Genomic DNA, 144,179 nt, shown 5'->3' with positions numbered 1-144,179 from the left:
ATCTCACTTCTGCTGCTAGACCTATCAAATCACTTCTCCTCCGTCCATCTGCTACCTATATAATCTAATGTATGTTTTGGTTAAGTTAGTGCTCTCCGGGCTAACCTCCTGGTCTGCACTCCACCAGCGCTGTGTGTTCAATAAATCCTCTGCTTGTTTTCACCTGCACCCAGTGTGTCCAAGAATTATTCCCAACAAAAAGATATTTCACCCACCTTATATCTCTGATGTATTGACAGACCCACAAAAGACTTTCCTGCGGTTCTTCTCACCTGACTTCTGTTTTTAATGATACTTTATATTAACGATATGTAATGTTGATAGACCCCAGTCGTCTGCAGGCACAATTGAACATGGGTCCTCTGGAGCTTAGTGTATGAGCCTCCACTGCAGTTGCTAAAAGCCATCTGGCTCTGGTCTATGCTAGGGGGTTATTTTGGAATAACCTGCCAGCTCCACTGCTCCCTTTCTCCTGCAGAGTTTAAAGCATCAGGCTGCAGGAAAAAGGCTTGTGGCATGTGCTTACCTCTGCTAGTTCTGTGCCACATAGCACCATACCAAGAGCCATGGCAGACACCAGCACTCTTGCTGAACCTCCCATGGCTGCCAGCATGCCTGCAGCACCATTGAATGGCCCTGGCCAGGGACGCAGGAGAGCTCTGGCCTGGACTGGGATGGAGATCCTGCATCTCACCGAGATCTGGGGGAGGGGACCAACCTCCAAGATCTCTGTATCAGAAAGAAAAATGCCGATGTGCACGGCCGGATGGCCGTATGCCTGGCCAAGAGAGGCCACGGCTGGACCCTCGACCTGATCTGGATGAAAATTAAAGAACTCTGGCAAGCCTACAACAAGGCCAGGGGGCAGAGCAGATGCTCCGGGGCAGCATCTCACATGTGCCACTACTACAAGCGGCTCAGTGCCATCCTGAGAGGGGAGCTGGTTACCTTCCCCTTGTCATCGTTGAGTCCGGCCAGAACACGCCCAGCGCCAGCCACCATGAGGGCAGGGGTGCTGAGGAGGAGCAGCAGGCCAGCCAGGCAACCATGCCCACAAGCCAGGACCTGCTCCTCACACTGGAGCCAGTTCCCCCCTTCCCAGGATGTCTCCAAGGAGTTGGACAATGCCAGGGAAGGCACTTCAGGTGGGTTCTAGTACTTTCCCTATACACACATGGGGGCAGGTGGCGGGTTGTGAGGGGTGCCTGCTCCTCGCTCAGCCTGCTCGGCTTGGAGGTTGCACAACAGCCTGGGCACATGGGTGCACACAGAGCACCAGTCGAGAGCACTCGGGTAGCACCCGCTCCTGGTCAACCATGATAAGGAGTTCCGGGAGTGGGCTGCTGACTGGGAGGAGCGCCAGGCTGACTGGGAGCAGCAGAAGGCCACCTGGGACCAGCTGGCACACCCGCATGAGGCCATGTGCTCCTCCCTCACCTCCCTCAACAAGGAGCGCATGGCCTTGTTCATGGAGGGAGCCACCAGCCACCTCACCAAAACTCCCTCCCTTACCCCCGTGATCCCAGAACATGGAGTGGTGGGACCTTAAGGGCAGCCGAAGCCTCCTGTGTTGACTGAGGCAGGCATCAGTCCCAGTCCTATCCCTGAGCTCTCCTTTCTCCCCTTTTCCCCCATTCCAGGTTCTTTCTCCAGTCCCTCCCCTGTTTTATATCCCCCAAATAAACACACTTTAAAAAAAAAGGTTTTTTTATTTGCTCTGCAGGGGAGGGAGGAACATGGAAAGGGAGGGCTGGGGAAGAAAAGACACAGAGAGGGAATGCAGGGGCTCCTTGTAGAGCAGCATGGAGGGGAGTCTCATAGCTGGCCTTGCCTGAAACTCTTCCTCAGGGCCTCCTGGATGAGCACAGATTCTTAATGTGGTTGTCAAATGGCACCGGTGTCTGGCTGCCGTAAGCCCTGGTCAACCATTCAGCCTCTGCCCCCCCAGCCTGGCAGAAAAGTCTTCCCCCTTGCTCTCAGAGAGGCAGTGGAGCACACAGCATGCCTGCACCACAAAGGGGATGTTGTGCTCGCTGAGGTGCAGGCAGGCTAGAAGATTCCAGAACTTCCCCTTTAAATGGCAAAACACCCACCTTGCCACCATGTGGCACCTGCTCAGGCTGGTATTGCAGTGCTCCTACATGGGGTCCAGGCTGCCTGTGCAGGGCTTCATCAGCCATGGGAGCAAGGGATAGGCAGCATCGCTCAGGATGCAGATGGGCATGTCCATGATGGCGTGGTTGCGGGAAAAAAGTGCCGGCGTGCATCCTCTGGAACAGGCAGGAGTTCCAGAAGATGTGGGCGTCGTGTGCCTTCCCCGACCAGCTGATCTTGATGTCGATGAAGTGTCCCTTGTGGCCCACAAAGCCCTGCAGCACCATCAAGAAGTACCCCTTCCTGTTGATGGAATCTGAGGCACGGTGATTGGGGGCTAGGATGAAGATATGAGTGCCATCTATGACTCCCTCATGGCGTCAAACCCATCAATGATGCTGTCGATGTTGCCCAGAGTGGCAACCCTCTGCAGCAAGATGTTATTGATGGCCTTGGCTACTTTCAGGAGCACGGCCCCAACTGTGGATTTCCCCATGCTGACTAGTTCCTGACGGAATGGTAGCTGTCCAGTGTGGCAAGCTTCTGCGGGAGGATGGCAGGTCACAGTCAGGTGTCCTGTCACATGAGGGAAGGAGCAAGCCACTCAGAGTATGTCTACACTACTACCCTAGTTTGAACTAGGGTGGTAATGTAGGCAACCGGAGTTGCAAATGAAGCCCGGGATTTGAATTTCCCGGGCTTCATTTGCATCTTGCCGGGCGGCACCATTTTTAAATGTCCTCTAGTGCGGACTCCGTGCTGCGCGGCTACACGCGGCATGGACTAGGTAGTTCAGACTAGGTTTCCTAGTCTGAACTACCGTTACTCCTCGTTTCAGGAGTTGAACTAGGGTGGTAGTGTAGACATACCCTCACAGAGTTCTAGGAAAGTGGCCTTCCTCATGCAGAACTTCCTGAGCCACTGCTGGTCACCCCATCACTGCATGACGATGAGGTCCCACCAGTCGGAACTAGTCTCCCTTCACCAGAAGCGATGTTTGATGGTGTCCAAGGGATTGAGAGGCATTGGCAGCAGGAGGGCCAGGACCTGGGTGATGGGGTCCTCCAGTTCGAGCGGGTCATCGTCCTGCTGGAGCAGCATGTGGGCAGTCTAGACGAACTGTGCAATGAGGCGCAACACGAGGCTCGTGAGTCTGGCACTGCTTTGCAGCTGCTTGGGCTCCATGTTGTAAGTGCTGTGGCATCTGCAAGGGCAACCAGAGCACACTGAATCCGTTTGATGTCCCATGAGGGGGGAAACGGGAGGCGTGGCATGTGAGACGTGGCCATAGAGGAGCCCCTGAAAGCACATGTTGCAGCTTGCCTAACCGAGCAACCACAGAAAGTATCCACCCTTCTGGTGCCCTCCCTGGAGCGCTTCCGGGAGCTCTAAACCCGAGGCAGGCTCCACTCAGTGTGGATGTACTATTTCAAAATATTTCTGAGCAATTCCAATGCTCCCCTGTAGTGGGGACACACTCTTTCAATTGTTATTTCAGGAGTTACTATTTTGATTTTGTTTGTTTTAAAATGATTTCCTAGTGTAGACATGCCCCTGGCTATTAGCTAAAGCGGTAGAACAGTCTCATTATTCTCTATGAAAGTGGTGTCAGTGCCACTATACCAGACAGTATACACCACACCCAGAAGGTGTGCGGGTTAGTTACATTTTATAAGGGTTATTTGTTGACTAATAGACAGTACAAGCCGATTACCTACATGAGTAATGCATTATTGATGGCTCTAAGATCATCAGTAGAAGGTGTTAGAAAAGCAACTTGTAAACCTGTTGGATTGTATACAAGCATCATATAAATATTTATAAAACATTATATCCCTATTTGTAAAGAGTGAACCTATTGCAGGATTTGTGCCTTGAATTATAAACCCTTTGGAGTTTGGTATTTTGACACTATGACACTTTCTTTGTAAAGCCCAGTATGATTTTACACTGATCAAATGTGACCACGTTCTTCAATAATAGTGGACATTTTGCTAGTGATTGCTCTGCATAAAGTCTACACAGATTTCTGCAAGGAAATGCTATAGTAAAATCAGACATCCACATCTAGTCACTGTCGGTAAAGGCTGATATTGTAAGATACACTGTCGCTATCATTAAAATAATAAAAGGAATTCAGAGTTTGGAGCAGTAGCTTTTAATAAAACCCTGGGGGAAAAGAACTCTCATTAATACATTTACTGTGGAATTGAGAGAGAAAAAGATAAGATCTAAAACCAGTTTCCTAATCCTAATAGATGAGGAAATGCAATCAATAATTGACCCCCTCCTCTCTCACAGCCCAGACTGTTCTATATTACACAGTTCTCTAGTTACACATCTTGAAACAGTTGGACATTATAACTAAAGATAGTTGTGGACAAGAGAGAAAAATGCACTACAGCTTAGGTGCTAAGAAGAGCAATGCCCCTCTAACTGAAGGCAGTTGCAAGTCGGTACCAGGAGTATTTGCAGAATGATGAAGGTCTCTAATCTCTGGAAAAAGAGCCGGTGTGCTTTTACTTTTGGCAAGGAATAGCTGAGAGCTGACTCCAGCAGAACAGAGAAGACAAAGAATGGCTGCCATAAAGTAATTATGAAGAGAGGTCACACTGGGAAGGCATGCTGTCATTTCCAGAGTGAGCAATGAAGATGCTGAACATCTTTAGAAATAGACAAACTCTCACATGCTATTACCCCATTCATAATACATGTCATATCAATCCAGAGACTTTGAAAAAGTCTAGTCAATCTCTGCATTTTCTCCACACTCTTCTGTGCTTCGTGTGAGTTTCAGGTCAGCCAGGGTGGTGCTTTGCTAGACATTTTTTCTGTGTCTATAGTGCTTTCCGCTCTTGGGGCTACATTGTTAACTTCTAGGTGGGCTATGCACTCCTCCTTCAATACAGTACCTTCCTGAGCAGCTGGGCAGAGAGGTATTGGAAAAGGGGTGCAACCTTTGATCTTTGGCCAGAGGAGCTGAGTCAGCAGCAATTACTATTCCAACTGTTATATAACAGGTGGTCTTACTGCTGAGAGGCTCAAATCAGGACAAACTGCTTATAACCAGGGCTACTTGCAGCCCAAGACTGGGGTCCTCCCCTAAAAGGCACCAAACTAGTCACACAAAGCACCTCAGCTTCCAATTTATCCAGCAAAAATAATGGCAAATGAAGTTTAATGTGGATAAGTGTAAAGTAATGGACGTTGGAAAAAATAACTCCAACTATACATATAATATGATGGGGGCTAATTTGGCTACGAGAAATCAGGAAAGAGATCTTGGAGTTATCGTGGATAGGTCTCTGAAAATGTCCACACAGTGTGCAGCGGTGGTCAAAAAGGCAAATAGAATGTTAGGAATTATTAAGAAAGGGATAGAAAATAAGACACAGAATATCTTACTGCCCCTGTATAAAACTATGGTACACCCACATCTTGAATACTGTGTACAGATGTAGTCTCCTCACCTCAAAAAAGCTATTTTGGCCTTGGAAAGGGTTCAGAAAAGTACAACTAAAATAATAAGGGGTTTGGAACAGGTCCCATATGAGGAGAGGCTAAAGCAACTGGGACTTTTCAGTTGGAAAAGAGGAGACTTAGGCAGGATATGATAGATGTATATGAAAGCACGAGTGGTGTGGAGAGGGTGAATAAAGAAAAGTTATTCATTAGTTCCCATAAGGACTAGAGGACGCCAAATAAAATTAATGGGTAGCAGGTTTAAAACTAATAAGCAAAAGTTCTGCTTCGCACAGCGCATAGTCAACCTGTGGAACTCCTTGCCAGAGGAGGCTGTGAAGGCTAGAACTATAACAGAGTTTAAAGAGAAGCTAGATAAATTCATGGAGGTTAGGTCCATAAACGGCTATTAGCCAGGGGGTAGGAATAGTGTCCCTGGCCTCTGTTTGTCAGAGGCTGGAGATGGATGACATGAGACAGATCGCTTGATCACTGTCTTTGGTCCACCCCCTCCGGGGCACTTGGTGCTGGTCACTGTCAGCATACAGGCTACTGGACTAGATGGACCTTTGGTCTGACCCAGTACGGCCATTCTTATGCTCTTATGTTCTTATGTTCAAGAAGCTGTGCAAGCAAATCCCCTTAGACACTCCAGTTTTATCTGTGCCACAACCAGCATCACCCCTTGCACAGACAAGAGGTTATGAAAACCACTCTCACCAATTCCGAATAGGTTCTCCCAATCCCAAAGGATCAGCCACAGTCCCTGGTCAATTTATACCTCAGATCTTACTCAAAAGAGCACTCTGTGCTAATCCTTTACAATCTAAAGGTTTATTAATGAAAGAAAAGGTTAAGAGTAAGATTGCTAAAGAAAGCACAAAACATACATCAATCACCAAGTTCTTGATGCAGGCTCTTAGCAGAGATGTAACAATCTGCCAGCTTACAAGTCTCCGGTGTACATCTTGCATTAGGATTGCTCCACAAATTCTTCTGGGCCCTCTGTCCTTAGTAAAGGTGCTTCTAGAGTGAAAGGCCGGGGTGAAGATAAGATGGAGGCATCCAGCATGTACAGGGGGTGTGCTGGGTGTGCCCAGGCACACCCTAATGTCTAAAAAAGTAATTGGCTTTGCGTTTTAATTTAATCGCATGATACACTCTTATAAGTAAAGTTTAGTTGTTAATTTTAAAAAAAAGTTTAGTTAAGTTTTAGTTTCTTTAGTTTGTTTGATGAATAAAAATAATGTCCTTTACGATTGAATATTCAATAGATGTTCACCTTTAAAAAAAATTCCCTGGGTGCACACCGTAATGAAATGTGCTACACACGCCTATGGTGCTTTTATAACCTTGTCCATTAAGAGGGAAATCCATTGTTCTCATGGGTGCTGCTGCCTCCCAAAATGGAGCTGATCACATGATCACTAAACCAGTCTATGTCCTTTTTAGGCAAGGAGCCATGAACTATCCAGGTGTGTCCTCAGGAACTATCCAGGTGTGTCCCCTTGTGTGCTCCTGAGGTGTCAATAGGCAACCCTTAAGAGCCATTGTCCATGCAGTACTCACTGGGCTACCACCCCTCACAATAGGTGGTTGATGCCTACTGCTATCTCCCAGAGAGAAATCAGTTAAAATACAAGTATAGAGCCCATATTCATAACTTTACTTATAAAAATCATACTAGAATATGAGTAGCATAGACAGAATCAGCATAGCACAAGCTTTCATTAGACGCTTCACATAGCCCACCTTACATAGATTTGGGGGCAAACACTCAGGCTATGTCTACACTCGCGGCTTCTTGCGGGAGTAATATGCAAATGAGGTGAAGCGTGGAATATCGCCGAGCCTCATTTGCATACCTAATGAGCCACCATTTTTTTCAGAAGAGGCTCTTGCGCAAAAAGGAGCGTCTACACTGCCCCTTCTTGCGCGACGCCGTTCTTCCTGTCAAGTAATAGTTAGATGTAGTTAGGGAGCTTATCTTATCATTATACTCTGTTGACCATTCCCTAATGACTAGCTGTGGCATTGCAAAAACCCCACAATTTCCCAAATTGGATTTCACAGAAGATGCATGATCTTGAGTTCCTCAGGCAAAATTCTCACAGGCCTGAGCGCGAGTTTTGCTGGGGGATAACTACTGGATTACTTTCTAGTCAAGCCAGTCAAATTTTAGACACCAGACAGAACAAATATTGGGAGCAGCAAACCATTCAGGGCCTCTTTGTATAAATGGCTGTTGGCTTTTAGGAATGGATGTGTGCCAACTATCTAGTGAACAGAATGCCTGCATCCATAATTATTTTAGTATTGTACAGAAATGGAGCTTCTATTCAATCCATTAACTCTGGAAACAATGGGAAACACTGCAAATAAAGACATGCCATCTAGAAACACTTTTTTTTTTTTTTGCAGATGCCACATCATGTAATATTGATACAATATTTAGAGATTTACATAAGCAAAAAATAAAGCATGTGTGTATTACAGTAACCTTAGTAAATTTATCCTGAATCCCCCATATGTTTTCATTATTGTATTAGTTATGTCTTATATTTTGGTTTTATTCCTGTACCAAGATGAATGGCCTTTATAATTTTACATCAGATTGGGACACACCATAAATATAGAGAATAGTAAATGGGAAGATTTAATATTTGACATTGGATAGTAAATTTTAAAAATCTCCTTTTTTATTCACATTGCAAAGTCTAGCACTGTAAAACATATGTCTTGTTCATTACCCTATTAATAACACTGATCTACTCTTATCAAACTTCATTCCAATTAAAATTCAACTCCTCAGTTTGACATAAGCAGAATAATTTAAGTCAGGGAAAAAAGTAAGGTTCAGAGCTGTATTTTATCACTTTCTCACAGCAAAATGCATCTCAGGAAGGCAGGAATGGTCTTTGTATATTCCCTGTGGATAAGCTTCTGTAGAAAAGAATGCCTCAAGTAGTCAGTTAAGAACATAGACAATATTAACGACAAGAAAACTGCCTGAAATCTCAACCATGGCATTAAACTATACATAAATCAGGAAATTCAAAGGTATGGTTTCCAAAGCAACTGTAACTTAGCAGCCCTGAAATATGTATTCCTATATTACTAAAAATATACATATATTTTCTTTATACCATACACCTGCCATGCATTGTACCTCTATGCAGACAAACAGAAAAAGATTATACATGTAGCAACACCTGTAATCTACACACTATCAAAATAAGAACTAAAGGTATTTCTATACAGCAATGAAACACCACTGCTGGTCTGATTAACTGACGCAGGGTGTGTCTAGACTACATGGATTTTTTTAAAAAAGTGTCCTTTTTTGAAAAAATCTTTACCTGCATCTAGATTGCTGCCGTGTTCTTTTGAAAGTAAATCAGAAGAACCCAGCAGTTTTTTCGACCGCGGAAAACCTCATTTTACAAGGAAGAACGCCTTTTTTCGAAAGTGCTCTTTCGAAAAAAGGCGCTATGTAATGTAATGCAAACTGTGCTTTTCCAAAAGAAAGCATCCAGACTACCGGGGTGCTCTCTTTTGAATAAGTGGCTTGCTTTTTTTGAAAGTACTGATTGTAGTCTAGACGCTCTTTTTCAAAAGAGGCTTTTTCAAAACTATCTTTAGAAAAAGCCTCTTTTGAAAGAGGCTTGCAGTCTAGACATAGCCTCAGGCTTGCAGGGCTTGAGCTGTGGGGATATAAAAATACAGTGTAGATGTCTGGTTTCAGGCAAGGACTCTCTCCATCACAGTGTCTCAGGCTATGTCTACACTACACTGATCTATCAGAAAAAGGTACACAAATTGCGCTCTGCAATTTGCATACCTTTTTCCGACAGTTTTTTCAGAAGTCGTCTACACTGGGCCAAATTTTGGAAAAGCCTCCTCATTCAGAAGATCCCTTCTTCCTCGTGGGAGGAGGAAGACAAGGCTTCCAAAAGAGCATGTCTGCTCTTCTGTAAAGAAAATCGGAAGAACAGACATGTTCCCTGGAAAAAACCCACAGGCTGCATCTAGACTGGCAAGCAGTCGCTTTTGCGGAAAAACTTGCCAGCTGTCTACACTGGCCGCTTTGAATTTGCGCAAAAACACTGACGATCTAATGTAAGATTGTCAGTGTTCTTCCGCAAATACAATGACTCTCCCATTCAGGAAAAAGCCCTCTTGCACAATGCTTTTGCGCAAGAGGGCCAGTGTAGACAGCTGAGAATCGTTTTGTTCAAAAAAACCCCGATGGCGAAAATGGCGATCGGGGCTTTCTTGTGCAAAAGTGCGTCTAGATTGACACGGACGCTTTTCTGCAAAAAGTGCTTTTGCGCAAAAGCATCCGTGCCAATCTAGATGCTCTTTTCCACAAATGCTTTTAATGGAAAAGCTTTTCCATTAAAAGCATTTGCGGAAAATCATGCCAGTCTAGATGCAGCCATAGTGTAGACATAGCCCCTCAGTCCTGACTTCAGACAAAATATGTGTAGGCCTAACACACAGTAGTAGCTACATAGGCTTTATTTTATAGCTTTGTTTAATGTAGATATATATACATTTTGTTTAAGCTTTGTTTTCTAATAGCTGTTAGACATTAAAATGTAGTAGGTATTATAAGCAGAGGTGAAAGTAAGCGGGTACGCCCTGGTGCACAGCTCCAGCAAGAGCTGGCTGAGCCGTGGCAAAATCCAGGAAGGAGTTATTTAAAGAGCTGGCAGGAAACCAGGTAGCAATAGGACAGAACCTGTAAGAAATTGTTAAGCTACTTTCACCACTGATTATAAATTACTAAGATATTGGTTAAAGAATAAATTGTTTTTCAACTTTGTAAGTCTGTTAAAATTCCTGCCTGTTTCTTTGTAAGAAAAGTGGCTTTCTCTGAAATAAACTGTCCTTTGTATAAGTGAGGAATGTGTGAAGATAAGAGACAAAAGATGCCAGCCATATGGTCAGAATGGTTAACAAGGAGGTGTAAATTCAATCTTTGGTCAAATTCAGGATGGCCAAAGAGGGGCAGAATTTAACATCCCTAATACAAAGGCATACACCTGTGAACCAGATTGTGAACAAGAGAAGCCAGCTGCAGTCATTCCCAGGGTATTCATCAAAGTACTGATGGAACATGACAATGGAAGCAGCATTGAGGAAAACACCAATTAACAATTAGATGACTCCAGCAGGACACTTCAAAAACCCATAGACTAAAGTTGGAATTTCCCACTTTTCTGGGTGTGCGTAGCCATGAAGCTTTGGCTTAATTCTGTGAAGACAACTTCGGAGTATTGGATCACAACTGACAGAGCCTGTCTCCTTCCTCGTGCCCAGCCTAATTCACCACTTGGCTGGTGCAAATGCCAATAAAACTGATAACTATGACACCAACTGCAGGACTTGAGTGTGCGAATGAATGCATATGCTGATTTCTATGATGTATTTGAAAAAAAGATCCCAGATCTTATATTCTTATAAGCATAACAGATGGATGCACGGGTTCTATTCAATTTTAATTCTCACAGTTCATTCGCTACCTGGGCTCCAGCTATCATATCTGAATGCAGAATATAGTTAGAGTACATCAGCTGAGTACCTTTCTGCATCAGAGCAGTCTGGAACCCAACCAGTACCATTCACACGTGAAAGCTGGCTTCTTCGGTTTGTCCTCTGCACTGATAGTAGCACACGGGAGCCCTGCTCACAAACCGGTACTAATTTATTCGTGCAATCTAAGTGACAAAGTTATGTGGTTACTCCCATTTGTAACATTAAAAATCTGCCCCATTGCCCAGATTTTCCCCTTCATGATTAACCTACTGGAAGAGTTCTCTCAGGGCGGTACCCAATCCCTGTCCCGTCAGGGGAGAGGACCAGGACTAACCGTCCCCTTCAGAAAAGGCCTTTGCAATAATACATGAACCTCATGGATCTCGGGGTGGCCAGGTCCCGATCCAGCTCTGGATGGAGTCCTCATCTTTCCACAAGTGACTTTTCCAAAGCTCCGCAATGAATCAGTGGCATTAGAAGGTGGGGGTTGCTGGATTTCAGAACTGTATGTACTTCACTAGGCCACACTGCTTTTCTCCTTATTTTATATATGAAAAGTGCTCAGATATCACAGTTGTGAATCTATAAATGCACCGGGACACTTCTATAAGTACAATATGAATAAGAAGAACTTTAACATGCTTTAATCCAAAAGGCCCTAATGTGCTTTACAAACTGAAATGGATATACCATGCCATTGCTTTTATGTGTTAGCTGCAATTTCACTTCCTGTTAGCTATCCTTTTGCTGGACCTATTTCAAACCAAGATTTCAGTGGATGGGGGAGAAATCTATTATTAGTAAAGGAGCTGGTTCTCATGGTCTCGCCAATGTAAAGAAAACCGTCTACCAATTGCAGAGGTTACCCCTCTCTAGATACAGGTATAGGATTCCTGCCAATGGTAATTTATCAACGGAGCTCACAGAAATAGATCTGAACAAAAGACCTTTCTCCTAAAAGTTATGAGTTAATGTCTATGTAATACATACATTAAACAAAATGAATGTGAATACCCTGAAAACATTAAAAAAAAAGGATTTTATTTTTTTCCCATCCCATAAGATGCTTAGTTTTGACATTGCATTTTGCCATAACGTTCATTAAAATCAAAGCCATTTAGAACAGATTTCAGGGTCACAGATCTCTAGGAAACATGAGCATAAACACGGCTCTATTGGTCATAGAAGAAGATTAAGCTATTTCTTTATGTGGAGTCCAGGAATTCTCACTTCATAAGAAGAATCTCATTAAAACTGGAACATAAGAAACTCATCAGAAATTATAATATTGCTGTTATCTGAAACTTACAATGAACACAAAACCCAATTCACATCATAATCCTGCCAAAGCAGGAATCTTCTAAGACCAACAAATATATAACATATATGTTAAAATTCTGGCAAAATTACAGACATCAGTGAAAACCTATTTGAGATATATTATACAGAAAGGCATGGTAAATAGAACAGTTACATTTGTCAGATTTGCTTGTCATATCCTTGATTCCTGGATCATTTTATTCCCATTTCCCTATTACATAGCGAAAATCTATATGCAGTTTTATATGGAAACCATAAAATGTTGTATCTAAAGAGAATTATACTTGTTTGCTTAGCATATGTCTACTCTGTGGTGCTATTTCGGGATACTTCCGGTATCCTGAAATAGCTGTATCTTTGAAACAAGCCCGTTATTTTGAAATATAACGGGCTCGCTATTACAATGTTCCTGTAAACCATGTTCCATGAGGATTAACGGATGTTTCAGAATAGCAGTTTATTTCAAAATTTGGCACTGTGTTGACAGCTCCAAATTATGAAATAAACTATTTCAAAATTAACTTGAAATAAGCTACTCAATTTGTGTTGCTGAAATTACATAGCTTATTTTGAGCTAAGGGCACAGTGTAGATGCACCCATAGAGTGTGTCTAAACTACGCCCCTCTGCTGACAGAGGAATGTAGATTAGGGACATTGCTATTTCAAATGAAGCAGGGATTTAAATACCTCATGCTTCATTTGAATAGACATGGAAAAGGGCAAATATTGTGCCCATCTATAAAAAGGGGAATAAAAACAACCCAGGAAACTATAGACCGGTCAGTTTAACGTCTGTCCCAGGGAAGATAATGGAGCAGGTAATTAAGGAAATCATATGCAAACACTTGGAAGGTAATAAAGTGATAGCGAATAGCCAGCATGGGTTTGTGAAGAACAAGTCATGCCAAACTAATCTGATAGCTTTCTTTGATAAGATAACGAGCCTTGTGGATAAGGGAGAAGCGGTGGATGTCATATGCCTAGACTTTAGTAAGGCATTTGATACGGTCTCGCATGATAGTCTTATTGATAAACTAGGCAAATATAACTTAGATAGGGCCACGATAAGGTGGGTGCATAATTGGCTGGATAACCGTAGTCAGAGAGTTGTTGTTAACGGTTCTAAATCCTGCTGGAAAGGGATAACAAGTGGAGTTCCTCAAGGGTCTGTTTTGGGACCCGTACTGTTCAATATCTTCATCAATGATGTAGATATTGGGATAGAGAGTACGCTTATTACGTTTGCAGATGATACCAAACTGGGTGGGGTTGCAACTTCTTTGGAGGATAGGGACATAATTCAAAATGACCTTAGCAAGTTAGAGAAATGGTCAGAGGTAAACAGGATGAGGTTTAATAAAAAGAAATGCAAAGTGCTCCACTTAGGAAGGAACAATCAGTTCCATACATACAAGATGGGAAGTGACTGTCTAGGAAGGAGCATGGCAGAAAGGGATCTAGGGGTCATAGTGGACCACAAGTTGAATATGAGTCAGTGTGATGCTGTTGCAAAAAAAGCAAATATGATTCTAGGTTGTATCAACAGGTGTGTTGTAAGCAAAACTCGTGAAGTCATTCTGCCGCTCTACTCTGCACTAGTTAGGCCTCAGCTGGAGTACTGTGTCCAGTTCTGGGCGCCACATTTCAAGAAAGATGTGGAGAAATTGGAAAGGGTACAGAGAAGAGCGACAAGAATGATTAAAGGTCTAGAGAACATGACCTATGAAGCCAGGCTTCATGAACTGGGCTTGTTTAGTTTGGAAAAACGAAGATTTAGGGGGGACATGATAGCGGTTTTCAAATATCTAAAAGGGTGTCACAAGGAGGAAGGAGAAAATTTGTTCCTCTTGGTTTCTGAGGACAGGACAAGGAGTAATGGGCTTAAAGTGCAGCAGGGGAGGTTTAGATTGGACATTAGGAAAAAATTCCTAACTGTCAGGGTGGTCAAATATTGGAATAAATTGCCAAGGGAGGTGGTGGAATCTCCCTCTCTGGAGATATTTAAGAACAGGTTAGATAGACATCTGTCAGGGATGGTGTAGGTGGAGCTTGGTCCTGCCTTGAGGGCGGGGGGCTGGACTCGATGACCTCTTGAGGTCCCTTCCAGTCCTATTATTCTATGATTCTATGATTCTATGGCTGCTGCTTTTTGCCGACAACGCATTTTGCCATTTTACCAGAGATCTATCTGGATAAATGTACTGCCTCTGACAACAGTTCTAAAAGAAGCAGCTCCAGGCTGGCAGTGACCCTTCATATAGTGATCCACCCCACCTATATCATTTCCACTCATGGTCTTCTCTGACCTTTGGGGTATCCAGATCAAGCTTCTAATCTGCTCTCTTTCTCTCTTGCAGTCAGAGTCTATAATGCTCCACTCTCTCAGAACAGTGTGACCTAGCAGCCAGAGTCTTTAACAATGCCCCTCTCTCTCTCAGGGCAGTGTGGCTTCACACCCAGAGTCACAAGTAATGGATGTAGGTCTCCTTATGGGATTGGTGAGGAGAGGGTTTGGAACGTAGGCCCATCCTACACAGTGGGTCCTAGTTCAGGGCCCTGTCAGAGTGGTCCCCACAAGCTTGGTGAGGAATCCAACAGAAACATGCCAAGCTCCCAGGGAACCATTCCCCACATCTCTTCCCTCTGTACTGGAGGCCTCCCCTGCAATCTCCCACTGACTGGCCTCTGTGGCTTGGTCCGTCAGTGGTTCCTCTTCAAGAGCTCTAGCAACACCTCCTTCCCTGGTGGCAGTCAGCCCTGACTTAGCAGCTCCACAGGCTTTTATATCTGGCCGCCAAGTGGAGCGTGCCCAGTAGGGCTATGTAGGCGGGTTCTCCTCAGCCAAGTAAGCCTGGTTAACTCTCTCAGCCCCAGTACCGTTTGGTACACCCTGTCACCGCGCCCATTAATTTCTGCTGCAAAGTTGTTCATTGCAATGCAATTATTTAGTCATGCGCAGCTGGATAGAATGTAATGTAATGCTACCCCTAAGAAGCATTGGCACTTTATGCTATGTTGTATCAATATATTAACAGTTGCTATTTTATGTTGCTATCCTTGATGTTTGGTATTATTATTATTTATCATATGTAAATTAGCCAAAAATTCTAGACAATTTTGAAGTGTTGTGCTAACTTTGATCTTTGTGCAATGATGAGGTGTGCTACAGAGCTTTTGCTAAAGTCTTTGAAGAGCAATAACTGAGTGCAGTAGACCACTTGTTTGTTTACTTATCTTTGATCAGATTATAAAGGTATAATGAAATTAAATATAAATAAACAAACTGTATTACAACAACAATAGTACAACTTTGGGAAATGGTAAACTGAAGATAGAGAAACTAGAAGGTTTTAAAATTAAGCTACTCCAACTCTATTTTGTTTAGTGGTAAGGACAACCTCCCTCTATCCTCTTTGGAACCCCCCGCCCTCCCCGGAGGTAGTTGAAGGTTGCTATCAAATCCCCCCTTACTCTTCTCTTCTGTAGACTAAATGAGCCCAAATCCCTCCTCATGAACATCGGCAAAGCAACCTCCATTATCATCCCTCAGATTCTTCTTCAAAACAGTCCTCTGCCATGATGCCACTAGGAAGTTGGCAGTAGTAGGCTGGTGTACTGTGACCACCAGTTATTTCCAGTAGTCTCATGGCTCCCTTGTACTCCCCTACCTGTCTGCATCTATCTGTTGTCTCCTGTCTTCTATTTAGATTCATATCTCCTTGGGTAGAGACCATCTTTGTTCTGTGTTTGTACAGCATCTAGCCCAGTGGGGTTTTGGTCCATGAGTAAGTACTATGGAAATAACAATAATGATAATAATATTACAGGTTCTACCTCTCTAAACTGGGGCTTTCTGGTCCAGCAACATCCATGGTCTGGGGATGTGGAGCCCGGCACATAGCTCAGCTGGACTGCCTGGGGGAGGCAGGAAGCCCAGTGGGGTGGCAGGGGGGATTGTAGGGGGATCAGAAATGGCCTCCCCTTCTCCAGCAAAATCCCACATCTGGGACTAGTCAGGTCCCGAGGCTGCCGGACCAGGGAGGTCCAAACTATATTAATTATCAAGTAGCAACAGCAAACACTGACAATCTTGCCAAATATTTTGGGAGAGATTACAGAGAATCAGCTAAGGCAATCTTCATACGTTTTGATTATGGTCACTCTGGGATTTGACCAAGATACAGGACTAAAATGGCACTAGTGGCCTTGGTAAATAATCTCCCTCTGTCTATGGTTAAAGATAATGTGCTAGATCCTCAGCTGCATAGGCACAGGAACAAGAGGTTTGAGGAGTGCTGCAGCACCCTCAGGCTCCTGGCCGCTCTCCCATGTGCCAGGAACTCTGCTGCTGGCCCTGTGTGCTGACGTCCTAGCTGCCAGCCCCACACACTAGCTGACTGTGCTGCCCTCCCCCTTCAGCTACCGGCCCCACATGCTGGGTCTTTGTTCCTGGCCTCATCTGGGGTGGGGGTAGACAGGGCTAAGAGGGCTGGATTTCAGCACACTCCCCCTTCTTCCCCCGTGCCACTACTCAGTGGCACTCTGCAGAGTTATACAAGCAGCGGCTCTGCAAGCCGCCTCTTATGCAATGACTGAGATGCTGTTGACAAGGCTGCGATCCCTACGAGTGGGTGGAACAGCTTTGACGTGGTTTTTACTTTTTCTGAGGAGGATCCAGAAGGCAATTTTGGGTGAGTGATGCTTCCTTGTATCAAAAATGATTTGACAATAAGAAATCTTGCTTCCCAGATAACGTGGATGCTATATTCAATTTTAGCTGATCATAACTCTTCTGGGAAAAATCAAGTGTCAGAAAACGTTCTTCTATTTAACAGACACATCAGTAGACATCATTTTGAATTATAGTAACATTCCAATCTGAAAACAAATAAAAAAAGCAATACACCATAGGCAAAGATAGAGTGATCGCATATATTCATGTAACATATTTAGTATCATCTTCCATAAATGAATGCTATTTTGAAATCTACTGTCAGCCACAGAAGAAGATATAAACGTCTAAAAGAGCATCTTTCATACTCACTCAATTACACTTTGATAATAAAACAATCTTTCCATTTTGAAGATATTTAAATTCTGTCACAATCTCATCTACATAATTAAGGAGAGCAGGTTATGGAGACTATAAGAAGCGTATCTGTTTTCTCAAAGCAGCAAACAGATTTTTCTTTCTGACACCAATTTCTGTTTTACTAACACTAAAATCTACCCTTTGCTCACTTGAACCTAACCCAAAATCCCATTGAAGACAATGGGACATTTTCTTTGACTTCAGTGGGCATTGTAGCACACCCTATTTGCTCTGCTAAAAACCTTTGCTCCTGTCCGCCTCTGTCATCTCTTTCCCTAATTGCCATAGTCTCCTTTCTGGACTTTCCTCTCCTCATCTTTTCCTTAATCATCTTCCTCTCCTGTCATTCTGACCCAGATATTTAATTCTTCAAATCCCTACCTGTGATTCTTCTCTCATACTGTGTCTAGTTCATGTTCCGCGTCTTAAAGGCCCTACACTATCCTGTTCCATCTACTTTGTATCTCCTTGTCTCATGTTCTCCTACTTTCTCTATGTACCCTGCAGCAAGAGTGGGTTTTGCCAGGCTTTCACATTCACTTTTCACCCTATAACATGAACCTAAAGCAAGTGGAGAGAGATCATTCAATCTCCCTGTGTAGAATTCTACTATTCTGCCAGCCATAGCACCTACTGGCAAGTTCACACCAGTCTAACAGCAGGGAGAGGGCATGTGGCAGGCATTCCAAGAGGGCTGAGAGGCTATGGGACTTTGGTGCTACTCCTAATTATTTACTTAAGTATGTCCCAGAGGGGCTCTATGTCAAAGACATAAGTTAAAGCTGCCTCCTGCGTCAGGCAATCTACTATATCTATAATAAAGGGTTAAAAGGATTTTAAGGCTGTGTTTGCCATGGTACTAAACAGAGATCTCTGCCTACCAGCCCAGGACCTAACACTGCTTAATGTTGGACAGTTTAAGTGTCATGTTTACATGTGTCTCTTTAGCCTCCTTTATTCCATCTGAATTAATACAACAGTGGTCTGTTTTTTTCAGTGATGGGCCCTCTGGTCAGGTCACATGCAGGCTATCAGAGGCCCAACATCCAGGTGGGAGAAACAAAATGACCACAACTTGTCTTTGGCCTCTCTTCCAAGGGCTGGGGCCCACCAGGCCTTCCCCTGAGATCCCTCAACACATAACAAAATCAAACAAATGAACTTTAGCAACTTCTGCTCAGCACCAGATTTAACAGTCAACACAGGCTGATCAGGTCACACCAAGTCCAGACCTTCCCCGCTGTTTCTCCCATCTACCAGTGGCAGAGGAACAAAGAGAGGCCCCAACGCAAGTTTTTATTGTGTGCACCCACATGCCATCTCATGCCCTACACCCATATAAATGCTCACTTCCCTCACCCTCCCAACTCATCCCTGCCTCTGCACCTCTGCTCCGCTCCCCCTTTGCCACTGCCCAGCCCCATACCATGCAATCTGCTCCCTCTGGACTAGGCCCTGCTACAGCGCCGCTGCAGCTAGAACCATCACCACTGATCCTGCCAAAGTCAGCACAACTGTCAAGGGAGCCAGAGGCAGAAACAACCATTCCGACCACCACCAGAGCTAGAGACAGAGCCTGCAGGAGGTGCAGTGAGCCAGGCCCTGCTGCCCACCTTTTAATAGGCCTGAGCCATGGAAGAGAGGACGAACCTCTGACCAAAATGTGGACTCTGCCATTGATAGTCCTAGTAATCAGCATCCAAGACAGAACCACCATTTTGAAGGTTCCCTCCACAGGGAAATTCAAAGTTGGGTCCAGCACATTAATCTTTTTACAAGCTCCAGCAGGTCACATACGATGGCAGCAGCCTGCACTGGGTATATGTTTTTTGGCCAAGCAGCCCTGAGCTCCCATTGGCCCTACAAGTGCATGATTCATCTATTCCTCTCTCTGCTATCAGCCAACTGTCACTCGCTTTGGGGACCCCATCCTCACAAGTAACCAAGTGAGCGACCCTGGGAAGGGCCCCCCTTGCTGTGTCAGGGGTGATACAAGTGCCCAGGTTGTCTGTGTGTACATCCCTCTGTTCTGCAGCGCACTTGTAAAATCTCACAGTGTTTTAGCATCTTCACTGTAGAAGCATCCTACCCCAGCCTGTAGGGATCACAGCCATTAAGTATGTTTCAGTGCTGAAGAGGCTGCTTATGGAAATGTAATTTTTTCCCCAAAGTCTCCATGCCCTCCTGTTGCTATAGGACACAAAAGTAGGTTTCGGCCTACTCTCATTTCTCCCTCACTCCACAGCACTCTTGCCAGCAAGCCCCACCTAGTTCTGCCTCTCTGCAAGAATCTTCACAGAAAAATTGTACTATTTTTTAGGGTTATCCCAAAAATGAAGGATAAATCGAGCAGCACTTTTAGGCTTATACTTCCAACATAGTTATTCTCATACTAGAAGATACCTGAAAATGGAAACCATAAATACAAATACAAGTCTGGTTTTTGGCAACAAAAAGGAAAAGACTTATTACAAACTGCCTCCAAAGATCTGAAGCAGCAGAAGCTAGCATTTTGTAAGCTTCCCGATCAACTCCTCCTGAAGCTGACAGGAACCATCTCTCAACTCAGCAAGCATGAATCTGCTATTGCATCAAAGTTTACATCAGGACAACAAGTTGTGTAGTACCACTGAAGTTGTGCCTGTAGTAATAGCTGATGGTGTTTCCAGAGAAGTTTGGCTTGAAACCAGGAAAACACCTGAAGACTCTGTAGCTGACCTGTAAACTAAATAAACCCAAACAATCTTAAAAATCAAAAAATCCAAAGACCCTGTAGATAAACTTCAACAAAACCAAAGACCCTGTAAATGAGTAGGTGAAATTTAGGTCAATAAAGCAAGTGAAAATAGCCTTCCTGCTGAAATAGGTTTGATGGTTCCATCTAATAAGAGGCACTTTCAAGATTTAATTTTATCAGCTGAGCAATTGCATACTGTTGTTCACACTGGTCCTTGTCAGGTCAGTAAAAGTGATGTGGCAAATGAACTGTTTCCTTTTCCCCACAAAGCACCATTTTCACCTTCATTTTGAAGAATGAAAAATGCACTACATGAAGATTTGCATGTCTAGTGGTAAGCCTATCTTTCAGATTATGTATACTGACACATTTGTTGGTCATTCAAGGTTACAGAAATGTAAAAAGCAGCATGTTTAACAGCAATTGGAAGAATATGCTGAAGTCAATACCTGTTCACAGGTGGTGGAAACAACATGTGCAGTTATATGTGGGGCACCTACAGCTCACAAAGGGTCCTTGTGTCAAGGCATGTTTCGGCTAAACAAGCATCGGAAAATATTAAGAAATGGCAAGAAATGTTGCTCGACTGTCAAAATTCCAGCTTGTTTAGTTTTTCCTAATTACACAAGCATGAAGTGCTGCAGAGCACCAACTGTGGTGTTTACTAAAGCATTAGTAAGCTCCTAGCCAGATATTATACAACTTTTGTGCAGCATATCACTGACACCAGTAAAATCTAATATTTGAGCAAGACAGTAACTAATGAATTTAAGCCTTTCAGAATCAAAAACTAGGAGGCACATATTTAATAGCTGCCATGAAGCTAAGGTTTTTACTGTCATTCCAAATGCAGCCATCTTGATCAAATGGGCAATTTGCTCCATTGTGTGGATATTGATCGTATTGAAGGAAAAAAAAGATATAAAAGAGCATTTTGTAAGTTTTGTGGCAGTAAGTGAGGCAAATGCTGCATCCTTGTATGATCAGTTTAAATGATATTTTATTCTGCAGCTATGTCCTAGAATGCTCTAGCTTCTTACTTCACTCCCTTCCTGTAGTTGGGTTGTGATTGATGTTAGGACACAGAGGTTCAGGCATGCCCGTAAAGGCTATATGTTAAGAATGTAAGTATTGTTATCACTTTGTGATTTCAATTATTAGCTAGTGACAGAGGTATAAAAACAGACTCTCTCAATCTGATAGTCTGAGTCCTTGTTCTTAAACTAAGACCTTTGGCTAAGCAGCAAGAGCAGCCATATGCTGGGAAATGTAGGGTCACGTCCTCACACATCCCAGACCAGTCAGATCAAAATAAGGCAATTTTGGCTGTTAAAGATAATCTATCACCTGCAGATGAAGGGAAGAGCCTAGATGATTTAAAGAAAATTTAGGTCAATAGCTTTCTGTCTGGAAGGACCCACTTATCGTTAGGGTTGTGAAATCCTCCTTTCTTTGTTTTGTCATTATGCTCCCCACTTCTCTATTGTTTATCTGTAGAATTACTTTTTCTGGATGTAAACAAATTAAGGTTGTGGTATATAATTGGTTAGATAATCACGCTGCAATATGTTAGGATTGGTTAGTAGAATTACAGTAAAATGATTGGTTGAGGTATAACTGGGAAATTGGTCTCTTACTATTGTGAAAGTGCTCTGGCCTTGCCTGGGGGGGGGGGGGGGGTCCTGTGCTTCTAGGTGGAAAGTGTTTGCCTCAGAGCTCACTGTGGCCCTCCACATAGCCTCTTGTCTTTTTCTAGAGGCAAGAGTCATTGTCTACAGGGACATCCTCGTCATAGGCCAGTCAAAGGATTTGGGGCTGAGCCCATCTTTAGTCCCAACCTTCCCCTCAGGGATAATCTCTGTAGTGGTGCAGGGAGGGTTAGGGAAAACCCAGGCCCACCCTCTGCTCTGGGTTTCAGTCCAGGGACCCTAAGGCAGCAGCAGGTAATAATCCCACCACCAGTGCTACAGCTTTTCCCTGAGCCACTTCCCCCAACCAACTCCTTCCAGTATCTTTATGCTGGTACCAGACCAAGTCCTTCTGCTCATCCCCCGCACCTCTTCACCCTGCCAGGAGTACATGGCACTTAGAAGCCCTCCTTGGCCCACCAGCCTTCCCTGAAGGGAAGCCTTTTAAACTAGCCCCAGCAGGTCCTTCATGAGCTGCAGGTGTTCTGCTTAGCCTGCTACTTCAGGCAAGTTCTTAATTGGCCACAGGTGCCTGCCTGATTGTGCTGCAGCAGCCCCTGCCCTGGTTAGTCAGGGAAGAGAAAAGTGTTCAGCTAGAGACCAGCATATTTTCCTTCCATCAGACTATGGTAGCCCACTGGTTTGGGTCTGTCACATTATATCATTTGGGGACAAACTGGAAGTAAATTGAAGAAAGAGGGAACTGGATTCATGCTTGCTGGAAGCTAACCCCCATAAACATTGAATTGTTTGCTGTCAGGATCTCAGGTGGTTTTAGGGTCTTGACTGGCCTGATGAGGTAATTAATTCTGGCCTGAGGTAATAGTTCCTGGGGTCTTCAAACAGGGACTAGGCAGACAAAATAGGCTATAGCCTAAGGTCCCTTTGGTGGGAGCCTGAACAGTCTCAGCTGTCACTTTGTTTGGGGTCCTCAGTGCAGGGAGACAGTAAACCCAATCATCCATGGGCTCTGATTGCAGAGACAGAGCAAACCCAGTAGTTGGGTGTCCTCGTTCTAGCAGGCAACTGACAAACACAAGCCTTTGGATCTGGTGAGGGGAGGCTGCCACCTTAAGGATGGGGTAGCAAGTGGTGTCCAGGTGCTCCCTACTCCACCAGACCATAACCCAGAGCACTATCAGTGGTGGAATCAGCAGGGATTCCAGCTGCAATACACTGGCCATGCCTCAGGGTAGAGCTGCAGCCCCACTAAGGTTGGCTGTCCCTGCGCCTCTTCCTTCCCTCCGCTCAAGGTGTACCAGGCCAGCAGGACATCCTCCATCTCTTCTGGGTTGTGGCCAGTTCCCCAGTAAGCAAGCTGCCACTGGGTTCAGCCGCAGAGGCAGCATCTGGGAACAAGCAGGATCCATTTGCCTCCCTGGGTATCTCTGCTCCAACTAAAATGGAGGCCCTGCCGTTTGTATTTCCAGTTACCTACTTCTATTGGGAGGTATGAGGCAGACCTAGCTCTGCCCACTTGGGCATAGAGGTGATTCCTAGCGTCCCATTCTCTATGACCCACTACGGGGATGTGTTGCTTCCTGCAGACTTCCTCCACCTCCTACAAGGCCTCTGCATAGACAGCAAAGCCCTGGGGTTCTCCCCTCCCCAGCATTCCTTCCATGTAATTTCACCCTGCCTGACACATGTCACCACTCCCATTAACCCTTTCCTAAACCCCATTCCCTTACCAGGCCTCATTGACATGGGTGAGTCTCCTGTCATAAGGGGGAAGGATTAGCCAGGGGGAAGGCAGAGCCGGGGCTGAGGGCACAAGGAGCCGAGGGGAGCCCAAGAGCTGGGACTAGTCGGGGGGCCAAAGATCCAGGACCAGCTGGGGGAGGGGGGCAGGCAAGAGCCAGGGTGGCCTCGGGGCTGGGGTGATGTGAGGGCCAGGCCTTACCTGGCAGCCGGCGGTAGAGGAGGAAGAGCCGGGTCTCAGACAGCCTCAGCCATGGACCCTCCCCATCCGAGAGGAGGGTTGGCAAGTGTAGAGAGCAGGGGGTGCAGCCCCCTTGTAATACTAATAATTCAAGAGCTGAGTGTTCAATTAGGGCATAAAGTAGCAATCTTAGCAGTTAACCCATTCTCTATAGTGGAAAACCAAGAAATCTGAACTGTGAACTATGTTAATGTTTCTATTTTATCAGAAAACATGGAGAGTACGAAGATGGCCTTGTTACTAGGCATGGCAGGAACATCATGGCCTTGCCCTTTTACAAAGTGCATATGAGCCAAACTGTAAGGCACCAAAACGTATACTTAGATCCATGAGGCTGGCTGAATTTTCATAACCCTGCAGGGTTGTTTTTGGTTTGTTTGTTTTTTGTGGTTGATGCATGAGGCACCTCTTTCATACTAGTAGACTGTGAGAGAATAATCTAAAGATTTAATAAAGCAAAATAATTGTTTCATGTTTCAGTGCTTCCAATTATATCTTTAGTAATGCCATGTGGATACTGTTCATTGCTCGAAAGGCAACAGAGAGCAGCCGGGATATTATTTAAAAAACCCAACAACAAAAACAAAAAACCAACCTTGCCAAAACTCTGCACTGTATGCATTGTCTCATTGGGGAAGAAGATGAGAGCAAGAACAAACCACAGATGAAAGCCACATAAATTAAGGCACTGTTAGAAGACACTCTTACATTGACCTCATTAGCATAGGAGTGTGGTATAAGAATTCATCTAGATAAAAGGGTCTAATTCACAAGGCCCATCTTCTGATTCACAGAATATACTCCTGCCCTCAGATTGTCACTGGGCCTCTGGAATTTATTTATGTAAGCCAGGGGCTGAATAAGCTCTCTGCCATCTAGTGACAAACTAGGGGGAAAGATTTCAGGAGCTATCTATTTGCACAGAAATTCTCTGCCTAGCTGTTCAGAGCTGTTTTGCCAATGTGATGCATTTGGCTGTTTTCAGTTAAAATTCACTTCGGTCTTGAATGCAGGGATAATGACAAGTTCCTCATTGCATAGGTATAGGACAGAAGATCGTCACTGAAGCAGCCTGGATTGAGAGGCTTGCTGAGTAAAGGGGTCGAGATGCAAAGTCCAGGGGAAAGTGAGACAGAGTGTGGACAAGGGGCACCAGAACTGCAGGGGGGAAAGCCCTCTCACTTTCTGAAAGTGTATGGGGGCTAGCCAACCTTGCCAATAGTTGGTGGAACCTGCCTGGGGAGGAGACCCTGGGCTGTTATGGGAGCTGTGTGGACCCTCCATCTGCAACAGCTCATCACAGTTGTCCATGTGACTCTGGCCGGGTGTGTGAGAGAACAGAACTTTGGAGCCACATCCCAGCCATAGTGAAGGCCAAGCAGGGAGCTGTGGAGAGCCACAGACCCTCCATCTGCCCTGGGTGGGGAGGCCCAGGTAATGTGGGCATGGGTTGGGGGCTGCTTTCAGTAGGCCCCCTGCACTGTAAGCCAGTGAAGGGTCCATTGCAGCTCCCCACAGCTGCCTGTCCAACAATATCATGGCCAGGTTGTGGCTCCAAACCCCCACCCCAGCCAGATCCAAACTGGGGACAGTTATGTGGTCCCTCCACCTCGATCCCTCCACCTCGATCCCTCCACCTTCCTTGTGTGGGGACACAGGCAGGGGGCTGCTTTCAGGCTATCTCCATCCTGGATGAGGAGGCAGGATCCCTATCTGCACTGTGGCTTCGCCAGAATAGGGCTTCAGGGACAAGAGGAGGGGTGGAGGGGAGGCATTGGGAGGCATGGCCTTGTTCCCCCACTTTTGAGAAGGTTCAGATGCCTTTGGTTGGGGCAGACATTCCCTAGGACCTTTTTTATAGACAGAGTTAATGGCATTTGAGCTTCCCCTCTATAGGGTTTGAAGACAGAGCTGAACAAACTCAGTTGAGAATTATTGTTTCTGCTCAGCGACCAGCGTGGTAATCATTGATGAGCCGGTCTAGGGACCAAGCCTTAAATGTGGCTTGGAGACAGCTGCAGTGCAATCCACTGCAGAGGTTGCAGAAGCAGGGAGGTTTCCCTGCTGTCCAGTGAAATCACAAAGACCTAGGTTATGTGGCAGAACTTCAGAACATCGCGGTGCAGGAAGCAGCAAGCCCAGCAGCAATACCAGAGGCAGTGCTGAGCAGCAGCAGAGATCATGGAAGCGGCATCAATATCCCACTTTCAGGGTGGGAGGTGAAACCAGGTGAATCCATCCCTGAATTCTGGGGCTTAGTGGACCCTTGTTCAACCAAAGTCAATTCTGTGGTCCCAGAAGGGGTGTGGCCTTGGGAAGAAGGGGTGGAGCCAGGGTCATCTAGCCCTCAGCACTGCCAAGACTATGGTGTGCCCCTTCTCCAGCCCTCAGCACTGCCTGGAGTGCATGGCACGGTGCTCCAACAGCGATTTAAAGGGCCCAAGGCTCTGGGGGCTGCCACTGCCACATTAGTAGCAGAGGTGGCTGAGAGCGCCAGGCCCTTTTGGAGCTCCTAGCCCCAGGGAAATTACTCCCTTTGCCCCCCACCTGTTGGCAGGCCTGCCTGAGGCAAAAGATGCTGCTCACTACACAGTACAGCAGGTGTTTACTTTTGAGTCACATGTTTTGAATTGTTGAAGTGTTTTCCTAAATTAATTCTGTGTTCCTACTGTCTTTAATACATTTCTCTTCGTGTCACACAGATTCAGTGCTTGCATGTGGGGAAATACGGCCTTAGAGGCACCCAGGGATGGGGCTTTATTTGCCCAGATTACCGGGTAGGGGGCTGAGACACTTCTGTGTTGCAATATTTAAGAGGAACAGCTCTGAACTTAGCCACAGTTGCTGCTGATACCACCTAGCAGAAGGGTTACATTGGCAAGAAGGAAGCCCCTTACATTTTGTCCCATCAGTATGGGAATCAATGCTGCAAATGACATGATCTAGCTGCCAGTTGTCATTCAGACAAAAGACCACTGGCTTTAATGGAGGCTTTGTCTGAGATTTTTAGGATTAAGGAAGGATATTCCTGCAGTCTGAAACTAGAGCCAGACAGACTTTCAGTTATACCGTACTCACAAGTTTTGACAAGGAAATAATCCCCAGCTCAATGCAAATCATTTGTTTTGCTTATCCTCTAGTATATTTAGATCACTCAATTTTCAAGAAAGGGAACTTACAAAGTTCATGTGGGTACATGTAGCACTGAGTTAGTACCAGGGTTAGTGTTTCATATGAGAATCATTACATTTGAGAAAAGAATGGTTCCCGACAGCATCTCTTTGAATAACTCTATTGTAACAAAAGTGCATCATCTTTTTTTTCTGTCAAAAGCTTAGAAAATGTAGATATTTTCATAAGGTGGGTTGGTTTATGTTCTCCCTGCTGTCAAAAGGGAACAGAAGTACATTATTTGATCGGCTCTTTATAGTCAAAATCATGCACCACATTTCAGGCATGATTGTGTTAATATCAGTTTGGCACAAATACGGGAAAGAACAATTCTTAACGGTAACACTGTATTGTTCCACCACTGTTTTAGATGTGGGTCTGACTGGGTTTTAGACCCAGGATCAGCAGCAGCTCCTAGCAATTGCTACAATGATTTATAGCATCTATTTTTATAAGATTTAATTCTTATTTAAACAGCAATAAAGCTCTCAGATGGGAGGTTATTGAACATGATTCATGTAGTAGTAGACTGGAAATGCAAACTAAATTGGACACTTGGGTATTGTAATTATGGCTAGGCGAACTTAAGTGTTTTTAATCTGAAAAATTTTAAAACTTTTACAGAGTTATGGTTTGCAAAAGAGCCACTTTAAAATGCCCTAAAAATATTTCTCATGAAAAACTCAGACTGAAGTAAAACCCTGGGGAGGGGAGCCAGCAGACTTGCTGGACCCAAAGTGGGGGGAGCAGCTTCATGCTTCCAGAAAGGGCAAGGCCTTGGGCAGAAGAGATGGAGCTGGGGGGCAGCGAGTCCTCAGCGCTATCTGGAGTGTGCTGCACTGCAATCCTCCCCTTCTCAAAGCCAGTGTGACCCACATATCTGCTGGGTGTGGTCCACAGTCCTATGTAGTGGCACTTAGATCACTAGTGTCTACATTGCCCTGTAACTCGAAATAAGAGACTCAATTTGAGCTATACAATTATGTATCTTATTTTGATGCTATTTTGAAATAGCTTATTTCATCATTTGGTGTTGTCATGTAGCTCCAAATTTTGAAATAAAGCACTATTCTGAAACATCCCTTACTCGTCAAAGAATGAGGTTTACAGGGACATCAGAATAGCAAGCCTGAAATAACAGGCTTGCTGTGAAGACACGGGATAGTTATTTCAGGATACGCTGGTGGAGCCTTGTTTCTCTCCTCTCTCAGGATATTCATTCTTCTACAGTTCTTTAGCCACCTATCTTGGTGCTATAGTTGCCAATGTGTTTGTGACGCTTTAGTGCTGTACCTCCAGATGATCACTCATTTCTCTATGTCACCAATCAACCAACCAGATTATCTGAGGTTCCAATAGCTCTTTCCAGTCACAGAATCAGTGTTTAAGGCCAGAAGATCAAGCTCTAAATGTGTTTATATCCCAGACTTCCAACACATGAAACCCAGCAGCCAATGAGACTCAAAGTATTACACAGGAGACTAGACTACCATGTATTACAGGTGAAAATAAAAGATTGAGGAGCTCTGGTCCTTAAGACCTCTTCAAAGGTAGGGAAATAGTTAAGTGACGTGCATCCATACACCACAGAGGAGGGCAAAAATGACATTGGCAACCTGATATGAGGGTAAATTCCTTCTTGGTCCCCATATGTTGATCAGTTAGACACGTGAGCATGTGAACAATGACCAGCAGACTGAGCACCTCAGAGAAAGAATGCCATCCCACCTTGCTGAATATCCAATCTCTAGCTGTGGCCATCCCTGATTCTTTGGAGGAAAGAAATAAGATCCCTCCCAGAATACACTGGGGCTACATCTAGATTGCATGCCTTTTTCGGAAAAGGGATGCAAATTAGACGTATCGCAATTGCTAATGAAGCGGGGATTTAAATCTCCCCCGCTTCATTAGCATAAAAATAGCTGCTGCTTTTTTTGGCACGGAGCTTTGCCGGAAAAAAGCGCCAATCTAGACGCGGATCTTTCGTAAAATAAAGCCTTTTCCGAAAGATCCCTTATTTTAAGAGGGATAAGGGATCTTTCGGAAAAGGCTATATTTTCCGAAAGATCCACGTCGAGACTGGCGCTTTTTTCCGGCAAGGCGCCAAGCCGAAAAAAAGCGGTAGCCATTTTCATGCTAATGAAGCGGGGGAGATTTAAATCCCCGCTTCATTAGCAATTGCGATACGTCTAATTTGCATCCTTTTTCCGAAAAAAGGATGCAATCTAGATGTAGCCTGGGGGGGTGGGGGGAATCCCTTCTGGACTCCTGCCAGTGTCTGGCTGAATGCATTAAACATTAGCTTTAGGAACAGAAGACAAATAGAAAGTGAGCCCTGCTGCTGTCCCCTGCCCCCTACCATCATAAGAAACCCCTCATAGAATCACACTCATAATTTGTCCAGCCCCCTCAAAAATAATTAAGTTGCTTGCTCCCTCCTCTCCTACTGGGAGGCTGTTCCAGAGCTTCACCAATCTGACTGTTAGATGCCTGCCATCTAATTTCCAGTCTCAGTTTGTTTATAGCCAGTTTATATCCACTTGTTCTTGTGCCAACATTGTCCTTCCAGCTTAATTAGCTCTTCACCCTCTCATGCATTTACTCTTCTAATTTATAGTGAGCAATCATATCCTGACAGCTTTCGTTTTTCTAGATAAACATGCCAAGCTCTACCAGTCTCCTCACATGAGAGGCCCTTCATTTCTTTGATCCTGATAGTTTTTCTCGGATCCTGTTCATTTAAATTCATTTTTCAGGAACATGGGTGATCAGATGGGAGCACAATGTTGCAGACGAGGTCTTACCAGTGCCTGGTACAATGTCATCTAACTTCTGGATGACATTTGCCTTTTTCACAGCCATATCACAGTGGTGGCTCTATCACCCAATAATTAACACACAAACACACAGGTATCTCTCCTTCCTTTTTGCTTCCAAGTAGGAAGGACCAGAAATTCTTCTTATTAGACCCAAAGTGCATAATCTGGCAACTTTGTACCACTGAACTTCATCCAATTTCTCTCACCTGTTTATGTGCCTACCAGCACGGTCAACTGGTTATATTCCTCTTGATGCCTGGATCTCACTCAATTCCCCCAAATCTCAAAATAGCTACATGCACTGGGAATGCTTCAGCTCAAAAATGTCCCAAACCTTTTTTTTACTCATCTCTAAGTACAAACAGCTGCAGCTCTCGGGGTGCGGGAGGAGGGAGGTTTTTGGTTTTGTTCAATGGCAGTGCAAATGTAACTAAGCCTTTAGATGGGACCTCTGCAAAGAATGAACCCAGACCTTCTCTACCTACAGGCAGGTTGAATAGCTCAGAATTATTAGGGGTATGTCTACAGTTGCACCCTCTTTCGAGAGAGGGATGCAAATGCAGCTGAACAAAATTGCAAATGAAGTGCAGATTTGAATTTCCCATGCTTCATTTCCATAATCGCGGACCACTGCTATGTCGAAATACCCTATTTCAAAAGAACATACACTGTGTATATGTGGTTATTTTGAAAGAAACCCACTTTCAAAATAACCGGTAAACCTATTTTTTATGTAAGGAGTAAGGGTTATTTCAAAAGAAAGGGTTTCTTTCAAAATAACTGCATCTGCACAGCATTTGTTATTTTGAAATAGGGTATTTCAAAATAACGGCGGTCTGTGATTATGCAACTGAAGCATGGGAAATTCAAATCCGCTCTTCATTTGAAATTTCACTCAGCTGCATTTGCATCCTTCTCTCGAAAGACGGTGCAAGTGTAGACATACCCTAGCAGACTTTTAAACCCAGCCAATAGTGGAGAGATGAGGTAAACTGTGCTGTCAGTGGTTGCATCATTTTTGCAAGAGATTTATGGAGTTATGACTTTTGGAAAAGCTGTTTTAAACAAATACAGAAAAAATATCAAACTATCACAAGTACTTTGGAATCCCAGTCCAGAATCAGGCTCAAACCTCATTCTACTAGACACTGTACTGATAAGCAATAAAGTTGACAGCATCTATCTCTAAAAGCACATGGGCTATGCTAAAAAACTACTCTTTGATGGCAAGTTAACGGGCCACTGAACAGTGTATTTTCTTAGCTCCATTATGTCAGTGGAATCATAAGATTTTTACATGAGTGGAACACTTCTGAGCTGAACTCTTACAAAATAGACCTGGGGAAATGGCTGACCCTAGCATTTACATCAAACCCTCCTAGTCACCATGTCTGTAGATATCTGGACTGAACTGAGATTTAGTGTATGCAAAAAAGTTGAACTAATGCAATAGTCTCCAACCCTTTTAACCACAAGATCAATTTTTCAATTTAAGTGCAATGTAACATCTACCTCAGACCCAAATACCCTTGCCCCACTTCCTTCCTGTCCCTTCTTTGATGCCCTGTCCCTGCTCTACCCCTTCCCTAAGGCCTCATCCTGCTCATTTCTCACTTTAACTAGGCTGGGGTAGGGGTTCGGGTGCAGGCTCTCTCTGGTCTTGGGCCAAGGGGTTTAGAGTGTGGGAGGGGCTCTGGGATTAGCCCAGGGTGGAAGATTAGGATTCAGGAGGGTTTTCAGGGTGCAAATTCTGGCAAGGGGTATGGGTGCAGAAGAGTCTGGGGCAGAAGGCTGGGTTCAGGGGTTCAGGAAGTAGGCTCTAGCTAGGCACCGTTTAACTGGGATGGCTTCTGGGTGGTGGAGCAGTGGGGTTAAGGCAGACTTACTCCTGCCCTGGGCCTGCACCGCTCCTGAAAGCAATTGGCATGTACAACAATGGCCCCATGTGCTGCCCCTCATCTACAGCCACTGAACCCACAGCTTCTACTGGCCACAGTTCCCCATTACTGATCAATAGGAGTTACAGGAGCCGTGTCTGCAGGCAAGGATAGCATGTGGAGACCCCCTGCTGTGCCTTTCTCAGGGGCTGCAGGGACATGCCAGCCACTTCCAGGAGCAGCAATTACCATAGGGATGATGACTCCAGCTTGGACAGGTTAGACATTTTAGAACTCACTACTCAAAGGATTAAATGTAAGCTTAAGAGAGAAATGAAAATTACAAAACTCACAGACCAGTCAAAACCCAATAACCCACTTCGCAAGCAGTACAAGTAGTAACAACAAGCCCCCACGTATGTGTAGGATCAGGAGATGAGAGCGAAGGACAGTGTGTGTTTGTGACAATGACAGAGACACACACAATGTGTGTGACAGATTTGCACATTGCCATTCTTTCCTCCATCCCTTCTCTCTGTGGGTATGTCTAGATTACATGCCTCTGCCGACACAGGCATGCAGGGGCAGCCCTAGACTAGCTGCCAGCAACTGGCGCCCTAGGCAAACCATCCAGTCAGCCCCCCCACCCAACCCCAAGGGCAGTTATAGGCTGAGGTTTTCGGTTCAGTGGCTGGGGATGGAGTTTGGGGGCTGGGAACAGGGGGGGAGAGGGAACAGGGTGCCAGTGGGGGGAGAGGGGTAGCCGTGTTAGTCCATAAGGTGCCACAGGACTCCTCGCCGCTTTTGCAGTGGGGGGGAAAGAGTCTCCTGTACCTGCCTCCTCCCAGGATTCCCCCCCCAGAGGGAAGCCGGCATGCACCTCTCCTGGGGCGACCCCGCCCCCATGGCGCAGGGGAAGCCGGCACATGCCTCCCCCGGGGCCAACCCCTCTCCTTCTGTGTCACGGGGAACCCCCGCGCGCTGCCTCCCCGGGGCCAACCCCCTCCCGTGGCGCGGGGAAACCCCTGTGCGCCGCCTCCCCCAGGGCCGACCCCCCCTCCCATGGCCAGAGAAACCCCTCACGTGCCTCCCCTGTGGCTGACCCCTCCTCCCGTGGTGCGGGGAAACCCCGTGCGCCGCCTCCTCTGGGGCCAACTCACCCCTCCTGCGGCACAGGGAAGCCACAACGTTCCTCCTCCGGGGCCGAAGCCGGGCATTACAGGAAGGGGAAGGGGAAGTGGCAGGGAATTTGGCACCCCATTTAACTTGGCGCCCTAGGTGGCTGCCGAGTTTGCCTATAGGCACAGGCCGCCTCTGGAGGCATGTAAAATAGGCAACCCGACATAGTCAATGAAGTGGGGCTCCAAATATTAAAATAAAAATGGTCGCCACGCTGTACCGGCTCAGCTGATCGTCTGCACAGCGCGCAAGTCAAGACACGGATTGGTCAACGGGGAACACCTTTGTTGACTGCTCCCTTAAGCCTCGTGAAACACAGCGGCCATTTTTATTTTAATGAAGCAGGGGATATTTAAATCCCTGCTTCATTGACCATGTCAGGTAGCCTATTTTACATGCCTCTGTAGGAAGAGTCATGTAATACAGACATACCCAGTGTGGAGATAGGATACAGAAGTGGGAGGAAGAGGGACACCCTGACATTAGCCCCCCACTGCCTCCTCCCACAACCTGCACAGCAAGCAGGAGGCTCCCAAGGGGGCAGCTCCAAGGCAGAGGGCAGGAGCAGCATGGCAGTGGGTGGAGGGGCAACTGAAGTGCCAGCGCTCCATAGCTTCCTGGCCAAACCAGCAGAATCACTTGTCAGAGGCTACTGGTAGATCCCAATAAACTGGTTGGAGACCACTTCCCTAATGTCTATACTACAGACAGTCACTGAAGCATATGCATTTGTCTGACGAATCAAGCATTAAAGAAAATAATTAAAAAGGCTTAATCAACCTTAGATGGAGCTCTCTGAAGACAGTGAAATATTGCATCTACTATCCTGCCCTCCTTAAATATCTTAAGGATTATCCCCTAATTCCCACAAATAGGAATATTGGAAATAAGGAAAAGAAGTTATGATTTTACACAGTATGCAAAGCTAGATTGAGCACTCACAGGTGTGAATAAGGTTTGAATATTCTCATTTAAGTAAATCCTCTTGATGACAATGGGACTTACTCATGTAAGGGGAGGGTTATATCTATACTTCTTCCTTCTTTCACAAAAGCATATACAAATGAAGCATGGATTAGCATATTACCACAGTTCATTTGCATAATTAATTAGGGACTGTTTTGGCACAAGAGGCTTTTGTGCAAAAAGGAGTTGTGTAAACAGTTCCTTTTTGCACAAAAACCCCCTCTTGCACAAGAGCCGTTCTTCCTGAAAAAATGCAGAAGAACGGTTCTTGCACAAGAGGCAGTTTTTGCGCAAAAAGGAGCTGTCTACACAGCTCCTTTTTGCGCAAAAACAGCCCCTAATTAACTATGCAAATGTAGTGTGGCAATATGCTAATCCGTGCTTCATTTGCATAGGCTTTTGTGCAAGAAGGAAGCAGTATAGACGTAGCCTAAGTGTTCACAGACAGGATTAAAGACAGCAAATTTTAACCTTGTATGTTTGATATACTTTTGTGCCACAAACAGAAAGTTCCACAGTCAGCCTTTACATGAAGGTACAGCCACTTTCATGCAGCAGTGAAATCAGTCTTATCTCCCAAAAGCACAGTGTTTCTCCCAGACTGCAAGTGGATGTGATTGCATGCACTTTTCCCTGGGTTTTCCTCAAATGTGGTATTTATAAAGCAACAGCTGTTGACTAACAGTTAATGCATTACATGCCAAGTCTTCAGCAGATGTAAAATGGCATAACTTCATTGACTGGCTGAGGTTCAGGTCAATCATGCTTCTCCCCCCCCCCTCCCCTCCCCCCCCCCCCCAACATTTCTTGGCAAGATATAACAGCATACTAAAACCCATTGATTTTTCTCCATTCCCACAGGGTTTGGCGATGTACACAGGATAGGAACCTGTTGGAGTAAATGAGTGTGTAGCTCCATTTAATTTTATGGAACTACATTTATTCACAGTGGCAAATTAGCTCCGTCTTCCAAAAAAAGTGAAACAAATTATTTCCATAATACTGTCATGTATGAATCACAGTATCTAAATATCTTCACGTGATTTCCTTTGAAATTTGATATAACACTGAAAATATAAGAAAAAATATAGCTGAATAGAAACTGATTTTATGCCTTACAAAAGCTTCCTTAAAATATATCCCCTGAAAGACAGTATACGTTGATGGAATACTAGATTTTAGCAGTTTTATAACAGAATACAAACATCTAAATCTTTACAGTCATGTTTGCTATCCTTAATCAAAAATTATCACTTGCCACATTTGTCACCTAATCTATGGTTAATACTGATAGAGGATGGAGTTTCCCCCCTTCTCATAATGAGAATCCATTTCAAATAACAATTAAACTGTAGTTTTTCCTTGCTGCCCTTTGCTTTCATTTTTTTCCTCCTTTTGTCTTCCCATTCCTCAGTCTTAAATAGAATACTAAGATGTTTTGTTATATTATTATTAACTCAGAAGTTGAGTAAAAAAAATCTGTTTGGTCTTTGATGTGGCAGCTTTTCCAGGTATACATCCCATGACTGTCTCAGGTCTCCGGCTGTGTAGTAAACAGGAGTCATTTGCATGTCAAGGACATTCAACAGCCAGTAATAAGTAAGGGTATGTCTATCCCGGGCTTCATTTGCATGTTCCCAGGCGCCACAATTTTTAAATCCCCCTTAGTCCGAATTCCATGCCCGCGGCTACACGTGGCATGGAGTAGGTAGTTCAAATTAGAGATCCTAATTCAAACTACTGTTACTCCTCATTCCACGAGGAGTAACGGTAGTTCAAATTAGGATCTCTAATTCTAGTTCAAATTAGGATCTCTAATTCGAACTACCTACTCCATGCCGCATGTAGCCGCAGGCGTGGAGTTCGGACTAAGGGGGATTTAAAAATTGCGGCGCCCTGGAACATGCAAATGAAGCCCGGGATATTTAAATCCCAGGCTTCATTTGCAACTCTGGTTGCCCTAATTACCCTACCTAGCTTGAACTAATGAGCTAGTGTAGACATACCCTTAGGCAGTAAGAGGGGAACACATGAATTTTCAGGAGAAGAAATGAACAAAATGTAGAGCTAATGATGAACTGTTCTTCAGCCTCCTTTGTGCAAGAAAATGGGAGCCAACTCCCTCTAAACAGAAAAAGTTAATAAGTCTTGGACAGTATTCAATTGAATCTAAGTAATATGGATCTTAGCATTCTTGAAGTATTATTTTTCAGCAAAATATTGAATGACTCCACTCAATCTCTTTCCATTCTGACTATTAAAGACTTTTGCTAATACTGATTTATTATGAATTATTATTATTATAGGAATTAGAGATCCCAGGATCATTTTAGGCCTGTTAGGTTGTATCTAGACTACAGGGTTTTTGTGAAAAAAGTGACCTTTTTTCAAAAAAATCTTCCCCTGCATCTAGACTGCTGCCGCATTCTTTCGAAAGTAAATCAAAACAAGTGGCAGGTTTTTTGATCGCAGAATACCTCATTTTATGAGGAATAACACCTTTTTCCAAAAGTGCTCTTTCGAATAAATGTGTTATTGAACTCGAACTTTTTTCGAAAGAGAGCATCCAGATTGCACAGGTGCTTGCTTTTTCAAAAGTACTGGCTGTAGTTTAGATGCTCTCTTTCGAAAAAGCCTCTTTTGAAAGAGGCTTGTGTGACGTAGTGGGGGTACTTGCTGGGCTGTGGTGACCCCTGCTGTCTGGAGCAAGACCCAGCAGGGAAAACCTCACTATGCAAAGGTAGTGCCAAACTTGTTGAACCAGTGGCCAGACACCCCCCATGGAGAGGAACAAAGGAAGGTGGAATGCTGCCCTGACTGGGGGGCAGGGCTGGAAGGGTATTGAGTTAGTTCGGTCGGGGAGCATGGAGGAGAGCCTAGGGGAAGGGGCTGGAGTTTAGGGGCCCAGTCTCCCCCATCTCAAGGGGGCCTGAGGCATCCTAGCCCAGCTCTGTGACCAGATTCCATCTGTGCTGTGCTGTATCCTGGAGAGGCAATAAACTTCCTCTATTCCACCGGCTGGTGCAGTCTGTTTGTGCCATTTCGGGGTGCAGGAGACGGGGAACCCCCAACGCGCCGTCACACTGGTGTCAGAAGTGGGATGCACTGCACCCCGTGGATGGAGCTTCCAGCGGCGAGCGACAAGGCACAGTAGAAGCAAGAGCCCTGGAGCCAGGCGTGCTGGAGACAGAGCGAAGCGGTTCCTGGGAATCGTGGGGTGCTGCAGCACTAGACTGGTGAGTCTGCACCGAGGGGACCAGCGGGCAGATGGCCTACGCCCGACTCTTGAAGGCAGAGCTGGTGGGGCTGTGCAGAGAGAGGGGCTTGCCTGTGCAGAAAGCAACCAAGGCCCAGCTGATTGCTCAGCTAGAAGAGAACGACCAGCCACAGGGCCAGGATCTTGTCCCCAGGGGAAGCAGCCAGACCCTCCCTGAGAGTGTGTCAGGCTCAGAGAGGGGGAGGAGTGCTGGAACTCACCGGAGAGATGAGACAGCTTCCCCCAGGAGGCCTGCAAGCTGCAGCCCATCTAGGGCAGGGGCCAGCCAAGCAGAGCTGCGGCGGCTGGAGATCCAGCTGCGGATCAAGGAATTGGAAGTAGAGGACCGAGAGAGGGACCGCCAGGACCGAGAAAGGGATCGCCAAGATCGAGAGAGGCAGCGGCAGCATGAGCTGGCCATGGCAGAGCGGAGAACCGGCGGGGCACCGGCTGTGCCAAGAGTGGATGGGCCACAGGGTCCCAGGACTGCCAGATGCTTGGAGAGGCTCGTGGTGGCCCAATTGAAGGACATGGGCGACATAGACGGGTTCCTCAGCTCCTTTGAGAGGGCCTGTGGACTGCAACGGGTTCCCCCAGCTGACTGGCTGCAGGAGCTCATCCCCGCACTGAACAAGGAGGCGGCCGGAGTGCTCAGTCAGCTGGAGGACCTACAGCCAGGGGATTACAACCGAGTCAAGGAGGCCCTGCTGCACAAGTTCAGGCTGACCCCCGAGATGTACAGGAAGAAGTTCCGGGGGGGTACAGAAAGGGCCACGGGAGACCTATGTGGACCTGGCCTCCCGCCTGGCGCAATACTGCCGCAAGTGGGTGTCTGGAGTCGGAGCCCAGACCGCAGAGGAGCTGCTCAAGCTGGTCATGATGGAGCAGTTCTATGAAGTGTGCCCACCCAAACTGAGGCTGTGGCTCAAGGACCGGAGACCAGAGAACCCCCAGGAGGCCGGGAGACTGGCGGATGAGTTCACGGAGAGCCGGTCCGGGTGTGAACGGGAGTCCCGGAGAGAAAGGGAACCGCGCAGAGACCGGATCTTGGCTGAGTGATGGAGGGAGTCAACTACGGGGCGAGACCAAGGAACAGGTCGTCTGCGCCCCAGAGAACCAGCCAGGGCCTGGACAGAGACAGCCCAAAGCCTAACTTGCCAGTGCTGTGGGCAAAAAGGCCACAAGAGGGCTCAGTGCACCAGGTCCCAGGACCGGGGACTTTCCAGGGTTAACTGGCTGGGGCGGGAGGAAGGGCAGGCTGCCCCAGAGGCAGGGGCTGGCAGGCAAACCTCAGCTCAGAGAGAGGGGAAGGATGCTCAGTGCACCTCCCCTGGGAGGTCTGATTCTCAGGAGGCGGATTTCTCCGTGTACCGGGTGGGGGCAGGACGGCCCCTGCGGAGCGAGTGCCTCATACCCCTGGAGGTGGATGGTAGGAAGGTGACGGGCTTCTGGAACACGGGGGCAGAGGTGACGCTGGCCCGATCCGATATAGTGGCCCCAGAGTGGATACTACCCCACACGCAGCTGACCCTGAAGGGCATAGACGGGTCCCCGTTTAAGGTGCCTGTAGCCAGGGTGCATCTGAAATGGGGGGCGAAGGAAGGCCTCAAGGAAGTGGGGGTGCACCCGCACTTGCCCACCGAGGTGCTGATGGGGAATGACCTAGAGGAGTGGCCCCATGAATCCCAGCGGGCTCTAGTCACTACCCGGAGCCAGAGCCAGCGGGGGGCTGACAACCTGGGTCCAGGGAAAGACTCCGGGCAGCGTCCTCAGGGTCCCATCCCAGTGGACACGGGGTCCAGCCAGGCTGGGACTCCGGACCTAGGCAAAGGTGGGGAACAGGTCCCGATCCCTGCCTCAGCAGCTGAATTCCAGGCTGAGGTGCAGGCAGACCCCTCCTTGCAGAGGCTGAGGGACCAGGCTGGCCTCCGTGCAGCTCGGCCCCGGGGGAGAGGTGGCCAGGAGAGATTCCTGCGGGGGCGTGGACTCCTGTTCCGTGAATGGCTTCCCCCCAGGAAGGCGAGGGCATGGGGGGGTCCAGCGGCAGCTGGTCGTCCCCCGAAAGTATCGCCTCAAGCTGCTGTATTTGGCCCACGATGTCCCCGTTGGGGGCCACCGGGGGATCCGGAGCACCCGGCTGAAGCTGCTCCAGCACTTCTATTGGCCGGGAATCTTTACAGCCGTGCAGCGGTACTGCCGGTCCTGTGACTCCTGCCAGAGGGGCGGGAAGGCCCAAGACAGGAGGAAAGCGGCTTGGGGGTCTCTACCCCAGATAGACCCTCTGGGCTTGCTGAGAGAGTTATGGGAGGGGAAGACCTCCCTGGATGGAGCTTCGGGGGTGGAAGCCGCCCTGGCTGTCCAGAGAAGGCTCACTGGGCTCATGGCCCCGGCCCGAGAGACCCTGGCCAGAGATCAAGGCCAGCGGAAGGGTGGGTGTGACCCCCGAGGACAGGCCTGCGCCAGTCGCCCTGGAGCGGGGCGGCGAGTGGACAGAGGGAAGCCAGCTCATGTGGGGCCTTGCCACGGCCGGCCTGAGTCAAGGGGAGCACCCATGTCCCCGGGGCGGGTTCCCACGCAGAGGACCCGAACTTCCCTAGGTCACGAGCGGAGTGGCCCTGCTCAGTTCGCTCTCGGAGGGGGGAGAACTGTGACGTAGTGGGGGTACTTGCTGGGCTGTGGTGACCCCTGCTGTCTGGAGCAAGACCCAGCAGGGAAAACCTCACTATGCAAAGGTAGTGCCAAACTTGTTGAACCAGTGGCCAGACACCCCCCATGGAGAGGAACAAAGGAAGGTGGAATGCTGCCCTGACTGGGGGGCAGGGCTGGAAGGGTATTGAGTTAGTTCGGTCGGGGAGCATGGAGGAGAGCCTAGGGGAAGGGGCTGGAGTTTAGGGGCCCAGTCTCCCCCATCTCAAGGGGGCCTGAGGCATCCTAGCCCAGCTCTGTGACCAGATTCCATCTGTGCTGTGCTGTGCTGTGCTGTATCCTGGAGAGGCAATAAACTTCCTCTATTCCACCGGCTGGTGCAGTCTGTTTGTGCCATTTCGGGGTGCAGGAGACGGGGAACCCCCAACGCGCCGTCACAGCTTGTAGTCTAGACATACCCTCTGTGAATAGCTAAATGGCAGACCTGGGCCTCAAGAAGTTACAATCCACCTGTTGACTCTGGTTTTCTGTTTGGATACAACAGACAATAGAGCACAAGGTAACGAAGGGATGATTAAAATCGGCATGCTAGGCATAGTAAGGAATGAAGGATTGGGCCTTGAGTTCCTAGTTCTGCCTGTAAACTTCAGGTGCCTTTAGAAAGTGAGCTTTGATTTTTATTCATTTTCAGATCATACAGTTATCTTTTGAGGACCTCACTGCACAGCAACACGTGCTCGTGTGCTCCTGAGTCTTGATTAGCATGTTTTTTTTTCTTTTTAGGGCTTTAGGTGATGCAGCAGCACAATTTCTCAGGCGTATGAATTAGCATAATAATAGACCCAACCCGTGTATTTTATTTTCACTGCCCATAACACATCTGTTTATTAACTCTGGATTTTGAAGTGCCTAATGGTGGCAGTCATATCCCTCCCTATATTTAGACTGACAGCATACATCTGTGTTCATGCCATACTCCCTAAAAACCTGCTGCAGCATTTGCAGGTAAGTTACTATTCTATTTAATAAGAAACTGATTCATCCAGTTGTGGCCAGGTCCTTGCTCAGGCCCCTTCTTTGGGACCCCTTCTTCAGCCACAAATCACCAGGAAGCCCTCTCGTGCAATCACCTGTGCCTTTTAGTGCTTGTGCCAACTTCCCACCACTTTTAGAGCTAGGTTTTTATAGCAGCTAACTGTTCCACCTCCTTCTCCAGGGGGCTCACACACTCAGCCACTCACTGGCTCCTCCCCTTCATTTCCCCTCTGGCTGCCTTCCATTAGCCCCTCAGGCTTGCACTTGCCAGCTGGCTTCTATTTGGCCTTTCAGCCAGGCTGTAGTGGCAGAGGTCTGGCTTAGCCAGCAGTCTGTCACATTGTATTTTGTTAAGGCATAGAGCGCAAGCAGTGTAGCTGAGGAATTATAAAATTGCAGCATGGAAGAAGGAACTGGGACTCCTTTCTTCTGCTTTTTGGCTTTGCTATTCACTCTGTATGATCACAAGCGAATCCCTTAACCTCTTCGTGCTTCAGCTTCCTTGCCGGTAACCTTGGTATAACATCAACCTACCCAACAAGGTATGAGGTAGACAAAGACTGTTCTGAAGCAAATCAGCACTTCTACAGCACTAAGCTTTATACTATGGAACTTAGTCCCACTGAAATTCCAATTTCATTCCTCCTCTTAAACAACTTAAAACTACTTTTAAAGAAATAATTCAAGGGTATTTTAAGACAAACAATTTGGGTGCTATATTCATTACCTTCTCTTTTAGTAACTTTCCTTCTGGGACTCGCTCACTTATATTTTGTGTTCATATTGTAAGTCAGAGTCACAGGGCCCCCCGTCCTGGGGCATACCCCTCTACAAGCTCAATCTCAAAGTTCAGTGCCCCTCACTCTGGGGAAATACGGCCCATCTGGGCCTAGACACAACCTTTAGTGCTCTTTGCTCTGGGGAAATATAGCCCTTCAGGTCCTAGTCATAAAATTGAGTGCCCCTCACTCATGGGAAATATGGCTCTTCTGGGCCTAGACACGAAGGCTATGTTTAGACCAGTGTTTCTCAACCTTTTTTTTATAAAGTACCTCTTTAAAAAAAAAAAATTGTAAGTATTCCCAGTACCTACAGTTTTCATACACACAATTTTTTTCTATCATTGCAACACATTTGTTTAAACAACTTAATTGTAGCCTGATGAAATTTTTGGGTGTAAAAAGTGCAAAAATAATAAAGCGCTGTAAAACTTAAAACAAAAATTTAGTTTTCTCCACATTTCAGTTGTGTTGACGTATCCCCCAGACTTCTCTCAAGCACCCCTAAGGGTATGCGTACCACTGATTGAGAAACACCGTCTAGACTACAGGATTTTTTCAAAAAAGTGGCCTTTTTTTTTTGAAAAAGTGTCACCTGCGTCTAGACTGCTGCTGCGTTCTTTCGAAATTAAATTGAAAGAACACGGTGTTTTTTTGACAGCAGTAAACCTTATTTTGCGCTTGACCGCAAACATGGCTTTTTTGAAAGAGAGCATCCAGATTGCCTGGGTGCTCTCTTGAAAAAGCGAGACGCTTTTTAGAAAAAGTTGTAGTTGTCTAGACGATCTCTTTCAAAAGAAGCGTGTAGTCTAGACATACCCAAAGTTCAGTGCCCTTCACTCAGGGGAAATACAGCCCCTCTGGGCCTAGTCATAGAGTTCAGTGCCCCTCACTCAGGGGAAGTACAGCCCTTCTGGGCCTAGACACAAAGTTTGGTGCCCTTCATTCTGGGGAAATACGGTCCCTCTGGGCCTAGTCCCAAAGTTCAGTGCCTAGAGGCTTGAGTTGCCGGAGGGCTCTCCCTAGCTATTTGGGAGCTGAACACCAGTTGGGGTGAAGTTAGGGGGTCCCGACCCAGGGTCCTGTTGGCAGCAGAAACTGCCCTTCCAGCTCAGTGGGAAGTCCGCCCGAAACCCACTGAACTCCCAGAGGGGTAACCCCCCACCCTTGGCCACTTCCTACCTTCTCCAGTGTGTAATCCACTCCCCAGAGTGCAGTCCCTGGGCCCTGTGGCTGTTTCTCCCCTTGGTCAGAGCGGTTTCTGGGGTTGGGACACTTGCAGCTGCAGCGGGGTCTGCTGCTCCCAAGGAGGCTCTGGCTGGGCTGGCTGCTCCAGGTGCAGCTGCGGTTGCTGGTTTTGCTCCTGTGGAGGTAGCTGCTGCTAGGGCTGTGGCTCCATGGGTGGCTGCAAAAGTTGCTGTTCAGAAGACAGCTGCAACCCATCTGGCTCAGGACCTCTAGCTTGAGCACCCTCCCTGCTTGCAGTTCCCCCTGAATGAGCTGTACCCAGGCCTTTTATACAGTCCCCACACTGGGAGCATGCTCAGTTGGTTAAAAGAGGAGGTGCTTCTACCACCCACAGGCCTTTCTCCCCCCTCTCTTCAGTATGGGGTATATCCACCGCACCACAGTCAGCATAATTTTATCCCTTTTATGCTGCTATGTTTTAAATTGTGTGGTATGGCACCTCATACACCATATGGCTACGTCTACACTGGCCCCTTTTCCGGAAGGGGCATGTAAATTTCATGAGTCATCGTAGGGAAATCCGCGGGGGATTTAAATATCCCCCGCGGCATTTAAATAAAAATGTCCGCCGCTTTTTTCCGGCTTTTAAAAAAGCCGGAAAAGAGCGTCTAGACTGGCCCCGATCCTCCGGAAAAAGCGCCCTTTTCCGGAGGCTCTTATTCCTACTTCAAAGTAGGAATAAGAGCCTCCGGAAAAGGGCGCTTTTTCCGGAGGATCGGGGCCAGTGTGGATGCTCTTTTCCGGCTTTTTTAAAAGCCGGAAAAAAGCGGCGGACATTTTTATTTAAATGCCGCGGGGGATATTTAAATCCCCCGCGGATTTCCCTACGACGACTCATGAAATTTACATGCCCCTTCCGGAAAAGGGGCCAGTGTAGACGTAGCCTATATGTTTTTAGTTTTGTTTTATGGTGTTTGTTTGAGCTAGATGTGGACAAAGCTAAAACAGCAAAAACAAACACATTTTGAATCAATGAAGTTGTGCTGATCAGTTAAAGATTCAGCACTTTAGTTGCCTATCTGTTGTTTTACGCTGCAGCATTACCACTTCTCTAGCATGCAGGTTTCACTGGAATGGTGCCAAGAAACTGGTCTCCAGAGATGCCTGCAAAATAGCTCCACGTATCAGACGTTGCTTGCTTATTTTAAGTGTTTACTCTAAAATATTTAATTCAACTATAAAACGTTTTACATATACTTGCTGATAACATATCAGCAATAATGACCGGACTGTCTTTGAAATTATATATTTTTATGTGGGTAACTTCCAAATCTTTGATCTCATGGTTTAGCTAATTGTGAGCAAGGTTAATACTTCATAAAGCAGTGTGCCCTTTTTGTAATCACTTAATTAAAAGTGTATTACGAGAAGTGCATAAAACTACTGTGTTTGTGGTATGGGACCAATTTCATTGAATCCCACTGGCCCCAATGTGCCTTGTAAAGAGCTATCTACTTTGAAAATGCCAGTGAATGACACTCCAAGAATTTGCTGTCCTCTTTTAATTTGAGAAATGTAAATTATATTTATTGCCTGTAATAATGGTATGTATTGGAGTGAGAGATTGCATCTCAATAGGACAGTTAATCTGGATATTGGCATACCAGTAGTAAGATCAGTAGCAGTATAAAACACATACACATGAAGGCAATTACAAAAAAAAATGAAAACCAAACCAAACCAAACACAACCCGCACAGTCTTATTAGGTATAGAACCCATTGACTCACTTCAGAACAGCTTGTAACTACCTTATACATTGTTAGCTAGGTAGTTAGCTAGGTTACCGGTGAGTAAACTGAAGCCTGAAGAGGTTAAGGGATTTGCCTGTGATCAGAGTGAGATAATAGCAGATCCAAAACGCGAAAGAAAGGAATCCCAGTTCCTACTTTCATGTTGTCATTTCATAATTCCTCAGCCACATTGCTTCTGCTCTATACCTAAAATATTACTGGAAGTACCTGTTTCTTTTTTAGTAGAATAGTCACTTCCCTGCAAATTCTGCAGCAGGGTTTTCCACATAAGAGAACATTGTTTATGTGTTATAAACAAAATAATTGAAAGATAAATGTGCACATATAACAGAGTAAATGTCTTCCTTCTTACTCTGTTTTCAGTAGAAAAATGCACTTTTCCTTGTGGTTTGAAGAGTTTTGCTGTGTTGTACATTAAAAGAAAAAGCCAAAGTACTACAGCATCTCTCTTACTAATGGCTCCATGAACCATGCTGTTCTCAGTCAGTGTTTGACAGTTATATATCTATGGTATATAGATATACAACAAGAATTCCAAAACTAAGTAGCACACAGTATTTTGTAGGTATTCCACAATTATTCTGTCTGTTGGGTTATGAAAAAATATAATGGAGCATTTCAGCACTTTGCTGCTGCTGCTACTACTATATGCATTCTAGCAGTCTGTTAGAGTTAGTAGTTATATGAAAATAGTACAGCAGAGTCAGACAAACTAATACTGTCAGCAATAGTCATTTGAATCAGAAACAGCACAATCTTGCATCCCAGAGGAATGTTATCAAATGGAAGGCAATGGAAAATGAAGTACTGCATTTATCCAAGGAGAAAGTATAACCCCCCAGGAGAAACAATGGGTTTGCAAGCTTTCTTGCCTCACTCTGCCAATATATCTCAGCCTTGTTCTGGCATGTTTGCTTCTGGGATGAGCGCGTTGGTCACTGCAAGTTTTCCCACTGTGCCCTGCCAATGAAGCTCAGCCCTTTTCTGGCAGGTTCTTCTCTGGTTTCAGAGGAGTAGTTCATTGCCATTGTTCATTCAGTTCTCTTCTACCCCAAACTGTGCTGTCAAGGTTTGGGACAGAGGTTATTTTGTACAAAGGGAATGATAAGTAATTCATCTTATTGCTGCTGGATATTTAGTGGCCTGTCAACATGCCCTGATTTTGTCCACAGACATTATAGGGTGAACATCTTTTCTTACCCCTCCATACATTTTCTGTCTTTATTTGTGTTTGTTCTAACCCTCAAACAATTTACCATATTAGTCAGAGGAAAGCACGAGGCCACTAACCTAAATACCTATGAATAGCAAGAAAGAGTAATGTCTTTTGAGTGTGCCTACATTGCAATTAAAATGATAGCCCTGCATTTTACGATGAAGCCTCTGGAGTATTTATCCCTTGGATATTCTTCTAGCACTAGTTCCCCATCCCTAATATAGCAGTCATTCTATTACCGCAGGGCACTGCAGGATTTGTCACTATAGTAATATAATGATGGATACATTAGGGATGGAGAATTAGTGCTAGGAGGATATCTGACGGATAAATACTTCAGAAATACTTTGCCATAAATTCCAGGGTTATCGTAACAGCACACAGTGTAGGAACATCATAATGGGGTGGCACTCACTTCCCGTGAGTGCCCCCTGTCTGGTCAAGTACATTTGTCTGCACTCTGATCACTCTTCAGCCTTTCTGGATACTCAGCCCTCCAGCCGAGTCATGCCCTGTGTAAAATTGTCAAACCCCTTCCGGCGTACACGCTTAACAGAGACACATCCTAGTGCCCTCTGCTAGTGTCTCCAAGGCTGTTCCCCACTCAGAAAGAGTGGTGTCTCCAGGGCTTTCCTCCTGGAGACAACTTACTCAGTCAGCCTCACAATCTGTTCTCCTTGAACTCTGCCCTGTCCTAACTACAGATACGTTTTGCAGCTCTGATTTTTAGGCCTTCCTGGCCCCTGATTGGCTGGTTTCTCTGCTGCCACTCTTGCCTGCTTGGAGGACCTCTCTATGATTCTTTCGGGGCTCAGGGCCCTGTCCGTCCTGTCCGCCACACCCAAAGGACCTTATTCTTGCTTTCTATTCATAGGTATTTAGGCTAGTGGCTCCTTGCTACCCTCTGGTGTTAGGAAGCTAAGATGGAAAATTGTTTCTGAGGGTCAGCTGACTAGAACTATGCCTCTGTTTAATTAGGATGTCAACATTCAGGCTTGGGCTGGATCCCAGGCTTTAGGACCTATGAGAGGGAATGGTCCCAGAGCTCAGACTGTAGTCCAAGCTTGAACATCTATGCTGCAATTAAACAGTCTCTTAAGTCCAAGCATGTGTCAGCTGGCATGGGCCAGCCAGGGTTTAATTACAATGTAGACATGTCTTACATAAGGAGCTTGGCAGTCAGTGTTCCCTGGCTCCCCTTTCAGCTCTCCAGGCAAGCTGCTGAGGAGGTGGGCAGGTGAGCTGGCAGGAAAACTCCCACTGGAATTTCCACTGAAATTGGTTATGTTCCCACAGAACACTTACTTAAAATCACATCAGCCCTGTCTAGAAAAAACACAGAGCAGCTAATGAAGTGCCTACACGTCCTCTCCAAAACACAGACGTTTGTACCAGCCTTGCGTGGGCTGGCACCTCAGGCTGTAATGGGAGCACTACAGGGCGACAGCATTGTAAGGGGCAAAGCTAGCTGGGAATGTTTTCTGTCAGAAAATGCCAGTTCATCAAAAAATTAAGTGCTCTGTGGGAACATAACCAATTTCAGTCAAATTCCAGTGGGAAACCAGGGAGTTTTCCTGCCTGTTTAACTACCCAACTCCTCAGCACCTTTACTGGAGAGCTGAAAGGGACGCCAAGAAGCACTGGGAATTCTTGTTGCCAAGCACCTTGGCCCTTCATCAGCTCTCTTGGTAGGCTGTTGGGAGATGGGATTCCAAGGGTCCCTTGTACCAGGGGTGAAAGTAACTTAAATTTCTCACAGGTACTGTCCTATCACAACCTGCCCCTCCTTGGGGGTTGTGTATATTCTTAGGAGGTATTTTTTATATTACTTTCTACTGTAAAGTGTGCACCTGACATGACAGACTAATCTAATATGAAACAAAAGACAGGACTAGGCAGCACTTTAAAGACTAACAAGATGGTTTATTAGGTGATGAGCTTTCGTGGGCCAGACCCACTTCCTCAGATTAATTTGAGGAAGTGGGTCTGGCCCAGAAAAGCTCATCACCTAATAAACCATCTTGTTAGTCTTTAAAGTGCTGCCTAGCCCTGTCTTTTGTTTCAGGTAGACCAGACTATCACTAATCTAATATGGGCAGGAGAGGTTGTCCAAATCTCTGTTTATACACTGAATATAAACCTGCTTTACTTCAGCAAGAGGATTCACCTTTACCATCTATGAGTGAGGCCCATACAGTAGGGTTACATTGCAACAGACCAGAAGTGAATCTGTTCCACCTGACAAGAAGTTAAATCTAAAACCTGAAGAGGATTTGTAACGTAAATGTTGTGAATGTGAAATACATGTGATTAAAGGGTTAGGGTTAAATTTATAGTGAGCATGTGCAGAGAAAGAGCCAAAGAGGGCTCTGGGGAAGTGGTTCTCAACCTGTAGATCACAGACTGTTTGCAGCCCAGTCAGCACACAGCTGCAGCACATATAACATCCTCAGGGCCATATGTATATATAGATTGTGTGGCTGTGGCCCACGTAACACACAGAGAGCTGTATATGTGACTCACAATGATAAATAGGTTGAGAACCACTGCTCTGCGGCAATGTTGTTATGTCTATTCAGCTTTGTCATTACCCAGGAACTATGAATCCAAACCCTACTGAGAGTAGAAATCTGAAATAAAAAGGCATGTTCTTACAATCCAACTCTGCTAATGGGCTTTTGTTTTTTGAGGAAATGTAATCTGAGTACAGCAGAATATTCAGAATGTTTCTATGGGAGGAACTGTGGTTGCAATGTTGGAAAATAGGCTATAGCAGGCGTGGGGAACCTCAGGCCCGGGGGCCACATCTGGCCCCTGGCTTGCCTGGATCTGACCTCTGAGGCTCAGAGATCCTCCTCCCACATTGGGGAGACCAGTGCTCTAGCCCCCTGGCACCCAACCACAGGGCTGGAGCACACAAAAACTACTAACCTGGGTCTTCCTAGATCAGTGGTCCCCAACCTTTTCAGGTTGTCGGGCGCCAGGGGGCGTGGCCGTTCGCCCACCGGGCGCCAGGGGGCGGGGACACTTGCCCGCCCGGGGGCGGCCCCCCCCAGTGGCATGCCCGGGGGCGGCCCCCCCCATATCCACGTGCCCGGGGGCGGGGCCCCCCCCATAGCCACGCGCCCGGGGCCGGCGCCCCCCAGCAAGCGCCGTGCGCCCGGGGCCAGCGCCCCCCCCCATAAGCACCGTGCGCCCGGGGCCGGCGCCCCCCCTGTACGCGCTGCGTGCCCTGGGGCGGGACCGGCCATGCGCCCGGGGCTGGCACCTGCCGCACGCCCAGGGGCAGGGCCAGCCCAGATTGCTCCGCGGGCGCATGTGAAGAGCCCGGCAGGCGCCATGGCGCCCGCGGGCACCGGGTTGGGGACCACGGTCCTAGATACTGGTGTGTGAGGGAAATGTGGTGAGTGTCTTTTTCCTTCTCAGTCAGGGGCTTCTCACTTTGCTTCTAACTTGTGTGTGGCCCCCAACTGATTTTTCTGTGGGTCAACGGCCCCTGACCCAAAAAAGTTTCCCCACCCCTGGGCTACAGACACTCCTTATCTTGGAATAGATGGGACAAGGCAGATGAAATGCAGCAGCCTCTCTCATTGGTTGAGTTAAGGGCCGTGGATTTACCTCCCTGGCACATTTACACTTAACCTAGATAGGGGCTTCCTAGTCATGTTCTATGTGCACAGAGAAGATTCCAGTATGAAGGCCTAATCCAGCAAGAGGATCCGAAATTGTAAGTGGAGTGCACTGCAGGATTTGTCACTATGGTAATATAATGACTGCTGCATTAATGATGGGGAATTAGTGTAGGATATCCAAGGGATAAATACTCCACTTCAGGGGATTCGCTGTAACATCAAGGCTATCTTTTAAAATACTAATGGATGCAATGTACACTCAGCAAGATATAGGGGTCCTTTCCCTCTGCTATTATATTACTGCATCATAGTGGTCTCACTTATGTGATTAAAAATACATTGCATGCTACTTAGTAGTTTTTTGATTCTTTGTATTAAGACTCAGATTTTAAAAAATGGCTAAAGAAAGGTTTAGTTATTTTCCACTTACTCATTTCAGTTATGACTGTGAAATGTAATTTATCAAATGCACAATGAGAGGTTATCAAACTCTTGTTTCAGTGAAAGAAAGAGGAACATTACCCTCAAGAGATAAATCTTTCATTAAACTTTGCAAAGACCTTAAGCAGTTTCTACCCCATTTATCATTTCTAGTCTTTTTTACGCTCCAGTTGCGAGTGCTTGGAAGGCAGCACAAGGCAGATATCCAAAATAAGAGATGATTTGCTAGCAGTATAGATGAAATCATCTCCTCCATATCTAACATTGGTTTCCACCGCAGGTTACTGCTAAAATACATAATTTTCTGTGTTTCATAAGGAAGTCACCATTTTTTTTTTTTTTTTACTTTACTTAACTAAGCCATTGGCTCTATATGGTAAATTCTTAAGACACAGTGAAGGTCATAGGGGCTTCTCATTTGAGCAGTGAGGATGAAACGGGGAAAGGATAACCTCACCTGCAAGGGAGACATTTCGACAGAGCAGAGTGGGCAGCAGCTGTGCATACTGGGATGCAGCTGGCTTTTCTTCCCACTCCCCTGACTATAAGGGAGCGACGGCAAAGTACTTGGATTCTGTACATGCCTCTGACTCCTGGCTAGTGAAGTAAGGGGATGGAGATGTAAATCACAGAATCTAAGTACTTCCCTCTCCCTTCCTTATCGTCAGGGGAGCGGGAAGAAAACCAAGCTGCATCCTGGTATGCATGGCTGCAGCCCTGTCTACTCTCTCACAACTTCACCCTGGCCCCACCCAGCTAACGTTGGGATTGCTCAGTAAGGAGCTGAGCACTCTCACCTCATGCTTAAGGTGGTCAGAATTGAGGGTGTGCACTCAGAACCTTGCAGGATTGAAGCTACTGTAAATCATATCTGACATTTTGATTAGGTGCTGAGAAATAACATTTTGCTTAACTTGAAGATGTTGAATAGGGATGGTCAAAATAGCTTTGGAAGTGTAATGGGGTAGGGGGAATGAGTGTCTTCTTTCCTCCTGGACTATCACCCCACTTCAGCGCCTCCTGTAATGTTCTGGTTCTCATTGTGCAAGGTCCCATGCACATGTGCACACACAGTAAGAAGGAAATAGCCCAAAATAGTTCTTATCTAGATAGACAAGGCAGAGTAAGGACAGGAAGGGGGAACAAAAAGGCAGAGGAGTGATTTGTCCAATAACACATCATGAGTTTTAAATATGTGGGTGGTGAAGCACTGGAGGTTACGTAGGGAGGTGGTGGAATTTCCATCCCTAGAGATTTTTAAGTCCCAGCTTGACAAAACCCTGCCTGGGATGATTTAGTTGGGGTAGGATGTGCTTTTAGCGGGGGGGTTGGACTTGATGACCTCCTGAGGTCTCTTCCAACCCTAGGATTGTATGTAGGCTCCCAGCTTTAAGAAAGAAACAGCAGATTTAGCTGTTCACCAGTCCTAACTCATGCTCATTTAGGAAGCAAGTCTTCTTTCAAATGGGAAGTCCAAGAGTGCATCTCAATCCGCAGGCTTTGGGGGAAGCTTATATGCCTTCTTCCTAGATGAGAAGTTCAGGGACTGTTTGCCCCTGTCCTCCACAACTTCAATGGGATCAATTCTGAGCCACATACACCCCTTTGCAGCAGGTATGAGAGGACTAGTGGTCTGACTATTTACTCCATCATTCTGGAGTATTTTGGGGGGCAGAATGAACATCCTGATTATTTTTAAGACAGACATTTTAAAAGGAGATTCTCACCCCTCTATGAATGCTTCGAGGTGATGATGCAGATATGTAATGTGACCAAAGGATATTAAAGAAATACAAAATTCTTTCTACATCTAATTGGGTATGTGATATGGACAGTTTCCAAGTTTATGATCTTTCTTTGCAAAATGTATTTTCCATACTTTCCCGTAATGATGAAATATATCATGGATATCTATTACCCTCTTCCTATACAGGCTTCCTAGCAAAGGTCTCAGATTATAGTTAGTTGATTAATTGATTCTGTCATGAAGTTGTATGGAATTACATTTCTTTGCCAATTCACCTTCTTTCTGTGTAATAGTCTGATTTATTTTAATGGTAGTAATGTATTCTGGAAAAATCCATTTAATTTTGTAATATCTATATTGAAAGTCTCTAATTTATTCATAAAAAAACCACCAAGAATTTCCCACTGATGACAAATGAGGTTTAAAACTGGCTTCAGTTCTTTCAAAAATTTATAATAAATTTCAATATGTAAAGTAAGAAATTTTTATCTTTATCAAAAGATTAACTGATTTGACAGATGCCAGAAGAAGGTAACTGATCTAAGGTAGCCTTCCAGGTCTGTGTCTCCAGACCAGCATATTTTATCATATGCATGGAAGCAAAGATCCTTAAACACTGAAAGTTTGTTCCAAGGAGCTAAGATAATTGTGAGCATGATACTCTTTGATTTCTCAAGAAACTTGCAGTATTGTTTTTATTCTACTTACATTGACTTAGATTATTATTACTTCTGTATTGGGGAATTCCCTAGGGGTATGTCTACACTAAAACGTTAATTCGAGTTATCTTAATTTGAAATTGTTAATTCAAATTAAGATAATTCGAATTAACGCATCTACACACAAAATGCAGCTCGAATTAGCATTTTGCTAATTTCAAAATACTGCATCCACACCGACTGGACACAGAATCGGATTTAAGGCCAGCCAGAACCAGGTCAGGCAGGGCATCAGGTCAGGAATGTCTGTGTGTGGCTGCTGCCTGAGGCTATCTGACACCAGTGCTTAAAGGGACCCCCCCCCCCCCCCAGGCAGCCGGTTCTCAGGTGTCCCTGCTTGCTTGCTTGCCTGCCTCGATGAGGGACAGCAAAGCATTTGTGTCTCTGCGTGCTCTGATTGCCCTCACTCCGGATACCACAGCACTCTGCAACACAGAGCCAGAGCTGCCCCTGGGTGCTCTGGTGCTTCTCGTGGATGTGTTGCTGTGAGCCTGGCTGCACTTTCTGCAGGTTGCCATCCTGGAGGTCCATTGGGGGGCTGTCAGTATCCAGGAGGCCCTGCAGGAGAGCTTCCACCCTGAGAAGCACTAAGAGCCTCCCTGTTGTGCCACACTGGGGGCTTGTGGCTCATTCCTCCCTCACTTCCTTCCACTTTCCCCTCCCTAATCCCCCTTCCTGATGTCAAATAAAAGCACATTTCTTGCCAAAAACAAACTCTCTTTATTGACCGAAACTGGGGTGGGAATGGGGATGGGAGAGGGGAGGAGGAAACCTGGGAGGAGGGAGCTGGAAGGGGGAGGCAAGGGGAAGAAGAGGGAGGAGAAGCTCAGGGTTGGGGGTCTTGCCGGACCAACTTGAAATTTCATGCAAACCTGCTCCTGGGTTCGCATGTGGCCTTTGGTGGCCAGGCTGGCAACTTTCCTACCATAGATGGTTGCATTCCTCTGTCTAGCATGGAGATCATGGACGTTGGGGGCATCCCCCCAAACCTGAGTATGGTCCACCCTGATCTCTGCCCTGGACCAGGAAGGCACCCACCTTCTCCAGGCCCTGGCAGGTTCCTGGGAGCTGGCAGACTGCTCCAGGGGCGCAGTGGAGGGCTGGCTGCCAGTGGCTTGCTGGTTCATGTTTTGGGGCCACTGGGTCAAGGCAGTGACTGCTGGCTCTGGGCCGGCAGGCTTGGAGCTGGCACAGGCACTGTGGCCAGAGTCTGCCTCTTTAAGGGCTCCGGGGCTGGGGGAAGGGAGAAGAGTTTTCCTGGTTTGGTCCCGAGTGGCCACAAGATGAAACTGAGAAGGTTGGAGGGCAGCTAATTCGGACTAAGCGTCTACACAGCGCTTATTCCGAATTAGCTAATTCGAGTTAGGTGTTACTCCTCATAGAATTTAATTCAAAATAGTGGTTTGCTTGTGTAGACGCTATGGAAGTTGAGGGCTTGGTGCCTGCATCTTCCCCTTTTGGGACGCAGAGCTGGGTCCCCTCACACCTTGCCTGGGGCCCCCTGGAAGCTGTTCATCTCACTGCACCTAACTGAAGATTTGTGAACCACGGTGTTGTTCCTGTCATTTTCTAAGTGGTGTGACAGTTTGCAATATCTAAATCCCTTTGTGATCCCAGCTTCAGTGATTCAGTGGGAGCAATTAGGGCAACACAAAAGGCATCTGAAAATCACCCCCCCATTATCTAGAATTCAGATACTAGTAGCAAAATAGACGGACTCCAAATATCTATGCTTGAGACATTTAAGAAGTTGCAAATTTTTACAATTAATCATTTCCAGAAAGTCATTTAAGGAATGATCCAAAACCCACTGAGGTCAACAGAAGGACTGTGTCTAGACTGCATCCCTTTTCCGTAAAAGGGATGCAAATTAGACACATCGCAATTGCAAATGAAGTGGGGATTTAAATCCCCCCGGCTTCATTTGCATAAACATGGCCACCGTTTTTTTCCTGCTTGGAGCTTTGCCGGAAAAAAGCGCCAGTCTAGATGGGGATCTTTCGGAAAATAAAGCCTTTTCCGAAAGATACCTTATTCCTTTTTTAAAGAGGAATAAGGGATCTTTCGGAAAAGGCTTTATTTTCCGAAAGATCCCCATCTAGACTGGCGCTTTTTTCCGGCAAAGCTCTGAGCCGGAAAAAAGCGGCAGCCATGTTTATGCAAATGAAGCGGGGGGATTTAAATTCCTGCTTCATTTGCAATTGCGATGTGTCTAATTTGCATCCCTTTTACGGAAAAGGGATGCAGTTTAGACACAGCTAAGGAGTCCAGTTGTCTTCAGTGTAGGGGTTGCCAACTCTCCATGATTGTTCTGGAGTCTCCAGGCAGTAACAATTAACCCTTAATTAAAGATTATGTCATGTGATGAAACTTCCAGGAATATATCCTACCAAAATTGACAACTTAATTTCAGTGGGCTTTGAATCAGGCCTTCGTGATTATAATGCTTGCATTTTTTTGCTTCTTTGGAAGCTTGTTGTCTATGTAAAATTCTAGTGTAAAATATACATCTTCAAATCTTATCGAAATGAAGCTGATATATGGTATATATTAGATCTTTTTTAACTAATAAATAATTTCCCCTAACTTCTGAACTTTTTGTAATTATGCAGATCAACTGAGGACAGGCTTGTTAATATCTGATTAGACAGGTTGTTAGACATATTTTCTCATGCTAGCATTTTACTTTCCACTCCAGGGGCTTTACAAGTGTGTAGAAGTCAGCAAATAGTAAGAAATTCAACTTGGTGCAGAGAACAAATTAAACGCTTCACATAATGAGCTTCTTAAAAATCAGAGGCTTTGCCTTTGTCAAATTAGTCTTCTCACTATGCCTTTACTTCAAATAAGAGAATGTTTAAAATAATGTTGATTTCAAGTTGCCAAGACATTTCCACATGACTTTTCACAAAATTGGAAGGAAGCTCTGTCTAAGATAAGTTGCTTTGATTTTAATGAATTAAGATGGTAGTCATTAACTACACATATAAATCCATTACAGATCACCTTCAAAAAAACAAACAAAAATGTTTGAATTGCATTTTCTCTCAGATCATCTTATTTTTATAGTAGTTTTGGTGTTGATGGTAATTTGCTGCATTTTGTGTGAGACCTATTCATTATTCATATTACAGAAAACTTATGACAGTGCTCCTTTATTTGAAGCATATGCAATTGACAGTCTGAGAAGAACACATCTGAAGTAGACTATCATTACATATAATTTAATAATGAATTAATTTAATGAGATGCAATTAAAACAGGAATTCCAAGGAAATCTTAGGTAGGTGACTTGTTTTTTTCTTTGAATTTGTAAATATTTGGAATAAATTGTGTTGATTTTTAACATGTATGTTACTATGGCTGAAGTTTCATACTAATTATGATAGAACTGAACCAGAGATCTCTCTAGTAAATTTATAATGCTATATACCACTTGTGCTAGAGCATTTCAATTCGATTTTTTAAAACTGTGCTTCTTGTGCATAATTCATTGCAAAACGGTGTATTTGAACTCTCTCTTTCAGTCTTGAAAGCTGATATTTGGGTCAGAGGGTGGTTGGTCTGATCGGCCTGATCTACACTAGGACCTTAGTCTGAACTTAGCCCGCAAAGGTTGATTTTCTAAGTGATGTGCCCACCCTACCAAGGCCATTTTTATGGAATACTGTGTGGTCCTGCTTTTCACGAGGAAAAATGCTATTCCAGAACATGTAAGTCCGAAATAATGTGGATGTAGATAATCTGGTGCCACTAATTCAAACTAATTGGCCTCCAGGAGGTCTCCCCCAGCTCCCCAGAGTGCTTTCTGGGGCTCTGAATCAGAGGCAGGGTCCATTAATGTGGATGCGCTACCTCAGACAATATTTGATTCTTTCCCTTAGTGAGGACATGGAACTTTGAATTTGTAAAATTGGGTGCGTAGAAGTCGAACTTAGTAAATTCGAAATAATCACCTAGTGTAGACATGGCCAAATAGGCCAGATTCCTTGTTGCACATAGTGGACAGAGTTTAAATGAGGCTTTATGGTGCTGCTCCGAAAACGGTTATCCATATACTTAATTTACTATTGTGAGAAATCAAATTGACGTGGCACTACAATCAGTGGAAAAGTTAAGCATGTGTTTGAAGTGTTTGTTGGATCAGGATCTTTGATGGAATCTCAATTCATATGTCAGTTTGTGTCTCCAACCTGAGACATTCCTGTTGAACCTGATATTTCAGAGGGCAGATTCCCAGCAAACTCAGAAATAGCAAACTCCCTGAGAGTATATGAAATCAGGAACTCAGACTCTGAATTATTGTAACTCACTGATCATTTTTGAAAATATAAGCTTTAGAGTTCTCTTTGTCCCTGATAGGAAAGTACATCCATAAACCTGTGGACAGTTCAGAGGGGCAGCCATGTTACTCTATAACTTTAAAAATGAGTAGTCCTGTGGCACCTTAGAAACTCACCAAAATATATAAAATCATGAGCTTTCACAAGTAAAACCTACTTCATCACATGAATTATTGGTTATGTCTTTTTAAAGATGTTACAAAAAACAAAGATAGATATATAAAATAGAGACTGATAATTCTAAATAAAGCAATAGAAAATGTCAGACTTTTAGAGATGTTGTCTGCTGAAATTATTATTATATATATTATAAATGACTATAAAATACTATATATATTATAAATACAATCATTTGACAAAGTTGAAGTGAATAATTGTATGCTAAGAGTAACACATGTAGCAGTTCACTATTACAATGAAAGCATAATTTGTATTCTGTGATTATTGTGATTTAGCAAATTAATATTTGTGTTCCTCAAAAGCTGAGCATCAACTTTTTCTGTGTGTTTCATCTGTCTTCTACTCTATGGGATTGAAACTGAACAAAATGCCAATGAAAGTATAACAATACTAGGTAAAAAACACGACTGAGTTACAGCAAATTCAACATCTAATATTACTCCCTGTGATGATTTCATATTCTGTTGCTATGGGTTGTAAAATTGTACATAAAAAGGAAAGTTGTATACAAAGCAGAAGTGGGATGAAGGTTCAAAATATGGAGGTGAAGTTCAAACTCATTACAAATTAGGAATGTTGAATTCATGGGTAAGCTAGGTGAGGGAAGGCACTGCCTTCCCAAACCACCAGCCTGGCCCCACCCATACTTTACCCCAGAATGCTTACTGTAGGTGTACTGGGGTCAGAGTGTTTCTGCCCCCAAGCACCTGCCCTCCCGTGCTCTGGGACCAGGGAAGCTGGGGCTGCATGCTGCCAGGTCTCCACTTGCTCAGGGGCCAGAAAGGGTAGAACCACGCACTGCCCCACTTCCACCTGATGTGGGAGGTAGGGCCTGAGCAGAAGGGTGGGGTTGAGTGCGGTGTCTGGGGCTTGTCTTTCCCAGCCCTATCTTCACCCATGGTTGGATCTGGGGATTTATTACCCATTATACAGCTATGTACATGAAGGAAAATTCTCATCAAGATTAAGTTTTGGATTTGTCCTTCTCCCAACAGAGACCCGTATTTATTTCTTAATTTTGAAAAAAAATAATTACCTCACTTCCTCCATATATTTATGGTTGCTAATTTCCATGACAGTTTTCAAAAGGCAGATTCATGTTTTCCATTCACAAAGTTCCAATTTCTTGTGCCTGAGAGTTAGTTTTATTTATTACTAGAAGATTTACCTGGCATTGCTTGGGTCCTTAACTCAATGAATTTTTGTTTTTTGGAAAATAAAATGAAAATGTACATGCTTTCTTTGAATCATTGTTGTGAGAAGGGTTGGAGATGAGAGGTTCAGTGTGCAGGATGACCTGGGAAGAGAGGACAACCCCAGCCTTTTCTCACTGCAGAAGGTTGGGACCAGGTGAGAAGTGCCTCTCCATGGCTGCTGCAGCAGCTCCAGCAAGCACAGCGTGGGAGAGGGTGGGGGATGCATGTCTACTGGCTGGGGCAGGTCCAGATTAGTTTGCCCCTTGGGCTCAGCCGCCAAAGTGAGGAATGCAGCAAATTGTGCACTTTCCCTTCACTTCCTAATGAAGGGGAACTGCCAGCAATGTCCCTGTATGAACTGAGAGTTGGGGGGTGGGAAGGAAGGGATCCTATTGACTTACTAGCCAATAGCCTGTCATAAGACAGGATTTTTGGGTCTCTCCTCCATGTCCGTCTCTCTCTCTCTCCGCCTCCTCCTCCTGCCTCCCCCCCCCCCTCAACTCTCTTCCACCTCCTGCCTCTGTCTCCGTCTCTCTATTTCTCTTCTCCTCCCCCTCTTGCCTCTCACTTGGGGGACTGTGGAGCCCACTTGCTCCTCCATGGCATCCCGGCTGAGTGGCACAGAAGTCAGCTGAGCTGCACGGCGGGAGGCAAAGGGGGGCAGGGCGGTGACGTTCACGGCCAGGGGGCGGGGCCTGGAGCTGCTGTCACACCATACTTCACCGCCCCACCTCCCTTCACTTCCCACTGTGGCACTTGGCTGACTTCTGCGCTACTCAGCCATGGTTGCCGTGGGGGAGCAAGCTGCCATTTGGGCTCCTGCACGGCGGACTGGCTGAGCAGCGCAGAAGTCAGCCGAGCGCCACGGCAGGAGGCGAAGGAGGGCAGGGAGGTTGCATACACAGCCAGGGGGCAGGGACCAGCCATGTACGTCAGTGCCCCCCTCCTTCCTCTCCCACTGTGGCACTCGGCTGACTTGTGCATCTCTCAGATGGGTCACTGCGGGGAAGCAAGAAGAGAAAGCAGCTGTTTGGTCTTCCCCGCGGCGGCCCGGCTGAGTGGTGCAGAAGTCAGCCGAGCACCACGGCGGGAGGAGAAGGATGTGACTCAGGCAATAGCGCCGCCCAGAGGGAACAGCCAGCATTTCAGCATTACAGAGTCACAGACATTGGGCTACTATATATATGATGGGCTCTGGAGTCAGATTATAACAGAGAAACTGGGACATGACCCATAAAATTCAAACAAAAATGTAACTCAGAATTGGTGAACAACCTGGACACATTCAGCTAATAAAGATGGATAATGATAACCTTCCCTCTCCCCCCAACTAAAATATTGATAAATATAAACTAAAATGCTCGTGGCTTTACTGACCTAATTAAGAAATGATGCCACCATACAAAACAGCTAAGGAGAAGGTTTCATACATAGGATTGCTGAACAAGCTTGTCCTGGTTCTTAGTATGATCCATAGAGAACATTGGAATGGAGCAAAAAGAAAATTTCATCTACTTCAGTTGTTATGGAGAGTCAAGAGAGAGATAGCAGATAGTATGGGTATAGATTATTATTACTAAAATAATCCAAAATGACAACTTCAATACTTAACATGTTGCTTTAGGACTATGATGTGCCATTGGACAAAATAGCTTTAAGTGCTGCAAAAATAATGCCTAGAATAGCAATATCCAATGTAGGGATCAGAAAAAGTCACTCACGGGATCACTTGAGTTGGAAGGGACCTCTAGTGGCTATTTCTGTGCATATTATGCTTTCATAAAGTGAAAATCTTATAAAATAAAATGTATCAAATTCAAAATAAAAATGCATAATTAGCCTAAACCTTGGTTACACTCAAATGCTTCCTGACCATTTCAATAACTGAAAATGCAGTTTGACAGCTTGACAAGATAGAATCATAGATCTCGAAGGCACCTCTACAGGTTATCAAGTACAATGACCTGCACATGACAGGACCAAGCACCATCTAGACCATCCCTGACTAGTGTTTGTCTAACTGGGTCTTCAAAATCTCCAATGATAGAGATTCCACAACCTCCTTAAGCAATTTATTCTAGTGCTTAATCACCCTGATAGTTAGGAAATTTTTCCTAATGCCCAACCTAAACTTTCCTTGCTGCAGTTTAAACCTATTACTTCTTGTCCTACCTTCAGAGATTAAGGAGAATAATTTTTCATCCTCTTCCTTGAAATAATTTTTTAGATACTTAAAGAATAGGACTATCTCCCCTCTCAGTCTTCTCTTTTCCAGGCTAAACAAACCCAACTCTTTCAGTCTTCCTTTATAGACCTTTAATCATTTTTGTTGCTCTTTTCTAGACTTGTCCAATTTGTCTACAACTTTCCTGGAATGTGACATTGAGAACTGGACACAATATTCCAGTTGAGGCCTAATCAGTGGCCAGTAAAGTGGAAGAATTACTTCTCATGCCTTCCTGCTAATGGATCCCAGAATAATATTTGACCATAAGCCAAGCTATACAGTGGAACAAACATTACAAAAGAACTCTTCTTTAGTCATCTCTTATTTTAAAAGACTCTTTTAAGAAGCTGTAGTAGATTTTGTTATACATCATCGCATACCCTTGTCACCAATCTATCACAAGGATGGCCTCATCTAAAAAGAAGAAAGAAGAGGAAATTGTAAAAGTGAGAGAGAGAGAGAGAGAGAGAGAGAATAGAAATAGTTATGAAAGTATCTCTATGTATTTACTTCATCATCATTTACACCCAAAGTCTCTACTCTCATTTCTCCATTGCTCTCCTATCACTAGAGCAAGTCCATAGTTGCCTGAAGAAATAACCTTTGGGACTAGCTCTCCCCAAATTCAATAGTAGATTCAAGTTCAATAGTTCTTTAGTAGATTTTTATTTTTCCAGATAACTTCTTTAGCCTCCTTTTCATCTCAAATGCTGTCTCATCCTCCTCTTCCCTCTCAAAATGAGCTGAGACTAGCAGTTAATTTAAGTCCAGACTACCTATGCCACAATCCCAGCAGCCTTTGAATGGAGAGGCTAATGGGAGTCAGTTGCTTACACATTTTTTCTCTCTTAGCCCTTTGACTATCACAACCCTGTTTTAGAAGAATGCAAAATCAAATGCCCAAATAGTCTCACTTGCACTGGGCACCAATTTCATCTTTTGTGTTTTAGCCAATTACAAAGTTTTACAGGCAATGTTGTTTTTAAAAAAATAAACCTTTCATAATGTACTTAACATTTATTACTCCCAATCAAAATTGCACTGATTTGCATTATGCAGCATTATACAAATTAGGACATAATCATATGTCTGTAATGCAGTGCAATGTATTTTAGAGAATAATAAATTTAGTAGCTTGAATAAATATCAGTAAGCTAGGTCAAATAAATAATTCTATGCTTGCACTTAAAGAAAAAAATTATAGTCAATAAATCACCTGGAATAATCTGTTCCATAATTCTGGTGTACAGTAATTAAAAGCTCTCATCCCAGAAGCCTTTCATGCACTAAATCAACCAACAACTTTTTCCCCACACTGGAGAAAGGGAGATATTATAATACGAATGACATGTAGATAGTATTAAATTAAAACCACACTGCTGCTAATATTCGATTTACTGTTGCATTTTTACTTAAATTGGTTTATGACACTATGATCAAGGTAGACTCCTGTTCATACAAAAACTTATACATTTACACAGGGGAGCAAAGAGCCTCCATGGGCCCCTAGACGAGAATGGAGAGGTGGTTCTGCACTCCCAACAGGGGTACAGCTTTGGGCAGAAAGGGTGGGACTGGGGGAAGCTAGTCCTCCATGCTTCCTGGACTGCACTGCCTCCTACCCAGCCCTCAGAACTGCACAGAGCACATGTGCAGTGCTCTGGTGGCAATTTATAGAGCCTCTGGCCATTGCTGAAGTAGCTCCAGGCCCCTCTGAACAACTGTGGCCCAGGGAAATTGCCCCTCGCATCAACAGGCCTGCATTTACACACATTTAAGGTCAGGAGCGGCCCTAGACGAGCTGCCAGCAACTGGCGCCCTAGGCAAAATGCGTGATCGGCACCCCCGCCTCCAAAGCCCTCAATGGCCGTTTATCTTGGCGCCTTAGGTGACCGCCTAGTTCGCCTGTATTGACGGGCCGCCATGGTTTAAGGTACATTTTTACAGCCAGAATGCGTTAAAGAGGCCTGAGCATATTTCAGAATTAGACTCAAAGTCTAACCATGCAAAATAGGAATCTACAATTTAACACCTCCATTACAATATGACCTTTATTTCTGAATCCTGCACACTAGAGCCTCTTTTCATTCTTGCTTGTGGCTGCAGCTTTCATCTAAATCTAAGGAAAAAGCAAAAATAGGGCAAGCATTCAATAAGAATGCTTAAAACTGCACAGTGTGGAGATAGCAATAGTTAAACTTAAATTTCCTGAATGAGCCCTGGCTTGCAGAACTGTACTGGGAACGTTAGTAGTCCTCAGGCTGCTTCTGAAGAGGGGAAGGTAGGGGTTGTGAAATGGCGAACCAAACTGTAAAGGTGTGTCTAGACTACAGGATTTTTTTTAGAAAAAAATAGTCTTTTTTCTAAAAAACTTCCCCTGTGTCTAGACTGCTGCCGAGTTCTTCCAAAATTAAATCAAAAGAACACAGTGTTTTTTTCAACCACGGTAAACCTCATTTTATGAGGAGGAACACCTTTTTTCTTAGGAGCTCTTTTGAAAAAGGGCGTTCTTGAATGCAAACAAGGCTTTTTCAAAAGAGAGCATCCAGACTGCCTGGGTGCTCTCTTTGGAAAAATCAGCTCGCATTTTTGAAAGAAGTGGTTGCAGTCTAGACGCTTTCTTTCGAAAGAGGCTTGTAGTCTAGATGTAGCCTCATTGTCTTTATCTTGTGGAGCCCAGACTTCTGAGGCCTAAAATTCTGGAACTTCCATAGCAACCCTCCAATCCAATAAAGAACTGGAGCAATAATGTATTTCCTTTTTATTCACCCTCAAACATTATCCTTTTATGAACTTAATGAAGTGACATAAGCAAAAACAAATGCAGAAATAAGACTTAAATCACTATAGGTTGAACCTCTCTAGTTCGGCACTCTCTGGTCCAGCATGATTTTAGTTAGCTGGATGTCCACTTATCATGGGTGTGGCCAAGTTTCCTGCAGTCCCAAAAAGATTGTTTACAGGAACAAGTCCTAGCTCTCAGTATTCTGTGGTGTTATGTAGCTCTAATTTTCTCCAAAATGTCTTCTAAGAGCCCAGTAAGCAGGTTACGAGAGTGCCAGACTAGAAATATTTAACCTATATAAGTAAAATTACAATCAGGTAATCTTGTATCAGTTATAACACAAAATCTCATCTTAAAGATATACGGTTGAAGGAAACTCATGTAGTGTTTTCTAGTTGTAACATTGACTTTTAGGCAACAAAATGTACCAGCATTACCAGTTTCATATTGTTAACAAACTGACATAATTAGGATACAAACAGCCATGATCATTTTGCAGTCAAATGTTTCGTGAAGCTGTGCTGATATGAAATATTGACAGCTGCAGCAGCAAGATTAGCGGATTTGTATACATTTATACAAACATATATACAAACATTTTAGTTCACTTCTATTTCAGTATATTCTTCCAGGAATATTCCCTATTATCTACCCAAGGATAGATGCTTTTGCCTACTTGTGCAAAATTCACTGAGCACTATTAGTAACCAACAAAATGAAAAAAAGACAAAATCTTCTATTTTCTATGGTATGTCCATCGATTATAATCTTTTGCCCAGAGGAAAGCAGTTCCATTGAATATAATAAATTTCCCTTCATTTGAAAACTCAAACATAGAGCTCCTAACTATTATGAAACCTCTTATTCAGTAGAAGTTGGCAAATAAAATTGAATATCTGACTGAATTTTTTTCCAAATTAACAGACCTTTTGCTGAATCAATTGATATTCTAACAGTAATATAGGTCTAAGCAAGGACCATTCAAATGGGATTTTTGCCATTACCTACAATAGCTTTGTAAATTATCTTTCCAGGTGTAAACCCTGGGAAATTTTGTTCTTGTTAAAAACAGTTATTGATGACAAAGCTATTAAGCTGAAGTTATGTGTAGCAAACAACCAAGAGGGATTTACTGGATGCCATAAAATTCTGTATCTGGGACCCATGACAAGGCCAATAATGTCAGAGAAATGAGAGGCAATAAAGTCAGGGCTTAATTTATGATTTGCAAAGCATCTGCTCAGATGAGGTGCATAAACCATAGGGCACATGAATGAGAAAGTGTATGTTATACAGGAAGTTGTAAATGAGGCATCTAAAGTATGGTGTCTTAGATCTGCAACATAAAAAAGTTAAATTAATTCAAATAATTCAATAGCATGACTACTTATTCCAACATGCTTTGTATTGCACGTATTACTCTTATTTTTTTAGAAAAATCTTTGACTGAAATATACATCTGTTCCATTTTCATCACATAGTTGGTATTATAACCGGACTGTTTAATTTAATTGTGTATGTAAATTCAGTCTCTCAGCCAGATGACTTATCTCAATGAAAGGTTTGCTGATTATCACATAAAACCTGTCCAAACTGAGAGTGAGTACTGTAAATCTGTTTCACAATGTGAACTGCAAAACTAGAACATGGAGAAAAAATGCAGCTCACCCTTGTTATTAAAGCTGTAGTCCCTTAGCAAGCAAATCTGCCACAGACTGCGGAAAAAAAAGAATGATGGGATTAATGTCATTCTGTTACCAAGTAAAGAATTTGGGCCTTGACGAAGCCAAGTGCAACCTGCAGTTCATCCCTGTGCAGCACAGCATGTGTTTCACGTTAACATTATATATGTGTTGAAGTCCCATGAAGGGTTCTGCAATGTAGATGCTTTCCACAAACCACACAACAGGATCTGCATGAGCGTTGACTTCAGTGGGATTCTCTGTGTTCATGAGAGTCTCTGCAGGCAGATCCCTCTGTGTAATGGGGCCTAAAAACCAAAACACAGATTTTATGTCCAAACAGCATCCTGACATTTTTTAACTTAGCTACATAACTGTAATCTTCCTTCATAAAAGCAGGAAAATATGGTTTATTAAATTATTTGACTCAATACACCAGTGCCGAGATAGAGAAAGTGACGCAGAATTGTGGAAGGGAAAATATTTTGCTCAGCAGACATAATGGCTAAGAGCTGCATTTAAAAACAAATATTTTAAAGCTATTGCAGCTAACTGTATAGCTGATATACAATTTAAGGTTTATCAGCTGTAGGTGTTCATGTGTTTGGGAATAGTTTTTGCCCTCTTATGCACCTCTATTCTTGTCAGACTGAGGTTGATCAGTGCATTTCAGTGAATGAGAATCACTTAGTACCTACTCATTCTCCTTTACAATAAGATAATCGCTATTTAATCTGCCAATAATTATTATATTTGCTTCTGGAGTTAGAGTATTTTGGTGTTACTCTTTCATGTGAGCAGATTTCTTCAATCTTGGCCTCTGGGTCTCTAGAGCGGTCTTAGAGGTACGTCTTCTCACAACTGCTCCAGAACCTGCAGCGCGAGTATCCAGTGCAGAAATGGGAATGCAACACAGCTTGCTGTTATCTTTCCTGTAGACTTCATCCTTGGTGCCTGGGGATAACAATTCAATTATCTGTCAATATCTGTCTGTCTCCCTTGCACCTCACATACAAAATCCCTTAATATTGAAGGTGAGCCATAGATTCCAAGTGCTGAAGTGCCATAGAATTTTGACCTCCAATATAACACAGGCCATAAATTATCACGGGTCAAGTGGAAAGGAATCCAGTCTTGATCTTGCTCTTTTCTTGTGAGTTCTTCTTGTTCATAGGTTTTAATAAAATCCTCTCTATTTCTCAGGTGAATTTGTTATGATTCTGTTAAAATGGGTAATCCACAGACCTCCCTTCTCTGATATGAATTTCTTAGAGTCAGTTGGCATTTTTTTTACTTTGCTCTCAATATAATCTGAAATTGTGCTCTGAGATCTATAGATTTGGCAATGGTTTTATGACGTTTTGTTTCAATTCCCCAAGTTTTTGACTGAGATAGTGAACTGTAATACTGTGTCTGTAACTTGAGCATTTATGTGATTTAAAAATCGAGTCATTAGTGCTCACATCTGACATTTTAATGTCTAATGTCTTCTTTTGATATGAGGCCAAGATTGCTTAAAACCTAGCCTGGCATTAGAAAAATTAGAGAATCAGACTGAATCCCCATTTCAAAATCACATCTTAAACAAATGTATACATTGGTTCCAGAAGGCACCTAATTTTGATTTACTAGGCATTATAGAAATATTGGTCATGACTCCATGGTTAAAGCTGAGTTTCATTTTAAAACAGAGATGTACCTATTTAGGGGGAAGATTATACAGATATTCTGATATTCTATTGTTCATATGCTTTTTAGAGGACTTACTGTTGGCAATATTTCTAGAGTCTACATAACTTAAAATAATCTTACAGAATTGAGGATGGAGAGCTTTTGAAAGCAGTCAGATTTTTTTTTTAATCCTAGGTGTCTTGGGCACACATGCTTTATGAAAATTGGTTTATGAATATGAATATGCATAACTTGAAAATACTTTAGGCAAAAAATTCATCATGTGACATTTTAAAGGTATAATCTGCTGAATGTGTATACTCTACCTGTTCATGTATCATTCTTATATGTGAAGTTAGAAATATGAAGTGTGAATTGCTTTAGCGCATTAAGAATTATAATAGAGGCCATTAGTGATACTTCGGCAACATAATACCTCGGTATTCAAACCAACAATGTAGGACTGTCTTTGTTTTTCTTGTAAGTCCAAACTATGGTTGGTCCTACAAAGACATAGGATTATGCCATCTGGTGCTGGAATCCATCTTGCATCTGATATTTTTTCATGGGAATGGGAAGAAGAAACAAAGGATTCCTGCTCTGGGGAAATTCTATTTAAGGGATGGGTAGCAATCAACAGTCCTTTCCAGATGGTCTTTGAAACTGCTTTCACATCCAAAGAGGATACAGAAGTCACTGAAGACCCAAGACAGAGAAAGATCAACTCTGGTGTGTGAAGAATTGCATCTGATATGATCTGGGGGTGAGAATTACGATCTGTAACAATCTCTCTTAGGCTGTGTCTCCATTGGCATGATTTTGAGCAAAAGCAACTGCTTTTGCGCAAAAACATGCTGCCTGTCTACACTGGCGGGGAGTTCTTGCGCAAGAACACTGATGTTCTAATGTAAGAAATCAGTGCTTCTTGCACAAGAACTATGATGCTCCCACTCAGGAAAAAGCCCTCTTGCGCAAGTGTTCTTGCGCAAGAGGCCAGTGTAGACAGACAACATGAATTTCTTGCGCAAGAAAGCCCGATGGCTAAAATGGCCATCGGAGCTTTCTTGCACAAGAGAGCGTCTACACTGGCATGGATGCTTTTGTGCAAAAGCACATCTCTTGTGCAAAGGCACATGCCAGTGTAGATGCTCTCTTGCGCAAGTACTTTAATGCAAAAACTCTTGCGTTAAAAGTATTTGAGCAAAATCATGCCAGTGTAGACATAGCCCCAGTGTATTAGGACTAGCTAGTATTTTATTTATTTTGGCTTAGTAACTTACTTTGATCTGTCCATTTTCACTTCAGTCACTTAAATACTACCTACTTACTAAAACCATTTTTGTTTATTATTAAACCCAGTGTAAATAATTGTTACCTGGGGGAAGCCACAACTGTACGTCTCTCTCTTTCATTGATAAAGAGGGTGAATTTATGAGCTTTCTCTGTGCAAAACTTTTACACAGAGTAAGATGAACTTATTTGGGAGTTTAGTTCCTTTTGAGCAGGGGCAGGAAAACTGCAGGCCCGGCCACCACTTCCCACAGCTTCCATATATGACTGGGAATATTGAACCATGTCATCTGGGAGCTGCAGGACTCTGTGCCTGCGGACACTCAGTAAACAAACCATCTTGCAGCCTGCCAGCAGCTAACCCTGACGAAGCGCATGTAGCTGGTGGGCCGGAGGTTCCACACGCCTGCCTTTGTGGGTTGTTTTCCTGGATGCCCTGTAGCTGAGCCCTTCCAGAGATGAGCTGGTTCAGCCTCTTGTTGTTCTGCTGGTAGGAGGGGGAAGGGAGCTATTTCCCCAACTCTGTGTCTTGTTTGGGGGAGACCACAACTTCTGGCCTGGGTGGCAGCTAGGCCAGGTCCTCGTAACCTCATTGTAGTCAATGGATGTGTGCTAGTTTACACCACTAAAGGATTTGGTCCCTGACAGAACAGATGGAGGACTGAGGTCCATTACCTATTGACCTCTTCTTTTGCTTCATTATTCCAGGAAAACCACAATATAGTAGCCTTCTCCATCTGTTTATAGATGATTCCTTCCTCAGTGCGCCAGAATAAATAAGACACAGGGTGTCTGCTGATATGCCCATAGATATATCATTTTCCCAAGCCCAAATCTGGAAGTCTGTTTAACCCTCTGTATATGAATGAGAATCATCATGGCTAATAACCTAATCCTGCGTTTCTCAAACTGTGAGTCCTGACCCCCCGGGGGTCACAAGGAACTTAGAGGGGGGTCGAGGTATCACGAAGTTTGAGAATCCCTGACCTAATCCCATTAAGAAGTCAATCCTAAACTATGATGATGCCCTCAAACCTGACTGAAATCTGTGACATCTAGAACTTCAGAGGGATGTTTACCCCCGGCAAGATCATATCTCCAGCTATAGATCATATCTCTTTCAGTAACCAAGTAATACCCCATTTTTGCAGACTTCTAGATGCATAACCAGTACTTGATGTGTAATTAAAGAAGTGTCAGGGTATAACACTTTACACCCCAGAGAAGCACCCTGTAGTCATCATTTGTATATAATTGTGATATTGCACATAAAGCATGCTATGTAAAGTATTGTTGGAAATGTTATGATCTGCTGAAAGCCATTCCTCCAGCTCAGGGATTCTTAGATTTCATTGCACTGCAACCCCCCCGCCCCATTCTGATAATAAAAATTTCTACATAACCCTATCATGAGCCCACCAAAATTCCACTGTCCCAGATGAGGGTGTGCAAATATGAGCCCCATGACTGCATGTGTGTGTGGAGGGGACAAAGCTGAAGCACAAGGCAGGGGGCCTGTAACCCTCAAGCTTCAATGTCAGGCCTGGATGATGGGGCTTGGCCTTCAGACGTGGGCTCCAGTAAGTCTCAGCCAATTCTGGTGACACCATTAAAATGTGGCCTGACCCACACTAGCATCCTGACCTATAGTATGAGAACCTCTGCTCTAGCTTACTTATATCAGTAATCTACATGAAGTTGTGAGAATTGTGTTGTATGATTGTTAGTAAAATATGCTGTGGGTTTGGGAAGTACCCAGATATTAGCTCTCCAGAGAAACTAACTAAGTATATGTCTACACTGCACACTTATTTCAAAATAAGCTATTCCGGAAGAAATACTCTGAAATAGCTTTTTTTGAAATAGCATGTCTACGCTACAGGGATGCCTCAAAATTAGTCTGAGCTTCTCTAATCTGAATGTGCCACCTCGATTTAGAGCCCCAAGAGGCACTGAGGAGTAATAACTTAGAATGGCCCTGGGGAGGAGCAATTTGAAACAGCATCAGTGGAGTGTCCACACTACTGCTATTACAAAATAGCTATTTCAGAACAGGAGTTATTCCTCACGGAATGAGGTTTACAGAAGTCGGAATAAGCCGGCCATTATTTTAAATTTATTTCTAAATAACAGAATTGCTGAGTTTAGATTACATTCTTGTATTTTATTGTATTTTGTAACTACTCTGACTTTTTACCTATTACTTATAGTCACTTAAAAGCTATCTTTCATAATCAATAAACTTGTACTGTTTATCTTTACTGGTGAGTTTGCCTGAAGGATTTCACAAATCTGCTCATCTTTACAAAGGCTGGTGTTTGCCCACTTTCCATTGATGAAGTGGTGCACCAATAATAAATTTGCATTACTTAAGAAAGGGTTTTGAGCAATGCAGGATTGGTATATTCCTGAGGTACCAGGCTGAGCGCTGGGTGAATTTGGCTAGTACCTATATCTGATTCATGCATGGCTATGGGAGCATTCCTATCATCTAAGGAAGAGTGGGTCTCCATGTGCAGTTGTGCTGAGTGATAACACCAGAGAGGTTTGCTACTCTGCACTAACAAAGCATTGTGAGAGACAACCCAAACTAGAGAGATAAGGGGGCACAGCAGTCCCATGGTCCCAGGTTGCGCCACAGAGATCCTGCCATGCAGGGTCGAACAAAGATATGGCAAGGTTCAAGTGGTGATTTACTTTCATAACTGACATGACAAGTCCAGAAATGCAGAGATTATGAACTGCTAATCCTAGAGGTGTCAGGGCTCAGCCCTGATAAACCCTGAAACAAATTAAGTATTGTGTATAACACTTATCAATAAAATCAGTTGTGCTTCTGATCCTCCTCTACCACAGTGAATAAGAACAGAGTTTTTCAATCTAGGTGTCCATGACCCCTTGGTGGGACATGAACAGGCTTCAAGGAGTAAAAACCACTTCCCATACAACATAAGAAGGAGGGAGTTGTTGGAAGATGCAGGGGGCTCCCAAATTATATTAGTGTGAAAAAAATTGGTAATTACTGTCTTCAATACCCACCATACAAGCTATTGCACCATACAAGTCATTTTAGATATATTGCTTTATTCATATATTTTAGAGGCATGAAGTTTTTCTATAGAATTTGATTCCAGTATTTTCTGCCTTTGATTCTTTCAACCCTGTACATCCCAAACTCCAGACTGCATTATTAAAGAATAGAACATTTTATGCAAAGCAGTTCCAAATCTTTTCATTTGAACTGTGTCAAAACAACAGGTAAAAGTAAATTGCATGTAATAAGAAAGAGTAATACAAAGTCACAGTTTTCTGAGATGATATACTGCTCTTCATCAAGTGATCCATACAGAGAAAGATATAGGAAAACATCCAGGAAATATATTTTAAACACAATATTTCAATAGGTATGCAAATAAGGGAAGGATGGAGAGAACTGATAACAGCAATGTTTCAAATTCTTCTGTAAAACAATAGATATGTAAAAAGGCAAAAATGGAAAGTAGTGATATCAGAGGGAAAATGCCAATTGCTGTATAGTATTGTAAGTGTCCCTTTAATCCTTTTTTAAAGGGTTTAATTTATTAGGGTATGTCTACACTTGCAGCCTATTTCGGAATAGGGCTGCAAATGTAGGCATTTGGAATTGCAAATCAAGCCCGGGACTTAAATATCCTGCGCTTGATTTGCATCTTCCTGGCCGGGCACCATTTTGAAATTTACAAGCCTGGAATAACTGCCCGCGTCTACACGCGGCAGAGAAACGTGCGTTTGAAATAAAGCCCTATTTCGAACTACCTGTTAAACCTCATTGCAGGAGGAATAACAGGTAGTTCGAAATAGGGCTTTATTTTGAATGCCTGTTTCACTGCGGCAGTTATTCCGGGCTTGTAGATTTCAAAAATGGCACCCGGCAGGGAAGATGCAAATCAAGCGTGGGATATTTAAATCCCGGGCTTGATTTGAAATTCTGAATGCCTACATTTGCAGCCTATTTCAAAATAGGCTGCAAGTGTAGACATATCCTTACAGTGTTGATCAAAAGATTTCCTTCCGTTGTTACATAGCAAGGAAAGTTTGTTTCAACAATTTAGAATAATTGTGTTAACCTCGATGGAGCCCTTAGTTTCACGAGGCATAAGGGATAGGTTGACAAAGGATTTCCTTGTCGACCGATCCCCATCTTGACTGCTGCTCTGTGCCGACAAACAGCTGAGCCGGCACAACGCGGTGGTCCTTTTTATTCTAATGAAGCGGAGGATATTTAGATCCCCACTTCATTGACTATGTCGGTATGTCTAAATTACATGCCTCTGTTGACAGAGGCATGTAGTCTAGACATACCCTTCCAGCTCTGTGATTCTATGATCCTCAGCTGATGTAAATCAGCCTAGTTCCATTGAAGTAAATCAGTCTACATGCTTCAATGGGTGCATGGGTGGTGGGGGTGGGAGAAGGTGGGCTGGGGAAGGCAAGCACCCCTCATTCCCACCCCCAACGCCCCTTTTCTGCCCAGGTCTTGCCCCCAGCATGATGGGTAGGGTGGGCAGCACATGGCCCCAGGCTCCCTGAAGCACTGGGGAAGGCTGAGGTGTATGGCCCCAGCCTCCCTGGCCTCAGAGCACTAAGCAGCACCTTGTAGTTCTATATAGAGTTTCAGTGTCTTCAAGGTACTGAGTAATACACTATTCAAACCGAGTAAGGATATTAGGGTCTGGCCCTGCCCCTTTCCTCGTGAGTTTTTGATGAAATCCCATGTGAATTTTAAACACTGACCAAAGTGCTGTTGCGATTGAATCTTGAGACTTGAAATATAAACAAACAGGGATAGAGGCTCTATTATTATTACCTAGATGGAATATATTATTTCACTACATATATTTCAGGGTCTGTGCCCTGGAGTTTATGAGCATTCTGAATGCATATTCTTCCATCTGCAACTCAGCCAGTCGATTTGCTTTGCATATTCTATTCGACTCTGCAGATATCAAGAGCACTTGGAGCCAGATTTTTAAAGAGCTTTAGGCACCTAAAGATGCAGATTTTTAAAAATGCCATTTTTTGTTTTAGCTGAAGCAATTTTCAGAAATCAGCACAAATTCACAAAATGTTGTCCCAAATCTGCATATTTTTGACAAAAAGTTTGACTTTTTCCCTCCAGCTCTATTAGGGCATGTCTATACTTACTGGAAGATAAGTACTCTGAAGGTTGACCTTCTGGTGTTTGATTTAGCATGTCTAGTAGACCCATAAATTGAATGCTGAGGGCAGCTCCCCTTTGGAGTCTGGTATACCTCCTATAGTGAGGAGTAAAGGAAACCACCAGGATCATTTTGCTCCCGTTAGCCTCCTGCTGTGTGGGCACAGCCAAGAGTTGGCTTACGGTAAGCCAACTCCAGCCACACATTTTGCATTGCTGGAGTTGTATTCCTTAAGACAACCTTCCTGGTCTAGTATAGATGAGGCCTTAGTGATTACAAGTGGTTTTGTTTTTTTATTTCATACAAGAATTGCCTCTGTCAGCACTGGGAAGGCCCTTTATTTCCAGAAAGGATTTCAGAGTGATTAATACTCTATGATGAGTCACCCATACAATTGTCTAAACAAAACTCAAGTTTTTCATTTGCAGGTACAGTGGGAGAAAGACACACACAGATGAAGTGATACTTTGGAACACGTGCTCTTGTAGCACGACTGTACAGTAGATTAGATGGAGACATTAACTGTCTAATCCTTCACCATTAAAGTCGGCTTTGCAATTGATTTTAATGAGAGTAGGATCAAGCTCTAAAAGACTGATTCTAAGTGTGCAGAGGTCAAAGAAGGGACTTGGATTCAATTTGTTTTGGAGAAGGTCAAGCATTTTAAACATTTTAATAACATTTTAAATGTAGTATTAAGGGTTGCTCCTTCTCTGTTTTCTCCCTCTACCCCCATATCTCTTAAATCTTCCTGTTCAAGCAACAATATGCATCAAAGACAGTAGCAAAAATGTATAAAATTAGATTTACTACAATGTGAAAGGTAGGCCGTTCCTATTACTGAAAAATGTCCCACAAAATTCCCAGAAATCCTCACTAGACGAATTCTTTGGTTATATGTTTGGTTAAATGTCTTTTCTGCATTTGGTTTTGAAATGTAAGTTTAAAATATTTTGTCTATAATAACACAAGTAATTTATCCTTATTTCACTGGGCCAAAAAATATATTGTAGGTATAGTACATAGGCCAGATTTTCATAAATTGACCTTGGATTTTGTTCTAATAAGTTTTCAGGCCAGCTGCAAAATCAGGGCCAGATTCTGATACCCTTACTTGTACTGATTAGCATTTACTAACACACATTTCCATTGATTTGAAGATTTAAGGTGTTATTCATCAAGAGCAAGGGCACCATAATCTAGCCCTGGCATTTCACTTGGGCTGAAAACTAACATAGCTATAGGTATGTCTCTGTACGTAGATGGATATCACTGTAATATACCTAAATTCCAGAGTGGTGTTCATTAAGATTTCCACTGTGCACTGCTGACATAGCCATGAGACCAGATGTTGGAGCCATGAGACCAGATGTTGGAGTCACTGTAACTCAGGAAGGTAAAATGCATCCTGGAGCTCTCCAGCAGGTATCACTGCTGTATTCCTTCAGGATGCAAAGGACATGCTTCATTAGTCCACTCTTCAGGGTGACTAGTGCTTGTGATGGTGCTAGGATATAATGTCCTTGTATTCAAGAGGATTCAGGAACTTGAGTGATTAATCCAGTCTCTGGTTATCCAAGTTAGAGGGAAACATCACTGGGACAGATTATCCCATAATTTTCTACTTGGGTTTTCCTTCACTTTTCCTGTTGGCTGCTGTCAAGAGACAAGCTATTGGATTACATGGGCCACAGGTCTGACCCAGTATGGTGTTCTGTTCTGGCCAGTTGCTGCCATAGGGATGCAAGAGTTCCCTATTCTGTTTTCCCTTCCTGTTGCCAGCATATGCGGAAAGTGCAGATTTCTGGAGCTTGTAAACCTCATGAAGTCAATGGAAGAACATTAGTAGAAAAATGGTGAAGCAGCAGAATCAGGCCTTAGGGCCTTCACTTAGGGCCAAAGGGTAAGAGGCATGTATGAAATAGATACTCCTGACAGCACTGTACCTTCCCCATTCTGAAGGATACCTTGGAGTTGAAGAATGGAACGATGAGACACCTGTGTATTTTTCTTTGATATTTCTGTTAGGTCCACACCAGATTTGTAGTAACTAGCAAAGACTATGAAAAAAAAATCAGAACATAGCTCAGTTTGTTTATTTTCATCATTCATTGGGTTGGGTAAACAGCAAAAATAATCCAGTAAATACTTTCTTGTGTTTTTTAAATGAATTTGATTTGGTTCTGTTCATGCTTTGTGTTTCCTTAACACACATTTGAGTGATCAAGCTTTACGGGCAAACATAGTTGAGAAAGCCAATTCATTAATATGTTGGTGAATTGTGAATTAAGACTGGATGCCTTGCTAAGGCTATGTCTATGCTATGAGCTAAGGGATGTGACTTCATTGCTTGTGTACACATACTGACACTAATTGCCACTCCCCAGGCTTCCATGGCTACACTGCAAGTATAAACATGGTGCTCCCTTGCAGGGCAGGGTCAGGGAGTGAGAGCTTTCATGTGCTCCCTTTCCCCAGGCCCTGATTTATACTTGCACTTGTTGGGGTGACCATTAGTTACTCCTGCTGTTTCTTGCAGGTGGCTCGGCTAGAGACAGTGGTAAGCTGGTTATAACTGGTGATGAGCTGGCTCAAGGCCTCCTTAGCTAACTTCAATGTTAATGTTCAATGTCAATGAATGTTTGTGCCCCTCAGAAAGAAATAGTTATAAAGCAGCTGAAAGGCACTGCTTGAACCAGAGGCTCGAAAGTTTGTCTAGGGGTGGCGTTTTGTGGCAAGGGACTGGGGCCGCGAAGGTAGAAAGCCTGAACTTAAATGTACTTAACCAATTACAAACTTTATTAACTACAATCTGATTATATTAAATTACTGTCTCTGATTTGTTTAAGACAACGTAGCATGCAAATAAAACATACATTAAAGAAAGTCAATTCAACAATAATAAAAACTCCTCCTACAGCCAATCCCTCTATGGTTATCTTGGAACAGCCGATAGAGTCTGGGTATGTCTACACTGCAGCTCTAATTCGAACTAACTTAGTTAATTCGAACTAAGCTAATTCGAACTAGCGCATCTAGAACTAAAAACTATTTCGAATTAATGTTTTGCTAATTCGAACTAGCGCGTCCACACTGATTGGACGCAGGGGAGCATTTAAGGGCAGCTGAAACTGGTTCTGGCAGGGCATCAGGTCAGTAGTTGCTTTGTGTGGCTGCTGTCTGAGGCTATCTGAGGCTCGTGCTTAAAGGGACCCCCCTGGACAGCCGGTTCTCAGCTTTTCCGCTTGCTTGCCTACTTCGCTGAGGGACAGCAAAGCATTTTTCTCTGCACCCGTCTGTGTCGGTGCTTCCCTTCGGGGACGCCGCCACAGGTGGCAACATGGAACCAGAGCTCGCCCTGCACTTTCTGGTGCAGTTTATGGACTTGCTGCTGCAAGCCTGCCAGCAATGGCTGGAGGCTGCCTGGTTCCACCTGGTGCACGTCAGCCCCCTGCCTCTCTGCCTGGCCACCTTGGGGGCCATGGCGCAGCTGCGGCGGCGCCCGGGCGCCGGCGTGCCCCGCCGCATCTGGCGTCTGGACACCAGCAGCGACTGGTGGTACCGCATCGTCCTGGAGCGCTGGGGAGACCAATAGTGGACCCAGAACTTCAGGATGAAGAGGGACACCTTCCTAGAGCTCTGCGAGTGGCTCGCCCCTGCTCTGCGTAGAAGGGACACTAGCATGAGGCCCGCCATCCCCCTCCAGAAGCATGTGGCCATCGCCCTCTGGAAGCTCTCCACGCCGGACAGCTACCGATTCGTCGGGAACCAGTTCGGCGTGGGGAGATCCACCGTCGGAGCGGTGCTCAGGCAGGTACGGCACTCGCCGGCCACTGGGCCGAGGGGGAGGGGGGCTGCAAGGAGGGGATGGGCCGCTCCAGGGAAAACGGGGTGACGGGGGGGGAGGAGGCGAAAGTGCCCCGCACCGGAGGGGCCGGTCTCTCCTGGCCGTACTACATGCCGCCCGGGGGGGGGTTGCTCCCGGGAGTGGGGCGCGGGGCACTGCCAGTCCACGAGCACTCCCAGCCACCCGGGCGCCCCACTGATTCGCGCTTTGCTGTTTCTCTCCGCAGGTGGTCAAGGCCATCAACCGGGTGCTGCTCAGAAGGGTGGTCCACCTCGCCGACCCGGACTCCATCATCCGGGGGTTCGGCACCCTCGGCTTCCCCAACTGTGGGGGGGCCATCGACGGGATGCACATCCCCATCCATGCCCCGGAACACCAGGCCTCCCAGTATGTCAACCGCAAGGGGTACTTCTCTGTCCTCCTGCAGGCCGTGTGTGAACACCGGGGACAGTTCACAGACATTAATGTGGGATGGTCCGGCAAGGCACACGATGCCAGGGTATACCAGAACTCCTCCGTGTGCCAGAGGCTGCACGCCGGGACCTTCTTCCCTGACCGCCACATCAGGGTCCGGGATGTGGTCATGCCCGTGTGCCTGGTGGGGGATGCGGCCTACCCTCTACAGCCCTGGCTCATGAAGCCCTGCATGGGGCACCTCAACCCCTCCCACCAGGCCTTCAATGCGGGGCTGACCAGGGCCCGCATCATCATTGAGGGGGCCTTCGGGCGACTGAAAGCCCGATTTAGGTGCCTCCTCACCTGCCTCGACCTCGCCGAGCACAACATCCTTCCCGTGGTGGCAGCATGTTGTGTGCTGCACAATTTGTGCGAGAAGAAGGGGGAGGCTTTCCTGCCAGCCTGGATGGCTGAGGCTGACCACATGGCTGGCCAGTACGCTCAGCCCCGCACTGCCGCCGTCCAGGAAGCCCAGCGGGGGGCTGTCCGGATCCGGGAAGCCCTGCGGGAGAGCTTCCAGATGGAGGAGGAGGACTGAACTCTCCCTGCATGCCCCACTGGGGCCTTCTTCCACCCTCTCCCCCTTCCCCTTTCCCCTCCCTAACCTCCCTTCCTAATGTCAAATAAGGACACCTGTTTTGGCAAAAAAACCCTCTCTTTTTTCCCAGGGGGAGACCTGGGAGGAGGGAACTGGAAGGGGGTGGAAGGGGAGGAAGGGAAGGGAAAGCTCAGGCTTGGGGGTCTGGCTGGCTCTCCCATCTCGCAACACTGCGGGTGCGGGGACCTTGGTGGGGAGCGGGTGTGGAGGGTGGGGCAGGAGGGACGGGGGGTGCGGTGGAAGTGGGAGAGGGAGCAGAGGCAGCAGAGGGAGCAGGGGCAGCAGGGGTGTGAGGAGGAGCGAGAGCTGGGGCAGCCGCAGGAGCCAGAGCAGGAGGAGGCAGGAACCGGTCCACCAGGGTCTGGAGGTGGCCTCTGAGGCCATGGCCCTGCTCCTCCAGCGCATCAACGCTCCGCTGGTGCAGCCGAAGGTCCTCCCGGACCCAGTGCTCCTGGTTGCGGAGCAGCTGCTCCATGAACCGGAGGTGCCACCGCTGGTACTCCTCCTCATTCCTGGCAAGCCTGCTGGCCCGGGCGCGGGTGGCTGTTGCAGGCAGGGTGGTGCGCCCTGCAGTCCTAGGTGCTGCGACTGTGGTGAAACAAGAGCAGCAGTCAGTTCTCCCTGGGGACAAGGTGGGTGAAACCCAGCCCCCCTCTGCAAGGCCAAGGCCCTTGCATCACACCCAGCTGCTGCTCCATGGTGGTCAAGGCCTAGGCGCATGGTCCCTGGGCTCCCTCTCTCCCCCACCCCCCTGTACACATAAGGGGAGCATGATGGTACTCACAGGTGGAGGCCTCCCCGGCCTCGGACGACTCAGCAGATGTGGTCTGTGGGGTTCCTCGGGTGTCCTGGGTCCTGGGCAGGCTCCTGGCAGGCTCCTGGCTCACGGCATCCTCCAGCTCCTCCTCGGTGTCCAGGACGGGTCCCTCTGCCCCGGGGTCGATGACCACCCGGGGGGCATGGACGGCGTGAGCCCCCAGGATGCAGTCCAGGGCGTGAAAGTGGGGGCAGGCCTCCGGGTTGGCCTGTGGCAGGCAGGCCCGGGAGTAGGACTGCTGCAGGTCCTTTATTTTACAGCGGACCTGCTCCCAGGTCTGCTGGTGGCCTCTGGCGGCCAGGCTGTCAGCCATGCGGCCGTAGACAGCCGCGTTCCTGTGGCTAGTGCGGAGATTGTGGACATTGGAGGCTTCCCCCCAAACCTTGATGAGGTCCACGATCTCCGCACTAGACCAAGCGGGAGCCCGCCTCTTGCGGCCCCAAGCAGTCTCCTGGGAGCCGCCAGGCTGGTCCCGGGAAGAGGCGGAGGGCTGGGTGGCATCGGGTGGCTGGCTCATGGCGTGCCAGGTGCAGGTTCTGCTGGCTGGGTGCTGGCAGGCTTGCAACTGGCACAAACTGTGTAGCCAGCCTGTGCCCCTTTAAGGGCTCCAGGGCCGGGAGGGGGGCAGACAAGTTTCCCTGGTGTTGGCCAGAGTGGCCACCAGGGCAAACTGGGAAGGGTTAGCCTCCCACTAGTTCGAATTAAGTGGCTACACAGCCCTTAATTCCAACTAGCTAATTCGAACTAGGCATTAGTCCTCGTAGAATGAGGTTTACCTAGTTCGAATTAAGTTCGAACTAGCGGAGCGCTAGTGTAGCGCCTATCAAAGTTAATTCGAACTAACGTCTGTTAGTTCGAATTAACTTTGTAGTGTAGACATACTATTTAGTTTGCCTATTCACTTAACAGCCCCTCAATTCTACTCCTAGTTCTTATTTAGACCTAGGTGTGGTACCATTATACAATATGGTTAACACAATACAACTAACTATTGCTAAGCTGATAAATAATATATTAAGCAATACTTACAAACCCAGTGACAATTATGGTACACAGACAAAAAACAACGCGTAGCATGCTCCGGATTCGTACACCCTTTCGTGATTTGGTGTTTGGGAGGCGGCCTTGGGTGATCAACCCTTTTAGCCAGGCTGGACGATACGTGCCTTCTATCTTGATACGGAACCTCCCCGAGCTTAGGGCTCAGGGTGCTTTAGACCATAATTTTGACATCCGGTACCATATTAGGGTTCCTTCCTTGTGACATGACGTCTGCCTCAGGGCATTGTGGTCAGTGCCTGATGTAGACATGACAGGCACAGGTGAAAGCTAGCTATGTTTTTTGTTTTCCTGCTCCAGGTGCTTGTTAACTGATGTATATGACAGCTCATTTCTCTTATTCATGTCTTGTCCTGTTTTTTAGTGCTCGTTAACTTAGTGTATGGGACAGCTTGTGTCCCTGCTCTTATCTTTTTGGCCCAGGTGTTTGCCAAGTTAAGTTCCGTTTACTGAGGACTGTGCTGAGGCTTGAAGGCCCCTGGCCCGGGTGCTTGCCAAGTTAAGTTCTGTTTACTGAGGACTATGCTGAGTACCCGAGGGACTTCAAGCTCTGTCTCTGGGTCTGCCTCAGCAGCATGTGTTTTTCTTGTGAGGGGCTTTAGTGTGGCAGTATGGGCAATACGCATGAGGCCGTGGTCAAAAGAACTTGCTACACGACAGAATGGGCAGTTCCACCTGTGTATCTAGGCCGTGCAGATGCCCAGGAATTCCCCATGCTAAAGCAGTGCCCATTACCAGTGCTCAAGAGCACGGATGGAAGGGCCCGGGATTATCAGTAGCACGAGGGGCATAAGCGTTGGATCCTTACTTGCCTGCTTGCTTTCTTGCTTGCCTGCTTCTCTACGGTGAGAGACACATATTCAGTAATGCGTGAAGGCTGTAATGCATAATACGCTTTGGCAATATAAGCTCTTATGTTTATGCACCCAGTGTGGCTTCACTGAGTGTATCTGAGCCTCCTGTTAGAGCAACAGCTTTATAGGTTGAACCTCTCTAATCTGGCAGTCTGGTCCAGCAACATCCGTGGTCCGTCATGATTATAGTTAGCTGGATGTCCTCTTATCATGGGTGTGGCCAAGTTTTCCACAGTCTCCCAAAATTTCTTTATAGCCAGCAGTCCTGTTTCTTTATAGCCAGCTCTCAGTGTTCTGTGCTGTTATTTAGCTCTAATTTACCCTTAAATGTCTTCAAAGCCAGTAAGCCATGGAAGTGTTGGTAATGCTGCTAGACAATATTAACCTCCTGTGGTATGGCAAATTCTCTGTTTTAGCACCTGTGAAGTCCTGAGGGTGCCATACTAGAGATGTTCAGACTGTAGCTTAATGACAGCTAATACAAGTAAGGTGTGATTGTGTTCACATAACGTGTAGGTAGGCAAGAGTATAATATATGCTCAACCAGAAGTTATAGACTTGACACAGAAGTAATTTGATGCAATTCAATAGTCTCTTTTATGCAGGAGGTAATATATTATTATAATTGTCATTTCTGGTTTTAAAATCTATGAAATACAGACTCCGGTTTTCAGAAAGGAACACTTTTATGCTCACTTAGAAAGAATACCTATGACATACCTGATCAGTCACTACTATGCAAATTAGCACCTTTTCACAAACCCTTGATTAAAACTAAAAGTATTAGACTACCAAATTAGAAAATATAGGGTCAGTTCACAAGTATTCCAAAGGCAGAAAAGAGGCTTAATTAAACCAATAATTTTTTACTTATTCTTCCTTCACATGTTTATAAATATGAAACCGACCGCTAACATGGTGATAAATTTAAAGTTTCCAAGCCCAGGTCAAATCTGGGCTGACCTGTGCTTCTAGTTGGGATGTATGTTTTTTGCTCTATAGCCACAGAAAGGTTTTCACTTGAACACATTTGGCAAATTTGGTGGTGTGTGACTTCCAATAGATTTTTTACTTATTTATTAGAACCTGGAAATCAAGGAGTACACACTCATGTGAACAGAAATGGGAAGATATTTCTCTTATCCTCATGAATTCCTGTGAACTGAAACTGTCAGGTTTCATACAGCTCTGAATCACAGCAAGCTAGAGGCACTCCAGAGAGTTCTTCACACAAAATTTCTAACATAAGGAAAAAAGCAGATATCAGATGAGAGATACCATCTTCCTTTGTCAGCAAAAGCTTTGCTTGTATTAGATAGTGCACGGTTTTAATTAAGCTTTGTCCACCTGGCTCTTTGAGATTATTATTAGGAGCTTTAGAGAATCATTCCGGTGTCCCAGAAATATTTAAACAGCAGAAGAATGTGCTGAAACCGGGAGCCTGATTCTCTTGTTATTCCTGTCCTGGACTTAGGAAAGAAAAAGAGAAAGGGATAAGAATTTCTTAAAGTAATTGTGTTATCTGTATTCTGGGGGTCATGCAAAGGCTGCTTAGCCTTCAGGGTAAGCTAGGACCATTTCATTTCTGCTCCTACTTACACTGTACTTCACTATAAGCGCTTTGAAAATAGCGAATAGCTGAAGTGCACTGCTCTCTGGTCAAGTTCTCAGTCTACTCCTTTGCTGCAGATAGGACCCTTCTACTCATTGGGAGCCATGCTCTTTAAGGCATATTCTCTGAGGAATATTTCCAATCACTGCTGCCACAGTGGCATAAAATGGTCCCGTGCAACTGATCATCACATCTTTGGTCTTCAGTTCTTATTTTATATCCAGCCAACATAAAGACCTAGATATAGGAAAACTTTAACCCCATTAAAATCAGTAAGGGTATGTCTATACTACCACCCTAGTTTGAACTAGGCTGGTAATGGAGTTGCAAATGAAGCCTGGGATTTGAATTTCCCGTGCTTCATTTGAATGTTGCCGGGCGCCGCCATTTTTAAATGTCCACTAGTTCGGACTCCATGCCCCGCGGCTACACGCGGCACGAACTAGGTAGTTCGGACTAGGCTTCCTACTCCGAACTACCGTTACTCCTCGTTCCATGAACTAGGTAGTTTGGACTAGGCTTCCTATTCCGAACTACCTAGTTTGTGCCGTGTGTAGCCGCGGGGCACGGAGTCCGAACTAGCGGACATTTAAAAATGGCGGCACCCAGCAACATGCAAATGAAGCCCGGGAAATTCAAATCCCAGGCTTCATTTGCAACTCCGGTTGACTACATTACCACCCTAATTCGAACTAGGGTGGTAGTGTAGACATACCCTAACAGATCTCCCATTGATTTCAATTATCAATATTTCTCCCAAAATATTAATCCAAAGTAAAGAAATTCCCTCATCCCTAAAAAGTCAAATCCTCCTCACTACAAAGAAAAGCCTTTCATTTTCTTCTGAATGGATGAAATCCACTCATTCCTCCAATCCTGAGTCAGGTCTTGTGGGAAGACTTTCTCTCTGATGGATTTCTCATTTAATTAAATAAAGAATGTCAACTTTAAATCAGATCTGATTCAGCTCTGTCCATAAAAGAGATTTTGTAAAATTATACACACGTAGAGATAATTGCCTTCTGCATTTCCAGTTCCTGATTCATTAGAGGAATTGACTGACTTTGAGGAGTTGCAGACTGACAGAAAGCAGTCTATTAATGGATTAACTCAGACAATTCTGCCTTCAGTCAGATAGCGACGACTCCCATAGAAAGTTAATGTGAGCTGGACCCATGTCACTCAGGGCAGAATGCGGCTCCCTTCTTTCACTCATCAGAACCTACAGAACTATGATATGAATTCAGCAATCTAGTCTGTAAACTCAACTGCTAACATATAAACCATTTATATTCAACACAGGAAATATCCTGAGATATAATGTATCACATGGGTTATATTTTGTCCATCGCTGTTTGGTTCGTCAGACCCCAAAAGCTAAAAACATGCAAAATGGGAAACTGGAAAACACAGTTTTCAGCTATTCCAGTAGTTTTAGCTATTCACAGGAATAAACAAAGACCTTAGCTTCTTCGATTAACCGACATTTTGTGTACAGGAGAAAGCAAGCACATCATCTCCACCAAGCAGACGCCGGGCCCAAGGGAGTGTCTGGACTGTTGTCGATTTCAATACAGACTCTTGGCTCTCTCCAAAGAGGATGAAGTTTATTCTCTACCCACACCAGCTCCAGAGCCTAAAGCAGGAGTGGGCAAATACAGTCCCGCAAGCCAGATCTGGTCCACCAAGGTTAACCGGGTTAACCTCTTTGTTAACCTGTGACTCTGCAGATACCAGGTAATCACGGTTTTTGTGGGTCATGGATCACCGTTCACAGCCATTGGGAGAGGCGGGAGGCAGCGTCCCAGTCTGTGCCATTTCCCACCACTCCCATTGGCTGCGAACCACAATCCATGGCCAATGAGATCAGGAATCACCCAATGCCTGCAGAGCTGCACGTAAACATAGCAGCAGCAGCCTACCACAGACTAACCCTGGTAGAATGCTGCTTTTTTTATTGCTCACTCCCGGCCTAACGAATGGTGCCACCTATACCTACCAGGTCACTAGGAGACTGATTGTGCTTCCCTGACCATTGAATAGGGTTGCACAGCTCTGCCCTACCCGTAGTTTTCAAATGCCACCATTTGGCTCACGGTAGGCGTTTATAAGTGGCAGGGACATAACATAAGAGTTTAGTAGAATTCATATTCTAAACTCCTTCCCTATTCTTTCATTGAATCTCTTAATCTATCAGATTTGTAAGCTTTAAGAGAGATGTCCATTGCAATTTGCTATCAACTGTGTTTTTTCGTGATTTTTAAATCAAGATTTTAAGTTTAATTTCAATTCCATTTCCTAAAAGTGAACTGTGAATGGACCACAAGTTGTGGAAAACCCTGGATTTCAATAATCTCTGTTCCTGCAATAAAGACTGCTCAGAGTAGCCAACATTCTTTAATAGGGAATCTGGTATTTTTGTCAAAGAAGTGACAAGAAGATCATCCCACTTGTATCTGAGAAGCTCCTCCATAAAGTCAGAAACCCATTGAGCCCCACAAGCCTGGCCTACACTAGACCAAGAGGGTTGATTTAAGGTACACAACTCCAGCTATGCAAAATGCATAGCTGGAGATAGCTTTCATTAAACCAAGCTATGATGGCATCCACACAGTGGGAAGCTGATGGGAGCTGGCTTCCCTTACTCCTTAGAGAACGAGGAGTACCAGACGCTGTCAGAGGCTGCCTTTAGCTTTCGATTTACGGATCCACATTAGATGCAGTAAATCAAATGCTAGAAGATCGACTCTGGAGGGTTGTTCTTCTCCCCACTATAGACATGCCCACAGACACTTGGAGGAGATGGAGGAACTCCTAACAAAATGCGACTGTTGGAATCAGACATATTTGCCCAATATAAGGAGAGAGTAAGTGTAACCCATTGGTGAGTGCAAGTTTCACGTCTCCTTCTTTGCTGATCCACAGGAGATATGATTCTGCTACAATCAACCTACAAAGCCTGGTTACCTTAGCAGAAGCAATAGCAACTCGGTTCACGCTAGTGTGTTGGCCAAAATGGCAGCCACCACACACGCTTTGCCTGGGGATGCTAAGATTAGAGACGTGTAAGTGTAACTGTGTACACAGTTAACCAATGAGCCTGGGCTCATCAGTTAACATGCATGGTTACATGCAGGCCCCTGTCACATGAGGGGAGCCATCTCCCTTTCTCCTGTTGGTCCTTCTGAATCAGAGGCAACAGCATGGGTATGGGGGAGGGGGCAGGCATCACAGGGAGCTGACTTAAAAGCTCGTTCCCCGCATGCACCAGCTCGCATATAACTGCTGAAATTGTCAGCGGTTACAACACATTTTAACATTCCTGAGATTGGTCTTATATAAGGGGATCCAAAAAGAACCTTCACTCTAGAACACCATTTTGTTCCCATACTGGTGTCTAACTTTGAAAGCACTGGCCTTGAAAGTGGACAAAAGTAGCATTGTAATTTATTTGAAGGACGGCATCATAACATACACTATTCCCTGCTGAACTGGACAGCAGATGACAGGCTCATAGTGCTGGTTCATCACAGGTAACAGGCATTTACATAACAAAGGGAGAAGCAATTAAGGAAATAAAAAACTTCCTTCATGCTGCAAACTTTTAGGAAGTTTGCAGATGGACATGCAATTCTTTGATCTTATATAAAAAGCAGCAGGGCCAGTCAGTCTTTTTTATAAATGTATTTTATGATAGTGGTTGTGCATGTCCAATGCTCAACTCGGTCCAGATTTATGAGGAATCGTACATAATTCATCAGCTATAAAAAAAAGAAAAGGCTTTCTGATATAGCCCACATTTTTAGAAAATAAAAATTCTACTGAAAGAGGAACTGCGAAGTTAACAGTCCTAAGTTTGTGAGCAAAACCCACTATACTTCTTAACAGCCCTTTATGCATTTCTATTTAGATACATGTTAGTACCAGTTATTATATTTATACTTTGCATTAGTCTCAGTCAAAAGTGAAGCCCAAAAGAAGTAGAGTTAGACTATTTCACAAAAGACAGTGAGAAATATCAGTGGCTATAGAATTTCATCTTCATGTAAATACAGAGTCCAGAACTATAAAAGGTTTCTGATTTTTATGAACAGTTCCTCAGAAAGCAGATTTTCCATTGTGTAGAAAACATTGATCTCTTGACTTCCACACCCTATCCCATAATGGGATGGAACATAAAAATATCCACATTTGCATGAGGCTGATTTATAATGGTGTTTTTGGATTAAGATTATGTTTAGGTCAACTGGGATTCAGGTTCAAGGACATATAAGATAGGCTAAGTCTAGACTGCAGCGCTTTTCCAGGATACCAGAGGTATTCCGGAAAAGCAGTGGCATGTCCAAAGAACATGTTCGCTTTTCTGAAAAAAATTTCTATAAGCCATAAGGGAAAGAGCAGGTTTTTCCAAAATTTGGCACAGTGTAGAAGTGCCAAATTTTGGAAAAGCCTCTTTCGACAGAAAAGCGGGAAAAGATATGCAAATTGCAAACCACAATTTCCCTATCTTTTTCCAATTTACCTTTGTAGTCTAGACCTAGCCATAGAGTGCTGCTGTGATGGCACTAAAAAAAAAAAAAATCCCATTTTACCAATTTTGCCTTCAAATATCCTATATGTTTTGATATCAAAATTTCCATCATTTAAATATACATGGGTATGTCTACACTACCCCGCTAGTTCGCACTAGCGGGGTAATGTATGCATACCGAACGTGCAAATGAAGCCCGGGATTTGAATTTCCCGGGCTTCATTTGCATAAGCCGGCCGGCGCCATTTTTAAATGCTGGCTTGTTCGAACCCCATGCCGCACGGCTACACGCAGCACGGGCTAGATAGTTCGAACTAGCAAGCCATTCCGAACTATCTGTACGCCTCGTGTAGCCGCGCGGCACGGGGTTCGAACAAGCCGGCATTTAAAAATGGCGCCGGCCGGCTTATGCAAATGAAGCCCGGGAAATTCAAATCCCGGGCTTCATTTGCACGTTCGGTATGCATACATTACCCCGCTAGTGCGAACTAGCGGGGTAGTGTAGACATACCCCATAGGACATGTGTATTCAGCTAATAGAAAACTGTAAAGAATATAAAGAATATAAAGGGAAAATATTTATTATGTGTAATAATTGCTAATATTTAGAATTGGGGTACATGATACATGACTGTCCACTGCTAAACATTGTTAACATATTACATGTAATATTCTCTGTTCTGTGCTATCATAATTCTGGAAAAATTCTGTCCCTAATAGCTATATTAGCATGTAATTGATTGTCCAAGAGTGCTGTTGCCATTGACCTGTAATCCTGGTCAACTTGTTGGGTATTATACAAATAAAGGAGCTCTGGGAACCTAGCGGGATATTTAGCTAAGGAAGGTGCCTTCATTTCTTTAATAAAAAAACCCAATCTGCCATTTTATCTACACACAGCAGAGGGCAGCAGAACGGTATCATAGGAAAAAGTGTTCAAAGGGTTGATTAAGATACAGGGATATAGATACAGACAGGAAACAGTGGAATGGGGCATAAAGGGCAGTATAGAAGTGGTTTATTGTTCATGAATGCTCTGTGTGATGCAGATCTCTTTACAGATACTTTTTGAGAGGGGGGTATTACAAGCCTTCCCCTATGTCAATTCAGAGGATAGTTTTCAAATGCTAACTGTTCACACTGCATTGCTGGTAATGAATAGATGATGCTCTTAACATCCCTTCTCCCTGTTCTTTCTGGATGAAATTCACCACCATGCAGAGAGCCAGCATTCAGTCTATGTGCTGCTTATGTACCACATAAATTCATTTTAGGGGAAGTATTTTCCTCTGATGCTTTACTCCCTTCTGTACAGATTGTTTTTCCCACTGGTCTCAGAGAAATTGCCAAGTTAAAAAGAAAACCATTCGAAAGCTCATTCCTTAAAACCCCCCACAAAAGGTACAAGGAGAGGCTTTGTTGATATTTTAAGCTATAAATGCATTCTCCTTCCCATATTTGCTGGGCATGGTTTGAGAAGCTGGAAAACACACCACATCTTACCAATTACATTAGAACAAGATCCACTTAACACACAGCATTTAGAGTTGTTGGCAGAAAGCAAACATTTCTTTATTTAACAACTAGCAGAGTGGCAAGTAACAGCAAGAGGAAATATTGCAAACAAAGGGTAATACATAATACAATCTAACATGCATACTAGAGTATAAACTGAATACTACAAAGCAAAAGCTTACCCCAAATTTTTCCAACATATCACAGCTAGGCTTGGCTGTGATCTGTTGAAGAAACTAGCATGCTGTCCTCTTACCTCCTCAATGGAAGATCAGAGTTAGTCTCTATCTACAGTGATAGTCTAAAAAAATAAATTAGCTGATTTTGCAACAGAATAGACCCTAGCTCGTGTGCTTTGGTCTAGGATCTCCCCAGCAGTTATAATCACTGGCTTAGCATTTTACTCAGAAGATAAATGGTGCCTATTATGAACCATACAGTACTCAGTTTATTTGTAGGCAAACAGCTAGATAAACATCTCACCTGAAAGGGACCTCTTTCCTCACCTTTTCTGGTGACCAGCCCAAGTTACAGATCTTAAGAACAAAAGTCAGTATATACATATTATTTGTATACCACATTCCATAATGATTATGGGGACCAGAGTGACACAACCTTTAACAACTTACATGACACTTTTTGATGAACAAGTATGTGGATAACAGATCCAGAAGACCCCTTTAACTTTTGTGCACTGAGGTCCCTCTGATGGTTACTCTCCCATCCATAAAGCCTTCCAGTGAGATTTCTCTCATAGCCAACTAATTTCTGTAATGGAGTACAGGTTGGACCTCCCTGGTACAACACCCTCGGGACCTGACTGGTCCTAGATGAGGGATTTTTCCTGACCAGGAGAGGTCATTTCAGGTCCCTTGCTGCCAACCTCTCCCCCACCAACCCCTCCTGACCGGGCTTCCTGGCTCCCCCAAGTAGTCCAGCTGAGCCATACACCGGCTCCTGGCCCCTCCCCAGCCCAGCTGAGCCACAAGTCAGGTCTCTGCCCCCCCTTGCAGCCCAGATGAGCCATGCGCTGGCTCCCACACCCCCCTTGCAGCCCAATTGAACCACATGCCAGCTTCTAGGCCCCCACCTCTCCTATATCATGCTAGGACTCTAATCCTGGAACATCTGTGGTCATGCCAGACAACAGATGTTGCTGGACCAGAAAATCCTGGATTTTAGAGGTGCAACTATACTATCCACAAAGAGTTCAGAAAGGACCTTTTCTGTCTCTCCCAGTAGCTATACCCTCTTGGACAAAACTCTAGTTACCTGACACAGAAAGCCTGCTGGAGCTGCTCCATCCTCATCTGATTTTCAAAGAGAGGGAAAGAAAAGCCACAGAGCCAAGGAACACACAATGTCCTGGGAAGGGGGAACAGGTGGAAAATGTTTTGGAGACAGGTGGAAAATGTTACAATGTAAGCATTATATTTGATTACCATTCTAAGAAGCCATGCAAACCCCAGATCCTGCCGTTTTTTTCTTGCATGCCTAAATTCATACAGCTCTCATACCCATTATAAAATAGAAGCAAACATACTATTACAAGACAATAACATTCATAGGCTGTAAAATTTGTGTTAATCATTATATGATCATGTTTTTATGTGAGTGAAATGTGCTACCAATTGTTTGTGATCAGAGTATGTTTTACAATAAAGTTATTTTTGTTGAAGTAGCCTTGTGGAGGATGTGGTTTGAGAAGAAAAAAAGAAATCTGATGGAATTTTTACCATGGAAGCAGTTTGCTGGTGGAAAACTACTAGGAGATTTCAGATTTCTTTGTACTTCAAAACTTAAAAGTATGTCAAATTTGAACCCCCCACCAATACAGAGGATGAAAATATAATCTCCCATGGATTATCTTTTGTATTGTCTGTACCTTCAGTTAAAAGCTTTACGTATTTATTGTACCTCAGAGAATATTTTGATTAGTTGCCAGATGTAACTGGATAAAAAGAAATTCAGCTACATTTTACCAAAATTTTAATTGCTTTTCATACCAAATAACATCTCTGGTCATTAATATTGGGACAGAACTGCAATAAAGTCTAGTGGTTAAATTGCTTTCTGCTACTTTGCATTTATGTTAACATAAAGAGTTAGTGTGTGTGTGTGTGTGAGAGAGAGAGTGTGTGAGAGATGGATTTGATCACAGACGTCCTCTTGGGCTTGACCCCTGGTGTGCTAGTCAAGACACTGAGATCCACCTTCTTGCCCTCTGGGGCTCCCCACCACTATAACCTGTTGAGCCAGAAGCTCTGGTCTCTCACATTCAAGGCACAGATTTGGGTTACCATCCTACAGCAGAGCAACACAAAGGCTGGATTACAAGCTGTCAGGAACACCATCCCCGATGACACCACTGCACACCTGGTTACAGAGCTCTGCGACTTTGTCCTGACCCAAAGCTATTTCCGATTTGGGGACAATTTGTACCTGCAAGTCAGCAGAACTGTGGGCATATGCCTGGCCCCTCAATATGCCAACATCTTTATGGCTGACCTTGAACAACATTTCCTCAGCTCTCGCCCCCAGCACTCTTAATATAGCATAAGTAGAGTAATGACATATTCATCATATGGACCCACGAGAAAGAGACCCTTGAAGAATTTCACAGGGATTTCACCAACTTCCTCCTCACCATCAACCTCAGCCTGGACCAGGCCAAACTAGAGATCCACTTCCTTGACACTACAGTACAATTACATGGGGAGACATTTCCACCACCTTATACCAGAAACCTACCGACCATAAAACTTATCTTAATGCCTCTAGCTTCCATCCAAGACACATTTGTCAATCTATTTTTTTACAGCCAAGCCCTAAAATACAACTGGATTTGCTTCAATTCCACAGACAGAAACAAACACATACAGGATCTATATCAAACTTTCTTAACGCTGAAATATTCACCCAGAGAAGTGAAAAAACAGATCAACAGACCCAATGAGGGACAGCAAAGTAGTCCTGTCTTGGAGTGCCCTGAGTGCCTGCACTCGGGACACCACAGCACTTGGCCACATGGAGCCAGAGCTGTCCCTGGGCACGCTGGTGCATTTTGTAGGGTCGTAGTCATCAGCCCGGCTGCACTTGCTGCAGCTGCCATCTGGGGGTTTATTGGAGAACTGTCAGGATCCAGGAGGCCCTGCGGGAGAGCGTCCACCCCGAGGAGCCCTCAGAGCCTCCCTGGTCCTCCCCACTGGGGGCTCGTGCTCCATTCCTCTCTCACATCCTTCCTCTTACCCATCCTTAGCTCCCCTTCCTGATGTCAAATAAAAGACATGCATGCTCAAAAATAGAAACTGGGTTTTTTGAATAAAACTGGGAACTGGGGGGGGGGATGAACCTCTGGGGAGACTGGGAAAAGGAGGTGAGAGAGGGGAAGAGAGACGGTGGGAGAGGGGAGGGGGAAACCTGGGAGGAGGGAGCTGGAAGGGGGAAGCAAGGGGAAGAAGGGGGAGGGGACCAGGGTTGGGGGTCTCGCAGGACCAACTTGATTGTCATGCAAACCTGCTCCTGGGTTTGCATGTGGCCGTTGGTGGCCAGGCTGGCAGCTATTCTGCCATAGATGGTCTCATTCCTCCATCTAGTGCAGAGATCATGGACATTGGGGGCATCCCCCCCAAACCTGAATAAGGTCCATGATCTCCACCCTGGACCAGGAAGGTGCCCACCTTTTCCAGTGTCTGTCAGGCTCCTGGGAGCTGGCAGATTGCTCCTGGGGAGCGGTGGAGGGCTGGCTTCCAGTGGCTTGCTGGCTTATGTTTTGGGGCCACTGGGTCAGGGGCCCCGGTGGCCTCTGCTGGCTCTGGGCTGGCAGGCTTGAAGCTGGCACAGGCACTGTGGCCAGAGTCTACCCCTTTAATGGCTCTGGGGCTCAGGGAGAGGAGAGTAAGTTTTCCTGGTTGTGCCCAGAGTGGCCACCAGGGCTCCCTGGGAAGGGCTGGATGCCCCCTATTTCGAACTAAGTGTCTACACAGCACTTAATTCAAAATAGCTATTTTGAATTTGGTGTTACTCCTCACAGAATGAGGTTTACCAAATTCGAATTAAGCGCTCCACTATTTCGAATTAATTTTGAAATAGCGGTTTGCATGTATAGACACTATTAAAGTTAATTTGAAATAACAGCTGTTATTTCAAATTAACTTTGCAGTGTAGACATACCCCTACAGACAACTCCCTAACCTCAAACATTATTTCCAGTAACCACTCAGTACACCACTATCATAATCATCCAGGAACCCACCCCTACAATCAAACCCAATGCCAACTCTTTTCACACATCCATAGAAGCGATATGATCACAGGACCTAACCGCATCAGCCACCACATAAGAGGCTCATTTAACTGCACATCCACAAATATGATCTATGCCATCAAATGCCAACAATGCCCCTCTGCCATGTATATTGGCCAAAATGAACAGTCTCTATGGGAAAGAATTAATGGGCACAAATCAGATATCCGGAAAGGCAACATACAGAAACCTGTTGGGGAACATTTTAATTTGCCCAGTCACTTGAATCTCAAAGTCACCATACTGTTTCAGGCCAATTTCACAAGCCAAATGCACAGGGAAGCTTTGGAACTTAACTTCATTTTCAGATTTGATTCCTATAACAAAGGTATGAATAAAGACATTCACTGGATGGCCCACACATTCCACATCCTAATGACATAAAAAACAAAACAATGGGCACTTAAGAACAATTTGCAACTTCTCTATCAGCTTCATGCAGCATGGAGACTGACTATTTCAATCCCTTTTTTTCCTTCTCTCCCCCCAGCATCCCCTATTTATTTCGAAACTGAACCTTTAATAATTTCATTCATCTGAAGAAGTGGATTGTGCCCATGAAAATTCATTATACCATCTACATGTTTTGTTAGTCTTGCAGGATCTTAAAGACTATTTGTTGTTTTTTAAGTTTTTCCAGTTACAGTCTAACTCGTCAACCCCCCTGAAGCAGATCCAGGCTTTGTCTGCACTACAATGATCTATCAGCAAAAGGTACACAAATTGTGCTCTGCAATTTGCATACCTTTTTCTAGTAGGTTTTTCCGAACAGGCTTTTCCAAAATTTGGCCCATCTACACTGGGCCAAATTTCAGAAAAGCCTCATTTTTCAGAAGATCCCTTCTTCCTCGTGGGTGGAGGAAGACAGGTTTGGTGTATGAAGGCATGGACTCTGGCCGGTGCAAGCACAAAATCATTTTATTGCAAGATTACAACTACCTTTATACCCTTAAAAGTTTACAAACTGCTTTTTCCCAAACTGCTTTTTCCCATTCACAAAAACAGCATTCTCGAAGGTCATTGACTTAGGCAGATGTTGTTATTGTTGGCTCAGGACTCTTGCCTGGTTTTGTCCTTGGGATTCTCTGTCACGCGGCCAAAGCGCTATGATTGTTGATTCTCTTCAGACAGGGGTTCAGAAAGAGCATGTCTGCTCTTCCGCAGACCTTTGGTATCATGGAAAACCCCTGTAATGAAGACATAGCCCAAGATAAGTTACTAAGCTAAAATACACAAAACATAAGGACTAGGGGTCACCAAATGAAATTAATAGGTAGCAGGTTTAAAACAAACAAAAGTAATATTTTCTTCATGTTGTGCATGGTTAGCCTGTGGAACTCCTTGCCAGAGGATATTGTGAAGACCAGGACTGTAACGGGGTTCAAAGAAGAGCTAGATAAATTCATGGAGATCATGGTCCATCAATGGCTACTAGCCAGGATGGGTAGGAATGGTGTTCCTAGCCTCTGTCAGAGACTGGAAATGGATGGCAAGAGAGGGATTACTTGAGAATTACCTGTTCTGTTCACTCCCTCTGGGGCACCTGGCTTTGGCCACTGTTGGAAGACAGCATACTGAGCTAGATGGACCTTTGGTTTGACCCAGTTTGGCCATTCTTATGTTAAGAGCCAATTAGCCCATCGTAAGATGGGATTTTCAGGTCTCTTCTCCTGAGATGGTAAGGGTGGGAGGGGGAGGGAGGTGTCACCTGGTGTCTGGTGACTCAGTCTACAGTTTGGTTTCCCCTTTTTATATTTCTTGTGCCCAAGATGGGAATTCTTTATGCTCTTTTCAAATTTTTCTCACCCAGAGTGGAAAAGTACCAGATCTAAAATGGGTTCCAGCATCAGCTGGCATGGTCAAATGCCCTTGTAGAATCAACCATCATTTGGACTTCCAGGGAAAACAAAACCATTCACAGGTCATTGAGTTAATCACTGAGCCATCAAATTGCTAAGGTATCAGTAACGACTTTTACTAACATACATGGTCTAATAAAACATGTTTCCACTTAATATTTCTAGCTTCACATACAAGAAAGATACATGCAGACACATAGAATATATAGGGTCCGCCAATTACAACTTTTAAAATGACATGTTACATGACCCATTTTGCATAAAGTGTATTTAACAATGCATATTCATATTCATAAACTAATTTTCATAAAGCACGGGGGCTGTTACTTATTGCAATGTAACTAACACTCAAACAGTGTATGCTGAAGAGTATTTTCAGAAAAGGGTTCAAGCTTGGAAGACTTAGTTTTAGGGACTGTCCTGGAGCACATCTGTGGAATCTGATTGAAAGCAGCATTATTTGGTTGAATAGGTATTCAATACCATGCTGAAAAGGTGTTATGAGCAAACCAAAACCAGCTAGTGTAATCCAATAAAATGACGTTTACTGAGAAAGTGTTTACAAATGATGCATTTCAAATTCCAACATAAAGAAAGTAAAGTAGCCCTCCCTCAGAAAGGGCTTCATCCATCTTGTTGCCATACTCACTTCGTAAGATTTTTTCCCCCAGTCTTAGTGCTTAGAGCATTCCAGCCTATGAAGAATTTGTTTAAAGGTATGCCAGTTTAGGAATAGCTAACACATGAAGAAAACAAGTCTTTTTTTTTAAAAGACCCCAAAATCACTGAGTTTAGAAGGGAGCTTTATCTCACACCAATTAAGCTCATCCCAGCCATTAAAGAAGTTTGCTAGGCCATTTAATTAGTCATACCAACTTTCGGTAAGTAACAGTTCTTGCAGATTCTTTTCTACTATGTCATGGATTTCTATTATGTCATGGACTGATTATGCATACCTGGAATTGTGTCCCTTTGGTGTTGTGACTATTTAAAACTTCTGTTATAGGAAAGAAAAACCAAACCAAACCAGAAAACCAACTTACACATCAACCAACTTTGCATGTTTAAAAGTCTCAGAGGATAGCCATATTAGTCCATAACTTAAAGAAGCTTAAAAAACAATGAGTGGTCCTATAGCACTTTAGAGACTAACAAAAATGTATATAGTTAAATATTTTCTAGTCTCTTAAGTTGCTACAGGAGCACTCATTGATTTTTAAGATTTTTTTTAATCAACCAACCTTGCTAGACTGATTCACATAAACAGATCTATATTTTGATGCAACTCTCTAAAAGTTTATATAGACTTTTGGTATTTACTTTTTAGTTTTATAGTTCTGTTTTTCCCCTCACATTTTACTGTTCATACTTCAGTGAACATTTAGTGGAAGGAGTTTTATGGATACATAAAAATATAAGTTAAACTATTTCATTTTTAACTGGTTGTTTAAAGAACAGCTGATGCCTTGTGGAAAAATTTAAATACATTCCATTTAGAAACACTTCCACAATTTTTTTTCTGATATTTCTCTTTTCTTCCTCTTTTTCATGGAGGAGATTTGCATGGAAAACGATTTTCTTGTAAACTTAATTGTTTCTCTGCTCTGTGGTTCATTTGCTACCTGCAGCCATAACATCTGTTTGTGTTTGGAGGTGACAGTGGAAATTACAAACAGTAAATGGCTTAAGGTGCAGAATACATCAGAGAAGATATACTCCAAAATCTGAGCCTGGAATTTAGATTAAGATTAATTTAACCTGGCAAAATTATATTAACACCCCTAAAAGACTTGTTCAATGAGAGTTTTTAACAATTCCAAAGATGTGCCCATTTCAATATAGAGATGTTTCCATAAACATTTTCTTCCATTTCAGTCCACACAGATATAACCCAAACATTCATATACATTTCATGTTAAGCCTGAGTGTGATTCAAGCTAAAGTCTTGATGCAAAATTCAAGAAGCACATTTAATATTTTAAAGGGGTTCTTGCCACATTGTTTTGACAAGAAATCTATAAGTCCACACAAGTTCAGTTTTATGCTTTGAGTGTTTAGCTCCTTTAACATATATTGGTAACTTTTTGATTAATGTATTAGAGAGAAAAAACATGCACGTAAATGTTTTCTAGATATGGATCAATTGCTTGGACATAAATAACATGCAATATGATGTGAAAGATGCATGCAATTTCCGTCACACTTAAGCTTACTTGTATTTCTATTTCCCTTAATCATATAATAGTACTATTCACCTGGTGAAATGAGAGTTAACTGCATTTAGCTAGAGGTATATTAACACACATCACCAATAGGCTTTGGAGCCATTATAGCCTTGATTCATCAAAGCACTTAAGCACATACTGAAATTGCCTTCAGATATTGGTAATAGTGAGTTACTGGATTTAACAAACAAACAAACAAACAAACAAAAAGAGGTTGACACACCACCAGCCTGGCCACTTAGACATATATAGGCCTTGTGGTGGTCCAGTTCTTCTTCCAGTGCAGTCTTCCAGACAGATAAGGTTTCATTTTCCTACTCCTTTTGACATAGCCCACTCCCGAGTGGGCATAAAAAACTACACCCACGCTGTGTCTACACTGGCATCCCTTCCGGAAAAGGGATGCTAATGTAGCACTTTGGAATAGGCAAATCCGCGGAGGATTTAAATATCCCCTGCCGTATTTGCATTAACATGGCTGCCACTTTTTTCCGGCTTGGAGATAAGCCGGAGAAAAGCGCCAGTCTAGATGTGATTCTCCGGAAAATAAAGCCTTTTCCGGAGGATCTCTTATTCCTACTTTCAAGTACTTTCAAGAAGGGAGGCTCAGGCTTCACCCTGAACTGGGACAAGCTGGCACATGAGGTTCCACCCTTCAGGGAGGCAAGCCGGCACTGGTAGTTTCAACTCTGCAATAGTCACCAAGTCTTGGGATTTCATCTTTGGTGGGAGTTGAAGCTCGTGGCTTCAGTCCTACTGGAAGTGAGTTGGTGCTGTTGGCTTCAACCGCGGGAGTGCAGGAGGCAGTAAAGCTGGGTCTTCAGCCTTGCAGGAGGCAGAGAGCCACGGCTGAGGACTTTAGCACCACAGGAGCATGAACACTGCTGCTGGAGGCTTCAGCCCCTCATGAGGCAGCAAGTCAGTGCTCAGGGATTCCTCCCTGCAGATGGTAGTGAACTGATGCTGGGGGCTTCCTCTTTATGGGAGACCAGCTGATGCTGGGACTTCAACCCTGCAGGTGGCACCTAAGTTCCAGCTTCAGCAGCATATGCCTATTATAACAGGAAACTCTGTCACTGTAGGGCTGTGCTATAAACTCCTTGCATGCTGCACCCTACAGGCTGTGTTCACTGTTTATAAATCTAAAACTATTCAAATGCAACTTAAGTGGTAACAACTAATTTAATTTCATGGATGACAATGAAATCTGCAAATGGTCAGAAATGCAAGTATGAAAGAGAAAACTGAAGTTTTCAGCCAGAATGAGAGGAAGATTTTGCATTCACTAATACACAGAGATTTTCCAGCTTTAATCTGCAATACATTGCTCTCTCACTACAAATCAAGCAACCTGAAATGTCACTATGAAAGAAATCATATTCCTTTAAATGCCCTCCTAGATCAGAATTAAGGGGGAAAAAACCTAACTACATTAAAATTACAGCTCAGCTGCCAACAGACACTATTTTTGGCAGTCAGTAAGAAAGCTGACACAATGACTGAAGGTAGTTTTATTAAGGCATGGAATATCCTTCATGTGAAGTGTCTGCATTGTGATGGAGAATTTGTTAGGCAAAATATTGCAGAAGCTGGGGGCAATTTTAGATAGTAATACAACACTTCAATAACCAAACAGTAAATTCCAATTTTGTGTCACAATGTGGAGAAGCAGCTCTCCAACACATGCTTGCTGATGTTGCAAGCAAGATGCAAAATTATCTAAAGAATGTGCTAGCTTTCAGCCTAGCTGTTGATGAATACACAGATATTCAAAAAAACCCACGATTGATATTTGTTTTCTATGTGTCTATGGATGTAATTGTGAAAGAAGAAATATTATGATGCTAAAAGAAACAACCCATGGGGTACGTCTAAACTACATGCCTCCGTCGACGGAGGCATGTAGATTAGCCAGATCGGCAGAGAGAAATGAAGCCGCGATTAAAATAATCGCGGCTTCATTTAAATTTAAATGGCTGCCCCGCTCTGCCGATCAGCTGTTTGTCGGCAGATCGGGGCAGTCTGGACGCGCCGCGCCGACAAAGAAGCCTTTCTTGATTGGCACAGGTAAACCTGGTTTCACGAGGCATACCTGTGCCGATCAAGAAAGGCTTCTTTGTCAGCGCGGCGCGTCCAGACTGCCCCGATCTGCCAACAAATAGCTGATTGGCAGAGCGGGGCAGCCATTTAAATTTAAATGAAGCCGTGATTATTTTAATCGCGGCTTCATTTCCCTCTGCCGATCTGGCTAATCTACATGCCTCCGTCGACGGAGGCATGTAGTCTAGACACACCCATGGTGTTCACATAAAGAACTCACTTGAGCAAGCATTGACAAATGCTGATGTAATGCTGAATAAGCTTGTGAGTGTTGCAATGGAGCACCTGCAATGGCGAGGGGAAAAGTAGTCCTTATCAGACTTGTGAAAAGTGATCCCAAGTTTCCAAAGTTTCTTCCTGTTCACTGCACCATCCATCATGAGCTTTTCACAGGCAGATACTCAGGTATGAAAATGTTACAAAAACATACCTGGAAATTGTCAGTTTCATCCGCTCAAATGGGAAGACTCATCAGCAATTCAAAAATGTAATTGAAGAGCTAGAACTTAAAGACAAAACTAATAATGTCTCTTTTTACTGTATTGTGAGGTGTTCTCAACCAGCAATGTCTTAAGTAGGCTTGTGGAATTGCTGAAGACTATCAATGCTTTGGTTGAAGAAAGGGAAAAGGGATGGATGAGATTATTTCTGATCTCACTCAGACTGTCTTCAGCTTCTAGGACAAGTTAAAGTTTCCGCAAAGAGATGCACGGTCAAGAGACTTCAACCACTTTCCCCATCTCGAGAGTAGGGTAAACACATTCCCTGAAATCAAAGTAGAAGATCATAAACTCAAAGAATACAGAGGTAAATTACAAAGACTGCTTGATGACTTTCAGGCCAGCTTTGAAGATTTGCAGAGGCTGAGATCCTGCTGTGGCTTTCTTGTAAACCAATTCATGGTTGATAAGAACAATGACAGCTGTTTCAGTTCCCAAAACTATGTTTATAGGCACATCTACTGTAAAAATGGAACTATTGGAACTCCAGGGTCTACAAGAGAGTTCTGGAAGGAAGTGCCAGGAATGAAGTATCTTCAATGCCAAAGGACTCGTGTGCAATTCATTTGCATTTTTGGCACCACATACTGTTGTGAATCTCTGCACTCCAAGATGAAGTTCGGAAACTAGAAACATCATGCAATCTTTACAAATCAAAACCTGACCGAGCTCCTCCATACTGATTTGACAGCATATCAACTACATATCCAAAGACTTATGAACAGGATAGATACCCACAAGGCCTCTAGCTCTAGCAACAATTAGCTGTGATACAGTCAGTAGGATATTAATATTTTAATAAACATATGTGCAAGTTATTCATATCTTGTGGCTCTTAACCTTTTGAAGATTATCATGTTCTCTAAGATCACACTTAAAATGAATAGCAATAGATCAAATAAAATGAAGATCCTTTAAAAAAAGCAAAACTATGAAGAGTGATACTGTATAGATGGATATCTCTTGTTAGATTAAACAGTAACAATGCCTTTTATGTTTAGTTCAATACTTTAAAAAAAAATAGTTCCTCATCATTTACAGTGCATTTCATTCCTTTCACATCACAGATTTGGTAGTTTCATAATGGAGCTTTGGAAGTGAGTAGTTTGGGGGGGGGGGGGATAGGAACTTTCTTAGAGAATTTTTTCCTTTTCTTTTTCCTGTGTCAGTATTTTATACAAGGTCAATAACGAGCTTCAGTATGTTTACAGTTACCAGGAGGATGGGATTTGTTATTGTGCAGAGATAAATGTGCTGATGCTTCCATTATTTATGGATTGGAGATAAAATCCATGCAACATACTGAGACAAAGTCAGGTGTATGTTTTATATCTATGTTTTTGATGTATTTTCTTATAGATTTTAAGCAATGCATAGCTCCATGACTATATATTGTACATCTCTTCGGTCATAAAGCTGTCGATGCTTAGCATGTTTTATAACTCACATTTATGCAACCTGGAAGCAAACATCTTATTTTGTGGTTTTTGAAAATAGGATGGGTAGATTTCAGCAGGGTTTACTCTAGGCACAGGGGAACCAAAAGGGGGTAAGGCCTCAGGAAGAAGAGGCAGAGTCAGGGGCAGCCAGCCTTGAGTGCTGCCTGGATCATGCCACATTGTGTCCCCACCTTCCCTGGCAGCACTAAGAGCCGCCCATAGTGCCGCACTCTGACAGCAATTTAAAAGCTAGGGCTCTGGGTGCTGCCGTTGATGCAGTAGCAACAGCAGTAGCCAGGAGCCCATAGCCCTTTTGAATTTCCAGGCCCTGGAGACATTGCCTCTTTTGCTCCCACTGTCAGTGGAGCTGTTTAGGACAAGCTGGACAAAAATCTCCAGCTTATTTTCAGAAATGTTTTTACTGGAACGAAAATAATATTTATTATTAAAAAGATCCCAAATGATAAAAATGTCCCTGAGATGGCCTTAAGACTGGTATCCCCTCTCTGCTCAATTTGGCTAACATTGATTAACACAGTGAAGGCTCAGAAAGGAAGTATACATAGCTAACCCAGTGGTGCCTAGGGAAGAGGAGTCCAGAAGGGTAGTAGAATAGTTCAACTGTCACTACAAAGCAAAGACCCAGGGAAAGAGTTACAAAAAAAAATCTGTGACTTGCTTCTAAAGCAGTTCCTTTTGGTATAATGACAATGTAGGTTCAACCCCACTTGCAAGAGATTCCTATCACTCAAGATTTTGATATACCTGCTGCTGCTTGTCCGGTAGGTAGTCTCAGTATTTAATGAATGGAAGGGAAATAGTCTTATTTTAGAAATACAGTAGAACCAGATCTGAGCACCTACATGTTCCCCTTGATCCATCTTCCAGCCCCTAAAGGAGTCAATGAATCTACATGGGAGCAATCTTCTGATATTGCCACTTTCTCCTTTCCAGAGAGTCATTGTCTGAGCTGTGCAGGAAACATTTTGACCATGCTCCCTCCAGTAATCTGTGGGACCTAGAAAAGGCAGTTCCACTGACTTCAGAGGAGTTTCATTGGTTTCACTGAGAGGAGAATGCATTTGACTGTTTGTCTGTCATGTCTTGTATCATCATCAACTCTTGTGCCACCAGTACATTCTGGTCCAAAAATGCTACTCACTGTTGTGAGTACATGCCATTTGCACAGATGTAAGCCACTTTTGGGTCAATGTGAAGATCTTTGCACAAGAGAGAGTAATGCCGACAGGCAAACTCAGACCTGGGACTGTCGGAGAGAAGTGCTTGAGCCTCTACCACATGAGATAAAAGCCAGCTGGCTTTCAGCTAAAGCTGTAGAGGAGACTCATAATTCTCTCTGAAAGTGGTCTTGGTGCCAGTAGATGGGACAGTGCACCACACCCAGTAGGTGTGTGGGTTACAAGTGCACAAGGTGCAAGACAATGGTGAGTCTGTCCCATTGAATTTATATTGTGACTTACATCAGCTGTGATCTGAGCCTGGTGATTGGGTATAGGCAATAGTACATGTGGTTTTCTTGCTGTCTTGTGTAAAACACTGAAGAAAATTAAAATACAATCCAAGGTGTTCCAGTGCCCACTGTGACCATTTATTTCATTGGATTTAAACCTTTTTTTTTTCCATTTGCAGATGCCCAAAAATTACAAAGGGAGGTGTGGTCCAGAGACTCCTACCATAGGAACGGTAAACTGAATCCTGACTAAACAGAATTTTCAGCTATAAATATTACATATGCTTGACCTGGCATTTGACATTTGGCATAGCATGAGAAAGGTCACTAAACTGTGTGCTTCAATGGTTATGATAATATATATGGGTTTTGACCTGTATATAGGATTATTCACATACTTTTTATTGATCAGAAATGCTTTTCCTGGGCTCAAACATTATTTCCATAGTCACATTTGTCTTATTTTCCCAATTAGATCCTTGGAACTGCTCATAGCATTACAGCTAAAGTTGTGTTTATGTGTTTTGCTGGATTGAGGCCTGCCTTTCTAAAACAGAGTTAATAGCATTTACTTGATCTATAAGTCAGCAGAAATAACTCTACCTCTGTGAACTGAGTCCTAGTGCTTGACATCAAGGTAAGGCAGCAGGAAATCTAGCATCTTTAGATTGTATCACAGTACTTCATAGCTGAATCATTAGAAAGTTAGGATTCCAGGCTGCTTCCATGTATAGAATTGATTTTGGTGATCAATATTAGCAGAGAGGAGTCCTTTCAGTGCTGCAGAATGATTTTTGTAACAATTCTGACTGGAAAGTTTGCTTTTCTTTAAAAGAAGATGTTTTCTATATCTCTACTGCGATACTTGTTTCAACTATTAATAAAGATAAAATTAGTCTTTTTTTTAAAAATGTTCTTGTAAGTACATGTAGTGCATACTCAATGCATTTACACATTAGTACTATCTACTGCGAAAGCTATTCTTCCATCTATGTGTGTATAGAACAAGTAGTAACGAGGAGTCCTGTGGCACTTTAGAGACTTAGGGTATGGCTACACTAGCCACCCTAGTTTGAACTAGTGTAGCTAATGTAGCCATTTGAACTTGCAAATGAAGCCCGGGATTTAAATATCTCGGGCTTCATTTGCATGTTCCCGGGTGCCACCATTTTTAAATGCCTGGTAGCTCGAACTACCTGCCTGCGGCTACACGCGGCACGGGCTAGGTAGTTCGAATTAATATTCTTAATTTAAACTACCGTTATTCCTCATTGCAGGAGGAGTAACAGTAGTTCGAATTAAGAGTGTTAATTAAGAGTGCCTCGTGAAACCAGGTTTACCTGCGCTGATCAACAAAGGCTTCCTTGTGACCGCGGTGCGTCCAGACTGCCCCAATCAGCTGACAAACAGCTGATTAGCTGTTTGTCGGCAGAGCGGGGCAGCCATTTACATTTAAATGAAGCCGCGATTATTTTACTCGTGGCTTCATTTCCCTTTTTCGAATACAGAAATCTACATGCCTCCGTCGACGGAGGCATGTTGTTTAGAAGTACTCTAACAGATTTAGTAGAGCATAACATTTCATGGGTAAAAACTACTTCATCAGATGCATTGGAGTAGAGTTTACACAGGCACAGTTGTGTGTGTATATATATATATATGTATGAACAACGAAAGAGAGTACTCGTGTAAATGAGGCTAATCAAGTCAGGGTGGAAGTAGTTCATTCATGGCTGATGTTGAAATGCAGATATCAAGAGAGGCGAAATTGCCTTTGTAATGCATTATTCAGTGAGGCGCCACCCCTGGTGGCCCTGGTGTATGCCTGCCACAGCTCCTTAACTTTCAGGCGCACCTGCTCCTGGGTGTGCCTGTGTCCCTTTCTGGCCATGGTGGCCGCTATGCAGCTATAAACGGCCGCGTTCCTCCGCTGAGTGCGGAGATCATGGATGTTGGGGGCCTCTTCCCAAACCTCAATGAGGTCCATGATCTCCGCACTCGTCCACAAGGGCACACGCCATCTATGGCTTCTGGCTGGCCCCTGGGTGCTGGGGGACTGGGTGGGGGAGAGCTGTCTGGCACTGGCTGCCTGGCTCATTCTGGGTCCACTGGGTCAGGGGCAGAGACTGCTGGCAGGCCTGGCTCTGGCAAATGCCATCTGTCCAGAGTCTACCCCTTTAAGGGCCCCTGGGCTCGGGAAGAGGAAAGGAGTTTTCCTGGTTTGGCCCAGAGTAGCCACTAGGGAGAATTGCCACCTGTCCCTACTGCCCCACCCTCGACCAACTCCTGGGGGACGGGGCGGTCCATGCCAGCCCAGGAGGCAGCGAGCTGGAACCAGAGGGCCCTGACCGGGGCACGCCAGAGGGGCCACCGCCAGCTGTTCCGGCACCGGAATCAGCAGGGTCAGCCAGGGAGGCCATACCGAGTAAGTGCCAGCACTGTCCCCTACCAAAACACGGGCCCGGACCAGGTCATCTTTTATTAGCAGGTGGCCACCTTCCTCGGCACTCTGGATCCTTACGAGTGCCTGGTCCTGGGTGGAGATTTCAACACCACCCTCGAGGACAGGGACCATGTAGGACTCGTGAACTGCCAGGCCGGCCCAGCAGGTGTCGACCACGCATCCTTCTACACTGGAGAACTGGCAAGGTTTGAAGGCCAGGGTGGGTGAGTGGCTGCAGATATGGACAAGAATGCTCCAGTGTCTCTCTCTCTCTCTACACCTCTGAACATCCCTGTACCTACTCCAGGAGGTGAAGGCGGGTTTGCCACAGCCCACTCTCGGTTTCCTGCAGTGAGCCCTGCGAGAGGGTACACTCCGCCCCTCCCTTCCTGCAAAATCTCCGTCCATCATTATCAGTCCCCTGTTCTGCGGGCCCCCCATCCTTCCCACCCTAAAACCCCCAGATGGCTGCAAGATTTGCAGCCAGTCTGCTTCCAAACCACGCCAAGAGAACATCTGTACACTCTCATGCTCCACATTTTGCATTTCCCTACCCTTCTGTCCCGCCCCGACCCCAAGTGGTGGGACTACTTAAGATCTGTGGAGGGTGGGGAACCCCAATGGGCCAGCATATATTCTACCTTAATTCCACAGCCCATCGGGGACATCAGTTGGTGGCTCCTTCATGGAGCTATGAGCATGGGTGTGAACTTGGCGTAGTTCACCCCTATCCGGGACACCTGCCCCTTTTGTGGCATGAGGGAAAACCTGGTGCATGCATATCTGGAATGCACCAGGTTGCAGCCCCTATTCCGGCTCCTCCAGAATCTCCTATTGAAGTTCTGGCTGCAATTTACCCCACACCTTTTTATTTATGCACACCCCATCCAAGGCCCCTCAAAGTCATGAGACCTCCTTGTCAACCTCCTCCTGGCCTTGGCAAAAGCTGCTATATACACCACCAGGAGGAGGATTCTGGACGAGGGGGTGCTCTGCAACTATGGGACCTACTTTCATTCTTCCTTAGCTACACATATCTGGGCAGAGTTCCTCTGGGCAGCATCCACTGGCTCCATCGACAGCTTTGAGAAGCAGTGGGTGCTGTCCGCGGTTCTCTGATTGGTATCTCCATCCAGTCACCTTGTTTTGACCATGTGACCAGCACCCCTTGACCATGTTTTTCATTATTCGTCCCCCAGATTCAGTTGATCTCCAGGCCTAGTCATCCCTCCCGCAAGGCTGTGGGAGGGGCTTTATAATGGGTGGGCTAACGCCCGCCCACTCCTGGAATTCAAATAGTGCCCCGCTACAGTGCCCTTTTATCCTTTGGTGCAGAGACTTCTCATTTTGCCTAATATACAATGGCAGAGGAGCATTGCTGGCATTTGATGGCATAGATCACATTAATGGAAATGCAGGTAATGAGCCCCTGATGATGTGGCTTATCCATATTTACTCAGGAATGCTTATGCCCTAAAAAATCTGTTAGTCTCTAAGGGTATGTCTACACTAGCTCATTAATTTGAGCTAGGTAGGCAAATCAGGCAACTGGAGTTGCAAATGAAGCCCGGGTTTTAAATATCCCGGGCTTTATTTGCATGTTCCCATCTGGCTGCCAATTTTCAAACTAAGGGGGATTTAAAAATGGCAGCCAGATGGGAACATGCAAATAAAGCCCAGGATATTTAAATCCCAGGCTTCATTTGCAACTCCGGTTGCCTGATTTGCCTACCTAGCTCGAATTAATGAGCTAGTGTAGACATATCCTAAGGTGCCATAAGACTCCACTGAACTCCTGGTTGTTTTTGCAAATACAGAGTAACATGGTTACCCCTCTGAGAATATTCAAGGGAGAAAGAGCTCAAAACTTCCAATTCACACTGGCACTTCATAGCCATCAATAGCTTTATACGTACCATTTCTTTCTAAAGAGATGCGGTGATGAAACCTATCATTGTCAGACTCCTATCCTACTTCTAAACTATACTTTTGTAATCTGTCTTAAAGTCCTTGATGTCTGTGATAAAGTCTTTTTCATGAGAAACGTTTTTCTTCATTTATCTGAGATAAAGTCAGTCTATGTAATGTTGAAGAATTTTTTTTCAGAACTTTCTTGAGATTTGTAGAACAAGTCGTTTTGTGATTTTATGGGTGTGTGTGTAGTCTATAATATACAATCACAGTGTTTCTTGTTGGTCATTCTTAGTTTTTAAGTTCTGGTCCAAAGCCCTTTGAAACCAATGGGAATTTTTCCATTATCTCTAATGTGCTTTATATCAAACCTTAGGCTATGTCTGAACTATGTGTTTTGCCAGAAGAGGCAATGCAAATGATGTGCAGGTTAGCATTTTCTCAAGCTTCATTTGCATAATCTTTTCCGATCTGCGCAAAAAGGAAATGTCCACAGTGCTTGTTTTTGCGCTAAAACTTCTTGCATAAAAATGGATCGGAAGAGATTATGCAAATGAAGCATGAGAAAATGCTAATCTGTGTTTCATTTGCATTGTCTCTTCTGGCAAAATGTGTAGTGTAGACATAGCGTTAATGTTTGATTTTATGGTCCAGAGTTATGCCTTTGTATGTTGCTGTAAAAGTTTTCACTATTACTTGTCTTCTTTATGTAGAATAACCAAGGACACTAGTTTATCTGCATAAAAAGTATAGTTTTATGTTTGCAATCATTCAAATATTCTTGATTGTTGTACTTAATCCCACTACCTCATGGGAATCCACAATCTGTGGGACACCTGATAAGAGTTTTCAATGTATAAACCATTTCACATGTGTTCTAAGTCTGCTTGTTCAAATATATTTAGGCCAAATCTCCATGTTCTTACCTATTTTTTTATTGTCAGTTTTAATTTCAAATCAATCCTCACACTCAGTGCACTGTATATTGGACTTTTATATTTCATGGGATTGTTGCTGACAGGTTTAGCTATTTTCTTTTAAGCAAGCAAATAATTTACATCTTGCATTGGAAATCTAGAAAGAGGCTCAGAGAGACTCAAAAACTTCCAAAACATCCCCCTTTCACCACCATCACAACAGCACAACCACCACCATCAAAACCAAAACCTTACAAGATGGAATTTTCATTAAAATATACAGAAATGTCATTCACTTTTTAAATCAATCTTTTCTATTGCAAATGTTGTCCATTTTTTTGTTGGTTGATTACCTACTTTTGTCCACATCTATAATCTATAAAGGAGAATGTTTGTATGTTTGTGCTTTGTGCTACCGCAACCAAACTTTGCATGGGATAACCTTTCATGCAGGAGAAGGTTTTAAGGTACTGTGGGAGGAAGAGATGAGAGACCGATGCCTCTCCCCGGGGATGCACAGAACTTGGCAGTGCGGGGAGAAGAGGCTTCCAGGGGAAGCAGCGGTGACAGTCACTCACTAAGGACAGCAGAGGGACAAGAAAGTGGAGGGTGGGCTTGAGCACTGGCGGCAGGCATACGGCTCCCTTTCCCCTCCCTCCCCTCAGTTATATCAGTTTTACTGAGCAACGCCGGATAACTCCAGCTAGCATTGAAATAAAAAGACTAATTCTAGAAGTGGTTTGTAATAATGAAATGAATGTACAAGTTCAATTGCATTTGTCCCTCTATTTAATTAGATATTTGTCAAAGTTCACTTTTCTGCACTGTTAGCATAAGACTAAATCTAAATATGAATTAAGCAGTGATTTTTAATGGAGAAATCACTAGACATGTACACACACTCACACCCCCAATGAAAAAATATACCTAAAAATGATCTTGTGGGCTATTAGGATCATTTGATGTAGTGTAAACAAATTCCTGAAATGAGAATATGTAACAGTTTTAACTCCCAGATTTACAGTTCAGCTAGCTCTCACAATTACCACTCAGACCAGTGAAGAGGGGATTGTGCTGTTCAAAGGCTGAAGTGATTTTTTTTTTTTGCACTTCATAGTAAGAAGCATTGTTATTACAGGAATTTTTTTCCCCAGCTCTGCTGCAAATAGGAAATAAGCTCCCTTATTTAATGTGTGGTACTCAGCTATCTCGCACATGGGAAGATATTCAACAAAGCCCAAAAGGTTAAAGTTAAAATTTAAAAATTTCCGGTCAAACACTTTTTTCAGCTCTAGCATACAACAAAAAAGCTCCTTCAATTTACAAAAATGATTCTTCCAGAAGAATGATGTCTTTGACTTGTCATCAGTTCGTTCTAGCTGTTGTTCAGCGCTGCCACATTTGTGCTGACTCTGACATTACAATTGCTTGGACAGGGTGATTAGCCCAGCAATCTGATTGCACTTCCTGGAGAATCAGCAGTTTGCATTGTGTGTTCCTGTCTCCTAGGCTGGCAGGATCTGATTCTCTTATTTGCATCACTTTTTACACTGGTGGAACTTTATTGTTTTTGATAGTCTTCCTGATTTACGCTGGTATCAACAAAAGGAGAATCAAGGTTTCTGAGTGCTGCAGAGGCAACCTCTCAATTCCTAGGGAGGAGTATACTTTGGTATCACTCAGCATGTCACTAACAGCTCCTTGGGGGATGCGTCTAGATTTCTTGCTACAATATTGGTCTTTGGATGAAAATGAAGAAATTTTAAATAATCCAGAAAGGAGTTTGAAATAAAATGAAGAGCCCTGCTACATAGGTGTGTGTTGTTTACTCTAATATTTTCACTGGCAACTTCTGTGGCGTCTTTTTCTCTCTCACACACATGCTCTCTCTCTCGCTTTCTCCCTTTCCCTTGTTGGTATTATCACACTACAGTTGAAATAAAAAAAAAAGCTGTGGAAATAATAAAAATGCCTGTGAATAATAAAGCCAATCTAGAAAATGCTTGTTCTACAATGATGATGATCATCAAATTAAATCATATACTCAGATGGCTGATTCAGTCAGAAAGATGGTAATTAGAGTCTTAAAGTCAATGGTATTGAAATCAGTTGTATGCAGCAGCTATGATTATGGAATATGAGGCTCACATGACACTGCATCATAACAGGTAAGAGTTTTTGCAGAATAATGGGAAACTGAGAACATAAAAAACAGGTGAATTAGTGATTTCAACGTCCCTCCGCATACTCCACATTATTCCTATTCACAAGGGCAGCGTATATGCTTAATTTTGTATTTTTATAAGATAAATGGAAATTGTCAGGTCTTTCAAAAGCAAAAAATTCAGTTTTGTACCACTGCAGAATGCCTGAGTCATTAATTCTTTGAGAGGTGTGTTTTCTGGGGTTTGGGTTTTTTAAATACTGAATCGAGATTTATAAACTAGCTTTAAATATGATGTAGTCTCATACATCAAAAGTTGTTCAGATTTCAGCTGGTAGCCTGAACTTGGGGGATAATTTTAAACCTTCTCAAGTTATGGGGCATCTTTCAGCTGGCATGAATGGACTTTAGATCAATGCCACTAGGCGAGTACAGAAATGGAACCTAGTTCAGCCCAGGTATGCGTACAATATAATAAGGAGTTTTAAAAGTGCTTCTATTTGACAGTGAAAGAAACATCCAGCAAAAAGCAAACTATTTAAATGTTTGGGGGATGAGATCATTAAAATCTTCCTCTTCTCCTGAAGGTTTCATCTCTTTGTAGGTGCCTCCTTTTGTAAGTCAAAATTTACAACTTTAATTATCCCAAGCACAGTGGGAAAATATTGTTTTATAGTCATAAAACAATCCTTACACAGCATTATGATGATGCCTGAATGTGAGCAGAAGTCCAGGGATACAAGATTATAATCAGAGTTGATTGAAAAACATTTTGTGAAATGTGTCCCCTTTTCTCATCAAAACATTTAATAATTTGAAAATTTTCAGCCAGCTCTAGACAAGAAGCAGCTGTAGTCAGGACAAGGCCCTCATAATGCCAACATTGCTGTGCAATATCTGCATGTCAAGTTGGGATCATATTATGGTTGCCCAATTCTTTGTAATAACAAGTCTCCAAATTTCCAAGGCTCAATGTCTCTAATATAAATACATCACGAATGCTTTTGGGAATGAACACACGGTTGACTCAGTTGTTGACCTCATACAGCCCTAATTGCAATTCATGTTTAACTTGCTCTTTGATACTGCACAGCTGACATTTCAGCAATGCACCCGCTATGGGACCTTATGAGTTATTGCAGTTCATCATTAGAAACCAGTGAAAGACTATACAGCTAAATCTGGCCCCATGCTTCCATGTACCATGAGTTTCAGCCATATGTATACCTCCTGCTTTCCAACAAGAAAACAAAGAATCCTGGACTGCATGCAGAAACTGACATTACAGGATGTTTGTCATTTACTGCATCACCAACATCACTTCTGGAATACCTGGAGAAATCTAAAAGCTGATAATAGCCTAGGAGGTGCAGAGCTGGGACTGCTGCTGCTCATCTACTTATTTCCCTCTCTAATTAAAAATCTAATCTATACTTACAGATTTGCACACTGCTTGGCTATGAAAGATATGCTCATGTTGTGGTTACCCTGTCCCCTCTCCAATTCCATTTCTTTCTTCAATTCACAATAGAGATAATCCTTTAAAAAGATTATAAGCATTTTGAAGTGCACTGTGCAGTGTTTTGAACAATGGAACTTCTAAGTGAAGCTTAAATACAAATAAATGATTAATAATGTAGTGTTCAGGGTCTGATTGGCCAATCCATAAAGAAAAGGAACAAAATTTTCCACGCATTAGTAAAAGTGAATTACAGGGTAACTATTTGAGTTTTTTAAAAAATAATAAAGATCAGTATGATGTTAGAGTAAAATTAGATTTTTTTTCACTGATATATGAAATCAGAATGCTCCATTTAAATAATCAAATTTAATATTAACATAAATTGATTTCCTCAACAGAAAGCAGACTGGAGAAAGTCTAGCTTCATAAGAAAAGTGCCTAGCACATAAGAAAAGTGGAAACTGTGAGTCTGAATCTCGCTTTTTGCCAGTAGAGGTCCATAGTTTCTGTCTTTCCATGAAGACACTAGCACAGCAATGTATTTAGAGCTATTCTTTCCAGATATCACTAGAGGGCACTCGACAACTGTGCTTTGCCATTTTTATTCTCCATTTCAGAAATGTTAAATGATTCTTTCCTTTACAAAAAGAAAAGACAATACACCATCTAAATAAAAAGATTTCCCTAATACTGCATCAGGGTTTATTCAGAATAGACAAGTCTCAATTACAATGTTACAGAACTGCTGTTTAAATAGTACCATAGTGCAGTTCAAATGTGAATGTGGAGTGTTGCATTTATAACCTATTTTATTGTGTTTGTGAGAAATAGAATAGCCTGAATTCCATGTTATATCAAGACACACAGGGCATGTCTACACTACAGAGTTATTTTGAAATAACTCACGTTATTTCGAAATAATGTGAGTGTTCACACAGCAAGCACATTATTTCAAAATTATTTTGAAATAATGGGCTTCTTATTCTGAAATAATAAACCTTCATTTTATGAGAAATAATGCCTATTTCAAAATAGCTATTTTGAAATAGGGTGATCGTGGATGGTGCAGTTGTGCTTATTTCGAAATAGTTGGCCTCCAGGGCTTCTCACAACTGCCCTGGTGGCCACTCTGCCCACACCCCTCAAAACTCTATAGTTTCTCTTCCCCTGCAGCCTTTAAAGCTGAAACCACAGGGCAAACTACTTGTGGCACAATGCAGACCCTGCTAGCCATGTACCTCAGAGCAGAAGATGTTTGTGCAGCAATGGCTGACCCCAGTGATCCCACCGAGCTCCCCAGCAGCCAGCTCCGAAGCCCCTGGCCAGGGGCAGAAGAAGAGGGCCCCTTTCTGGTCTGGTGCAGAGATCCTGGGTCTCATTGAGGTCTGGGGAGAGGAGGCAAACCTCCAGGATCTCTGCACCAGGCACAGGAATGCCAAAGTCTATAGCTGGATGGCTGCCAGCCTGCATCAGAAGAGCCACATACGCACCCAAGAACAGATGTGCATGAAAATCAGAGGACTCACGCAGGCCTACACAAAGGCCAGAGAGCAGAGTTTCCACTCAGGGGTCACACCCCAGTCATGCTGCTACTTCGAGCAGATGCACTGCATCCTGGGAGGGGGCTTGGTCCCTTCCCCCCCCCCTTGTTTGATGACTCAGATCTGGAGATGCCCATTGTGAGCTTCCCGGAGGATAGGGCTTTGAACCAGGACAAGGAGAAGGAAGAGATGGAGGAGGAAGAGGAGGATGTCATCATCTCCTTCACGTTGATACCCTCCTCCTGGAATGTTTCCAGGATTTGGATGAAGTCAGGGAAGGCCTTTCAGGTGATTTCCATTACTTTCTCCAGACACATGTTGGGGGGAGACAGTGGGTGGCAAGGGGTTGTGCGCTCCTTACTTGGCCTTTTCAGCCTGGGGCTGGCACAGCAGCCCGTGCACATGGGTTCACATGGACAGCCAGTCTGGAGCAGACAGTCTGCATGAGGCTCCCACACAGGAACCTTTCGATCCCTCTCACAAGGTTGTTGAAGAGGCCTGCCTTACTCCTGAATCTGTGGTGAACACCTTCCCACCACAAGCCACCACTATGGAGGCTGGGGTCATGGAACTACACAGTAATGCCACATATGGCACAGGGTCATGTCCGCACTCTCGGGGCAGTATTTGCTCCTGGGCAAGTGTAGTGAGGCAGAGGACACCGAGCCCCTACTTAGGAACATGCCAGGGAGAGGAGGTGGAGGAGACCCCAGTAGCACCCTCCCCAGGAAGTGGCTCACACACACCTCCCAATCTGTAGGACTCCACCACTGCCAAACACAGCATGTGAGCAGCATGGAAGGAAGACAACCCACCCTGTCGCCCCCTCCCACCCACAGGCTCCTGGTCTAGCTTGCATTTTTCCATGCCTGCTTATCCCCGGGGCCTGGGAATAGAGAGGCTCCCTTAGGACATCTATGCCCCTGCAGGACAGTACCTGCTTCCTGGTCACTGCCACTGAGTGATCAAGCAACCACTCCCCCGCACCTGTTCTCCCCCACTACCCCAAGCATCCACCCTGGTCCTGGTCTTGTGCCAATTCCTGCCCCTGCTCCTGCCCCTTCAGCTTTTCTCCTTACCCCTCCATGGCCACCAATAACCCCACACATGAGGCAGTGACACCCCCTAGGCAGGCAGCCCCATTCTTGATCCCGTCCTCTTTCCTCTTCCTCCCCCATCCCAGGTTCTCTCCCCAGACCCTCCCTGGTTATATTTACCCCAAATAAATATCAGAGAGAGTTTATTAACTGAAAAATAGTGGGGTTATAATTTTGGGGTCAATCTCTCAAGAAGTTTATCAGTAACTTGCCCTACCAGATTTTTGCTTTACAGTGAGGTGTGTCAGATGCTGACACCTGCATCAGCAGAAGATATTCTGTAAAAGTGTGGGGGTGGAGATTGCCTTATGTCCTCTTCAGACCCCACTGCAGGTCATTATACTGTCTTCCTTTTGTACCAGCCCCTGATGCCAGCAAACGTGGTTGTTCTTAGAGCAAACATACAGACAGCAACTCCTCTGTCTCCTTTCTTCCCATATACGAGAGGATAGTTCAAAGGAAAAGAAAAAGATGTAAGAGTGAGCTGAAGCTCAGTCTTTCTGGATCAACCCTTGGAGCTAGTCTAAGATGGGGGTGTACCTCGAGTCACTCCTGGTGGGACATACTGCTTGGAGGCTGAATCTTATAACTTTTGAAGTTCTTAGATTTGTTGTCTCCCTCCCAGCTAGCCTATCTCAGCTGTCTGAAGTGGGACAGACCCCTGCCTATCAGGAACGTTGGAACAATTTTATAGTGGGGGTGCTGTGATCCAAGGAATCAAACTGTAAATCCTGTATATAATGGGAACTACATCAAGCCTGGGTGCTCCAGCACCCCCCACACCTATAGTTCCTGCACCTATGTTGCCTGTGGCAGGTTTTACCTTTTAAGCTTCTCCCCCCTCCCCCACCTTCCAAGCAGAACAAGCCTTGAGGTTGCTCCTCCTTGGTGGTGAATAGGGCCAGAAGATCTCATTAGTCTGCTGTTAGCCTGTGTGAGGACACTTTCATTCACAAACAGGAATCCCCAGATATCACTGAGAGGCTGTTCAGCTCAACACCGTTTCCCATTGTGGACCCCCAATCCTCCAGTACCAGGGTCATGATGGGCATCTGAGAGTGGTCACAGCACTACTGCATATCTGCTCCCACTGGCTGTCACAAGTACTCCTTGGGGACTCCTTGCAGACAGGTGTAGATTAGAGCACTTTAAGGTGCTCTGCTATATGCCAGGCCTGAAGGCTAGTGCCAGGATTGGTGGAGGGTGTATCACACCCTAAACCTGTTCACAGCGCTTATTTTTAAGTGCTTACATATATAAAGACATGCCACCAGTATGTTTTTATCTCTTTCATAATTTATCTGTAGTTTGTGCTGTATATTTTATATTTTCCATATAGACAGGGCTTATGGGCTAAATTCACTCCTGAATAGAGGAGAAGCACAAGAGCTATGCAAAATTTAGCTTCCATTTAGAGGAAGAGGAAGTGTGGTTGAAATGGTGCATAGACCTTGAGCTAGCCCCCTATATGAGGAAAAATTTCAATATTACTCTATAGTCACCACACGGCTAAAGATGGTGCTTATGCCTCAAGTATAGGAAATACTGAAACCCATTATTTTTATTGTACTATAACCTCTGATGCTAAAGAATTAAAACGTATAAAGATTGGCGCTTGGAAGTTGGCTGTAGTAAAGGAAGGGGTGAGAGAAAAATGAGAAGAGGTATTTAAATCTTTGAATACAAATGTCAAAACTACTAATGAGCCTGTGATGGACTGGGTCAGATCCCAAATAGGCCACACACCAGTCACACCGAGCGCTTCAGCTTCCAGAAGCCTCGCAAGCAAAACCCCTCTGACACTCCAGCTCTCGCTGTGCCCCAATCAGCCTCGCGCCTAACACACAGGTGAGGGGTTATAGAACCCAATCTCACCTTCTCCGAACAGGTTCTTCCGGTCCCAAGAAACCAGCCACAGATCCCAATTAACTTACACTCTGGATCTTACCCACAAGATCATGCTGAGCCAATTCTTTAGAATCTAAAATCTAAAGGTTTATTACTAAAAGAAAGAAAAGCATGAGAGTAAGGTTGTTAAAGGATAATGCATTAAATGCATCGAATCACCTAGTTCTCAGTACAGGTTCTTAGCAGAGATGATATAAACTGCTATCTTAAAAGTCTCTGGTGTACATCCTATGTCAGGATGGGTCCACAGCTCTTCCTGGCTCGTTGTTCCCTGCAAGGCTGCATCTGGGATCAGAAGCTGAACTCAAGACTAGATGGAGGGTGCACCATGGTACTTATATATCTCCCCTGACATCTCCCTGGCCAGAGAAGGTCACATGGTCCAACGACCTATCCCTGTGTCCCATGCTGGCAGCCCTTCAGCCCTGGGTGGTTTGCAGGTATCAGTCACATTCCTGAGGTGTGTATTGGCACCTAGAGATTCATTGTATCATTGCTAATAAGCATAGCCACTGGCTGAACATTCCTTACCCATTGCTCAGCCACAGACAGACAATTTTCCAGCATCCGTACAGAGTACATGTTTATAACTACACATACAGACATTGTACCAGCACATGAATAGCATACACAGAATCAGTAGAACACAAGGTTTCATGGGACACCTTACATGGCCCCCTTTGTATACACTTTGGGGCAAATAACCCCCTCTCCCCCATGGGTGCAGCAGTGATCTGGTTGCTTCCCTTAAAATCCAGTAATGTGACAGAAACCAAACGAGAACTCTCAAATTCTGAAGACATTTGAATCCAAACCTAATATCTCAGCCAAAATAGGTTCTAAAATGTTTCACAAAAGTGTAGATTTATCTAGGTTCTTCGTCCTTAACTTGAATGCATTATAAAAAGAGATACTCTATGTAATCTTCACCACCTATTCAAAAATGTTCCGACTGTCTCTGTCTGACTGTCTCTGTCTGTTGGGACCATCACTCTTGTCACTGCTACACTCCTTCTTTTACTTTTAAATGAACTTCAGTGAAAACAAGCTGCTTCTCTTTTCAGGGAAGTAAATGGGAAACACAAGTTTGATGTATAGTGAATCATGTTAATGACACAGGCTGCTTTGTCTGCTTAAATGCCAAAAAGTACATCTGACTTTGTAATGGGCTGCATAATTGTTTCATTGATATCTCAATTGGACTTTTGTTAGAACTCTGCTGTCTCCAACCTGTACAGTTTCAAAAAACAGGACTATGAGACACAATGTTTGATGCAATCACTGAGGACATGGTCTTGCCACAGAAATAATGTACTGGCACACAAGGGATATGTGCAGAATAACTTAAGGACTCAAACAGAAGATGAAATACACATTTGCTATTATTGGTTTTCTAGGGGATTGGCCATTTCTTTGACTACAGCTAAGATTTTGCCAGGTACAGCTATATAGTTATTCAGATTAGAGGTGATTTATACCAGCTGAAGTTCTGGCCAATTGTTTTAACAAAGAGAGCAAAAGGTCTGACAAATGTTTGAAAACTCCAAGCATTCCGCTATTTCTTTGTATTGAACATCAAAGAATATGACTGTTCTCTCCTGCCTTTGTAGGTATTCTATAGATAGAAGAACATCAGCTGCATGTAACAAAGCATTGGGCCGTTCAAACCTTATAAAGAAATCAACTGGTGAACTACTAAGATGAAAAGTCTAGTCTTCAAAATCATGCAGGTGTGAATGAGTTTTGCTGTGCCTCTCTCATTTAGAAAATGGAATCAGAAGGAAAACAAAAACAGATGTCTTAAATGGGCAATGCCACCTGGCACAACAAGTTTAAAACGAAGTGGGCAGAGTTTTTTAGCAAAATAAGTTCCATGGGATATTTCAGACAGATATACATGCTTTTAGAGTAGGTGGTTCCAGACTCTTACAAAGACAAAAGATTTTCTGGTAGATGCAAGGGGAGTGAACTCAAGTATTTATGAAAGGAATTTAGGCCTCTCAGTTTATCTTTTAAGGTCAAATTGAAAATTGTGATTAGCCAGGAGGAGGAAAGAAGGTCATATGTGTCTACAGCAGGAGACGTGTCCCTTAACACAGGGTATTGCATTTTCCCATTCTCTGACTAATCATGAACATCAAGTGATAGAGGAAATACTTCTCTGAAGGCTGGGAAGCCGGGTTCAGACATTAACATTTGGAATTTCTGTAGTTCCATTTTTAAATAATGTATCAGCCTTGCAGGGGCTAATTTATCTCTGTTTTACACCAGTATAATTCTGGTACATATTTGCTGAAATCAATGCAGTTATGTGGGCATAACAATGGTGAAACACTCTGGTAAACCAAACTTACAACTCTCATTAATTATTATAGCTGATCGAAAGAAAATTATATTTTTCATTGAAAATGTTGACTTTTCAGGGGAAAAAATTAAAAATCAAAACTTTTTGACTGAAAATGTCAACATGAAATTGCTGCCACAATGCCTCATGGAAACTGTAGTTTGGATGTCTGATGTCCCTATTCTCCTGTGTAGGTCAGTCTCCTCGGTGGACAGACTACTTCTCTCACGATGCACCAGTGTTTCCTCCTTTTACTGAACTTGAATGGTAGTTCATGAGAGAGCCTGAGCTAATATTGTAGCTTAGCAACACCAATCATAAATATTTTACAGCTGAGAGTCAAAGCTTCTTCCACTCAAGTCTATCAACTCTAATTCTCTGTTAGAACATGCTTCATTCTCTTGTGATTTAATACTTGCACATTCTAAAACATCAGGAATGCACACAAAAACGATATAGCTTTCATCTTTCACTATTTGAGAAAACTGTGCCCCTCCACCACAACCACCTCCCAGAAGCTGCAGTCCCCTCCTTTGGTTGGCCAATGTCAGCAGCAACATGTGAGTGCAGGTGTGGGGAAGAAGGCCAACAGGGTTACATTCCTCCACCCTAATTTCTACCAGGGTTTATATGCCCTCCCCTGAGCCCTGCTGCATACCATCAGTACCTTTAACGTGTGCTCCCTGCCCTCTGTCATCAGTTATGGATCATTCATCTCTAGCCAATGTCTTTCCAAATCCTTTATGCCCATTGCCCTTCCATAATGTACTAGTCAGATTTATATTAATAGTCCCTTAAGATAATTCCCTCTTATTATTTGTCTATGTGGCACCATGTATAACTTGGACACTAAATAAATCTTAAATATCAATACAACATGATATGCAGGTTTTCCTACCATCTCTCCTTAGGTGTGCAGTATCCTTTCTCTAGAAAATGTACCTATAGACATTTAAATCCTTCCTCTTTCATATTTGTGTAACACTTTTTGTGTACTTATATCCTCCCACTTTTTAGTCTACTTATAGCTACTATACCATTTTTGGCATATTTATACTCTTTCCCTTTAAATCATTTCTTCCTTTGAATCTAAGCCTCCAGCATATCCTATTTTTCATTGTTTTACTCTCCTTTATTTCCTTGCTCTTGTAGTTTGACCCTTTGGCCAATTAAATCCATGGAAGGACTCCTATTTAGATGTATGAAGCCCTTGGTATTTTTCAGCATTTCTTTCTTCCTTCTGTAGACTGGATCACACTATTCTATGTACATGTGTAACAATTCTCTTCACACCTTCAAAGAGAAAATAATGTCTTCGACAATCATGGTATCAGCCAACATTTTAAACCCAGGTTCCCAAAGTTAGGCTCCCAGATGCAAACGTGGGCACCTGAATAGAGCCATGGCCTGATTTTGAAAGAGTTGTTCAACACCCACACATCTCATTAATTTTAATGGGAGCTTCAGCTGCTCACCACCTTTAATAATCAGTCAACTTATATTCAGATTCCTAAATGTCTCTTTTAGGAATCTGAATTTAGGTACTCACATTTGAAAATGTTGGCTGAATCCTTTCACATTTCACTGTAATATTTAATGTGTTGCTATGCAGTTGCTGTAATCCCCTCATTATGCAGTTTTTTATATTGCCACAGCAACAAATACCACTGTGACTAGAGCGATAACAGCAATCAACTGGCTCAAAACAGCATCTCCTAATAAAGATCAAAGGAATGCAGAACACAATTATTTCTCACTTTTCTGCATCCCAGCGTGATGTGAAAAGTCGTAGTAATTTCACTGCATAGAAATCAAATCTCAACAATGCACTTGAATTGCAGTCCTAACCATCCACAGAAATAGAATTTCTCAAGATTAATCTTTTTTCTGTTCTTGCATCCTCATGGCATTGCTGTATAATTGTACTACATTTGCAAAAAAAGCAGCTATTTCAATAAATGAAATGGTTTACTTAAATAGAAGCAAGCTGGTTAGTTAAGACAAGTAATTAAGTGCTGAGTCTGAGCTTTATATTTTACATTTTATTTCCAATAACAGTGAATTTATTAAAAGCAAATACAACATAAAGAGTGTGAAATTCCAAACCAACTGATTTAACTCCTTTTTCCTGTTGTCCTTTCTAAATTCCTTCCCTGCATCTACTTTCACACTTGACTCCCTCTAAGCCTCAGCATTACAACTAACCTCAGGATCAGCCCTTAAAACACAGGCAGCACCCTAGGGGCTGCATCTAGACTGGCAAGTTTTTCTGCAAAAGTGGCTGCTTTTGTGGAAAAACTTGCCAGCTGTCTACACTGGCCGCTTGATTTTGCGCAAAAGCACTGATGTTCTACTGTCCGAAATCAGTGCTTCTTACGCAAATGCTTTGACGTTCCCGTTTGGGCAAAAGCCCTTTTCCAGAAATGCTTTTGCATAAAAGGGCCAGTGTAGACAGCTGAAAACTGTTTTGCACAAAAAAGCCCTGATAGCGAAAATGGCGATCGGGGCTTTCTTGTGCAAAACCCCGTCTAGATTGGCAAGGACGCTTTTCCACATAAAGTGCTTTTGCAGAAAAGCATCCGTGCCAATCTAGACGCTCTTTTCCGCAAATGCTTTTAACGGAAAAACTTTTCTGTTAAAAGCATTTGCGGAAAATCATGCCAGTCTAGACGTCGCCTAGGGGCAAACGTCTAGCCTCACTGAAATTGATGGATGTTGACTGATTTCTGATCACCTGTTTCTGCCACAGACCATTCCACTGGTCCTTGGTGTCTTATCCTTTTTCTGTTTTTTGGAACACTCTGTCTCTTTGTTTTTCTTCCCTACTATGTCATCTGGCTGCTCACTCCACCTTATTCTGGTATGGAACTTGTCTCCTCTCTTGCTTTCTACTTCAGCCTACATTTTGGGATGATATCCCAGGAAGTATGACTCCGCTTTCCAGCTTACTTCTTGAAACTGAAATCAATCTAGGGTCTGGGCTCTCTTCTGAAACATAGCATCGTCAGTCAGTGCCTATCCAGCCCAGGGTTAAGGCCACCATTCGTGACCCTGTAAAAAGTTGCTTCCTTAACACTGTGACACTTCACCCATCACTAGTTAAAATGAATGGAAGTAACCAGACAAAAGACACATTGTAGCAGACTTCCTGCAGCTCCAGCAGCATCACTACAGCACAGCTGGCGCCCCATGCAGAGTGACAAGCAAATAGTCTGGAAATCATCTGAGAAAGTGCAGTTTATCCGCTTTTTTCACCAGCTTAGCATTGCAAAGAATAAGGAAGACTGTAAAATAGTCTAGACTCGTGGGGCCCTGGTTCACTAGAAAACCCACCCTTCATGAGTGGAGTCCGACCGAACCTCTGAGGAACTGTGGGGCATTGATTTGACATTGTGTTGCCATGTATGATGCACTCCTGTTTTGACTCTGAATCAGCACACACTCATGCAAAATCAGAGAGGAACATCACCATGCAGTATTCAGGGGGTTTCATGGGATTATTTTGTGGCTTCCAGTGCCTCTGTTTATAGATATCAGCTATTTCTGCCATTTCCTGACTGTTTAAGGGAGCAGAAGTATAGTCCTCAGTGACTAACTTTCAAGCATAGGCAAGGCTTCTGTGACTGGCCCTCCATTGGCACTAGCTGAGCATTAGTTAGAGCCAATTAAATCCAAGACTTCATTAAATTCATCTGCCCATTCCTAAATCTCTGAATATTGCTCTAGAGCAGTGATACGCCATGGTTCAGGAGCCAAATTAGAGGTCAGCATTACCCAAAAAAGCCACAGTCAGATGAATTCATCATTTCATTCACTACAGTTATATTCATATTTAAACAGTATGATGGGAAATATTTAGTTTATATGTTTTATAAAAATTACATACATCATTCTCACACTAAATGGCCAATGGTATTATTTTATCAACGACAATGGGTTAACAGTAAAAGCATCCTGATTAATCACTTAGATCAATTAATAATAAGGGAGACGGGTAGCTCAGTGGTTTGAGTATTGGCCTGCTAAACCCAGGGTTGTGAATTCAATCTGGGGGGAGGGGCTATTTGGGGTAAATCTGGGTATGTCTACACTACCCCCCTAGTTTGAACTAGGAGGGTAATGTAGTCATACGGAGTTGCAAATGAAGCCCGGGATTTGAATTTCCTAGGAAGCCTAATCCGAACTAGCTAGTCCGTGCCGCGTGTAGCCGCGCGGCATGGGGTCCGACCTAGCCGGCATTTAAAAATGGCGCCGGCCGGCTTTATGCAAATGAAGCCCGGGAAATTCAAATCCCGGATTTCATTTGCAACTCCGTATGACTACATTACCCCCCCCAGTTCGAATTAGGGGGGTAGTGTAGACATACCCTCTGTCATGGTAGTTGGTCCTGCTATGAGGGCAAGGGACTGGACTTGATGACCTCTCCAGCTCTATGAGATAAGTATATCTCCATAATCAAATCACACAGTGTTTTAATATCATGTGCTGCAAAGAGCCACAGGAGACTCATGAGCCTCAGTCTGAGTATCACTGCCTTGGATAGCTATTAATCACAGACATAAACTATCACCCGAGATGCACTCTGTAGCTATACTTTTTCCCTGTGCAATATCACATTTTAACATTGTTTAGATGAGCAAGAATATAAGCAAAGAACAGATTTTGAATGATAGAGAAGAGGTGGTGATCAGCTCTGGATTAGCTGTAGAGGGGTAAAGGTTTTAGGCTGAATTTAGGACAAGTTTTGGAGTTAAAACGACAGTGCCAAAAACCCCTCATGAGCTGTTTCTGGGATTTCCCTGCTGTAGTGCGGCACTGCACTATTCCCAACATGGGCCTCTATAAGTACAGCTACAAGCTGGTCCTTGGCAGATAACGCTTATTTGGTGTTCCAGAAAGAATTCAGGAGGCTGGGTGTTTGTAGATGTTGTAAGACAGGTTCCAATGTACTTCACCTTCGAGTGTATCACAGCAAACATACTCTCCCTTCTGCCAAACAGAACGTTGGCTTTTCATTGCACAGTTCCAGCTGCTTGGCTGACAGAATCTGTTGTGGCAGAATGGTATGTATCCAAGCTCTAAGAAAAGTGCGGCTGGTCCTGCTTGTATGAATTGAGTTTCTGTTTGAATTTTGGCCCAGTGGAAAGTTGGCTGCTCATTTCACTAAAACGCACCCTGAATACTGAACACTTAATTAGTTTATGAACTTTGCAAGGAATCAAAAGACAGTGTCCAGAGACATTTCAGAGCTGGAGAGATTTTAATGGAACTATGCATAACACAGAAGGAGTTTTGGCTGGAAATTCTGAAAGGTACTTTCCAATCTGTATAGGCACACATATTAAAAATTTGTGGAGATATACTTACATTTATATTTTGTTTATTTTTTCTATGTCCTGTGCTTCCTTAGCCTTTATTCAACATTGTCTGTATGTGATATTAGTGGAATGGTTTACATGGAACCTACGAACACAACGAGCACTTCAGTTCTGATGCAAAGCCCTTTGAAATTGATGGAAAGACTCTCATTTTATTCCATGAGGATAAGATAGGGCCATTGGCATGCTAAAGGGAATCAGACTGAGCAAAAATCCTCTAGAAATCCCCAAGTGGCAAAGATCATATTCCAGCTATGCCATTTTTGGAAAGAAGATTCCATGCTCTCATTTCTGTTCCTGCCCACCTTTTCTGGCTGGTGTCTATCAGGGATTGTGAGTCAAAGCAGGAGTCAGGAAATAGAACAAAAGGTCAAAACGAGAGTCAGAGGCTGGATGCCAGAGCCAAGCCAGAGTCAGAGCCAGGAACAGAACTAAAAGCCAGGCCTGGAGTCAGTGGTCAGATGCCAGAGCCAATATGTTATACCTGTAGAAATAGAACTAGCAGAATCTTATTGGGAGGGATAAGGCAATATGTCACATTTATTGTGAAGGCAGAATTCATTTACTATCCCTAGTTACTAAAATTATCCATCACACATACTGTACACACAGTTCTACAGATGGGATGCAATTTTCAGTCTCAGTTGATCATGCTATTCTATTAGCAAGGTGGTCTAGACATGAGGAGGGGAACTGGGTCATGTCGGCACACACCAATGCTCCAGGAGGATGATTGTAGAACTGAGTGACCCAATCTTATAGTTTTGCACCCATCTTTTTATGTGATTTATTCCATAGAGCCTATCCCGTCCCACTGGCCCAAGACACTGTGGCTTCATCTACACTGCAGGGTTTTTGTGGAAAAAGCCTTTTGCACAAAAGTTTTTGTGCAAAAATTTCTTCAGGAAAAACGTGTCCACACCTCAAAGCGCATCGCAAAAGCAATATGTCCACACTGCATGACACTCTTGCGCAAGAAAGCTCCGATGGCCATTCACAGAATGGCCATCAGAGCACCCGTGCTTTTCCCGATAGGAGTTTTTCTTGTGCAAGAAACCCCTGCGGAGCATCCACACTTGCCTTTTTGCGCAAGAACTCTTGAGCAAAATTGAGTTATTCCTTCTGGGGAGAGGAATAACTCTACCAGCAAAAGCCCTCTCTTTTGAGGATTTATTTGTGCAAGAACGCTCTTGAGGTGTGGATGCTCCATGGGTTTTTGTGCAAAAACCTTGGGCTGTGTCTACATTGGCAAGATTTTGTGCAAAATCTTGCCGCCTGTCTACACTGGCCATGAGTATTTGTGCAAGAACACTGACGTTGTAATGTACAAAATCAGTGCTTCTTGCATAAATACTCTGACGCTCCCGCTCAGGAATAAGCCTTCTTGTGCAAGTATTCTTGAGCAAGAGGCCAGTGTAGACAGGTAACATTAATTTCTTGTGCAAGAAAGCCCGATGGCTAAAATGGCTATTGGAGCTTTCTTGCACAAGAGAATGTCTACACTGGCACAGATGCTTTTGCACAAAAGCACATGCCAGTGTATACGCTCTCTTGCGCAAATACTTTTAATGGAAAAACTTTTCCGTTAAAAGTATTTGTGCAATATCATGCCAGTGTAGATGCAGCCTTGTAGTGTAGATATAGTCTGTATGACTATGAGTCATCAGTTAATGGCAGATGGGAATTTGATCTTCTTTTCTTGATGGGGCTTTTGTCTTTCTCTTTCTTGGGTGGGTTCTTTTGCAGGGCTCATTCACATTGTTTTTCAGCCATGAAGGTGGTGCCGGTAGCTGGTCTACAAATGGGCTGGCTTCAGGGACTGAGTCCTTTACACTTACACACACACACACACACACACACACACACACACACACACACCACCCTTCCACTTTTACATAGATACTACCTAACTTTAAACAGAGTTAAAGCAGTACAAATTTTAAAATGGGGTTTCAGTCACAATATATAAAAAAAAGTTCCCAAAAAGTTACAACAGATTCTCCACAGGCAAATCTTAATAGGATACTAACAAAGTAATCCCAAATCCCATTCATAAAAATGAGGCAGCAATTCATGAGGTTATATAATGTCACTTTGGTAGATATAATTCATTAAAAGGGTAATTTCATTTTTCAGCCCTACAAAGATTCAGAGCCAGAATCAGAGTCAGAGAGTCAAGCCAAGCGTCAGTCAGAGAATGGCAGCAGGAACCAGGAACAGGGTGGAGCTAAAGTCAAGAACCAGGAATGAGGCTGGAAAGTAGCAGACAGCAGGATCAGCCACAGCTACAAGCCAGGAGCCACCTGATTGCACAGACAACTTCCTATCTCTTTCTGGCTCACAAAGAGTATTGGATACAACCAGGATTCTGACACTCTACCAAGAAGTTTTCTCTGGGCAGATACTTCAGTGGGGCTTAGTGCCCTAGGGTTCCCAATTCTACCCACATTAGTGGAGCTATTAGGTGATGTGGTGATAGCAGCAGCCCAGGGCTGTGTGGGCCCAAGTTCAGGACCTGTAGATCCTCACTATACAGAGCTGAATATGTGACCACTACATACATTTCACCCTCTCCCTTCAGGCAGTGATTCCTGTCAACAGGAAGAATCAAACCTGAGACCTCTGGAGCTTAGTGCATAAGCATCTATCACAGGAGCTAAAAGCCAGCTGGCTCTCAGCTAAGGCTGTAGAGCAGACTCATTATTCTCTCTGTAGGTGGTCTTGGTGCCACTAGAGGGGACAATAAACTATACCCTGAAGGTGTGTGGGTTAGAGTAGCAGACTCATTACACCGTGGTGGAAAGGTGCACTTTATGTTTCCCTTTGCACATCTTCCTTCTGTGTGATAGCATGACCCTGCATCTGTTAAATCAGTCCCTCCCAGTCAGGGCTCTGCGCATGTGTGGGTGAAGTAAAGTCCTTAAGTAAGCTTACATCATGACACAAATCTGTACTACTGGACCTAAACAGATAATCTCTTAGAATAATAGATCCTATATTACACTGTTGACAGGTACAGGTTCAAGGAAACAGTACAGAAAAGACCAACCAGCTTGTTACAACGTTATTCATAATAATGAATCTAATTATAACTGAAAACTTTTAAAAATATAAAAGTTTGAAAATATTCTTCAGTTTCCTTAATAGTTTCAGTTTCCCAGCTTTAAGAGAACACAATATGGAAGTTGTCAATATGAAATACTTTCATTGTGGATATTGATCATGCATTGTCTAATTTGTGATTCTAAATATTTCTTTGCTTCATAGGAATTGCTTACTCTTTTAAAATCTCCCTGAATATCTGATCTTACTATTTATTTTAGAAACATGTCTGTCTGTGAGGCCAGTTGTTTAAGTACTCCTCCTAAACAGTAAGAGCTATGACCACTACATTTGGTATGTGGCTTCCTCTTATCATAACTTAAAGCAAGGTCATGGTTTGTTGTGTCAGGATAAGGAGATGTGCCTGGAATTCGATTGTTTCTCAAAAAACAGAAAGAGAGCGGTCTGGCAGGAGGGAGTTATACTGAAGAATGACCACAAGGGGGCAGTAAGGAGCCAGAGATAGGAACCAGAACAGCTTTAACCTCATTGGGCCAGCAGGGGTAGAGAAAGGGACGGTATCTACTATATATTTTAGAAAGTTTATCTGTTTATGTGACTGTCTGTCTGTCTGTCTGTCTCCTGCTGGGGATCATGTACCCCTCTCCTGGCTGTACTTGCTGCAGCAGCCATGGACAGGAACTCCTCACCTGGCCCCAAGCTGCTGCAGTAAGAGAGGGCTGGCCCCAAGCTGCTGTCCTCTCTCTCCAGGGCAGCCTGCATACTGAACCCCCTATCCTCAACCCCAACACAGAGCAATGATTAAATGAAGAAAAGCAACACTTATTTGAGATAAGGACCCAAGCAACACTGGGTAAACCTTCTAGTAGTATATAAAGTAGTATATAAAAGCTAAATTATGCATGGTATTGATCTAATCATATAAACATATACTGAGCTCTAGTCATTTAAAATGCACCTAATTGACAATATATATGGCAGGGACATTTTTGAAAAGCAGATTAATGACTTGATGAAGTGATCAAGCATTTAGTGACTTTCAAGTGATTAATCACCTCAGCTTTTTCACGCATATGGTGTTTCATTATGGTCATTTAAATGTGTATATCATGCCAATCCATAAATTGAATAAGTCACAACATTAACACACATATGTATAATATAAACCTACTGTACTGGAAGTCTCCCTCTGCAGTGCCTGTGCTGCCACTCAGGTCAATGAGAGATTGTCTTTCTTAAGGATAGGAGTCAGAACCCATACACACCTAACCATTTTTCTGCAAAGTTAATCATTCTTCAAATGCTTACACTTACACACTCATGCAGGCACCCAAAGTAATCAGTTCCACTCACTCCACCTCCCCTTCTCCCCCCACTGTCCAATAGCACCACCCAGTTCCAAAACTCCATCAGTTCCGTACCCTTACCATATCCTTTTTTCGTCAGCCATGCTTTCTGGAGACTAGCTTGCATAGGAGCAGCCCAAAGCCTCTGCCCTCCACTCATGGAGTGGTGCAAAGACTTTTAATGCAAGGCAAAAATCTGGCCCACAGTGTGTAAAGCAAGGGCAGGGAACCTTTTTTGGGTCTGGGGCTGCTGACCCACAGAAAAATCAGTCGTGGTAACTGTAGGGTATATTGAGGCAGTCCATGGTATCTTGCTGAGAACTGACAAACTCAAATCTGAAAGTATTAGGCCAGTCCTGGGAAACATACAGTACAGCAGTTACTGTGACTCTGGTTCCCCTGGCAATCACATTCCAAAAGGGCCTCGCTTTGATAAGGCCAGTACCAAACAACCAAACAACCGTGCGGGATTGTTTTTCATTGTCTGCTTTGTTCCTAGAAAATAAGCTTGGTTCGCAAAGATCGCGCCGAGGCAATGCCACCCCCGCAGGAGACGCATTATATTTCCGGCTGACAAAATGACCATCAACTTGCCTTTATTTATGTTGGCTCATTTAGCTTGTTAGGAATAACTACCTGTATTAGTGACAACATGTTTAACTGGCAATGGGCGGAGATACTATGTAACTGTTGTAGACCATTGGCTTATGTGCATATCTCACTTCTGCTGCTAGACCTATCAAATCACTTCTCCTCCATCCATCTGCTACCTATATAATCTAATGTAGGTTTTGGTTAAGTTAGTGCTCACCGGGTTAACCCCGAATGAGTACTCCACCAGCTGTGTGAATCAATAAATCCTCTGCTTGTTTTCACCTGCACCCAGTGTGTCCAAGAAATTATTCCCTACAGTCACACACAAATGAGAAGCAAAACAAAAAACAAAAAAACCCTCATGGATGTGGCCCTTGACTAAGAAGGAAAAAGACACTTTCCACCTTCCCCTCACACAACAGGGGGGCCCAGGCAAATAGATTTTGGGTGCTTCAGCCCTGCAGGGCAGGGGCATGGGTGGGCTGGAGTGCCAATGCAGACTCCCTAATGCTGGGAGGGAGACCTGAACCTCGGGAGCTGGATTCAGGCAAGCTGGGGGCCTTATCTGGCCCCCAGGCCTTAGGTTTCCCATTCCTGGTGTAAAGATTGCAACATCTGGCTTTTGGATGTTCTTTTTTTTTTGGCCACCAATAATCCTTAAAGTGATGCATCAATAGTTCCACTGTTACTTCAGCAGTACTAATTCACACCCAGAGTCCAAAATAAATAGATTCCCTCTACCATCCCTGCCAATAAATCACTTTCAATTGAGATAGGTATTGATCTGATGGGTGGGCTCAGCTCTTCCCAAAAGGGGAGGATACAAATTCATCTTTCTGCCTGTATCTGGGAAGCCATGCATGAGAAAAATCAGACTCCTGATTATTAAAATTCACATCTTTCTTTTTGACAATCTTTATCTAGTAAATCTGACAAGCACATCAGTGGAGCGGCGCCAATTTATACCAGCGGAGAATTTGGCTCTGTAGTTTAATTTTTAAAAACGTTACATTATGAGTACCCATTTACAACTAACATATAGTGAATGGAATTTCAAATACCTTGTTCCCTTTTTATTATTTTAATTCAGAACATTCAGAATAATTATTGTTACATAGTGAGATTAAAATTAACACAGGATAAAAAGCAGTGTTACATTTGACAATGACATTCCATCTTGAAATTTTCCTGCCATTAGGTGTGCTTTTTAGGAGCCCAATCAAACAGCCAGTGAAGTTAAGGGGAGTTTATGAGTATGGATTGGCCCCTAGGAAACTATTTTATGTTAGTCAGGGATTTCCTAATGGCTCCTGATATCTCTATACAGTTAGTGCCAGTTGCCTTCAGTGGCTTGAGCAGCTTATTGTTTTTGTGCAGTGGACTCGGATGAACCACAGAGCACAACAACATCGCTGTGCTATCCCACTTCTTTGTAAGGAAGAATGAGATGTGCTTCCTCTCCATCCTGCTTCTCCTGCTTTGTTTTTATTTATTCATAGACAGAATGTATATTTTTGCACTCAGCTCCATAGGTAACTCAAATGAAGTGTGCAAATACTTGACTTCCCCCAAGTCATGTTCAATGGATCCTTTATTTACACACAATTTAACTTGATATTTCATTTTTTTTCAAGATGGCTGAGCAAAACCAAACAAAAATTACAGAGTTTGTTCAACTCCGCGTATTTCAGCTTCCTAGAGTAAGTTTCTTTTCAGGTTATTAGGTTATCAGGCCCAATAAACATCAAACTTCTGCTGGAAGAGAAACTGTCCAAAAGGAAAAACTTCAATCAGGAGATCATGAACGGGGGCTTTTATTTTGATTTCTCCAACACATTAAATTCATGGCTTCTTTGAATATCACGTAGCCAGATGTGCTCTGGGACAAATCATTCTAGGGCCAGCACCTTAGGACTTCCCTTAAAGTAGAGTAAACACTATTGTTCCAATCCGTCAACCAGGTCTGTGTAGGTTAATGCCTGTGTCCTGGCATTGAAATCAATTGATTAAATTGCAGGGTTAGGGTTTAAAATGAAATATTTGAAGAGGAAAAAAAACTCCCAAGTTGTAGTGGACAGGGAATAGAGGGGCCAGGGTGAAGAAAAAGGTCCCTGTGAGTTTTTGCCTCCCTAAGGACTGGTTCTTAATCATTACTGTCATTGGCGTTCTATCATTAATTGCAAGCAAGAGTGTGACCCTCAAGAATATGTGTCTCCTGCTAAAATTTCATCACAGTTTTTACTATTAAACCAGTAGAAAGGAGGAATAAGGGGAAACAACCAGCAACGTATAAATCATTTGAACATTTTAGTTCTGTGCCAGGGTAGTATTCAGGACTGAAGAAGTTTAGCCAGTACTGCAGTGACATTTGTAAATGAGAACACAGCAAGACTGGCAGCTTGGCTGGCACAAAGTGATGCCTTTTAAAGGGGCGGGGTGGGGGAATGAAAAAGAAGTCTGGCTTCATAAAAAGAGGGATTTCAGTCCAGCAACAGGGCTCAAGAAACAAAACAGAATTAAGAAACAAAAGCTGTGGCAAAAAGCGAGAGCAATCAGGACAGGAGAAAGTGTCGTGTGGAAATAGAGAGAGTAGGGGTGCAAGGGAATGGACAGCTATGAATTAAAAGGACCTGTGTAATGTCACAGGGCTTTGAAAAGCTAAATGAAAAGGAAAAGGCCAAGGAGAAAATAGATACTGATGTAAAGGAGAATGAATGGAAACAAGCCATTTAAAGAATATGTACACATTCACTCCCTGTGTTATTGTTTCAAATACTTTTTAATGATTATTATGCAGTCAATATTCCATTATTGAAATCCAAATTCACGTAATTTGGAGAATATGGACTGTTGGTTCAGCTGGTGTAGGTTGGTAGTGTATCCTGGGAAGGATTTATAGAGAAATTTATGTGGGTAGACTCGCCAATCTGACTATGAAGTTTCTAGGTTTGTTCTCCAATTCCCAGATTACAATACTGTAGAACTATACAGCCCTACCTCTGGAAGATCTGGAGGTCCAAAACTACAGTCACACTCACAGTGAGGATAATGAATTCTAATAAGCTTTTATTACAACAGGTGTTAAAATAAAAAGCAGAACAAATCATATAACACTGAGTATACAGATTAACTGAATTTCCTCTGATGATAACATAAGCGTATAGATCTAGTTACCTAACATGATACCATACTCACATAATCCTCTTCCCTGAGGCCGAGCATGAAAGGACCAGCCTCCCTCTGCTAGAGGGACCTGGGTGCCAGGTGGAATATAGAAACTTGGAAGCAAGACTTAGACAGAATAGATGATGCAAAGCAGAGATATGTATATATAAAAAGAAAGAGAAAAGAGCTTGTTTCCCGACTTCAAGAGAGAACAAAGAAACACTCCGGAGTGAGTCCCAGCTTTCTTAATACCTAGTTTTTATCCCCTTTCTTGCATCATGTCTGGCCCCAAAGTTGGACTTTGGACCCTGAGATTTTGTGGGTACACATCTCTGATTGGAGGATCATATTGGGGCGTTCATGAATATGTATTGATGAAACCACTTGACACCTCCTTGGAATCATTCCTAGCAGAGGAAGAGCGGGAAATTTTGCAGTTAGGTGCCAGGAAATCTGTTCTCTTCAGTTTGCTAAGCTTTGCAGTTTTTGGACTTATTTAATATCATGAGATACTAAGTCACAGTCCATCTGTGTACCAAAGGCCCAATTGAAGATTTTGCCACAGGGGTCTTTTATAATCTTATAGCAATTATAACAATAATTTAACCCTTTATTGATCACTACCCTATTGCTAAAGCTAATTCATACAGGATCAATCAAATCCTGCAGGTCTTGCATTACTGGCATACTACTAAAATATACGAAGAAAGGGATAGGATGGAAAAGATTTATCTTAGCAGGCTACAGTGGAGCTCCATTTCTCAATAGACATGGGATAATTTAGTGCAGTTGAAAATCTGCCCACTAATGTTGTAATTAAGTATTGCTTTTCAGTCACTTTCATCTTCACCAAAGAGTTGAGATTGTGATTTCTGTGGGAATGGCTTTAACTCTGTGTTTGTACAGAGTCTGCCTTGACTGGGGTGTGTAGGCACTACTATAATAAGAATGAGAAACAAAAATAATTATGATAATTTAGAAGTCAACTATGCTCTAAAACAGAGGCTGCAATCTATTTCCTAGATAGATTCCTTAGAGGTGGAAGAGAACCTTCCCTATCTCTCTGACATAGCAGGTAGTCACCATGATATCACCAGCCCTCCATACATTTGATGGCCAGAATATCACTTTACATCCATTGCTTTCCCCTATTACATACGAACATAAGAATGGCCATACTGGGTCAGATGCAGATGGGGAAAGGGAGGGTGTGGCGGGTCGGACCCGCCCCCTCCGGAAGCCCTGGGGTCCCCGCTGTGTCCGGAGGACGGGGGCTGGGCGGCACAGGCACAGAACGCTGCGGGAAGTCTCGGGCGGGGAGCACCGGGGCCGGCAACAGGCGGCAGGGCAGAGAGACAATGCCGGTGCGGCCAGGGGCCGGCCGTAGTGACGTCACCAGGGATGTCACCCTCATGCAGGGTGCGGGGGGATGACGTCAGAGGGGATGTCATCCGGGCGGGGGATTTAAATGGAGGAACCGGGCCAGCGAGAGAGGGGATCTCCCTGGTGAACAGAGATGGGAGTGAGCGGCAAGACGGTCCGAGACTTTGGAGTCCTTGGGGTGAGGCATAACCCCGGGGTCCTCTTACCCCGGGAAGAAGTGGCCCAGGGCGGGGGAGTGGACCCTGAGAGCGGGGGAGATTAGGGGTTTTCCGACCCCCTCCTCTCGGCCGGACCTAGGTCTGAACCTTAGGGCCCTGGGTCGGGGTTCGGAGCAAGGGCGGGCCCCGAACCCCCTTGTCCCCCCCAGTGGGCCATCATACCAGTCGGCGTTCTGTCGTGCAGGGGATAGTTCGCCCCGGCGCATCTATAGCACGACCTAAATGTAATAAACTTATAGACACTAACCAGACTAAGTGGGTTTGTTGCAGGGAACCCGGGAGTGGGGTACTCAGGGACAAGGAGAACCTCGTACACGTGGTGGAGAATGTGGGCACTTCCTGACCCCGAAACAGGGGTCTAGAGAGAGGTGGGTGGAACTAACAATATCCTCATTGGTAGGAAAGAAAAAAAAAGGAGAGAATGGAAGTGAATAAGATTTTGGAATGGCTAATGGAGAATCAAAAGCAGCAGCAACAACAACAGACACAGGCGCTGCAACAACTCCTCACTCAGTTTCAGGACCGACAAGACCAGATGTTGCGGGAACTGAGAGGGACCCCTGCTGGTTTAACGACCGAGGGAATAGGAAACCCGCTGGGAGGAGAAGGCGCAGGAGGCGTGGGATCGCATTTGCCCATACGCTTAACGAAGCTAGGACCGGAGGATGACCCAGAGGCGTTCCTGGTCACTTTTGAAAGAGTGGTGACCACAGCCAAGTGGCCACAAGAACACTGGGAGACGCTCCTGGCCCCCTACTTATCGGGATTGGCTCAGCTCACGTATCGGGGCATGTCCTCCCGCGATGCATTGTGTTACTACAAAGTCAAGGAAGCTATCCTAGACCAACTAGGGGTCACCCACGAGACATATCGCCGCCAATTCTGGGAAGCCCGGTACAACCTGCAGGAACGGCCGCGCACAGTGGCCCAGCGCGTGAAGGAAGCAGGAATGAAGTGGCTGGAACCCGAGACGAAAACGGGCGCACAAGTGGCCGATTTAGTTATTCTGGAACAATATGTACGGATTTTGCCCGCCGAAGGTCAACAATGGGTCTGACGCCATTTGCCCAAATCCCTGGAAGAAGCCGTCACCTTAATGGAATTCTTCCTTGCAGCGGAGCGGATGGAAGGGAAGGGGGCTCCTGGAAACCCACGGGAAGCTAAGAAGAGTGACCACACGGTCCCAAAGCCTACAGCCTCTCCACGAGCCGGGGACGGAAGGAAGCCGCCATTAGTACTATTCCCGGAGAGGAGGCTGGCCCCCCGGTGGAGCAGACCTACCAGCGGGGCAGAGGCCGCGCGAGAACCCGATACCAGCCCGGGACCCTCTAGTCAGGCAGAGATGACCCAAAAAGGGGCGTGCTATCAGTGTGGCCAAGAGGGGCATTTCAAAAAAATTGCCCCCTCAAGCCGCGCCCAGGTAATGAAGAAAATTAAGGTAAACGGGAAGTGGTTGGAGGCCGTATTAGACTCGGGCTGTGGGCAGACCCTCGTCTGGAAGAAAGTAATCTTCCCAGCTGCGGCAAAAGGCCCTCCAGTATCCCTACACTGCGTCCATGGGGACATACACTCTTATCCCACTATTCAAGTGAAAATAGAGGACGGAGTCCTAGCCGAGCTATGTACTGTGGCCGTGGCACCTAAGGATATGTCTACACTACCCCCCTAGTTCGAACTAGGGGGGGTAATGTAGTCATACGGAGTTGCAATGTGGAACGAGGTGTACAGCTAGTTCGGATTAGGAAGCCTAATCCGAACTAGCTAGTCCGTGCCGCGTAACTCAGGACCTAGATTCGAGATAAGCAACGACCGTCTATATTGGGTGGCTCTTGGAGACCTCCCTGGAGAGGAAAGGCGGCAGTTGTTAGTCCCTCGTCCCTATCAATGGAAAGTCTTGGAGTTGGCACATGAACACCCCTGGGCGGGACACCTAGGAATGGATAAAACACAGCAAAGGGTACTGCAATGTTTCTACTGGCCCGAGGTGTACCAAGAAATTAAGAACTTTTGTGCATCATGTCCCAATTGTCAGAAGACGACGGCGGTCAAAGTGCCTCCAGCCCCCCTGATCCCACTCCCTGTAGTTGGGACCCTGTTTGAGCGAATAGCTCTCGACCTCGTGGGGCCCCTTGAGAAATCAGGGCCCAGGCATGTCTATTTACTCGTCATAGTCGACTACCCCACCCGCTGCCCCGAGGCCATCCCCTTGAAGAAGGCGACAGCCCCGGTAATTGCCGAGGAGTTAGTGAAGTTGTTTTCCTGGGTCGGGCTACCCAAAGAACTATTGACTGATCAAGGGATGAACTTGACTTCGAAAATCATAGTCGATTTGTGTAAGACATTACAGATTAAAAAGCTGAGAACGGCAGTTTACCATCCCCAAACGGACGGCCTCGTAGAACGATTCAACTGAACCCTGAAGGGAATGCTGCGGAAGTTCATTCAAGATGACCCTCGCGACTGGGACAAGCTGCTACCAGCGTTAATGTTTGCCATACGAGAGGTACCTCAAGCATCGTTGGGGTACTCCCCCTTTGAGCTATTATATGGGCGATGGCCACGGGGAATTTTGGACCTCGTGAAGATAGGGTGGAAGGCGGAAGTATCACCAGCCCTGGGGGCGGCCCAATATGTGGAAAAATTGCGAAAGAATTTACACGCCCTGGTGGACTGGGCCCAAGGGAATTTACGGAAAGCCCAGGAGAGCCAGAAAACGTATTACGATAGGAAGGCCCAGACAAGGGAATTTGAGCCGGGTGACCAGGTACTCCTATTACTCCCGGTGGGTAATTCCAAATTATTAGCTCATTGGCAGGGACCCTTTCGCATAGTGAAGAAAGTAGGACCGGTAGATTACGAGGTGCGGGTAATCGACGAGAGACCCAAGTTTACCATGTAAAGACTGCCCAGAGGCAGCTCCGACTCCATAGCAGAGAGTGCTATGGTGTCCTGAATCAGGGCAATGATAGCAAGAAGAGAAAATGCTCTGCTGTTCCTCAGAGAGGTAGGCAAACAAACAGGGAAACCTGAGAAATGGCTGTCGGGGGGGGGGGTCCCTTTAAGCACGAGCCTCAAGCAGCAGCCACATGAGGTAACTACTGACCTGATGCCCTGCCTGAACCAGTTCTGGGTGGCCTTAAATGCAATTCAGTGTCCAATCAGTGTGGACACACTATTTTAAAATAGCTAAGTGGATCATAGAATCAATGTGAGCAAAATAAACTATTCCAGAATATCTCTTCCAGAATAGCTTCTGAAATAACACTGCTGTGTGGACATAGCCTAATGTCCTCAGGGGCACTAAAAGCAGGAAGTATTTTAAGATCTGGTTTACTGGTTTGAGTGAGATTGCCAGATTTGAAAACATATGTTTCTTAGTGAATGAAATCAAATATACCTAATAATATTAGACCTGGATATGCCATGATGGATATCAGCATAATTTGTGTAGCTTGTATTGCATTTTATCATAATGTTTGTATTAGATCATACACATTTGTACAGTTTGTGAATCCTTCCCAGTCTCTTCATTTCCTCTTACTACTCTCTGAAAAAACAATATATATATTACAACAGAAAGAAATACCAGCAAACAAAATGGCTGTTCTACACTGGGCCACTTATTCCGGAAAATCAGCCGCTTTTCCGGAATAAGCTGCGAGCTGTCTACACTGGCCCCTTGAATTTCCGGAAAAGCAACGACGCTCTACTGTACAAAATCAGCCGCTATTCCGGAAACCGTACGCTGTTCCCGCTTGGGCATAAGTCCTTATTCCGGAAAAGCTTTTCCAGAAAAGGGCCAGTGTAGACAGCTTTTCCGGAAAAGCAGAAGACATGGAAAAAAGCGGTTTGGACACCGCGAGACCCCGTAGGAGCCTGGACTTCCTGGTAACCCGAGCTCCTACAGAGCTCGGAGGCTGCTGGGCACCCGTGGCAGGAGCCTGCCGGAGAGCGTGCAGCTTGAGCTCTGGCACGTGGCGCTGTGCTGCCCAAGAGCCACCTCTGAGCCCAGCATGGCAGCTCCGGGTGGTGAGCCACCTGCACCTGCAGGGGAGGAAGCCCCCAGGGGCCGGAAACGCCGGGCCCCATCCTGGACCCCCAGGGAGCTGGAAACCCTCCTGGACCTGTGGCAGGAGGAGGAGGGTCTCCATGACCTGCAGTCCTGCCGCCACAATGCAGACTTGTACACGCGGCTGGCGCAGAACCTGGCACAGCAGGGACACCCCAGCCACAACAGCGAGCAGGTGCGGTCCAAAGTAAAAGAGCTGCGGCTGGGGTATGTGAACGCCACCGACAGAAGGGAGGCAGGACCCGATACCTGCCCCTATTACGACCGACTCAATGCTTTTCTGGGCCAGCCAGCCCCGGAAGCCCCAGCTGTCCCTGTGGACACCTGCCAGCGCCCCACCATCAACCGTCCCACCGAGCCAGGGGAGGGAGAAGACAGCGCCAGCGCGTCTGGCGGTGAGGAGGCCAGCGTTGCCACCGCCCAGCAGGCCCCCTCCAGCAGCTCCTCCGAGGCCGAGGCCGATGCCGGGGAGGAACCCACTGGTGAGTTTGTGCAGTTTGCACTCCCAACAGGCGGGGGGCGGAGGGCGGGGGGGGGGCAGGTGCTGGGAGGGAGGAGGGGGAGAGCATGTCACTCAGGCCACGTGAGCTGCACGCTGCGTAGCATGAGGCAGTTAGCAGCACGTGCAACCACGTGCAGCCTGGTGACCGAGCGGCACGTGGCCATGGCAGGCAGCTGCAGGGCACGCCTGGGACCGTGCTGCTCATACACATTCGGCGGGATCAGGGGAAAGGGTGGATGCCGGCTGGAACCGGCCAGGGCCCCAGGGACTCAGCCCAGAGCCCGCAGCTCCGCCAAGGGTGCAGCACGGAGAACGGCACACTGTCCCATGCCTCGCTGTGAGGCACCGCCAGCTACTATTGGGTACACCGTAGCGTCACGGTCCTGTGACCGTGGACCCCCACCGAGCCCCTCGCCTGCTCCCGGTGCCTTGGCTGCCTCCCCGAGGGAAGTCCCCACTGTGGCCACACATGTCCCTGGGCTACCTGGCTTGCAGGAGGGATAGTGGGAGGGGGAAGGGCCCCTGAGTGTTGCTGCAAGGATGGAACATCCCCCCACCCAGTCACTCTTCTGGTTCCATCCAGGAGATATCCCACGTGAGGGGATGTGAGAGCCCAGACCGCCTCTGCCAGATGTGCTCCCAGGCACTGCGTGGGGATGCATCTCGCTCCCTGTCTAACACCAGTGATTAGCCCAAAGCTTTTCACAGTCTCCACCTGCAGGGAGTTCCACAAGTGAACGCAGCACAAACACCCTCCCACCCTCCACAGGGCCAGGATACAGACCGGTGCTTACAGTACTGGAGGGGGGACCCTACTCCAGGAGCGGTCCTCCTTGCAAACATACAATACGGGGGCAGGAGGGGAACCAAGTGGGCCCAAGCCACACAACTGTGGGGTCACCTGGGCTTAGGGGTGGAGGGCATGCAGTGTGGGGACAGTGGACGGCCTGCCTGACTGACCCATCCTTTCTTCTCTTCCCTGCAGTGGGACCCAGCACCAGACCCTCCACTCCAGCAGCAGCGGTACCCCCAGCAGGCCAACCCCGGAGGCACAGGCTCCGCCAGAGGGACCAGCTGCTTCGCCGGCACGTCAACGCTGTAGAGGCAATCCAGGCCTCCATCGCGGAGCGGGTGCAGGGGGACCTGCAGTGGCGGCAGGAGGGCTGGGCTACCTTCCTGGCCGAATGCCGAGGGATGCGCACCACAATGGACACGCTGACGGCACATATTGTGCATGCGATTCACTATGGCATGGGCAGAGCCCAGGCCCCCGCCATCCCTCCCGTAGCACAGCTCATGCCCCCTCGCATCCCAGCTCCTGCCCCTGTTCCTGCCCCTCCTCCTATCCCATCTCCTGCCCCTGTTCCTGCCTCTACCCCTGCCCCTGCCCCTGACCACCTCCACGTGCAGCCTGCCCCAACGCAGTCTGCCCAGCGTGGGCAGGCTGGCCCCCGGAGGAGTGCTCGCAGGGGCCACCCGTCCCAGTAACTGCCCCCGCTCCTGTCCCAGTTGAAGGTCTCCCCCCCCTCCTGTCCCAGTTGAAGGTCTCCCCCCCCTTGTAAATAAACAGTTCTCTATTTTGCTGTTCATTCCTGTGTTGGGTATTGTGTAACTCTAGGTAGTGTACGAAATGATGTGAGATGCCAAGTAGCCACTTAAATTTAACATGGTGGCAAACTGTGGAGAACGAAATCTGCACTCTATCTCTGGGGGGGGGGGGGGCCCTTCGTAAGTGGTCAGTGGTTTGTGGTGCAGAAATAAATGCTGACACTTTTCGGTAAAATGTAAACCACAAACTATATTTACATAGATAAACTAGCAAGAACGGTTACAAGATGCACACAACAGATAATTAAACATAGTCTAGGCGCAGGGAGGACGATTGTGGTGTTGCTGGCCACCTCAATCCTTTGGTCCTTCCGGGCCTCAGGAGAGGAACAGCCAGGAGATCCCTCGATGGAAGATGACTGGAATCAGGTACACTGACTTCAGCCTTCCGCACGAACCCCGCATCCTCGTGGCTGTTCTTCGGGACAGGCGATGGTGGCCTAAACCCTAGCCTAAGCTAAAAAGAAAAACCCTAACTAAGCCCGACGCATCCGACGAACAGACTCGATGACGGCCGACATGCTTTGACCCGACGCTTTACAATTGGGGGAGAGCTAAGAGGAGGGGGTGGGGAAGGGTACGGGACGGGCGGGAGTAGTCTGGGGAGACCCAGGCGACCCTACTACGGGGCTTGGGCAAACATGTCCACCAGGGCCTCTCTGATGCGCACCGCATCCTGGCGCGCCTGGCGGACGGCAGCTGTGTCGGGCTGTTCCAACGTCTGTGCCTCGGCTGCCATCCGTGCAGGGAGGAAGGCCTCCCCACTGCGCTCCACAATGTTGTGGAGCACGCAGCACGCGGCCAGGACCTCCGTTGCATTCTGCTCACCCATCTCGAGACGGGTGAGCAAGCAACGGAAGTGGGCCTTTAAACGTCCAAAGGCCAGCTCCACTAGGTTTCGGGCCCGGTTGAGGCGGTCGTTGAACCAGGCTCGGTTCTGGTCCAGCTGCCCCGTGCAGGGCTGCATTAGCCAGTGCACCAGGGGGTAGGCCACGTCCCCGATGACGCAGATGGGCATAGGCACATCCCCGACAGTCAAGTCCCGTCGGGGGAAGTAGGTGCCCGCCTCCAACCTGCGATACAGTCCAGAGTTCCGGAGGATGCGGGCATCGTGTGCCCAGCTGGACCAGCCCCTGTAAATGTCCAGGAAGCGGCCCCAGTGGTCCATGAGGGCCTGCAGAACGATGGAGCAGTACCCCTGAAATGGGCCGCTTGATGCTCCGGGGCCCGGATGGGGATGTGGGTGGCGTTCAGGGCTCCCCCGCAGTTGGGGAACCCAAGGGCAGTGAAGCTGGCCATGGTATCATCCACGTCATGCAGGCGGATGATTCGCGGGAGCAGGACATCGTTTATGGCGTGGACGACCTGCAGAAGGGTGCAGAGAAACAGAAGGGAACACATCACATATGGCAGGGGTGAGTGTGCGCTCCTTTGGGCCCCCCCCCTTGATTCCCTCTGTCCTCTCGAACACACACACACACACCCCCCAGGGCCCTCCTCGCCGCACGCCCCACCCCCACCGGGCCTGTGCAAGAGAGGGGCGGCCCAAACCCCTGGGCGACCCAGCCGGGAGTCTTGGCTGTCCCTGGGCCTGGAGTGCAGCACCCTCTCCCCATCCCACTCCCCCTGGGACTTACCTCCACGACGATCACTCCGACAGTTGATCTTCCCACCCCGAACTGCTGGGCCACCAAGCGGTAGCTGTCCAGTGTGGCCAGCTTCCAGAGCGCGATGGCAACCCTCTTCTTCATGGGGATGGGTGCCCGCAGCTGGGTGGTGGCTCTCTGCTGCGTGGGGGTGAGCCAGGTGCACAGCTGCAGGAAGGTCCGCTTTCTCATTCGGAAATTCCGGATCCACTGGTGGTCGTCCCATCGTCTGAGGACCACCTGGTCCCACCAGTCGGTGCTGATGTCCAAATTCCAGACGGGCCGGTCTACGGTCGGGTGCTGATGCCACACAGTTGCCAGGGCCTCCCTAGTGAGGGAGTCCAAGGCGATCTCTGCCTCCTGGTCCATGAACAGCATGGCACCAGCCTGCAGCAGGAGCCGCAGCCACCTGTACAGCCCCAACAGGGGCCCGACCAGGCACGTGGCCACCCGTGGCTCCATAGCAGACAGAGCAGGGCAGAAAAAAAAACCCGCAGACAAAAGCAGTTGGGGGCAAAGGGTGGTGTCCCCAAAACTCACAGGGCAACCACAGACCCTGTGAAGGGTGTCAGTCCCTGGCAGAGGCCCCAAGGCACGGGAGCAGGAGACCAACGGCTGCCCGGCGAGACCCCTTTAACCACGTGTCTGAACGGCGCTCTGGCCCCGCCCCCGGAAAGGTCTGGTGGCCTTTGCCCTCTTCAAAATGGCTCCGGGCTTCTGCTTTTCCGGAAAAGCGTGCCGCCAATGTAGACGCACTTTTCTGGAAAAGCACTTCGTTACGACGATAACTCCGGGGCCAATGTAGACGCTCCTTTTCCAGAAAAACTGAAAACGGAATAGTAATCCGATAAGCATTTCCGGAAAAAGGTGCCAGTGTAGACGTAGCCAATATGTATAAACTGTTGTTGTAGGCTTTCTGATTACATATCCATGATGAAATAAAACTCTGAGCATCTCATCCAACCCATTTTTTCTATGGTTTTGCACAAACATTGCCTTTGTTTTTAATTTAGATGGGTGTATACACTCTCCTTCATCCACAGTTCTGATTCCCGGCACTTCTAAGATTTATAGTGCACAATCACCAAAATCATCAGAAATCTTGAATGGTGCAAAACCATACTGCAGGTTGTCCTATTAAGACTAATTAATATTACATTTCTTTGACAATTATTTTACAAGCTAGATATTTGGATACAAAATGCATGCATGTTTCTGGTGCTCCAGAATAAAAATAAAAAAATTCAACCTGGCTTATTGAGATGAGCTTCAAGTAGATGCAAATGAAAACATCAGGCTGCACACTATCTTTTATCTGTGTACAGCACTCTTATTGACTTCAGCAGGAACCAAGCTAGCAGATTGTGGGCAGTATATGCCTATTAATGGAAAGTTTAGAAGCAGTTTTCAAATTGTTTTAAGTTTTCATTTGCATGAAATAGGCTGGAGTTTAATTCTACTGGGAAGAGATCCAATCGTTTCTGTGCATTATTTACATATAAAAGGTGTTCTTTAATGTTAATGGACTGTACAATATAATGAGTTTGCCACGGTGAAACAAGTGGCTTAAATAAGCTTTTTCCAGTTATGTAAATATATATATTTGGTGATGACTTACCGTATTGCTTATGTCAGTCACCACGTCTATTTTAAATGTTAATCCTGTGCGATTTATTCATACATTCACAATATTATTCCTGATCTCCTGAAAACCTTAGTATGCCACTTTTTTCCTTGTCAGTTGATACTCCACCCTCCGGAGTCGTTAGATGTTGCATAAAGGATAGGAGATAAAAAGAGGAAGAGAAAAACCAAGGAATTTGTAATGGCATGAATTAAAAAACAAAGAATCAGTAACTAATGAGTAGAAAGTCTCCTACAGTATGTCATTCATTTAGCTCTCTCCATACATGGTAGTACCAGATGGCACACTCTGGGAGTTGCATGTTCCCCTCTATGCTCTAACACTACTAAAGAGGTGATGAGAAAAAAGGAGATGAGATGGATAACACCAATCTGCCCAGCAGAAAATTATTATGATTACATAACTAATGATCCAGGGAATTAGACAATACCAAAAACAGGAAGCAAGCCAAATTTGTGCTGGGACACATTGAGGCAACAGAGGCAATTGGATGACAGCATAAGAATGGATTCTGTGCAGCATGTATAGTAAATATGGTTAGGGGGATTTTTCATTATAATACATTCAAGACTATACTCAGTTCACTTGACAGCACGTTCTACAGAAGTTAGGCATGTAGAAAGTCACGTTCCATAGTTTTCAAAGGAATTAACAGGTGGCACTGTTTAGAATTATCACCCTGGCAATGTTCAGCTCTGCCTTACCACTTGATTTTCCACTAGAGTCAGTAGGGGTATGTCTACACTAGCTCATTAATTCGAGCTAGGCAAATCAGGCAACCGGAGTTACAAATGAAGCCCGGGATTTAGATATCCTGGGCTTTATTTTCATGTTCCCGTCCAGCCACCATTTTTAAATCCCCCTTAGTTCGAACGAACTGCCCACGGCTACACGTGGCAATTTAAAGTTAATACGAACTAAATCCTTAGTTTGGATTAACTGTTACATTCCTCATTCCATGAGGAGTAACGGTAGTTCAAATTAGGATCTTTAATTCGAACTACCTACTCCATGCCGCGTGTAGCAGCGGGCACGGAGTTCGGACTAAGGGGGATTTAAAAATGGCGGCGTCCGGGAACATGCAAATGAAGCCTGGGATATTTAAATCCTGGGCTTCATTTGCAACTCCGCTTGCCCTCATTACCCTACCTAGCTCGAACTAACGAGCTAGTGTAGACATACCCAAAGAGTTATAAATATGTACTGTGGGTATCAGAGCTGGAGACACAGCAACATAACATTTAAGGCATCCAGAGCTGCAGTGCGGTTGGTGACACAACTCTCTTCTGGTCTGGATTGAGCTCCAAAGTGAAGCATTCGTTTTTGCACCTAGAATAATTTTAGAGGTAATAAGGCCATCAAGATGCGAGTAGAACTTGATCATTGGGTCTACCAGGTGACCCAAAAGCATTTAGATCCCTAGCCTTACTCAGACAAAGGCAAGGAACAGCTACCTATTTTCTAAGGCTGGTTCAGGAAAAAAAAAAAGATTAGGAAATACTGCTTCAGTGACACATGGGAGTTGTAGTTTGGATGTGTCAAGCTCCCAGGCCAACTTCCTGGGTCATACTACATCACCCAGGGGGCACCCCGTGTCATCTTGTGCAGAGGGGAAGTGTGACATCAAGGTAGTCCCTGACAATGGTTCATAAG

This window comes from Pelodiscus sinensis, chromosome 11 (genome assembly GCF_052426305.1).
Source record: "Pelodiscus sinensis isolate ZL-2025 chromosome 11, ASM5242630v1, whole genome shotgun sequence".
Lineage (NCBI taxonomy): Eukaryota > Metazoa > Chordata > Testudines > Trionychidae > Pelodiscus > Pelodiscus sinensis.
This window is presented reverse-complemented; position numbering follows the sequence as displayed.